Genomic DNA, 144,179 nt, shown 5'->3' with positions numbered 1-144,179 from the left:
CCCTTTGGATTTACCTGTGTTAATTGTTCAGAATTTGATCCCATCTCCATCAAAGTCACACATTCTAGACAAACACAAGGCTCTTAGGCTGACAACGCACAAATAGGTATAATCTTTCACGTCTCCACTGAACTGAACACACCCATCAAACATTCACAGTGCTGGTAGAAAAAGAAAGTGAACCCTGTGATTTAATAACAGGTCGAACTCCTTTGGCATCAATCAAGCTCTCAGTAGCTGCTGATCAGATTGTTCCTACACAGCTGCTTCGGCTCAAACACATTCTCACATCTGATGTGTGAGCGGCTCTCTTCAGGTCAGTCCACAGCATCTCTGCTGGATTAATGTCTGGACTCTGGCTGAGCTGTTTTTGAAAGGTGGATTTTCTTTGTCTGAAAACGTTCTTTGATGTTTTGGGTCATTGTCCTGCTGCATGGTGTCGAGCTTTCCAGGCCCAGAGGCATGCAGCAAAACTCCAAATCATGATGCTCCCTCCACATACTTCACCTTTCACATGATGTTTTCATGTTGGTATGCAGAGGCGTCTTTACACCATCCATAGTGTTGCATGTTCTCCCTGAATTATTCAACTTTGGTTTCATCATTCCACAAAAGACTTTCCCAGCAGTGTTGTAGAGTCTCAATGTGTCTTTGGCAAACTTCAGGCACACTGATATTTTCTTTGAGCTGTGGTTTTAAACGCAGTGTGCATGAAAACCATACTCCATAGAACCATGATTTGTTTCTTTAGCTATTAGTCTGGGCTTTACTGTCACCTCACTGAGAACTCTTTGTTGTGCCTTTAGAGTTATCTGGACAGAACTACAACATCTCCATTTAAGGACAAATTGTCTGACTGTGGACTGATGAATATCTTAAGTCTTTGAGATGGCCCTGTAACCCTTCCAGCATTATACAAATCAACTGTTTTTGATCCTTTAAGTCTTCTAAAATCTTTTCTGTGAGGAATGGTTTGCATCAGCTGATGTTTGTGAATAGAAAACTTAAAAAAGTCTCCCCCAGAATTTCTATCTGGTTTCCTTGACTCCGAGTCTTCCAGGCGTGATAACCCCTAACACCAGTTAGTTTTCTGTAAGTTGAAGGTTTCACATACTTTTTCTAACCTACAATGAAATTGTTTGTTCTATAGTGTAATATGAAGGTCTAACCAAATAATTTTAAGACAGATCTACATATAAATGTAGATATTTCCAAAGGGTTCACTTTGTCTCACCACTGTAGCCTACATGATGGCATTTACTATATGTCCCTCCTTTAAATGAAAACTGTTGTATCTGCACATGTATTTTTAGATGGAATTAGTCCTCTGATATGAATTATGCTCTAAACTGCGACCATTATTTGACCTCCTGAAAGCTGCACGGGAGCTTAGACAGCAGTGCACAGACTACAAAATATAAATGTGGCTACTGCACATGCTGTGCAAAAATGTTGCGGGTTACATCTACAGGGAACGCTGCTTGTGACCAATTTTCTCATTACCTGGCGTAGCACAATTACAAAGCTGAGTGCTCTAGCTGATACTGCTCCATAAAACCTATTGAAGGTCCTTTGTGGTTTTTCGAACATAAAGTGCGTCTGCATAAACAGATGCCAGTTTTAAAGCGAAAACATCTGCACATCTTAAACTTGCTGGATCTCTTTCAAATTACCTGATGGCTCTGGGAGTAGCATGGGCTTCAGAAACTAATGTTTTTTAATAACATCCAAATGGCCTGTCCTTTACTGGCTGGGTTCAAATGCTGTCCTGTCCCAGCTGAGCGGATGTGGACAAGGTCAGGTGGTTTTCACTGCTGCGCAACACATGCATGCACCTTAATGGTTGCTCTGAGGATAGTGTTAGCCTATTAGCTTGCATACTACTCCTCTTGCTCACATCCTAATTCAAAACACTTGCATAGGGGGTCAAAAAAGAAACTCTAATATTGAAATGATTAAATGTGAAATGCGTTGTGGCTCGCAAAATACTTCCAAACACTGCACGGCACTCTGTTGTTGTGTTTAGTGACACAAGACTTGCATTAACAAAGTGATCTAATCGCTCGCTGCTTCGCCCATGTTTACATGCATCTCTGCTCGCTAATCGGATATGAGGTTTCTTCAGAGTTCAGGCCCTGATCGCTTCATTAGTGTGAAGCTGCTCTTCCTCCAGAGCACACAGCACTAATACCGTCTCCCTTCAGACACAGCACTGCAGCCCAGAGTGGCCTCCCGAGGAAGCAGCACCATTAAATATTAATGCCATGTGTTCAGAGGGTTTTTATTTCAAACAGCGGGTTTGTCAGCATCTTATGTAGTGTTCCTCAAGATTAAGTCCATGTGGAAAATGGGGGTCCTGAAGCTTTATGTAGCTTTGTGCTTTCAGAATAATTTAGGCCTGTTTTTCTAATGGTCTTTCTGTGTTAATATTGCCCTCATATTCAATGTGATTTTCTTAAGTAAATGGAGCATTTTTAAGTGCCCGAGAGTACTGCTTTCTCTACCTTGCTGTGCAGTGTAGCTGTCACAAGGTGAAGAATGTTTGGGTGCATTTAAGTTGACGTCATTTCAAATATTTGATGCACGTGTTTCTCATAAGCCTCTTTTGCAGTTACACCCATGATGCCGAGCATTGTTAGAGCAAAATAGGATGACGTCTACACAAACAACATTCAGCTCCTCCAAACTATGACATTGGATGAAGAAATTACAAAGTACCTAATTAAGTTCATCCCCTTTAGTTTTATTGCTTCACTATTACACTACATCTGTGAATGCAGCAGGACATGTCTCAATTTATTAAAAAAAAAAAAAAAAAAAAAAAAGAATCTGTCAAGAAATTTGTCATCTGTCCTAATTTTTTGTCATTTGTTCTATTGTCCTAGTTTACATGCCAATTTCACAATTACCCCCTCAAATGAACCTGACCTCACTCTCATATAGCGAAGTGGTGTGTGTGAGCATCATCCTCAATTAGGTCAGGGGCGTTAATAGTACAGTGGAAAACGAACACTCCCCACAACATCCTTCAGGAATTGCGCTTGACACTACTGACTCTCTTGAATCTATATTTGGGCCATGCGTGTGGATGTGTGTCACCCAAGACTACCCGCCTAATCTCCGCCACAGAAACTAAAGTGAGTTGTGTGCCCATGGGCGGAGATCGTCAAGGCACAAAGGGAGCTCCCAGCAGGCACTGCAAAAACCAGGCCCTGGGCAGGTTTTTATGATACCTTTCAATCAGCAGATGATTCCCAGCTGAAATGACAGGTGATTTGACTCAGCCTCCAATTAATGACCTCATTTTAACAATTAAGAGCAGAGGAGGAAGGGGAAAGCCCCGCGAAAAGACAGCGAACAGAGCCGGGGGCGAGTTTTGATGCCTTGATAGTACAAGGCGCTGGCTATCTCACCATGTCGAACGTGACTGAAGCCTGTTCTTCCGGCTCAGGTAACCGCTCCCTGCTTTAACCAGGTGGCATCCAGCAGGGAGAGCACACTCCAGTGAGGAGCAGTGGCCTAGGGATGTAGAGGAGGGGGTGAGGGAGGAGGAGGAAGGAGCAGCTAGGATAGGGCGAAGGGGTGACAGGAGGGTGGCAAGGGGATGATGGAGTGCATCAAGCTGTGTGTGCCCCCCCTTCCAGCCTCTCTTGCCCACACCCCCCACAGCATAGAGGAAATTAAAGAGCTGTGTAGCAGGAGGAGAAGAGGGGAGGAGGGTGGTGATTTAGAGCGTGGCGCAGGGGGATGGGGACCCGGCGCATTGGAGTTAATTACTGAATAATGAGGAACAATTTATTGTGTTCTTGTTAGAGACATCAAAATGCTGCTGGATACTGCCTATAGAGACGAGCATGCCTCTCTCACTCCTTGTGCATCGGTTAAAATGTGGTGTTTAACTCCAACCCATTAACATTTCCCCCCGCCTTGCTTTGCCTTACCTTATGAAGTGGGGGTGTTGTGGGTCTTCTGGGCTGATGAGGGGACTTATCACAGTGCCCTACAATACTTACACTTTCCTCCAGGCCTTCTGCTTTATACTAAAACGTAATGAGAGCTGCATTGACTGAAGATCAGTCTCTTCTTGGTTTCAAGTCCTGAGCTCATGTCCAAGCTTGATCTCACACATAGGCATAAAAATATGCTCCTGGTTTGTAGAGTATCAGATGCAAATTAGCTAATCAAGCTAACTTTAGCTCTATGAGTTGGGTGATGCTGATGCATTTGAAAAACACAACTAGTTGGGGTAACGTTAAGCTGGGATGTTCAAGTGTGAACTTCCTTTGAACCAAAATAGCAGGATAGAGCTAACGTCAGCCTCTAATTTAGTTATTTCCATCGCTTCATATTGCTTTTTTCATTTAACCTGCGACCCATTAAGTTTGTTAGTGTGTTTACATTTATACGCATTCTTTAGCCCCCATTTTAATGTAGCCTACCTATCAAGTTGGCCTAACATATTGGCACAAACTACAGTTGCTACTAACATCATGAGGTTGTTTAGATGTATTTGTTTGCATACATACAACGATATAATTAATTTTTTATCATTACTGTTTTGCTCTCAAGGAAATGTATCAACATGGCAACAATCATCATGGGAAGATCAATGCAATCCGGTATAATCCATATGTCTACATTTGATCAGAGCTCATTTTTAAATGTATTTCTTAACTTAGTGCTTGTAATCTCTCATCTCAGTCCAATCCTCTCTGTCCAGATGTTCCTTCAGACATGTTTGAGCTAACTCCACTTGACTGTACTTGCTTCTTTCATTGTAGGAAATCGTGTTCATTTCAGGCCATTAAAAAATTGATATATTGCATAAATTATATTAGATGTTACAATATCATCCATATCTAAACAAATAAACAGAGCCACATGACTGACATTGGCCTATTATTGAGTTCCCCGACTGGATTTGAGGTAAATTCAGTTTCAGTTGGACTTGGATTGAGGTTTTCTCACTTCTCAAACAAGACTCTTTAGACTCTCTATTATACTGATACTCACTGATAGTTGTGTCCGGTTAATTTTGTTCAGCGATGAATGGACAGATGCTGTGGAAGCAGTTATTCCATTTTTCACCATCTCAAAGCTGTAAGTCATCTAACTGCAATGTCATTCTTACTCTACAGACACAGTGTAGCCCCCTGAGCCTAATATCACAACAGTTATGAAATCCACATTTACAGACCATTCATGCAAGGTTTTAAACCTTGTTACTTACTTAAATATGCTTCCTCGTTGCAGGAATTTCCTGCCAATGATTCTCTCCTTGTCACTGTCAACATGACACTTCCTCTATGATGTTTACTGTGTTCCTTGTAAAAGACTGCTTGAGTATAACTTCATTTATTTGGTGGGAAAGTGAAGAAAGGAGCACTGAATGCAACTTGACTTTATTCTCCACCACAGAAGACCAACTCTCTCCTTTCTCAACAGCAAAGTGTCAGACTTGCTATCAGTCCTTAGCAGAGTGTGAAGTATCCCAACTCTTTGATGTGTTAAATATGAAATCTGACCACAGAACAAAGCAGCTGTCAGCAACAAGCACGTGTCAAAAGCAATCCACGCCAATTATTATTGAGTCCCTGTCATGCATGCATCTGCTTTGCAGGCGCTGAGGTGTGTTACAGTATCGCAGTGCTAACAAAGACTTCAGACAGTCTTCAAAAATAAACATCACAGGCCTCAGTCGTCTTCATCAAACGACTGCTGATGATTGTCTGCAAATACGCTCCAAGATGCACCTTTTGTCCAGGCTGCTTTTGACATGAAGTCAAATGATTTGCCTGCAACGTGGCCAGAAGTGTTGGGCCCATAGCATTGTATTGTGACCTAGAGAATACGACTTTAACTTTGTCAGAGGTTCTCCACATTAACAGCAACACAATCACTGGATCACAAATCACACACTGTAAGTTATGAGAGTTACATGCTGTGTCTCTCATGACATTGAGGGAGAAAGCGAGAAGGTGCTTGCTGAGTGTGTAGCCATGCTGTGTTGCCCAAATAGATACGTTCCATCTGAGAGTGATGCAGGCTTCGGAATGATCCCGCTAGACAGATGAGTGCTACTTGAATGTTAATGAGGGCTCCTTTAGACACGCATAAATTAAATGATTAGATGTCTGCAATCATGCAAGGTCCTTAGGTGTCCCCTATTTATGGCATTTGAAATGTAGCTGCCTTTATTTACGACATGTCTCCCCTGCACAGGCTTCGCCACCTGAGCAGCCTAACGCTTTCAAAAGACGAGTTTTTTAATGACCTGCAAATGAATCACTCTGGCAGGATCGTAAGAGAAGCGGAGCCCTCCCCCTTTTTAAAAACAAAAAGGGAAATTGTGCTATCCACTGAAAAAGCTTGCAGTTGTCTGGAATAAAAGTGTCGCTACAGGAAATGAGCGATGCAGTAAAACATATTTGTTTCAGAGATGCTGCTTACCGAAAGACACACTGTTGAGCCTCTGAGAGGGCCTCTGGAGGATGGTGCAGTCTCTAAATGCAGTCACCTAACAATGAATCTTCTCCCTCCTTGGTTCACACGCTTTTCATTGTCGTTTTCTAGTTGCAACAACAGCTATTTTCATCTTCATGATTGCATTAATTACAGCATAACTCATGTCTCTTGGCTCCAGTGGTGTTTTCCCCATAGAAAACAGCATGTCAAGGTTTCAACAAAGGAAGGGAACAGTACATATACTCAGTTGGCACTTCATTAATCAACATAAGAAATCAGCATGGCTTGACACTTATCTAGCTCTGACTGAATCTACTACTGGAGTTGTATTGTGTCTTCTTTTAATAAAGTCACTTCTGTCTATTCTTTAGGTTTTAATGAGATTTAGACTGCGTTCTCATTAATGAAATAAGCAAAGAGATGCAGCCACATACATGCCAGCATGCAGACATAAAGCCTTATGATGGACAGGCAGTAAGTGACTGCTTTTCTATTGAATCATTGGGCACATTTTAAAGACGTCTCAAGGTCCCAAGAAGACCCTTAGGTGCACAGGCAGCAGTAATAAGAAGCACCTATTTTACAGTCATCCACTCTCAAGCCAAAGTGAGGGCTTTTTTTGTGTTTTTGTGGTGATAGAGAGCGAGAGGGGGAAGAGAGAAATTTCTCTTAAGATTCTTGCTTTTTCCCCCTCTATTTATTAGGGTAATGAATTTCCGACTGCAGTGCCAGTTCCACTGAGCCTGCTTCTCGGCCTAATTCTCTGTAACATTTCCTCATTGCCGCTGGGGAACATTATATGAAGGCAGGACTTACAATACCATCAATATGCCCAAGACGACAATCGGACGTCTCATAGATATTAATGGAAGTGCAAATTAAATCAAAGTTGGAGTGCAGCTATCGGGGCTATGATCAATGCCTTTTGCACAGTCAGATTTAATATGGGGTTTGTAATTTGAGTATCCAAACAAAATGTGCATCTTAATGGGAAAGATGAAAGTAATCCCACATGGGGAGGAAATAATACATTAGCTGCATTGTAATTAGAGAACTCAGAGTGCAATGTTTCCCCAGCTTGGTATTAATGTTGAATAAAAGCCTGATACATTTACAATGTGGATACAGGATGTGGACATTTGAATTGTTTTTTAGATACCTCTTGAGATGCCATAGGAGGTATCCTTGACAAAAACAATCATAATCATACTCAGTAAATACATTCTTATCAAAGGTGTGTCATGTAAAGCGAAAAACATTTAAAAACAACAACAACACTGCTGCTTATCAGTCTAGTTTTGTGATTGATAAAGCAACAGGAACACATCTGTGTTATTGCAGTCATGGCAAACAATGAAAGAAAAGCACATCAGGTATGTTATGATGTGATGATTATTTATTTGATTTGATTACAAAAGAAATCCTATGTTTTCATGCCAAAAAATTAAATGGGAACAAAACAAAAGCATGTGAAATGATTTGGGTAAAAAAAAAAGAAAGAAAGTTCTTTATAAACCCTGATTGTGCAAGTCGCCTCACAAGCATTCAAATAGAACACAATTTAATAATGCAGCTTTACAAAGCCTTTGCACTTTTAATTATTGGCAGTCCTCAGTGCACACAGCAGCCAGTTAAAGTGACCCTGTGTAAAGTCAGCAGGTAGCACAAGAAGAGCAAACAGCAAAACAGCTTTTCAATGAATAACACATGAGATATCAAACACTGGTAGACAATGATCCAGTGCCTTCATCCAGTCAAGTGTGACACAGAACCAACCACATGAGGAGAAAAGGGTCTCATCAAACTTGATGCAACATCTCATGACCAAGATGAAACACCAGTCAATAGCGGGTCTTAGAGTGCTTTAGTCACAGGAAATTAACTTAAATAATCATTTTTGAGTTGATGATTTGTGTCTTAAAAGAACAATAATGAAATTTCATGATATATGCACATTTGATTTCTCTTTGCATAATTTCCTGGTTATGACATCTGTTTGCTAAATATTAAGCTAGCTGCAAGCAGCTGTTTAGTTTATTTTTGCACAACTGGAAGTAGGCTAAAACTGTTAAACTGGCACTGTTAGGACAAAATAAAATGCCTGTCAGCATATACATATAAAAAAGTGTAAGAAATAAGCTAGATATAAGCTAACCCGCTGCTGGTAGTAGCTTGGATGTTCTTGTCTCATCTAGTTAACATGAATATTTTGACCATGGAACTATTTATAAATGAAATAAAGCATCTGATGTAAAACAAACAAACAAAAAATCTCCATGCAGAGGACAGTCAGAGCATATTGTTTTTGGGTGATCTGTCTGTATTCATATATTTTTGTGGACATGATATCTCACTACCCCAAATGGATCTTGTTCAAATTGGGCACAAACATTCACTGGGACTGACGGATGGATGGGTGAACTTGGTAGATTTCAGGGGTCAAAGGTCAAAGGCGTAGCGACCTCAAACACAATTTTGGCCTCATGAACATGATATTTCCATAATGGTTTCAGAGTATTTCTCCAAATTTGATAAAGGTTAAATTGGTTAAAGGTCAGAGGTCAATGTCTCAATGACTCAATGACTTCAGTGGGAACTCAAATGAATCCCTCTATGACATAAATGTCCACATCCTTGGACTCAAGGATGAACTAGTTAGACTTGATCATTAGGTCACATTGATCTCAGAAAGCAATAGTACAGTTATTACTCAAGACTTACCACAGCACTTGGCACCTGTAAGGAGATAATTCTAGTTTTTGAATGTATTGATAAAACAAGAACCATTGAGCTGATTTCTGAAATATCAGTCCACAGATTGTGACAACTACAATGTATGCAGGAGCTGCTGCATTTGTCTAATCTTTTCTAGCTTCTGTCTTTGTACACTTTCCTAATATACGTATAAGCTTTAAGGCAATGGCTGACAGCTAAGGTAAGGTTTCACATACATTTTAAATAACCAAGTGTTTTGGCTGCAATACAGATCAGAATTTCCCATCAGGTAATTAGTCAAATTAAATCATCTTAGGTCATTAAGTTTGAAGTTCACGTAGCACTACCAGCTCTTATTAGAAGATAAATGTTGACATTTTCCTTTTGCTGTTGCGTAGTCCTACCTCTGATGATAGCATCGGGAGGCTCAACTCAATTCATGAGGGATAACATTTCATCTTCAAACACCTCTCTGAGTGGGTATGTAACAGGACGCTGTAATCCATCAATGAAAGTGTATTGATATTGTCAAATGTTAATATGTCATCCATAAACCCTTGGGCATACTTGTCACCAGGACACAGTCCGCTCAGAAACACACATTGCCTGACGGTGTTGTTCGGCATTGACCCAGGTCCTCCTCTGAACGGCTGCCGCTGTAAAACGTTGCCTGCCGTGACTGAGTCAAGCATTAATCAAAGCTGATTTGAAGAAGGTGCAAGTGCCTTTTCCTGCTGGAGAACTGTTTAGCACAACAGCGCCATGTACAACAGGGTCCCTCTCTTCAGTGTAATGCTAGCAAAAGGAGGTCATAAATAATGGATTCAAGATCACTTACACGTCATGAAGCAGGCTATGGCATTCGAGGAGATATCACATTTTGCTGCTCAAATTATAGATTTAGCTCTTTTGACTGCAATTGTAAAGGAAAACAAGACCAATTCAAGAGGTCTTCGAAAGAGTTTAATATGTGCAAAACATGACGGCAACACAACAGTTTACACACTGCATCTAAATGATGGCAGTGAATAACTGGAAACACAGGGACTTTGAGCAAAAACGGTTTTGGTTTACTTACGCTTGACAACTTTTTAGCATTCCTGCTGATAGACTTGTGGACAAGATAATCACTCAAACTGTCAAAACTAACCACAGTGTGTCCAAATTTCACCTTTATCCCTCTTGGAAAAATAACAATGAAAAACACAAGATGTTAACTGAAATCCTATTTGTCTTGAGTAAAGATTTGGTCTGTTGATGCTGGTGTCTATTGCACTTTATCAACCAGTGTTGGAGATTCATATTTGCACTTCATTTTCTCTAAACTTTAAGAACAATTCCAATCTGCTCTTGATGGATTTAATTATATTTTTGTAATGCATTTGAAATGTAACTGTCCACTATCAAACCGCATTTAATTGAAAATATAAGTATTTATTCAGCATTTCTCTGTCTCACATGTTGAGCTGTTTGCATACTAGAATTGGAGAGGTGTTCTTATTTTATCATAATCTCCCCACATACACATACTGTAAGGCAGAGTTCACTGTTATTACCTTTAGATGATAGCAAATAATGTGATAACCTCTTGCTGTAACTTTGTGTCCTTGTGTCAGTGCTGAAGCTGCCTGTCTTTATACTGCCCCTCAGTGGCAAGACAGGGGAAATTGCCTTTAAAAAAATAAAAAATAAACACGAGTTGCCTTCTGAACAATTCTACAAAATCTTGCATGCACACATTGTGCCAAACTTTGATATTTCAACATAAAAATATGAGGATAACAATCCCAATAATTCCTAATGTGCCAATACAGTTGGAGATAAATAGCAGAGAGCAGAGGAGATGATCAGATCTCACTCCATATCTTAATGGGATCCTCTCACACGCCGTCCCCCATTAATGACCAATCCCCCAATTATGTAAATCAGAAAACGGTCACTAACAGTGAGAAATTGGAGTTGCTCACATAAACACCAACAGTGTCACATTGCAGAGTGCTAATTGGCCACTACTTTTCACATAATTGCAGTGACTGGGGTTACGTCCTCAGCTCACCTCTCGATTAAGTATTGTTTTTCAGCACACAAACAGTTAATGGAGCAATTAAGACGGCACTCACAAGTACCACTTGTAGGGACCATTTGGCAAGAAAGAGCTGCAGAGAGGTGGACTGGGATGCTGTAATCCTACATATGGTACACAAGAGTCAACGGGGAGTGGTAAGTCAAGCTGCAGACAGTGCACAATACTCCTCAGTGCTATCTTGTGCTCATCACTGAACCAGTCACTGTATTATCTGCACTTTCTCTGACATTTAAGGCAAATAAACAGGGCTCTTCTGGTGCCATTGTGCACTATATAACATAAAGAAAAAATCAGACATACATTCTGTCATGCACTGTACTCACGCCTCCACTTTGTTTATTACAACTGTCATTTCTTCACCATCCTCTACACACTTTGAAAAACACTTGTAAGAAATGCACTACAAAAGAGAAGCTACAAAAACTCAACTGAAATTGTGACAAAACTATTTGGACGGGTTTGGAAGAAAAGTTACAATCAAGTCAGCAAATTTACAGTGTGACAAGAAGATTGGTGGCTGTTGTACTGCTTTTATTACTTAACAAGAAACATTTACATTTTTTTGACTGCTGACCAAAAGTTAATACTCTGAATGTGTCAAAGGGAGATAATGTGAATGCCACCTATTTCTGAGACTAATCCCAGGAGAGTGAAGAGGAAAAAAAAAGTTTTCATCTCTTCATCTACCCTCTTCTACCACAGACTTTGCCCACCCTCTATGACTAAGTTATGCCCTGTCATGTAGTCGGAGGCGTCAGATGCCAAGTAGACCACTGCAGCTTGCAGGTCTGTCACTTGAGCCAGTCTACCAGCAGGGATATCTGACAGCCAGCGCTGCACCAGAGGCCTCAGACTCTCAGAGTGGATGAGAGGGGTGTCAACAATCCCCCTAAAAAGAGAGACAGAGAAAGTGTGAGAGAAAGAGGAAAGAAAAAAAAAGAAAAGAAAAAACACGCATACAATGAAATCAGAAGGCATCACAGTTCAGAGCCAGGAGTGACAGCGTTGTTTCAGAGCCACCACTTTGGTGACAAAAATAAACCCAATTATCCTTTGAAGAAAGGGCATGGCATGGCATCTCTGATATTTACTGTGGGACTGGTGGCACCTTAATGACTGGCACATCTCAGGAAGAGCCCACGGGTATGAGGTCTGTCTGGCATAATTTGCTCATAGCCTTTGGTTAACTACTTATTATATGCAACTCCCTCATAATCTTGATTGAAATGTGCTTGAACTCCTTGCAGAGCTGATACTGAAGCTGACACGGTGTTCGGGTTGAATAGTAAGTAAACAGGTGTGCTGCTTTTCTTCTCGTGCATGGCTGCTTTGTCGTCCAACAGCTCCGTGTCACAACAAATGCAGTTCCTTCCACCTCCTCCAGTGAAATATCACAGAGCTTACATTTGAATAAATATGTCAACACGCCCGCTTTTGCCTAATATGAGACGACTTCTGACTTTCTACATAATCAATGTGACAGTGACTAAAAGCCGCAAGGTCTGAATCATTGTTCGATGTATCCCGGCGCCTTGATATGGAATTCCAACATTTGGCTAAATTAGCACTTCCAAGGAGCGTGTGACACCTTGGTTAACATATTCCACCTCAATTATATTTCTCTTCAGCTGCCCTGTTATCTGGAACCTTTCCTGGCAATCAGAGGTACTGTTTTCCCTCAGCCAATTTTCTAGATAATGCAGCTTATCACCGCTGCGGCTAAAGTTGCCAATGGAATCAGGCTCCAGTCAACCTCGTGAGCGCTAATTGTGTCCCTTTTTTATGCATATTTACCGACTGTCACTTCAAAGAAATCAGCAGCCCATTGAGACACCCAGTTAGCGAGGGGAGAGAGAATTGCTTCTTTGCAAATTAAAATTAGCAAACAAGCTGCCGATAAATAAGGCTGAGCGCGGCGCGTGTGAGGGCTTTGTTCTGGGGCTGTGACTGGGCCTGGCTCGCCCGGTGCCACCGGACGGATTTGCTCAGGGATGGCTGGGGCTAAGGGATGCTCCACTTAACACATACACACACACACTCACCCTTGTACACACACACACAAACGTACACGTACACATACAGCCTTTCCTGTGTTCTCCTCTTTTCTTCCCACTGCTCAGCTTCACAGACAAATAGATACAAACAAGGCGCTATTGTTGCAGCGACACTTGGAGTGAGGTTGCAAATTTGATTCCCTAATTGAATAGAACAATTAGAGCAAGTGTTTGGTTGATTCATCCCTCAAGACGTCATCTAATTAAGCACTGATGCATTGTTTGAGGACTTAAATTAGTGCATCATTCTCAAATGGGGCTCTTCATATGAAAGCAAACACACTAATCACCACTTCCTTTTGCAGCTCAATCCCTTCACCACACTCAACAAGGTGGACCACTAAAGAGAAGAAGGCCAAGAATAGACAGCACTTACGGTGAGATGCAGTTGACACGCACTCCTCTGTCAATCCATTCGGTGCCAAGGGTCTGCGTTAGTTTGACCACTCCAGCCTTGGATGTGTTGTAGGAAAGCTGCTTCTGGGGATGGGGAACTGCAGGGGAGAACACAAAGCATCAGTTGCCCTAAATGGATAAAAATATGCAGCGATTCATAAAGCTAACATTCATTGCATCATCTATAATGGTATGTACTTTTCCCAGGTAATCATTAAAGTGTTTTGTTTCATTTTTTAGAATAATAACAGCTCCTCTCTAAAAGGTGACTAACAACCTATACATTTTACTATTTTACTGTATATTGCAGCCCCTGCAGTTTCTTGCCGACACTACATAAAAGCTCTTCCATTAGCTGCTGGTGGGACTCTGCGGAGAAAGCCATGTAAAATTAATTGCTTATACTGTCCAGTTATGCTCTGTCCTCAGCAACAAAGGCAGGGAGCCATTTGTTTGCCTTGACCATCACAGATGCTGCACACTGCATGGGATTGCCGGGACAGGGGCTCATTTTCTGCTGGTTGATTAATCATCACAAGGAAGGCTCCAAGTTACATACAACTTTAGTAGTTAACCTCATCACCTGCCGATGTGACTGCCAAATGGCTTCAGTGTGAGACCGGGATGATAAATACTGGCCAGCTGCAAAGAGGCAGGGACCGGTCCTGGGGAGAAAAGGCCGGAGCATCCTGCACACTTTGCTGGGATAAAAGAGGAGGGAAATGTGCAGGACGAGGGGGGTAGAAGGTGGAAAGTACTGAGGAAATAAGATGTAAAGGGAAGGACAACAGCATCATAGCTGAGAGTGTGGTTGAGTGGGATTTTGCAGAGTGTGGTGAGATAGCGGAAGAAGGTGAGGTTGGGCTGGGCTGGGCAGGGCTGGATAAGGGTAGGTTAGGACCTCAGAGGAGCAGGCGAGGAGGAGCAGAGCCCAGGGCTTACACGCAGATTGAAGGTGAAATCCGACTTATCAGGACAGGAAACACAGCTCAAAATGCCTAACAGCACTAATCCTCACTCAAGACCTGATGATACGGCCCCCAAATACCATTCAGAAAATGCCTTCATCCTTTAAATAAACCTGCATTGATGTTTTCGCCGTCTTAAAGAGCAGTAATCCCCAGAGAAGGAAAAAGGAGGTAGAAGGAGAGCATTCTCCAAAGCCCTCTTTAACATTCACCCTGCTACTTATTGCCCATTTCAAGTGGAAGAAAACATGCTCTTTATCAGGCACGCCTCTAAGTTTGGAATTCTTCTGAGCAGATAAGGAGTTCAAATAATGCACTCTTTTCCCATAAATGACGCTAATGTGCATTAGCATGCAGCAAAGATCTGCAGGTGTGTGTGTGTGAATCACAAATCCCTCGGTAAGGTCATCATGCACTGACCATATCAACTTCAATATTTCCTGTCTGGGTGTCATTCAGAAGAAAAAAAAGGTGCTTGATGTGCGTGTGTGTGGAGTGGGTGTTAGTGGGCACACACACATTCTATTCAGCAGATGGACAAAAAGCTGTCATTGTGCATTTTAATTGGGCATTTACTGCTGCTTTTTGGGCTTCCACTTGGCTTGAACAGGTCCCATCTGATTACACATTATGACAATATTACAACAGATGTCCAGACCAATAAAGTAAATTCCTGAAGGACTGTACGTAATGTGAGTAATTGATCATTTTTTTTATGCCGGCCTCTATTTACCAGCATGCTCCTGTTTTACAGATTGCCCCCACAGTCGGGACTGGGGCCCATATGGCACAGCGGTTTACTGGCGATTTGACTATACTGCTGATGAAGTGTTGCCGTTCCTCTGGAGGAACCTGTTGGAGGAGGAATATTACACCGGTGCAGTGAATTACAAGGCTTTTACTAGGCTCTCACTAGACTCTAAAAGTGTCTTCCGCTGTTCAAACAAGGCCGCTGGCACAGGCTGAGGTTTTGCCTTTGCACAGGAACCCTCCCTTCCCAAGTTGGACCTCAGGTTGCCTTCCACATCCTCCAGACAGCTCCGCAGAGAGGGGATGTTTATTATGATGCAAAACCGCCTCAGCGAGACGCAATCACAACACTTTGTATTTCCTGCTGTGCTTACTGTATGCAGGGGTGGATGCATCTCTATAGAACAGTTTAACTAGGGTAAAAGTTGCAAAGAGAAAAGCTGCCTAATCCTGTTTTAAATGTGCAGGTTCACATCAAGTTTGCTCACAAACATGGAAACTGTAAGACGCACTGAAAGCCGATTCTCTTCCTTGTTTCTGCTTCGCAAAAGCAACGATCCTAAGTCAGATATGACGACTTTCTGTCTGATGATAAAAACTATTTAATGTGATGTATACTCCCACACATAGCTGTACAGCACAAATGTATTTAACTCTCTTACTTCCTCCCCCTCCTCCTCTCAGCCCGACTCTCCACGCCAAATGGAGAGATTAAAAGCAGACATGGAGGGGCTCCAGAGAGAGAGAGTGGGGGAATAGAATCATCACTCACCTATTAGACTGGCCATGGAGGCTGTGTTGATAATCTTGCCGTATCCTTGCTTCAACATCACTCGACCTGCTGCCTAAGGCGAGGATTCAGGGAAAAGAGCCACATTAAACATCTTATTATGGCACTGATATGCTACACACAAGCACAAGAGTACAGATCAACAGAAAAACATGTAGTTTATCCTTGGAGACACTCATCGTTGGTTAAACAACATTTGGTGCACGTTAGTAGATTTTAAAGCTGCGCATAAAAGGTGGTGCGGCCTACATATACACTAGATAGCCCACTAGATAGTTTGGTACTAAATTTAGCTACGGTGCAAGTAAAGCTGGTTGGACCATCAGTAATTAGGTCATACTCTATAACTAGTCTTGACAGAGATCGTCTACTGAAGCAATATGTCATCAAGAGTCAATTTAGTTCTCTCAATATATTCATTCTTATGAGCAATGATGGTGATAGAAATATTTCTAATTGGTAAAAGAAATCCTAGTTTTTATTGTTAGGAAATTTTACACCAATGAAGATTATTTTAGAAAGATTTTGGTTTCAACCCTGCAGCTCTAGATTGTGGCTTTCAGTCATTGTACCTGCTTTACAATGTGTCAGTGTGAACACTGATTGTTGCCTTGAAATGTTTGACATAAAATTATGAGTATGTGTCATGAGAAAAGCTATTTACCAACCAACGGGTGTCTGTGGAGTAGTCACAAAGCTGAAAACAGGGCTCTTTATGCTAGTGTTGAAAGTTGCTGCTGTGGAGATTTGTGCTTTTCACAGAAACAATGTAGATACTGGTGTTATAGTAGGAAAAAAATGTTCCTCCTTTTTTTCCAACAACTGTTAAGTATGTGTTAAGTACTTTCTAGTTAAAAAGTTGATATGATCTGTGAAAAAAATGTCTTTATCAAATATTTATTAAGTGTTTGTTTCTGTCTCTGGTGTTGTTTTATTTCTGTTAAACACAATCATTCCAGTTTCACAAATGTGAATAAAAGACACCTTGAGATTAAATCAGCTCATACAGGATTTTAGCCTAGTATCTCATTTTCAAGTTTTATGACACTCAAAGGCTTTTTAGAGCTTGTCTTCCTCTGTCTTTTATTTAAAAAACAAATAGGTTTGGGGTGAAAAATAAAATTCTTTGTAGATAGTATTTCACAGTGAGAGCATAGAGAAAAAATCCTATGAGATCATTAATTCCTTGTTAACATGAATGAAACTTAAACCTTAATTGAATTTCTACATTGCCTAAGTATTTTCATTGCATCACACTTAAAGAAACACTGTGACACACACACACACACAGCATTTCCATCCCGTGATACACACCTGGCAACACATGAAAGTCCCCCTCAGGTTGACATTAAAGGTTTGGTCCCACTCCTCTAAACTGGTGTCTTCACTGGCTGAGTTCATGTTGATGCCGGCGTTGTTACAAGCGATGTGGATGGCTCCCCATTTGGAGACGATGCTGTCAGTCATCCTCTGGACATCTTCTGACTTGCTAATGTCAGCTGTGATTGAAAGGGCATTGATACCTGCAAAAGATTGTGCAAAAAAGAAGTGTGGAAAAAGTACGAGTGTGTGAAAACCATGTATATGCTATATGTTTAGTAATTCATGAAATTAATTCTATTTATCATCTGGTTCATTAAATAAATAAAAAACGATACAAGCATTATCAAATAAAATAAAATACAATGTAATTTTAAAAATACTATAAAATTCCTCTCTTTTTAATGTAAAGAACATTTCATTTTTTAGGAAAGTGCAGGGGGACAAAAAAAACCACACACAGGATTTGGATAACCTGTACTATGCTGCCATCTGCTGGCTACAAGCCATACTGAACACAGCGACAGTCAATGACATGCGGCACAAATGTGTTTCAAAGTACTCATGTAAGTACATGTGCTGGTGTTCTACCCAGTAAAGCTGCTGTGCCTAGAGGGTCTTTGATCAATGTGACATGTAATGTTTCAGACACTGCAGACTGACCTGTTTCACCCGTTGTAATGCTTTGACTCTTTTCACAGGTGTTTCATTTTGCCTGAGGACTCCCAAGAAGTACAGTTCGTTTCTACCTCTTTCATCCTTCCTTTAGTTACTGTCTGCCACGTGTTCCTTTAAGGTTATTGCTGCATCTCAAGAGCAATTTAATGAACTCTACTCATCTATGACAACTTAATATGTCTGAAGGGACCTATTTCACAATCCGTATTCCGGTCTTCAGTTTGTGCATTATAGGAGAAAGATAGAGCAAACCTAGCACATGATAAGTATTTTCACATTTCTATTACTTATAATGTTATTTGAAACCATGATCAGCATTTTTATAATGTCTCATGTTTTACATAGAATGACTGATCAATAAAATAATTGGAGAGACTGATCGTGATTGTTTACTGCATCACAACAGTTTTTCTTTAAATCAGCAAAATAAGAGAGAGGTGTATTCAAACAAGTACAGCTGTTTGGAGGTAAAATGAAAATAAACACCAGAGCCTGGTGTATTGAGAGTTAAGGATTTGACCAGCTACCCTGCAAACTTTTTTTGGTTGCAAACCTGCCGTTTTCTTTTTGTGTAAACACCAAATTCACCTTTGTTTTAATTATACTACTAACATGTTAGATTTCAAACTGATATTTGCAGCTCAGGCTGATATTTAAGTGACTCTTTGATATAATTCACACGTTTGCGTAAATACTCCACAGGTCACCCACCAAAACAATTTTTTCCACAATTTAGAGACGTACACCCGCTCACATACAGTACTACCATATGTCAGTGGAAAATTACAATCGATACATCATATTATACTGATATAGGCTGGTCATTTAACATAAAGACTTTCTCTTAAATACTGAATGCCACTGCTGCTTCCTGATGAAGTTTAAAAGCTAAAAATGCCACTATAAATTATTAATTGTATTGCTTTCAGCAATCCAAGCATAGTCCAATTTGTGCCTGACAAAAAATATATTCATATTTTAGAGAACATAATGAATATTTTCATCATTAATCGTTTATTTTTTCACCAATCAACAACCCATCCCTGGATTTTCTGCAGTGTACATTAATGGATATAACAGCAATATCACAACTATACATGTTGTGTTCACGTGCCATACCTTTGAGTAAGAGCTCTTTTGTGACTGCTTCTGCTTTAACTTCGTCTACGTCGACCACAGCCACCTTTGCTCCCGCCTCCCCCAGGGCATGAGCGAATGCTCGGCCTATCCCCTGACCAGCACCCGTCACGTAGGCCACCTTTCCATCAAGACGCATTCGATCGAGGATGGGTCGCCCCTGGACTCCACGGAAAACCTCATCATCTGTCACTTTACTCTGACAAACAGAAACAAGACAAGCAGATAAAATCAGTGAGAATGATGCTATAACAAAGTCAAACTCATCGTTGTCAGTACTGGCTGAACAGAGGGTTATCCAAACAGTACCTGTGTCCTTGAGCACTCGGATGCCACAGAGACCCGGCAGATAACACTGATGCCATCTCTGAGGGGGATAATGACCTTTAAACAAGATAGGCATCGTTTACATAAAAAAGATAATACCTGAATAAACACATACAAGTATGTAAAGGTCTGAAATTTACCTGCTCCACCCGTGGGTCATTGGACACAAACTGGTTGAATTCTCGAAGCGCCAGCCCATTGCTATCTGTGGTGTCTTTGAGATAAACCTTAGCTTTGAACAGTGAGTTATCTATACACATGACCCCTCGTAGTTTCAGCAGATTATTGTCCAGGATAAAATTGTAGTAGTTGATGTAATTGTTCTTGTCAGCATCAATGAAGACCATGTCAAACTGCTCGCCTGCAGCAGCCAGTTCCTGGAAGGGACAGATAGCTATTAGAAAACCTGTCACGTGGCCCACAGTGACTCCAAAAAGAAGAGTCTGTGCTGCTGCCTACGACACGCAATAACTAAGGCTGTAAATGTTAAAGTGATAAATGCTGCATGAACTATTGGTTTGTAAAACAGCCTTAACATCCTTTTAATCTTCAAATAGGTCTCTGAAAACACTCAGATCCTCTTTTTCAGCAATGCTTATAGTTTCTGTGCTTACTTTAAGGGTGTCCATGGCAGAGCCGGTTTTAATCGTTATCTTCTTGCCGTGCGGAGACTTGTCAAAGATGGGCTGAGAAAACTCTTTCAGGTATGGCTCTAACTCGCAAGCAATTAGACAACCATCATCAGGAAGCCCCTCGGCCATGGACAGAGCTCCGTAACCAGTGAACATCCCGATCTCTAGGACCCTCTTGGCTTGACTCATGCGAACCAGCATCTTCAGGGTCTGGCCTGCCAAAAACACACAAGAGAGCATGTATCATATGATAAATCAATGAATATAACAACAGTGAGCAGTGTGTGTATAAATGTCTAACCTTCAACATGTCCAGTGATGCACTCCTTGGGAAGCCGGAACATAGTTTTACCCTCCTTGTGAACCTTGTCCCAGTCATGCGAAACAGTTTTTCTACAAATAACAATAAGGAGGAAGAATAACCTCATTATTCTTACTTTGAACTTTGGATGATTAATGGATTCAAATATAGCACATACTCATAAAGCTCGGTCAGCGGTTCACTTTCCGGTGTGGTCATGTTCTCCAGGTAGTCATCAAGGCCGCTGGCTATGTCCAGAGCCCTCTCCAGGTGACCCTTTAACTCTTCTGGGACATTACTACTTGATCCAGCTATCTTACTGGCCTTTGACAGGAGATCCACGAGGACCTCCACTGGGGTGTCAGGAACTGGTGGAATAACACTGAGTCATTTTTCCTTTTTTGATCATCAAGTAACGTTAGATAGTGTTTATTGACAAGTAAGCCCTGAAAAATCAACAGTTCACAATCTCAAAAGGAAGCTGGAGTGGAGACACTGATAGAGTCGAGCTGGCCCAGTTCCCAACAGCCGTTGCTGTAGCAACCAAGGTTATAAAGATATGATGGACTGAGTGTCTGGTCAGCGGAGTAAACAGTCATAATACTGGAGCACTTCAGGGTCACAGGCAGCAACCTTCCCATGGGAGGTTGGTATTGTATAAAATATACAATGTGACTGTACAGGCTCTGTGAAGAATCTATATGTACAATTCAGGATTTAAAAAGCAAGGGAGAAATAAAACTGTCAAAACTTGGTGGCATACACAGTGTTAACTCGCACTGCTCATCTTTATTCACCCCGACCAAGCTTCAATAAATGCTTCAGTACAGCACAACTAACCAGCTTGAGAGATGTCAGGGCTGCAGTAATAAATGATGACTAAGTATGTTCATTGCTTGGTGATATGCAGGTTCTTTTCTTGATGGTATTATTTTTTTGGTCAATACAATGACAACTTTTCAAGTTTTCAATATCTCCATATGTGTCCATACAAAAAAACAAAATCAATTAAAGCCACAAAATGCAAAGAGCTTGAACTGAGTTGCTTTTTCTTTCAATTGTGCATTATTAAACTACTGTAGTAAGTGACTGAAATACTTGTTTAGTAGTGTTTTATGCTATGTTATATATTTCTGAAACAGTACTTTTTAGAGTGACATTTATTTGACAGCTAGTGGTTATTTTACAGATTTAAAACATATAATGAGCGCAGAAATATCAGTTAACGAGTAGAAAGCAGTGTCGAGCTGGGTCCCATATTGTGTTTTGGGTCAATCCTACATCAAAACAGGTGAGCCATCAAGTCTGGTCCACATCATCATCTTTATTTTGGTGGCCTAGATCTGGAATATTTCCTAACAAGAATGATAGGGCACTACACAGGCCACGATTTTGATTGAATATGTCTTCAATCATTATTAATGTGCTGAGACATGGTGGCTCATTTTAAGGCACAGGGACCTGTTTCATTAACAACAGAAGACCATGGAACTTTCTGCTTACTGTTTAATAGCCTCCAGTAAAACGTGCATAAAGGAAACATGCGTCTGTCCAGCATAAGTTGATCACTATGAAGCAGTCATAACCACATGCTCTCCTCCTACATACTTGCACTTGGCTTTGAGGAGGCCCGTGTGCAGTCTCTGGCACCATGTGATTTCCTCACACCCATGGCACACTGAGTTATTTTTCCGTTGGGTCCACGCTCTGCTCATGTTTTGGGAATTTCAACCTGCACTGTAATTATTGTCCCCATTCCTCACAGCTGCAGGTGTGGCATGTGAGTGGAGTGTTAAGATTTATGTTGTCCAATCAGAGTAGGTTTGGAACAAGAGCAGACCACAGTGCTGTTATTTTATCTAACCAAAAGCATTATTATTAAAACATTTGGAATTTAACAAAATGTTTTTTATTATAGGTTTTGTTTTTGGGAGCTATATGTCACAAACTCCACCTGAAACCATTTTTGATTTTGCTTCAATTTTTTTTTTTGCTTCTTATGTCAAGGTTGTGAGCAAAGATGTTTTCATGTGGAATAATTTCAATGACAGTTTGATGCCCATTGATTTAAATTGTTTTTTTTTTAAATACATTTTCGATTCGACAGTATAGTTTTTTTTGTTTGTTTGTTTTTGTTTAAGATTTCCACTCCCATTTATCATCTCATTGCTGTGCAGGTTTATTTAATATTCTTCCTGAATGACCAATTCAGTGGTATCTACAACTCTGGGTTTAGAACCAATATATCAAACAATCTAAATGTAAATGAAGCAGCTTAAACTAACTTTACCCAAACCAGCTAGAACAGTAACTTTACACACTGATGCATGAATAATCTTTCCAGACATTTCTTTATAATTAAAGTGCATGTTGTTGTATGTATGTAGGCTACTTTTACAATACGTTTTTGACTGCACTTGCTTGAATACTACACATACCACACATATAGTGGGGTAGTAATATGAACCACCCTACTTTACACATAATAGCCTACTTACATGTAACAAAGATATTGTGCAGCATGAAAACGTTTCCCTGCGACCATGACTACACAACATGCGTCAGAGAGGCGATAGACAGTAGCCAATCTTAAGATAGACAATATCTGCTCTAAACAAGGCGCAGATACACGCTGGACCACGGTGCTGTTTGTTCCTCTAAATTCTACTGTACGGTGTTTTCTCTACCCCCAGACACAACCAAACAATTGAGTAACTATCTTACCTTTCTCGGTAGGCATGGTTTGTGTTAATGGGCGTGACGGACTCCGGCAGCTGTCAGCTTCGGTGAGTGTGAAGAGTTTTTTACGTGGTCGTGGAGTTCCGGTTATATCACAGCAACTATGCAAATTGTTAAGTGAGGGGAGTGACTGTGTTGGTGGGTTACACAACCTTACAAACCACTTACCAAACTCACTGTGGCACGTGTGTGTGATGTGGTTAGTTCAATGCTACAGAGTGACACAGCTCACACACACATAGCTACTATAAACGGGGTTTCCTGGTTCAAGGTGCAGCTGTTCGGTGGGGTGGGGTGGGGTGGCGTCAGAGGGGTAGGTTGGGGGGCATCAGAGTGAAATTTGGGTGTGGGTGTTTGGTGTTTCATAAAGGTTCAATTTCAGTGGAGTGTCTGGAATACACATTGTGCCTGGAAGGAGCAACGACAATAATTAGCTTCAGTTACATTGCACCTTTCTCTTCAACAAAGTTGCAAGGTGCTTGTGCACAAACATACAAAATAACAGAGAGGAGAAGAGAAAACAACAAACAAAACAACTCCAGTCAATAAAATGACTTGGTTTGGTATCTAAAACAGTAAGTTGCCACATACAGTAAAAGTCCAACAGAGAATGGAATAAAATGTAAAATACACAAACTAGCCTACTGTAGTCGCCTAAATGAATAAAGTGGCCTTATTAATTTATTAGAGTGTTAGTTAATCTGTTTATTTAAAGATGGGACCCACGACCCACAGAAAATACAACAACAGAAGAAATAGAAAAATCAAACAGCAATCCAGGGTAGATGGTGGGATCTGCAACTGGGTGATAATTGTTTTGGAACAACCTCTGTCACATTTGGTCAAACACGTGAAGGCCGTGTTCTGCAGTCTCACAGTCCTGGGTCGGGGCCTTCTTTTTTAATATAACATTTGACAGATTGTTGTATGTTACAGTAGCACAGTGGAGCACCACTTGAACTAAAAACAAACAAACATGTATTTTAGCTTAGCCAAGATCATTATGACTGTTCAGACTTATTAGGTTGTGTCTCATATTATGAAGTTGATCAGCTCAAGGGTGTCTGGAGAAGATAAAGAATAGATTATGAAAAAACAAACATTTTACAGCCTTGTTCTCCTTATAGTCTCATTATACTACGGGATAATGATGAGTGCTAAAACGTGGCTTGACTGTCATCAGCCAATCTTTTGACCTCTGGATGGATGGATGTATTAAGACCAGACCTTAAATTCATTTTAAAGGACAAACCCAGTGATACGTGAATTTTTTTCATTGTCAACAAATTCTGTCAAAAGATAAATATGTGTGTCTGTCTGTGTGTTAATGTGTATTAGTGTGTGAACTTAACCACACAATTACCTAAACTTGCAGCCAAAATAAATTAATGAATGCAAATTCATAATGTCATTTAAGTGTCATGTTTCCTCATGACTATAAGGATCTGGTTAAAACTGTCGCAAAATGGCAGTTGAGAATAAGAAAACAGGACAACAACAACAAGACAATGCAGAAACTGCAACTCAAAATACTTTTAAACAACAACAGCAACGTGTCAGTGCTCCAGTATAAGTGCAAGTAGTGGATCATACAGAGATGTCATAAAGTTGTGAAGTTACATGGGCATCAAAGTCTCTTTTTCCCAATTTGTGTAAAACACCTTTTCCTAATATATTACTGAAAATGACTAATTACCCAAAATACTAATATAGTTTCTAATAAGGAAATGATAAGATGTTATGTCACCTGTTTCTCTTTCATAACCATATTTTCGTTTAGTAATGTGGATTCCCCACATGCCCAGTTACACAAAAAATTGTATAAGGGTTACTACATGTGACAACATGCCACACTGAAAGACGATGCTCCACCCTTGTCTCAGGGACATCCTCTAAATTCTACATACAGTATAAAGACTTCTGAAAGTGACATTCATTCAAACTGTTAACTGTTTTTCCACACCTGTATCCGTAATCCTTAAGTTACCACAAAAAGAATGGGGAGGGGTCATTTTGAAGGTAAAAATAAAGGAAAGAAAACTGAGTTCAGCCTAGTGCGGGTCAAAGGTACATGGCAACGCAAACTGAGAAAGAAGGTGAACAGGGACAAAGTTGACTATGTCTCTGCTGCAAAAATGTGAGTATCCAACTTTTCTTTTCTTTTTCTTTTTCTTTTTTTTTTTATCTTTCTCACACTCATCTTACAGAGTTTAATATAGGTAATGGAGGGAATGTATTGTGCTGGTTTTGTTTAATTCTTTTTTGTTAGCTTTTCTTTTACATATTTGTCTAGTGGTGTGATTTTTCATAAAAACTGTGTTTTTTTCCCCTATTAGTTTATTGTTAACAATGACTTTTTCCTCAGTCACACATAATGTTTTTGGGAAAAGGCCAGGTTAGGCAGGTACGAATTATATATATATATATATTTTTTTTTTTTTTTTTTTTTTGACGACACAGATTTTGTCAACCAGGTAGACCAGCATCTCAGATATCACTCTTGAGTTGGATTTTGGCCCTAGGTTATTCATGTTTGTATGAGTAATGTGACAGCTGCTGTAAAAAAATTCTGGCTTTAGGGAAAACACATGAAGAATAATAACCCTACTGTCGATCAAACTAACACATTTAGAGAGCTGTCTGAACACATGTAGTTTTCCAGGACAGAAAATGGCAGGTTGCACATATCAGTGCTACTGTAACTAACAGGGAAACAGGAAACTGTAAATTCTGGAAGAAGGTGTTTTAATTCTGTCCAGATTCCTAATTTGTTATGACCGTAAATTTGTGTGGTGCAAGTTTTGTATTCATGTGCAATTGCACATGGCTGTCCTGTACCCTGATGCCTAAAAAGAGCCAAAACCTCAGCAACACTTGCAGTAGATAGAGGAACCTTGTGATTAGACTAATGCATTGTATTAACATAACAAGCTGTAATACTAACTGGTATCTTACGCAGAAAGCACTGGCAGTATTCATGAGATTATAATACATTTTTTTTGTGTATGTTTTTGTGTCTCAGCTACGAGAGTGTCACAGAAAAGGACATAACTTGGACAGTGGTCAGCCCCATTGTCTTCACCTATAAGGTCACTGAGACTCGGAACCTGCTGGAGCCGTGCAATGACACACTTCTGCTGGGTCACATGACCGACCCACAGCAGTTGGAGGACACTAAAAAGTTGAGCAAACAACTCAAACGCTTTGTGGTTGTTGACCAGGAAGTGTACAAAATCTATGGTGCCAAGATAACCGAGTACTTTGAGGCCAACAATGTCCTACACAAGATCTTGGCTCTACCCACAACTGAGGAGAACAAATCCATGGAAATGGCCTTAAAGATCTTAGAAGAGGTCAACAACTTCTCCCTTGACCGTCGCAGAGAGCCCATCATTGCCATAGGTGGAGGGGTGTGCCTGGACATTGTGGGCCTGGCCGCCTCACTCTACAGGAGGCGCACCCCCTACATTAGGGTCCCGACCACTCTGCTCTCCTACATTGATGCCAGCGTGGGGGCAAAGACCGGGGTTAACTTTGCAAACTGCAAGAACAAGCTGGGTGCCTACATTCCTCCCACTGCTGTCTTCCTTGATCTGTCTTTCATAAAAACTGTTCCTCGAAGACACATCTCCAACGGCCTAGCCGAGATGTTAAAGGTACGTTAAAGCCCCAGATGAGAAAAGGTTAAATAATAACAGATTAACATGATAACACCAAGTTTTAACTTCCTCTGATGATTAAAGTAGTAACTTAAAGCAGAAGTAAGCGGAATGTTTGTGTTAATATAAGTCTTAAATAGTTATATCTTCCGACAGCAATCACTTATATAGAGTGTTTGGTCTGAAACACGGGTCTGTCAGTCACTCTGCTCTGCTGTAAGCCGAGGAGAAAACTTTCCTTGTATCCTACAACCTTTATCCAATGAGGAGAGAGAACGGCATAAAGGGACCGTCCTCTCTGTGTGTGCAGCCAAGGGATGCGCGTGAATGTGGTGACGTAGGGACGAGGGCGGGGACTGCTGACTCCATCGGCTGACAAGAAGTTAGCCAAAACGACCGGATCGCTTACTTCTGCTTTAATAGAAAGATTATATGGGGAAGAATTAGATTAATTTCACACCTTAGAACTGCATATTGACTTTTCCTGTGTTCTTTTGCAGATGGCCTTGATGAAGCACAGAGGCCTGTTTGAGCTTCTTGAGAAACATGGCTGCATGCTGTTGGACACAAAATTCCAGGCTGATAATAGTGTCGACGAGCACAACTGCTTGCAGCCTGCATCACAGGCAACTCGTATTGCTATCATGACCATGCTTGAAGAGCTTGCACCAAACCTTTGGGAGGATGACCTCAACAGACTTGTTGACTTTGGTCACCTAATCAGTCCAGCATTAGAGATGGTAAGTGATCCCAAGGTTGTATCTTTATCCTGTATTACAGTAATATATATATCTTCACATTGTCACATTTTTCTTTTCCTTACAGAAAGTTCTCCCATCTCTGCTGCATGGCGAGGCGGTGAACATTGACATGTCATACATGGTTTTTGTGTCTCAAGAGAGTGGTCTATTGACAGAAGAAGAGAAGCAAAGGATCATCGGTTGCATGGAGGCCCTGGAGCTGCCCGTCTGGCATGAGGCATGCACGATGGAGCTCATACAGAAGTCTCTGCAGGACAGGCTGAAGCACTCTGGTGGTCTGGCCAGGATGCCTCTGCCAGTTGGTCTTGGGAAAGGAGGTAAGATGCATCAGAGTGAGACAGAAAGGAGTGTGATACATTTTAAATGTAAAATATAGGGCTGGGAGTTCGGTTATGATATGTCGGAATAACATGTTACTTGCTAATAGGTTGTAATCAAACAATGAGCTTGTTATGTCCACATCAATATATCAATGCTGTATACTGATAAAGCATTTTTCTTTTCTTTGTTGCAGAAATTTTCAACAACACATCTTACGAGATCCTGAACAGAGCGTACCAAAAATGGTGTGATGAGCTGAGCCCCTCCTCCTACAGCATCTGTGGCTCATAACCTGACCATACCACCACTGCATCAGTTTACCCTGAAGTGTATAACAATATATATGTAATTTTTTTTTTTACGGTTCATATTGTTTAGCAAAAAATAAAGTCAAAATCTGAAACAACTCTTACTGTTTCCACACACTTCTGTCAAGTTAAATCAAGTTTAATGTGTGTCTATAGCGCCCAATTCATAACTGAAATTTCTCAAAGCACTTTCCAAATACAGGAGGTTTAGATAGATGGGTGTCCTGATGCCAGTGGGAGCGTATAAACTTCCATATGTGACATTGTCTTTCTTTAGTGTGCCATTACTCAGCTTTTTACTCCTTCACAGACACACAGTACATGATCATCCTGGTGTTTGACAGTAAAGTTGGTGATTAACACAACAAACATCCTAACCGTCTTTCCAAAACACATCTGCCCTCAGAGATTGCCATGGTGATTGTAACTGCTGGGGTTTTACGAGCAAAGTGAAATTCAGTTTAAACGTACCTCTAAAATTCAGGCATTATTACCTTAAATATTATGTTTAGAATATCCATGCATGTGTGTGTGTGTGTGTGTGTGTGTGTGTGTGTGTGTGTGTGTGTGTGTGTGTGTGTGTGTGTGTGTGTGTGTGTGTGTGTGTGTGTGTTTCACAGAGACTTCCTATAAATGTATGGGAGAAAGGGGTCAAAATATCAGTGGAGTAGTTGATAGTGCAGAGGTAACAAATTGAGATGATTGGTTCTACTGTAGTTTTTACACATAACACCAAACACATTTTTTTCTTCCTCTTCTTTGTTTTTTACAAAAACCCTGGTTACAACATATTTGCATCCAAAGTGTTGTTTGTACAATATTAGCAAGAACAAACATCACAAAGAAACAAAGATTAAACTCTGTGTACATTCAGTGATACATGTCTGCAAAGGCCGCTCTGAGTCCTTGTTAGCATAAACAACATTGTTTTTTAATTTCTTCAATTTTATTTTACATTCATTATAAACATAGTATGATGGTGTATCATGTCACAAATACATAATCAATATACCCTCTATTTTCATAGACTACATTTCCTTCCATGATGAATTTACCTTCAATCATCAAAACTAGGGCATAGAATGAATGACAGTTCAAGCTTTGATAACTGATACTGAGATCAATTCGTTTGTTTGGGGGGGGCATTTTTGAAATAAAAAAATTCAGAGAAAAAAAACATTTTAAGTACTGGTACAAACACAATAGTCTCTCATTAAATGAATATAAGAAAATAATACAAAATAAATAAGAGATATTAATAATAAAATACTTTAATGATGATAATACTAATGATATTTGATTTGCTATTTCTTCAGAATACATTCAAGAGCAAAGGGTAAAAAATTATATACATTCATATATGTTAAGAAACAGTTTTTATTTAATTTAATGTTTAATTCAGTGGATTTTATGAGATTGGGTATACTTTTAAAATCTGTCTAAAAACAGTAATGTTTTTCCTGTCAACTTTGCTAATTTATTGAGCTTTGTATGTGCCTCAGTTCAGTATGCTCTATATGTGTGAAAAATATCAAAAGTTACAAAAAAAAAGAGAATAATTAAAAAATTGTATCAAGTCGACCAGTGTTTAATGACAGCATGTTGTGGACATATTTCTCAGCCACCTTGAATTAGTTTGTCGGGTAGTTCTGAACTGTCCTATGGAGAATCAAGATTATAGGATGGCATAAATACTCTGCCTACAATAAAGAAATGAATGAAAGGTCACAGTAACATACAACATCTCAGGATAATAATGGAACTAAAATATGTAATACATGAAATTATCTTATGAATTTCTTAATCCACTTAGCCAAGCGTACACCTGTAAGTCACTTTAATGTTGGTGCCTGACTGATGAGATGCTACAGACAGAGAGTGTCAGAGTGGTGGCCATGTGATCCACGGCACTGGATATAGTGCTAACAGCCATGGTCCTTATCCTCCATACTGGAGCTGGAGCTGTGGTGGCTGCTAACGTTGCTGGAAATATCCGGGGACATGGACGACAGGAGGGGGTCAGTTGGGGAAATTGACGACATGGTGTTTTCCCTTACCAGTTCCTTCATTTTACAGGTCCTGGAGTTTCCATAGGGGCCAGTGTCCCCAGAATCTGCAGGCATCTGGTCGAAGGTGATGGTGCCGTTGTTGAGGTCCAGTGTGGTTGGGGGGGACATGTCAGGAGCCGAGCTGTGCTGGTAGAGGTCTGAGGGGCATTCGCCGAGGACAGGCTCCTGTTTGATGGCCCGTGCCATTAACTCTGACGCGCAGACAGATGAGGATGACACCACTGTGAGACCATGAGCTCGGGCCTGGATCTCCAGCTCCTACGTGAATAAAGAGGTAACCATAACATCAACACTCCTAAAAGCACTAGTACTACACACATACACACACTAATGTAACACAAAGTACTTTACGGACAAAAAACAACAACAAAACACTGAAAAATTGTAATAGCTTAAAAAAAAGATAATAATAACAGCAACTGTAGAAATATTATTGTGAAAACACAACACACAACAAGGCAGGAACAACACATAAAGTTAATGTTAAAATGAGCATGGAGCAGCATATAAAATCAGAATAAATGGATGTACTTCTAATAATCCAAAAAATGTATTTTGTATTACCGCCACCTTCTGTTCTAGAGTGTAACTTACTGTATGCTCGACCCAATACCAAAACAACATTGCCATTGAGGCGCACACGTTCTCATCTCATAATTTCGACTTTTTATCTCATAATATTGACTTTTTATCTCTCTCTTTTTTTTCTGGCGGAAATGGGTTTCCATAATTATGGGACAGAAGCAAGTTTTAATTTATGTCCCTTGCTGGAATTATCGGATTAACTTTAGCTTTGAGTATGAACATAAAAACTAAATACCCTGGAACACTTTGCACTGGTGCATGTCTAACCTTTTTTCGATGACTTGAACATTTGATGAGGGGATTTCATTGAACTGTTGTGTTAATCTTTTTCGCTGTCTCTGTCTCACCCACCTGTATGCGGAGCATCAGATGGCGGTTTGCGTGCTCCAGCTTCCTCTGTCTGCACTCAAGCTCCTTGGCTCTCTGCTGCTCCCGCTGTAGCTTCCTGATATAGTCCACTGAGGCTTTCAGAATGGTGCCCTTATTCCAGCGCATGTCTCTGGGGTATACAGGAGACAAAGATCTACAGTCAGAGTCAGCTGACCAGCTGACCAGAACAGCACAGGATTCTTTACGGCCCTCTGAGCAAATAATCACTGCACTCAAACTTTAAGGACGCTTGGACACATGAAGAGTATGTAAAAAAAAAAAAAAAAAAAAAAAGTTAATGAATAGACAGTCAAAACGATAGCTGGAATTCATACACATTAATATGAAGAGAGAGAGAGAAAAAAAACTCACGGGTCATTTGACTTGGGTATTAAAGTTCCCAGCTCTTTGATGCGGTCGTTGATATTGAATCTCCGTCTTCGTTCAACTACAATTTCAGGAGAATAAACAGTTAGTACAGCAACATGGCAAACCAGTCTTTGCAGTTAGTCTATATTGTATTATAGGCCACAAAACAAATCTATATAAATCATTATTTTACAGTTTACAATCATTGAAATTTTCCATTTTTTTTTAGAAAAAAATGCATCCCTGATGAATTAACGTTTTGAAATACTGCTTCCAAATGATTAAACAGACATAAAAATTGGATTCATTGTACTTACTTAAGTTGTGATTGTCCTTCTTTTGTCTCTCTTTAGCGAGAGCACGGACTTCAGCCTCTGTGAAACATAGAGAAACATGAATGTCAAGAGCTTTTGAGAAATCATCACTATTTGATTAGATGGGTCTTACAAATAATTGCACAGTAGTATTTGATGTACTGTACAAAAAAATCTGTCAGTGTTTTTTTTCTGCTACGTAAACACAGCTAACATGAAATCATTGACACATTCTGAGAAGTACAGAGAAAAAAGACTAGAAAAGATTATCACAATTAGCTTCTCAGTAGTTAGTGTTACAGTTTATTCATATTGTGTGCGATTCAGTCATACAAAAAATACTTGATGAACAGTTTCTGGAAATCAGATTGAAAACAGCTTTTACAGTGTAAGAAAAAACATCAACTTTTGATTTTGCTTTGCTTACCTACTGGAAAGCCCTCTTGCCTTTGATAGTTTTCATACTGGCCACAGGATCCAGGCTTGTCCAGTACTTGCTTCATGCCAGGAGCTGGAGTAATTATTTGGCAAATAATTGGCTTAATGGTATCTTGTGCATTTCCAAATTGCACACAATATTAACACTGGCCCTATAGTAATGCTATCATCTGTGCAGTATGATGGACATGTGTTTCTCTTAATCCTTGATTAAACAATATTACAGTACAAATGAAAAGTTAATGAATCAGACCTTAAGACAAATGACAAACTTTCCATTCTGTGTTTTTTACTATGACTTGACTACATGATGAACTGAGATTTATGAACTTACTAGTCACAGTTAAGCATGCTACATTGACTGTCAAGTGATTTCATAGTCTGAATTTATAGCCCCCACTTCCAGTCAGCCCATATGGAGCCTAAGAACAGTAAATCAACAGTAAGATAGTATTAACATGTTTTTCTCAGTGCTTTACCTGTGTATTCCCTTTTAATGTTGGGTGGACAGGAGTTGCTGATGGCGAGGCCCGAGAGTGGAAGTCCTTGATTTCCATACACGTCCAGAAGGCTCCCAGACACAGGGAGCTGCAGAGCATGAAATAAAATATCCAATGTTTTATTAAAAAAAATATGAATAACAATTATGTATTGTTTAATAAATGGATATAATCCCTTTGCAGTCATGAACAAGATCTCTACTTGAAAAAATTACCGGGTTGTTAATTTGGAGCCCTGGGTCCATCAGTCCAAGAACATCTTCATTGTAACTTGACTCCAAGCTAATAATATCATCAATGACGTCATCCATCTGCATCACAGAAAATCACATATGATTAGAAATGAGAGATCTGTGTAGTTGTAGTTTGTCAGGATCTCTGAGTGTGATGAAGTGAGTGTGCCTGCGTACTTCTTTTTCACAGTTGGAGCTGAGGGTGAGCAGGGCCATGGGACTGTTGGGGGCGCTGCTGCCGTGCCCGGGCGGCATGCCGTGCTCGGGGGGCTGACTGGGGCACTGGCTGCCAGCTTTGCCACCCAGGGTGGTGGAAAGATACTGCCTCACCTGCTGCCTCTGAGCCTGCTGGATGTGGTACTTGGTTGGATTCTCCAGGTGGGACTGCACCTGTGAGAGCCAGACGAAGACATTTGAGGAGATTTTCAGTTTCAGTTGCATTATGAAGTCTAGTACTGTTTATGAAAGTTTTCCTATTAACTGATTAGAAGACAGGGATTGAAAAACAACAAGCAATGGCTAAACCCTAAAAGGAAAAAAAAATTCAAACATCAATAATTTTCTTTGTGTGCAACATTTAAAAGAAACAAAAAACTTGAAGTAAAATCTGAAGATGTTTTAGAATCTGTTAATCCTAAACTTTGGAGAATCAAGCTGGACTATAATAATATGCTGGTCCTAAACACACCATTTCTAAGGACACTGGAGCTTTAAATTGTGTTCAAATGACATTATTTTTATTCTAAACATACAATGCATATTTCAACAACGTGACGCTGGATAACTGTATTTAGTGCGGACTAAATGTCTCGTCACCACAGAAAGGACACCGTGGAGCATTTAAGCTTTGTCACATGATCTGTGACCATTTACAGCCATGCAGCATCTCCACAATTTAATATACAAACAATTCACATCGCCTGGTGTTACAGTGTAGTTCTCTGAAGATCAACAGCTGCAAAATGTGTTGAGGGAGTGTTTCTACATTATCGACATTATCTGTACGTATTTCAACCATGAGATAGAGATGAAACATTAGCTTCACTCTATTTTAGTCCAAAAATGTTTTTTTTTTTTTACTCTTTTTTTTTTTTTTTAAACGACATACATGAAATAGAAAAAGATCAACCATTCTCACCTGATAGTGGCTGTATTCAAGCATCTCCAACATGTTATTTGAGTAGTAATCAATAAAAACAGTCTATACAGTATATAATCCCTTTATCTTGTTAGCCTACAGTGCAGACGGCAAGCTAGTTTGTGCAAATTTGAGAGCAGTCACTAGTCCTGCTTAATTTATCCAGGACTGAAGGCTCATTAGTTATGCAAGTTAAGAAATGGAGGAGGACACTGAGACTCATCCTCCCACTGCTTTGTTGTTCCAGCTAAACTATGAATTTATGTCTTTATAGAGCCCATTTGACGTCACCACATCCAGCTCACAAAGGAGTCTTTCTACTATCTTGCAAGTAGTCTGCGAACTGAAGCTTGCTTAAGGCCAACTAACATTTAATCTTTAGTTCTGCTCATCTAGTATAAAACATTATTTGTTCTGAGCAACAGTGACACAATTGACACCACTGTCTTTCAACAAAGCAGCCATATTAAAACCCAAATGTATGGTGTGTTTACCAATAACCCATTTTTTTGGGAGTTTCAGAGGTTAATTGCATTTAACTGTGAATTGTTATGCAGTCACATTTGTAGGGTAAACAAGGTGAATGGCCTCATTCAAGCTGACAGTATCAAGCTGACAGTATTTGCAGGCCTTAGGGTGCAGAGAAACATGTTACATTTGACTCTTCAGATGTGGCATTGTCCATCTCTCTTTGTACTAGAAAGCATTTGAAATCCCCCCCTGAGATTAGAAACATAGCAGCAGTCAATGGGAGTTTATCTCCTCCAAAAGCTTTTTATAGGCTTTCTTTTTTGTGAATCAGTTGATCATGGCGCCGCACACAGTCAATGGTGCACTGCAAAGGGGCCCAGAGGGCGTGGTCATTGACTTAATATTGTAGTCTGATTTGAGTGGTGGAGCACCAGTGCTGGTGTAAACAAGAGTGATAGTGCCTTTGGTTCAAGATGCGCAAGCAGGAGCAGCAGGATGACTACCTACAAGCTACAGCACCACAAATTCATTCAGCTTGGAGCAGTGTGTTCAGTGATCAAAAAAATGTATTCTTTCATTAGATTTGTCCTGAGGAACGGGATGTGCAAAAACATCAATATTTAAAACTGAATATAAAAACAGCAGCACTTTATTAAAAAAAAAAAAAAAGCAAAAAAAAACAGACCTTTCCCCTGGTCTTCCTGACCTGTTTCCCAACTTTGACTCGAGACACATTCTTAATAGTGGCTCTTCACATGTTGTAATGAGGAGAGGAGCCCAGAAAACACTAGCAAGGTTTCCATAAATAGAAAAGGCGACAAAAACACAATTGTTAATGGTCTGTGGTTCCATTAAGTGATGTTATGCGCATAAAGCTGAGTTTTGTCCTCTCACGATATCATTCCAATTAAACGTGACGACAGATTTCCAGCAGTCTGTCTCTTAACTGGAGCTGGTTCCTTGGGGCATTATATGGCATGCGTCACAGATCCAGAGAAAAAAATGTGTTTCCATTTCAATTCTGCAAAAATATTGCTTCATCAATTTGTCTGAAAAACCACCTCACAAGTTCATGTGTTTCTAAGACTTGTTTTTAAGTTTGCAGTTTGAAGTTGCACATTATGCAGGAAAAACACCTGTTACAAATATTGTGTTGAAGGAAGTGTTAATGTGAGGAAATAGTAGCAAATGCTTCCTCTACTATTGTACCTAAAATAAGAAATTCTGAATCTCAGAAATTATAGCTTCATGATTAGCAAAATAAGGATAATAAATTACATTTGGGAAAAACTATGTGAAAATAAAGAAAAATAAGAATAAATAAACCAAATATTTAGTTTAGCAGTTAGTTTGCATGTCTGGTTGATTGGTGACTCCAAATTCCTCTAAGGTATAAACTGTCTCTATATGTCCTATGATAGATAGGTGACCTGCAGGGTGGACCCGACCACCACATGTCAGCCTGGGACTGGCTCCAACCCCTAGTGGATGGATGGGTGGATGGATTTAGTTGGCAGGAGTCTGCAGAATAACCAAGCACACAAGAAACAGCATTGTCAAATACATCTGCTTTCACAGACATGAACTTCTGTGAAGCTGAAGGCCCTTTGTCCCTACAGTACAGTCAGTCCATTTAACATGAAGTTGTGTTTTCCAAATAGTTCATGTTAAATTGATCTTCTTTTTCTGTACTATTTAGTCCACGGGCAACTATGCTCAGTCCAATTTGAGGAATTGTATGGGGTTAAGTTGCATTCAAAGACAATGTCCTCATACAGCTATCTCTTGTGTATTTGAAAAGTTTCTTTAGCACATTAAATCCATAATGATGATGATGTTTCAAACTCACAGCAACACTGGATCAGTGGTGTGTGTCCTTTTGTGCCACCAATAATATATCTTTTTAGGCTGTGTGGAGAGAGGTGCACAACTGGCCCATCATGAATGACAGGGAGAACACATACTCAACTTTTAATTTTGATAAAAACTCAAACTAAACAGTAAAATAAGTAGTAAGTAACACTTATTAGGCTACTATCACGTGTGAAGTCTAGACCTTTCACAACAGGCAGTTTTACATTGCCAACAGAATGATGCCAGATGAGAAATACGGATGAGAATTTTTGATGAAAATGCTGTGATGAGAAATATTATTTTTCTCTCTAAAATCCCTATCATCTGTTCCTTTGTTATTTTTGGAAAAAGATTGTAGAGAAACTGTTTTACAAAACCACATATAAAAAAAAGTTTTAACTGCAATTCAACTGATTTTCAAACAAAGCACAAACTGATGGATGCCATGACTTACGGCATGAAAAATATGTTTTGTGACCGAGGTCAAATTTGCACGTAGTGAGTCACTGTGTGTGTGTGTATGCGTGTGTTTGTGTTTCTATGAATATTGTGAATGAGGGATTTGTTTTTGTTCCCTTTATTCAGGCTTACGTCCAGCGCTCTGTGTAGCTACTCAGTTTCCGAGAATGTGCACAGATCCACTCGGTGTCTAATTTCGTGAGTGAAGATGTTTTTCTATTGAAACTAGAAGAACACAAAAAAGGAGATGAAGCTGAAATTTCTATTGAGAAAAACTTGCACTGCTCTCTCACTCTCTCTCTCTCTCGATAAAAGCTCACCCAGCAACTGATCTGTAATCCAGCTAGAACCCAACAAGATGTTAAATGACATTGTAATAAATGAATCCATATATTCGTCTGACTTGCTGCAAAAGAGGGCTAGGTATATACCTTGTAATATACAATATATAAACTGCCACAGGTAAATAATAATCTAAATATTAAAAAAGATTGAACCAGTATTGACTTATGTAATTACAAAGCACAGCCAAAATTGCATAGGCCCATTGTTGAAATTCTGGCACTGTTCCTGCCAATTATAAATGCAAGTGCAAAAAAATGTTTTGCTCAACTGAAGCATTGATTATCTACAGTGCTGCAACTTACATTTTGTCACTGTCCATGAAGATATGAATCTGCTTTTATTAGCAGAGAGGCAAGAGTTGATGCACTGCCTTGAAAACCAATTTTATGCATCTTTATTCACAATGCTGAAGAGAACACTATCCATAATCCACATTTACCCCATGAATCAAGCTGCCAATCAGGTCCCTCACGAGTGGCGCACTCTTATCGGTTGTGCAGAAAATTAATGCAAAGGTCTGTCGCTGACTCGCTGCATCTCGTGCAACGCTGCTGGAACCGCCAGCATCATGTCTTTGTCTGAATTATTGGAAACTCACTAGGAGCTGGAGAGGTGAGCACAAACACAGGGGATGTGCCTCCTGGCTGGACAGAATCGAACAGAGAAAGCATTCTCTGTAAACTCATAGTAGAGTGTTTCTTTGTCTCCCCCTCGACAGTGTGGCCTTTTCCTTCAGCCAAACCTTTGGGTTGAGAGGGAACTATTAACAAGGGATGTATTTCATTTATCCCTACAGCAAGCAGAGCTCTCACTTTATTCATAGACTCTTTGTGAGACAGAGGTTTATTACCTTCTCAAGGAGAGCACATGGGTCCATGTTTTAGACTTCTGCCCTGAGGACCAATAACATTTCGAGAGATAGTCGTCACTTCTTGACCCCTGAAAAGAAACAGATCCATTCATATCTCTCAGCCAGCCTCACTTGGTTTCTTACATCCTTGGCAGCCAGCCGCACTTGAGGGCATTTCGTCAAAGGAAGACTCTTAACATTTACTGTCTGCTAAAATTTAACAGAATGGCTTCATTAGAGCTATTGGCTACTGAACTGTTTGCTTTCAACACATCAAAAGAAACAGCTTGTCAATAAGTCAAGTGTGCAGAGAATGATTTAACAAACAGCCACATAAATCAAAAATAGATATATAGATGGAGTAAAATATAGCTCTTCAGTAAGTTAGCCATACTGTATGCTGTTATTTCTGAGCACAATTCCTAAATGCATCAATGTAATTACAGTTGATTTGATGGTGATAAAATGATTCAGATTTAGAAAACATTATATCTTCCATCTTCCAAACAAAATGAACTTACTACAAATCTAAAAAAAAATCCATAAATCACTGAGGCTGCTAAGTGCTCAAAAAGGAGAATGTCATGTTGTCAACAGAAGATCAGCAACGACTAGACTGGTTCTTATCTTTATCTACCTGTCACTTCAACTTTATATACAAAATATTACGATTATGACCGGCATGGCTGATGGCTCTGACTTTAAGGTAGTGAGATCACAAAAGTTACAGAAATCCTGATGACTGATTTTCAAGGAGCAAGTAGCAGCCTCCAAGGCCGAAAAGTAAAGCCAACCCACTGTGGCAAAAACTGAAGTGCCAGCCACTTGAATACAAAATCTCAGCTCACAGCAGAAATACGTAAATGTGTTTACAGCCTGATAACAGTTTTCTCTATAGCTAACTTCTCTCTTCATGACAACTGTAAAAGGGTGAGGGTGCATAGCATTGAGTGACAGGTGGGTGGGTGCCATCACAACTGGCCAGTTGACAAATCTCAGTTGTTTTGTGATGTTTTTTTGAGATTTTTTTGTGCAAATATTTTTTTTAAATGAATATTTTTTTTGTATTATTCCATTTGTATATTAGCACTAATTAGCAGGTATCTGTGTCTGCACTCATTATACCTGGTTTGTTAGCTTAGCCCATTAACGAGCTAATTAGCCAGAATTGGATTAGCCTGGGGTTACCCCTCAAGCAAGACGCCCAGATGCTCAGCTGTGCTAATTATGCTAAAGGGACCATATGCCTGCCACAGCTCTTGACCCAGTAGTATGTATCTCAGTTCTGCACACGGCCTTACTCTTTGCCATTCATGCATTAGCTGAGTTACACAGGCACTGCCAAGATGGGAACTGCAGAGCAACCCACTATGGGCCACCTATACATAGTTGGAGTTTATTTATATCACTGTTAGCATCTGTGATATAAAACCTTGACCTGCTTTACATTCAAAACATGCCACGTCTCACATTTTCCTACAAAACTGGGCCTTAAGAAATTCAGTTACACTGCAAGCTGAGCCATTTTGAATCACAAAATGGCCTGTGCGCACAGAAACAGATCTTTCACACAACGTCAGTTTTCATCACAAGTATAGCAACAGTAATTCACATGACAGGCTTGTTACGATGCTGGCACTGACTTGTTTCCAAATACATCCCTGCATTGTCTTTGTGGAGGAACCACTGTAACGTGAACTCACCAAGACATTTGGAGCTGCCAACACCACAACTGGTGCACAAATGTCATGTCAAGATGTCAAGCAACCTGTTGCGGTGGATATATTGTTACTATTAACTGGAGTTGTGCTTATATGATAGAATCACAAAAGACTAAATGACTACTAGGTTAAGACAGATGTAAAAAACGATACGACCTGTGACAAAAAATAATCGTATTTGTTTAGACTTAGTTCCAGTGAATGATGATATACAGTATGCTATTAGATTAATGGCAAAGTAAATCTACAGTGAAAGAATTACAAACTAAAAATCCTCAAGATCGAGATAACTGGTGAACCTTGTTCCTCGTTTACAGGCGACACAGTGTCTGTTCTGTAGCATACAGCGGCACTATGTTTTACTTTGGTTGTAAATTTGCTTTTTTCGTTTTTCGATATCTACTCTCATCTCTGATTCTGCACTGCAGCCCACTATCAGATAAAAAACACAAGACTTACCCTCGGTGTCGCTAAATGAAGTTCGCTGTTGTGTAAAACTATAGACTGAACCTCCCTTGTTGAAAAAATTGTGAAAAAGGGTTCTGCAAAATGTAAAAAAAAAATCTTTTGGTTTTAGTGGTATGGATGTTAAACCTTATGACCTCTCACCAATTCATACTGCAGCATGTTTCACTGCATCGTGTGGCTAGTTTCCTAATATTTTGGCTATAGTTTCCTAATATTCCTAAAGAATGAATCTGAAGATTTTCTTTTTAATGTCTCATGTTCTGCAGTAACTTTCTGTCTGTCCCTGCAATACCTCAGCAGCTGGGAGTGGACGGATCTTAGGCTGTTTAGGCTGTTTACATCCCACAAAACTACAATTTGTTTTTCACAGACAACATGGCTACGTTTGTAAATGGAGCTGTAATACAAAGTCTCGCGAAGTCCCGCACAAGAGTTAGGTTGACACGCTCAGTGTTTACAGGCAGAATAAACAATAGCCAGATTTACTCTTGCCGCTACGAAAACATTGTCCCTCTGAGATGATATTCCTTTGTTGATAAAACAAACAGGAGCTTCAGACGACCTGTAAGCATAATGAGCCATCAACTTGACTCTCGTGCAAGACTTTGTATTACAGCTCCTTTAGCAAACATCTCTGTTTTCTTGAAATAAACAAACCCTTTGGTGTCTGTTTGAATAGCCATCTGACGTTTTCTGTGAAAAAAAGGCGTTTTTGTGGGATGTAAATAGCCTAAACAGACTAAAATCCGTCTGCTCCTATTATACGCTGCTGTGTCGACAGATCTACTGCATAACAGGAGCAATTAAAACGAAAATCTTCATATTCATTCTTTCATACCTAAAATGTTGGGAAACTAGAGCCCTAGGTTGAATTTGCCTGTCCTTTAAGTATTGCCATTTGACCCAACCATTAGAAACGTGCAGCTACAACGCATAGGAAATCAGCATGGAGCACATTTCACTATATCCAACTCTGAGCATGAGAGATGGTGTAGGGCAGGCAGTGTTTTAGTGTTTGTTCATGAAAATGAGTGCATTCTGTTACTTTGGACGTATTTTTCATCTGTCGGTGCAGCAGAATGAACTCTTCCTTGTGGGCTGCCACTCAAACTGGCCTGGTGGCTCAGTCTGGGGAAAAAAAATCACAGTGACAAATGATGCTGTGGGGCTGTGATGTAGGCTACTCCTCCTCAACAGCAGCGGATCCGACTCGGTTCTGTGGCCATCATCCTTCTCACGTGTCACCCTCCCCTACTCACCACCCAGCTCCACCCACACACTTACTGTTCACATGTTTGCATCTCTATCAACAATAAAACACAGCAGCAGCAGCAGCAACAGTGTCTCACGTGAGCTAGTTTAAATATCCTAATTCTTCAGTGGGTTGGAAATCTATAGTTACAATAACTTTGCCGACAACAGCCAGGAGCAGTTTCGCATCCCAATGCAGTTCCCAGGAAGTCCAGTATAAACACCAGTCAAGATTGCAACAGGAGTCTTGTGTTACTGTTTCATATCTTTGTTTTATTTCTGCATGGTTTCATGAGATAAAGGGAAAAGGCTGTGTGACCAGCTCAGACCTCTGCACATCTTCTCTAGTGTGACTATTGACATTTGCTTTAAAGGTCATTTAGGCTAAAGTATTATTCAGCTTCTTGGTGCATTTGACAAAAAACACATTAAACACCAATGCAACTAAAGGGCTAAAAGTTGAGCAAATCTTTCAACCTCAACTATGTTTAAGTGACTGACACCATAGAAGACACTGAGCTCCTTTAGGTCACCAGGGATAATGTGAGCTGGATTTTGAGATGAATGATTACTACATGTGCTGATTTCCGCCATGGCCTCGAGGAAGTAGATTTTGCTCTCTTGCCTAATGCCCTTAGTAACAATTCTCTACAGCAAATAGCAACTACTGTAGAGACAGACCACTTCATCAAGAGGAGGAGCCAGGGACAAAGAGATGTCTTCTCTGCTCCTTAGCCTGTGGCTAAAGGGTAACATTAGCAAGAATGTAACATCCTCTTCCAAGAATGAGGCACATTGTCCGGGCCGTGTGGGATTAAGAACATGCACTTGCTTAAGTGACAAATAATAAACCCTAATTTAGCAGCTACATAAATACACAGAGTCTCGTTATCATGCCTGGTGTGGGGGGATGCTCTCTGTCAGCGAACAGAATCAAAGAGGAAAGCGATTCAAACAAAATGTTCAATGTTTGTACTGTATTCTTTAAAAAAAAAAATCAATTGGTATTGCTGTAATACTTTCACAACAACATTTTATTACATTGTCAACCTGTCTGACAGAGCTTGTTCCTGGTCCGCTCTTCCCTCTGTCTCCCCTGTTTCTATCCCCACAACCCAACTGGTCGGGAAAGACGGTCATTTAATATGCCTTGAGATCATGCATGTATGATTCTGTGCTACATATGTGTGTAAAAAACTATTTCCCTCAAGTAGAAAGGGTCAGGTCACAGAGTCAAACTTTATCATACTATAGAGATAGAGCTATAGAGATAAATTGCAGAGGCAAACAGCCGAAGACACAAATTTGCAAACTGCTGAGAAATTCTTCCATTAGTCTTTGAAACTTGTACAGACATGTCTTTCTCTTTGAAAACTTTATCTTGAATAATCAACGGGAAATTTAGAACAGAGCTCTAGGTATACTCTGATGAGTCTACTAAACAAAAAGCTCTCTGAGCTCAGCCTCTGCTCAGTCTGAGACCTCAGAGTTTCTTCCCCCCCAGAATATCAAAGAGCACAAACATGTAGCATTATTCATCTCAATGTGCCTGGAGTTTGAGGAAAAGGTCAGTGTAAACCACTAACGCCTGCACGTGGAGCTGAATCTGATGATTTTTAAAAGTCAAGGTTTTTTTCAGGGCCATCACAAATATAGATATAACTGTGTTTGATACCATTACATTTTTTTGGAATAGATCAGCTATATGCTCAGAGTTAAAGAGCCAGTATCTTTCTCCATTATACACATTACATAGCCTACATCGTATAGTATGACTCTAGCAGTCAAATATCTCAGTCAGCTTCACATAACTACTGGAAATACTGCCATTGTATACTGGATTTATATTTTATATACACTGGACAAAAGTTGTGTAGAAGTGCAGAAGTTAATATAAAGACTGTTAAAATGTTGAAAACAGTTGTAAACTATAAAAAAAAAGATCTAAAACAATTATTAGGGCTGAGGAGGAGTGCAATAAGGTGAAGATTCACTAGTGAGTTTGTCACTACAAGTAACCTCCCCTCCACATTACATGTACTAAATATTTATATATTACATATTATTTTATATGTATATATTATTATATTTATATATAAGTGCTGCTTTAACAGCAAAATGACCTTACCACCACAGATTCATACTAAGAGTTGAAACTTTAATCTAAGTATGAGATGGCCAGGATAAGACCCTTGAAAAATGAAGGTGGATTTGTAAATACAATATCACCGTCATGTCGGCCTGGCTCAAGGAGTGTACAACTGTGTGGATGATTAATGTGAGAAGAACTTTAGACCTTAGGCTGTTCTCACTGCTTTGTCACAGGTGATATATTTTAGGCACTCCATGTAGGTGAGCTGGACCTATGCTCAGTCAGGGCATACAAGGATTCTTGTTTTTCATGCTCTAAAAAGTTAGAATTTCTGCAATGAATAATATCTATTCATCTTTTTTTTTTCTGATCCTAATTCAACACTTTTACTAGAAGGTTTTTTGGCTTTTTTTGGGCCGTAGCACAATTTATGATTTTAATCAAGTATACACAAACTAGCACTGGTGATGCTCCTTCACAGTCATTGTTCTATATCAACCCTGATAACATCTAAGATGGCACGGATGTACGCACAACTCAGCTCCAAGGAGAACAGTTGCAGTACACAGAGAGGAAAACTTTCCTAGCTGTAATGTACCGTGAAAGCACAAGAAAGGTCCCATTGTGTAAAGTCAACTCTGACTTAACCTCGACCAATAAGTTTGTTTTTAAGTTTTCAGTTTGATAGTTGTCATTGTGCGTCTATAGGGAGCACTGTGCATCATGGATCATGCTCTTGCTTTATTATTTCTTTCCATGTCATATTTCTGTTTCTTAGTTTCCATGGAGATTGAGAATTTCTCCATACCGTACTTTATCTGTAGGGTTTGTCTCTTGAGGGAGCGGTTTTAACTGTTCTTTACCATGGGAGTAAACACTTCTAGTGAAAATACATCTTGCATTATTCACCGCAACCCACGTCTGTGAGGAATCCTTATAGCACTACCAGCTACGTCTTGGTTAAATGATTTAAATTCAGTATTTCTGTTATTTCGACTCGCTATCACACACGAGACAGCAAACGTGCTGCTTGCAGACAAGTCTGCATCAAGAAATCATTAGTTATTCTTTCTGAAGGGTATATTTATATAAGAGTGAGGGTGGCAGCTGTGACTGTGACTTAAGTTTGAACTAATTTTCTTACAATATTTTTACTGTTGAGGCAGATTTTGTTTTTCTGACGTCTGGCAAAGATAGTGAAGGAGGTGAAAGGGACAGATGCATGACTGTGTTTAAAAAAAACTATGTGGAAAAAATACAAGTTGGTCGGCTTTATCAACACAGTCAGCAGCTGTTACCATGGCCTTGACACACAGCTCATGGAGTCACTAACTGCACGTAGAAACCCTCCACATCTTAGTAACTGTATCTGAATTTGAATTGAAAATCATGCTTCTTCTTTCACTTGTAACTGATACTTCTTTTTCTTTCTCAGACTGGATGTAGAAAAGTAATCATGTAATGATTGTCTGTATATTCACCGGTACAAGGGCCAATTGGAAGTGCTAATAGCTAATTTAGAACACTTTCAATGTTGCTGGCCAAAAATTGAAAATTCACATTGTAGCCCACAGCTGAGGTAGCATGACTATTTTTACTCTGTTTGCATCAACTTAAATCATCAAAAGTGAGAATCAGAGAGACAGAAGACTTTATACTGATTTCTTTCAGAGTACCAACTACTACAGCCAATTTAATAATGAGTTTTGAACCTAATTATAATTATTTCTTGCTGATTTAAGTGTGTGTCTAATAAACCTCTGCTGCTTTGCCTTGATCCCTGATCACTTGATTCTCACAGGGGTCAGAGGTAACCTGGCTAATTAAGGGTTCCCCCCTCCCCTTTTGGATAACCTCATCTGAGCTTTATGTTTTCACTTTCATGGTCCAGCAGCTCTGCCTGGTACTTCTAAGCTAATTTTGCCCTGCCTGCACGGTTTTAGGGGGGGTCTCTGATAATCCACAGACAGGTTAGGTTCAAACTGTCAAAAGGTGTTTGTCCAGGAAGTTGACATCGTTGTCTGGAAAATGATACAGTATGAGGAAAAGTTCCTGCAGATTGTCTCCTCAAGTTAGTTTCCAGTTCAAACGTGACCGTAACCGTTCTTTTGAACAACAGAGGGAAACATGTGAAACATGTGGTGATATAAAGAGAATCAGTCAACAGCAATCTAAGGTCATTACAAAGGAAAAATACAATAGTAATTTTTCTGTTCTGCACATGGAAACAAATCCACGTGAAAACAGAGATCCACGTGCCAAGTGACACTGTTGCAGTATCGAATCGTATAGTGCTAAAGGATTATATTATTTCACAATCAATAAAGACACTGACAACGTCAGAGTTGAAAATGAAAACTTCACACAAGCTGACAAGTGATGTCATTCATGACCTTATCCCCTCCACTCAACAGCAGAGACGTTACACTCATCTTGCAGAACTCATTGGACTTAATGATATCACATGCATATATCTGTGCTAATTGGCAGAAATGAAGATTTCAATAATCAAATCAAATCAATAAACCCAACACAGACAACTATATATCAATAGTCTGACAGCTGGAATTTTTTTCCCCGTTTGTTATTCCCAAGGGGGTGAAAATTGATGACTGGTCCTTATCTTAATGGCATCAAAATGTAATGATTATATGTATTCAAACAATATATTGTCTTCCAAAAGAAAAATGAAATCCTGATCTATGTATTCTGATGTGTTTAGGGTCCCTTTGGTCACACTAGGAATCAAATGAATGAAAATATGTCAGTATAGTGGAGCAAATAGGATTAAATGAGTTGAATGCCAAATGTCTGGCAACAGGAATTCTGTCAGGAGATAATCCCCCCTATGGATTTAACACAGTCCACTCTCAGAGGACTGTATTTGTCTCTCAGGCACTGACACAGACTGAGTAAATTCCTGAAGGCAAAGGTTCAGTAATTTCTGATTCAAAGAAATTTAAAAAACATTTCAATTTGAATCAAGGATACACAAGACGACATCCACCACCACCATGTTGTCTGGAGAACTTGCCACCCTTCACATCATGGCTCTCGCTCATACAGGTGTAGCACACTGTTGGTTAGTCTTACCTTGAGAACTTCCATGGGCGGCTGGCTCACAGCAGGCTGGCTGTGGGGAGGCGTTACGTGGACGGTCAAGGTGTGATGGTTGCCGTGGCGCAGAAGGTCCCTGGTCCTCCTTTCACGGTCCTCCCTGCGCTCTTGACCCCGGTGACAGGCAAACACTGGCTGCTCTCCGAGTCGGACCTGTGACGTCACAGGCGGCGGCGGCGGCGGAGGGGGGGAACTCTGGAAGTGCTTGCAGAGGCCATGCAGGTCCGGGGGAGCACTGAAGACCCCAGCCCACCCAAGGGCAAAAAAGAAGAAGGAGGAGTTCAACAGACCAGGCTAAATAACATGCTGGGCTGTACATGCATGGCCAGTGGCATTACCCTGAACCATCCTGAGTGAGTGAGCAATATGTGGTATTGTAGTGGAGCACAATATGGTGATTGAGAGAGAGGGAAGCCAGAGATTCTTTTACTGAGACTATGTTATTGTTCTGTGAATGAGGGTGAAAGATGCATTTATGTTTCAGGGAGTTTATGCAGTATGGGAACGGGGTGCTTAACATCAGCACATTTTAGTGACTCAAACTGCCCTGACTGACTGTATATGTTATTATTATTGTCCAAAATGTATCCTGAATTGCAATAATAAGTCTGTTTTAAGTGTCTTTTGAGCTGCATTCAGCATTTTGTTTTCATTGAGCAGCAACAGTTAGGCTACATGTACACACATGTTAGACACAGAGAAATACACTGAGAACTGTACGATGCAAATACTCACAACTACAACACATAGACCAAGGTCAGCATGTCTGAAGTCATCAATTACAAATGAGATATACACAGTTCTTATTAGTTTCATAAAGGTACAAAAATGTATTAATCATCCAAAGTATTGCTTTGAAAATTATGAACATGGATGTGGCACACTTGTTTTGTCTGTTCCCTTAAGTTGTACTGTGTAAGCTCTTTTTTTTTTGAAGTCATGTTTGTGCCCACCTGAAGAATACATCAAATGCTGTTTCTCCTTTCAGCTCTGCTTTGGTCTCTCCACTTACTCCTGGGGGAAATATCTGCCTCTTTAGTTGCTGAATGCTAGGCTAGGTTCAGCTAGATGCTTACTGTAGCTACTTTGTCTGATGCTGCTGCAATTGAAAATAGAGACTGAACAAAAACGTTTAGCGATAATTCTTTGTGGATTCACTTAAACATATTAAGATCCCCTCCACATCCATGCAGTTGTCGACTAAAAAATTGATTAGAGCAGTTTTAAGTCACAACGTGTCATAACTCCAAATTAGCCTGAATTTAACAGAACTGAAAGCCAAGTCCCAAGAACTGAGGAATTCCTTCAGTTGTTAATTCTGCTAATTAGTCAACGATCAGCAGCCAAATTTAGTTCCCCCTCCACCCTGTGCCAGCTCAGAGAATGAATCGGAGGTAAGCTAGTGTGGTTTATGAGCCACCAGACTCCAGAGGTCTGAGGCAGCACAGTACCTGTATCCTTTTTGGAAGCCATTTAATCACTTCACAGCTTCACTCATGCAATAACACAGTGAGTAAAAACTCAGTCTGTCCGATGTGAGTTCACCCTCTCCAATCTGCAGCATATTTGAGTGAACAGCGCCTGAACATCCCAAACCCAAATGGATCTGGCAGCGCACACGCTGTCAGGATGGTGCATTCCCTGGGAAAATGATTCTTTTGATAAAAACCACTTCAAATCCTCTCAGCCTGTGCAGCTGTGTGATAATCGCACTAATTAGGCTGGCATGTCAAATCAAGCCCCGGTCTGCAGCTATCACTTCAACATCACCAGTGGCAGTGCTTAAGGACTGGGATGGAAGCTCAATGATCTTTTTTGTTTTGTTTTAACTGAAGAATATTTCAGTTATTCACAAAATATGCATCGTCTCTCCTAAAACTGCAATGATTGTTTTGGATCTCGCTCGTGACTAGGGCTGTTTCACCGTAAATCCTGTTGCCACACCCTGAGGTAAAAGTGTGATATTTTGTCAAAGTGACATAAATAATATGTTTCTGGTGAGTTTGATCCTTTTTTAAATGTTTGTCTAATCATTCTGGCTGTGACTTTTCCCCCCATCCATACCCAAACAGCAACAAAGAACACAATTTGGTGTGCAGCTTTTCCCTTATTATTATTATTATTATTATTATTTATCCACCAGTCAATATGTACTACAAATCACACTCACACATTGACACAGCGATTTCAAAAAAAATCTCTCTCTTACAGACACACACACACACACACACACACACACACACACACACACACACACACACACACACACACACACACACACACACACACACACACACACACACACACACACACACACACACACAAAATGGACTGGAGCAACAACTTTCTGGCTTGTGAACAACCCACTCTGTTAGCTTTCTACACTCAACACATTATCAGGTTTATGCACACAAAAAAACATAAAAAATGCAATTAGTTATTCATCAATTTAAAAAAAGAAATCAATTATATTTTACTTTATAAATTGAAAATCAATTGTAATATTTATAGTCGTGCACCTAAATATATTTTGGCAAAATGTAACGACAATGTCAAACTGAATTTATTGAAGGCTCCACAGGAGACACTGTGCAACAGTTTCAAATGTTTGAAAATACTGCTTTTTAGTTTTTCAAAATAAAGGTAGTGAATTAACGTAACAATCCAATTTTAAAGAGAACATTACATTTAATGATGCATGTCTAGATGACCTCACAGCATTTGTTATGGTAATGATCCAAGGTCGGTAAAACCAAATTTAAAATTTTGAATTTTGGATGCATGACTTTTAACAGTAGCAGTATTGTGTGTGCGTGTGTGTCAATCTAAGTGAGTCAAATGACCTCAGTGGGGGACTGAGAAAATAAATGTTAAATTGCCAAAACATAATTTGACTTAAATCTACTGACTTACAAGTGAATGCTCCTCTATGTTGACTGAATTTGTTTGTGTTTGTGAGCATGGCGTTAACAGGCTCTGTAACCGCAGTGCACAATGAAATGAATTAATTTATAAAATACTTCTTGTGTGTGAGTGAGTGAGTGAGTGAGTGTGAGTGTGTGTGTTGGGGAGGGGGGGGGGGGGGGGGGGGGATACTAATTTAGTTAGTGACACAAGTTAGTGACATTCAGAAAGTATTTTCAGGTTTTTCACATTATGTTAGGGTGAAATCTTATATTAAGATTTAATAATATATATATATATATTTGCCCCATAAAATAATGGGAGAAGAGAATTAAAAAAAAAAACTTTAAATTTACATCTTGGCAAGAAGATCAAAATGTGAAACAATTCTGAACATGTTTGAAGGCACTGGGACTGAGAAGTGAAACTACATTGATTAAAAGAGAAAAGAAGGCTACCTAACTGGTTACAACTTGAATAATTTGCTCATGTATTTCAGTTAAGTTGGTGCCCTATAGTCCCTTCTCATCAAATTATTTCCAAGCCTTTTTCATAAAAATTTCCAGATCTTCTTTTTAGCTGACGTTATTTGAAATTAGCTTCTTTCCACGTTACCGCAAACTAACTGTTGATCAGCTGAACTACATGAAAGCAGAAGCAGGAATCTGCCTGACTGATCCCCTATGTTCATGTGTGTCCACTGAGAGTGCTACTAAAAACGTAACCCACTCATATTACATAGCTCCTAACAGCAGGTAATGCTGAAAATTTCAGAGGGTATCTTTATTATATTAGTCACAATTAAATCAGTTTTACATAGTTGTTGAATAGAGGGATGTGGGACATGGCAGTAATAATTGCTTTGTAGTTTTATGCTTTAAGGGAAGTGTGACTCCTGAAGTCATGGAGTATCCTGCGGCCTGCACACTTAATGCGACTTAAGGCTGTTGACATGAGGAACAATACACCAGCAGCACTTTGACCTTACATTCAATAAATGAATGGCACATGTCCCTGGAAGCGTAAGGGACAGTTAAAGCAGAAGTAAGCGGAATATTTGTGTTAATATAAGTTTTAAATAGTTATATCTTCCGACGGGAATCACTTACATAGAGTGTTTGGTCTGAAACACGGGTCTGTCAGTCACTCTGCTCTGCTGTAAGCCGAGGAGAAAACTTCTTGTATACTTCCTTGTATCCTACAACCTTTATCCAATGAGGAGAGAGAACGGCATGAAGGGCTGTGTGTGCAGCCAAGGGATGCACGTGAATGTGGTGACGTAGGGACGAGGACCAATAGATCCATGACGAGGGCGGGGACTGCTAACTCCATTGGCTGACAAAAAGTTAGCCAAAACGACCGGATCGCTTACTTCTGCTTTAATATATTTTTGATTTATATTCAATAATAATAGAAAGTGAGTTGATGAAGATACTCATTTCAGCACAATAGCCAAAAAATGAGAAACAGCATGAGTCATGTTTTACCCACATCCACTCTGGTTAGCATGTTCCTTAAACTTGCATTAGGAAATATGTTTGTCACCTAATTTTCAGAATCTAATATCTACAATAACTGAACAACATTGATCAATGAGCTGACATGAGGCTGGAGATGCACATGACTAAGCAGACTAATGCTGACTACTCGTTATGCTTTCGTAGTACAGGCAGTGACGCTTTCCTGGCCAAACAGTAACATCTTCACCCATGAATAATGTCAGTCACGTTATATGTTGAAATGCTGTGACTAAATTCAGGTCTCTACCAAAATCAGTCCCACTGACCTGCCTGTAAAATTTTAATGGTGAGTCTGAAAACCCGATAAAGTTATTTCTTTATCAATTGAATGTAAGACAGAGCTGTGAAAATGACCTGTGTGTGTGAACATATAACTGGTATGCCAGCTGTGAGAAGCTAATGTTGTAAAAACTAATGCTGTTGTCCATAGCAAAGAACACTATCTGACAATTATAATAAACCAAAGAGACGTGAATGTCCAAAATAAGTTCAGAGAATGAAACATGTCTCTTACCTTTTAATTTTCATGTTTGTCAGTGATTCAAGGTCCCCACTGCTCTATAGCTGTGGTTTGAGGAATAGGGTTCTTTTAAAGTGCTCTGGGACATCGGCACTTCCTGGTGTGACACAATAATGTCTCACTAGTTGACAGTGACAAATTCAAGATGACATTTGTGGTTTAAATGGATACATTAATTTAAGGAAGAGCCATTTTGTAGTTTTGTAACAGGAGCAGAATCTAGCACTGCGCCCAGTCCGACATAGGGCTTTAATTGTCTAAATGGCAACACTTAATTTTATATCAAACGTTCCATTATTCCGACAACTTTGCCTCCTATGGTCGGAATGACAGTATTTTTTTTTTTTTAACTTTTTTTTAAACATCCTGCCTTATTTCCGACAATTCCTTAGAGTATTTTTTCCCCAAAAGGTTTTGCACTGGTTGGGCTGAGGCAATGAAGAAAGGAGATGGTTAAGTTTAGTAAAAAAAGACCAGGTAGAGGCTAGACAGGCAGACTAGTCCCTGTCTGTGCTCTGCTGCGTAATTACGCACAACCATGTGGGTATTCCTCTATCAGCATGTGTTAAAGAAGGGAGTCACCTTTTGAGTAACGCAAATTTCCTTATATTGAAAGCCTTGTCGGAATGGTGGGACGTTCGCATGTCGGAATAGCGGTATGTCGGAATGGTGATATGTCTAAATGGTGGGATGTCGGAATGACAGCATGTAACCCCCAGTCGGTGCAGCTGGTGAGCGAAATGTGTGGTGGATAATAAAATATTTTAGCTAAGAGTTTTTCTGACATTTAGCTTAACAGTACCTCAGTGTCTGCAGGACCATGACTGTGTCCACTGGGTATTTAGAGAGAAATGTGAAGTCCTTAGAATGAAAGAAAGATTAAAATTATTTTGAGGAAAATCAAATGACTTTATAGTTGAACTGCTTTGAAGTTCATTCTCAAAAAGTATCTAAAAACTCCACAAAATTAGTTCCCAAATTAAGCTGAAATCCAGAATTAACCCGTAACTCATTCTTACGCTGACACTTAAAACAAACCTCAGAATTCTACAAAATAAAATAAATAATTTGGGTAATTCATTTGAACAAAGCAAAGAGATAAAATAGCCTACCCTGTCTTATCTTGACTATCTAGCGATAGCCTATGGCTAAAGCCAGAGCCTGTTAGCTTAGTTTATAACAAAACACTGAGAAGCAACTAGCTCGTACACATACTTTAAAAGCTCACAAGTAGCATGCAGCAACTTGATTTTTCATGATATCTGACTGTTAACTGTTTTGTTTTTCTTCACATCAAGCTAGGTGTTTCCCCTACCAATTTTTAAGATAACATGAGCTAACATCCTGGCTGCGGAGACATAGAGATGTATTATTTTAGCATTGTGAATAGAAATAGTATCCTACATTACCTCAGAGATTTAACTTCTATTCCAAACGACATTGGACCTGTCACTCTGGAGCAACTGTCCAGAAAATGAAAAGCACAGTAAATACATAATCAATAGATGTGCTTTTGTGTATGCTGAGTATTTATACACAGACTGTTTCACAGAGGAGATACTAGTGTTGACTTACAAAGCAAACTGTGATATTTACAGGCTCATTCTCCATGTTCACTCTGTTTTCAATAGAAGGCTTTGTCCCATACGTTTGTGTAACAGACTCCTGTTAGACGATTTCAGGTAATTTATTTCCTTTACCGTGCTTTTGTAGCCTACTCATGTAGGCTAGTGTTTGCACGTGAGAGGGAATTTTAGATGTATTTTCTCTACTTATTTTTTTTTTTGTAGGGCAAAGCAAAGACTCCACTGCAAGGATGCAAGTGGACAAATGCAAATGGGTGTGACACATTATATGACAAAGGACAGTTTTCCTGTTCACACTTGAATCATTCAGAGATTGTAAATGTAGCACAGCTATTGCAGCCACTGAAAACAGGAAGCATGGAATGTGATTCAGTCATTTTCATGTTGAAACTCTAAAATTGGTGCTTTCTTTTCTAGACAGTTTCGTCACCTTTCTCCTGTTGCATGAGACTGATACCGTTACAGAGAGGATTTCACAACAGTCGTCCTCAACCTATTTTGTGATGGTAGCTATCTGGTCTTTCAAGGGTTTTCTAAAGTCTGGAAGTCTGCTGTGCAACAGGAATAACTATGGTAGCCTATCAAAATTACTCATTTTTTGTTTTATGTCATGATTTGCTCCTGTGGAACTTTCTGGACTCGTCACCTGTTGTGTTCATGGTCGTGCCTGCCAGCTCATTCAGTCGCACCTGTGTCTTATTAACTGCTGCTTTCCTTCCTCTCACTCCTCATGACTTCATCGTTTCAGTTTCTCTTGCGTTTCATTGTGCATCTCTTTGTATTCTCTAGTGTTTTTCTTCATTGTGTTTTTTTTTCTGTAGCTACATTTTCACTTTTTTGATTCATTGCTCCTAACACTCGATGTGTTTCACCTCCCAAGTAAGACTTTTTTTTCAATTGGTAAATAAATCCTGATGCTTCACCGGCACTGGCTTTGTTTTGTTCCTGTATTTGGTTCCAAGATTCCTAAAATCTGTTAATCTGTGATTTGCAATACTCTCCCCTTAACTACCAGCAAAAATCACAATTTATCAAGTGAAATAACAATAATGTCTGACAAATACTGTGGTGAGTAAGAATATTAAAAATGATATATCAATTGCCAGATGTTGTTTCCTTCATAGAGGATCCAGTGGAAGAGATTTCCCCCCTCTGTGCCTGGACTGGATGAGCCGTAGAAATTAATTTTGTTGGTTGATGTGTGAGGATACGACTTCTTACAGAGCCATTTGTCTGTACACAAAAGGACAGTTCATCATAGCATCTTGTGTTCTTTCCCCAGGATAATAAGTTACTCACAGGATCTAATGCAGAATAGCACAGATAATTTTCCTTTTCCAAATTATCTAACCCATCAATGTGTGGTGGAGGAATCGACAATACTGCCAGTTGAGATCTAAAAATACATTCAATGCATTTTATATGTATCAAATCTTAAAAAAAAAAAAAAAAAGAATCTCAAGTACAGCTAAAAACTGTTTACTGTGAGTGAGCCTACAAACTTATGTATGCTGTCATAGGTGACACAGTTGATACTTCTGTTTTTCCTGACAACTTTTTTTTATTGCTATAACAGGATAGAAATGAACAGAATGTGTTCTTTGTATTTGTCCTTCACTGCCCTCTGTACACCGCACACATGTTATTCCGATGACACACATGTTAACAGCCTTAAAGAAGGAACTTGAATGACTGTTTCTAGGGCATCCAAACCTGGATAGCTGAGAAGTTTTTCCCGTTTAATCCAAATACATTCTGTGTTATATTATGATATTTATAGTTTGATTACAGTTAATATGTTTTGCAGAATGTGTATGTTCACATGATGGTGTTGGGTAATTACAATATCCATGCAAAGGTTAGTTTCATTAAGGGGTATCTGTCTTGAACACTGTAAACTGACACCAGGTTTTTCCTCTGGCTATTTAATAATGACTTTACAGGTCACATCTAGTGGAGGATTCACTGGAACAAAGGCCTGATCTGTGTGTGCTTTATTTGTGGCATTAAAACAGTGAAATTGAAAAAGTCAACTGAATATTGTGCAAAGTGACATTCTGCAACAGAAGCACGTGCATTTGTGTGCAAATTTAGCCAGTTATGAAGCTGTTGATTAAAATGAGTGCATGTTGCTACTGAACTGTATCACCAGGATTTTTTCAGTTTAGTATTACTATGGCAGGTAAGGCATGTATGTATTTTATTAAGCTGGCTTCCTGCACTAGGCAAACTAGGCTGGGCTCAGTTACAACTACCCCTATCATCGATGGTGGAAAAATTCAAGATGACAAAGTACCGTGATGATGTACAGAGACTCCACGCGTAAAGCCTGCTGAAGTTGAAGGACATCGTCGGGAACCAGTGCATTGGATGACAGGGACTCAGTTCCACCCAGTTCCAGCTGCGAGGGAGAGCAGACCCAAGGCAGAGGAGGGACATGATTCAAGCCGAGGTCTGGCACCTATCGGAGAAAGGAAAAAGGATCAGGGCCATGGAGCTAAGATCACAAGGAGCCTGGACGAAGTGGGATCTGCCAAAGCAAAGATGACCTGGCCTAAACTCTGGAGACAGGAGCATTTTCATATCTCTCCCGCCTGCACAGGTGGGAGATAAGGGAGGGCCCATTGTGCAGGCTATCTGGAGAAAGAGAAACTATGGCGTGCATACTATCTGGGTACAAGATTTCTCTTAGCCATGGGAGATGATCATAAAATCATTCATCACTTTTCATGTCATAGTACACCCAGAAAACTAAACAGTATGGCTCAAAAACACAGTCTGTTGTCTGTCTCTCTATAGACATTTGTAGAGTCATAGCTAGAGGCATTGTGTTTTTGGGTCGTCTGTCCATACATCCCATTCTTGTGCATGCAGTATTACAGTAATGCCCAAAGGGTATTTCCTCAGATTTGGCACAAAGGTTCACTGTGACTGAAGGATCAACTGATAGAAATTCGTGGTCACAGGTCAAAGGTCAATGTGACTCTATAGAACATGTTTTTGGCCATAACTCAAAACTTCATGCAGTAATTAATTATGATATACTGTCTGGCAGGGTGAAATAACGATAGAAATGATTTTTTGGATTTCCAAAAGGTCAAAGGCCACTGTGACATCAATGTTCTGTAATTGTCTATGATCATGGCCACAAAACTCTGTTCTGTCAGAATCTGCATTAACTAAGCATGTGAGCACACTAAAGGAATTGAACTCCATTTAATATTTCTCTCAGTAAAATTGCAAACCAATACAGTACTACACACAGCAGAACCAAAACAACAGAGCCTAACAAAGTAATGACAAATCAATTATATATATATTCCTGATTTCACAAAATAGAAAATACACTTCATTAAATCCTTCACACTCTTTACTCACCACATATGAATGTGGACACTGGACAGACAGGGATATCACGTAGAGTTACAATTTGGGTCAACTCAAGTTTAAAGTCAGATTTGTTTGTGATAATATTCCCTTGCTTTGTTGGATTTTACATTTTTTAATAAACACATCTTCACCACTCTGAACAATATAGATGAATTGTTTTGTATTATATTATATTTGATTGTATTATAATGTCATGTATTTGACGTCATGGGGCAGTTCATGTTGCTTTGTTTCATTTTGCTTGCTGTGTAACAGAAACAAAAGTTCTGCTGTTTCCTTTGTCTTTCAAATGAGCATGAAATTATAGGATAGATGTGGGTTATATTTTGACACGGTGCATGTTCTTGTAATTTTATATGGATTTGTCACATGTTTCCACTGGTGCTATATAGAATCTGCACACAGTATAGCTACTGCATATGATAAAGCACTGAGGAGAGTTAATCTGACTTGAAGAGGTAAACCATGGCTCCAGGATCTAAGAAGGGACAGAATATATTTGTAATCATGATGAAAGGCAAAGATTTCATAACATTGGAGAATAAATCATCGGAGAGGCACAGATAATAAGCTCAAAATATAATATTCATTTATTTTGGGCTAGAATTCATTTATTTCTGCACAAGGGGGCAGGGTCGACCAGACTGCAGTTTACAGCGGTATGCACCATAGCTGAAAAGTGTGTCTGCAGTGCATGGCTTCAAGACCAGTGATCCAGTTAAAGTCTGTGTGTAGCGACTTGACAGCTCCACTAATTCCACAGAAAATGTTGTTTGTGTTAGTGAGTAAATGCTGTTGAAAGGGACAAACCCAACAATGTTTTTTAGTTCAGCTTCACAGTTCCATAATCCAGTCCCTGAGACGAACTGTAAACTGTATGTGGCTTCTTCACCCACTGTACCGCAACTGGGAATGTTTTCCTGGAGCCAATTCACTAGAGGTACATTTATTTGGATTTTTTTATCCATTTCATTAGAATAAGAACTAATGATAATTATTCTATTAGTATTTTCCAATAACTGTCAGTAAATGTTGGCATTTGTCTTCTCCTTGTGCTCTGTTTTGACTAAAAAGTAAGAAATACTGTTTTCATCTCACAGTGTCTTCATATGAATAATGCAAGTAAAATTACAGCGTTTTACAAGAAAATAAAAGAGATGATGAGAAGTCAGAAAAAGAAGCTGAAAACTGAAACTCGTCTCTCTGCAGTTAAAGTTTGCAGCACACACCTACTCCACATGGTGGCACTGTAACAGCTTATAAAGGGAGAGTCATTAATTCAATACCCTTGTGAGTGAAATAGAGGTTAGATATTCATTATAGGCTGTAACATTAACATATTGCTCATTCATTTGAACAAATTGCAAAATGCTTTGGCACATTCATGCAGATGATTAATATATGGCCATCTCCTATATCATCAGTTGCTTATGTCATGTTGATCAAAATGTATTACAGTAAACTAGTCCTACCTCCTAAAATATCCTGGCATCAGCTGGACGCACAAATCAACTGGCAAAATGGCCAAAGCGGTGGTCATAATCTGTCAAACATATTTTTATACACATTTCTTTGTAAAGGTGTCCTGATTTGATGGATTGCTCTAAGGTGAATATCAGCTGTCGCGAACGACACATTAGATCAACTAGTGATCAATTCTATGACATAACACAGAGGTGCATCTCATGAACCCACAGCTGTGAAACATATCTAGATAGAGCACAACACAGCATTACAATTTCTGACAATGTCACAACAAAAAGCAAAGGAACAGAGTCAACAGTCAGGAGGAGGAAGTGGAGGGGTGAAGCTGCAAGGTGGAAGAGCCAAGGACATACTAGGCATGTTTACGCTCAGATAAAGGTGACACTGGTGGACCATGTTCTTAATCACGGCCTTACTATGGCCAAGGCTGGTCCAATAGGAGAACAATGTGTGTCTGTTGAAGTAAGTGCAGCCTTGTGCTCTTTCAGTCAGTATGATGAAAAACTTTGTGCAGTTTTGACAATACGACAAAATGGTTGAGCATTATGACTATCTTAAAGGTGTACAGAAAAGAAAATTGAATTTAAGCCCACTCTGGGTCATAAAATTAGTGTAATAACTCATCTATCAGACGATGTAGGCCAAACTTTGTACAAAATTCTATTTTTGAGTAAATCCGGGATGAAAGTGTGTATTTTTTTTTCCGCATTGGATAATGCAGGCGCACGGATTATACGTCAGCCTGTACACGATTCACCAGCCACTGATATTGGATCCATAATCCGTCATTCAAACGTCTGAGACACGCACACACACACGGAGCTCGGGCTCGCCCCAAGCTTTGAATATCCCGCCCGCTCGATAACGACCAATCAAATTCGTTTTCCTTACTCGGGTAAACTCGTGTTGCAGCTCGTGACAACTCGGCGCGACAAACAGGACAAACGGCCATTTCTGTACACCTTTAATAGTAAACACTAACACATTCACGTGTCATTGTGATGCCGCTAATATTTACATTTAAACGGTAAATTATGGATTTTCAGCAAATTTCTATCTTCGTAGGAAACCCATTGCGTGGTGCTGTTGAAACTTTCTGTTTCTAGAAATGAACATCTTATTTTGCAAATGGCAAGGACAATTTGATAAATGGACAAAAGTGACAAAACATATTTCATATTGTCCCCACTCTGCTCCCTGGACACGTTGAGTTCCATCCCAGCTGATGAGGCTGAAGCCATCAAACTCCCTCAGTTCTGTCACAGTGTCAGTCTGTCACATTATGTTTGCAGATCAAGTTAAAATTATGAGCTTGGAGACGACACATCTCAGTGGAGCGGTCCTACACATTGCATGCAGTCTCTCACTGCGTGATAATGTAGTTACCCACACACACGAGAAACAACGTGACGATTGAGGAGGACACTTCAGGACACAGACCCAACACCCCCTCAGTGGCTTCTGGCAGTTTTTTAAACATCTTATCTTATCTGTTATAATAATTATCATCTATGTATTGTTTACATGGTAAGTTCACATAACAAGGCATTACAACCTGTCTCTTAATTCAGTTATGCAGCTCTTCTTAGCTGTTATAGACTACACACACACTGGACAGTTTGGTCTCCCAAGTAAAGGCCATATCTCACCAGCTGTGCTTGCACCACTGTATCGCAGAGCACCGCTCCTTTTGCTGTATGATTTTGACAACACGTTACTTTACTCCACAAAATCTTAAGGTTTTAAATCCCTTGCTTTGCTGTACTGTTAGTTGCTGAACTGAGATGGGCTGGAAATTGTTCGTTGCCAAATTATTTTAATTACCAGGACACAATGAATCTTGGGATAGGCTGTGCCACGAGGAATCCTCCATCCATGGATCCACCCATTGGAGAACATGCTTCCCGGGAAAAACAGACCACATTTCTGGGCCGCTTTCAAAGTCAAATGGGACAGCCTAGTAACGCTGCTTTAACGCAATCAGTCTTCAAATGCAGCATTTGAAGACCCTCTGATTACTGGGACACATAGAAAGCTGAGACATGATGATTGGTATATTCACTGCAAACAAGTACTGAGCTACGTACCTATTGCCATAAACAAAGAGAGAAATAAATTGTCACTTAGAATGTAAATATAGTATTCTGCCTGATCAGAGGTTAATAATGGGCCCCTGATTCTTGCCCTTCTTTTAAAAAAAACCGAGGGGGAGGGTGGCACACAGTGAGGAATTACTTTAGCCATTCATACTGACCTGGAAAATACAAAAGATGCGTTGAAATGACCAAGCTATCAAGAAGAATGAAGACCAGTGGCATGAGGGCAACAGAACAGCAGCTGACCTGCTTAGATGTCAATGAGAAGATGGGATGAGATGGTGGGGTCAGTGCTCACTTATTGTTGATGCTAACTTATTGTCATCCATCTTTTGTTTATCTCGACTAATAGCGAATGCATAAAGTTCACTTCAGATGGAGGCATGAAAGTTGGCAAGAGTTAATGTCTGTCAAAGCACAAAAGAAGGATGACATTACCAGTCCATCAAGGTCAAGGTTGATGGCAGGGGGGCAGAATTAATCTCTCTTGGATGGGGGTGGGGGGCAAAGACTTAAGAAGAGAGGATGCACACTGACAATGGGCCAGTGGCTGTGGGACAGAGCGTCAGTCAGGGGCCTCTCTCAGGAGGGTAGACCTCTCCATGTTAACATCTGTTCCTCGAGCACAACATAATCCCCTTGTACTTAAAATTCATCGTTTCCTCCTTCTGCACAAACAAAGGTCCCCTCAGTGAGACTGTTAATTTTAATTAAATTAAGCCACTAAACGGCTTCTGAGATATGAAAAATTGAAATAATCTTTGCAAGATATAAATGAAATGTATATTTATTAGGATCATGAGTGAAAGTATTTTTTCCGTATTTTCTTTTTCTTCTCCTGGATGTTTGTTTGCATTATATCAATCAGATCTCAGAGGGTACGACATTCTTCCCCCACACAGACTAATGCGGGGCTGTCCGTTACCACAGTCACACTGAGAGTGTATCTTAAATGAAGTGTCATCAGAACAATAGCTAGCAGGCTAATCTCAACGGGAGCTGAGGAAAAGCAGAGATTTGGTCTGCATATGGGGGGGGGGTGTGGGGGCACTTGGTGGACACATGGCACTGGGGTGAGCCTAATCACGGGCTCACAGAAATCCTCACAAATAGGGAGTGGGCTGGGGGGTGGGGGCTGTCTCTGGGGTGACTCATTTAGGCTTTGAAGAAAGCACTTTGCACACGTAACACAACCAGCCTTTACCCACAGACATGGCGATTCCTCTTTTGTTTTCTTTTGTCATTCTCTCCTCTGTGTGCATGTGTGTGTGTGTGTGTGTATGCACAGCTGAGATAGCTGAGAGGACATCAGCCCATAGCTGGCCTGACACTTGCTTCCACTGGTTTATAATAAACTGGACAGTTTCATCCCTCCCATTTCCTTGCCCCTGCAGCTTTTTTGTGGATTAGTAGGTCTTTTCCATTGTTCAATCTGTCATGGAGCCACAACAGTGTGGCACTCCTTTCCTTCCTCTCAGTTTAGTCACAGGAAAATCTACATCATGTCCAAAATCTTACATGTAGGTGCCAACAAGCCCAGTGCTCTAAACACAACAGTGTAGGCTGATATATCAATCGGCTGCAGCTATACATCCTGCAGGTAGCCTACAGAGCAACACATTCATTTGCAGTCATGTTTGTGTGTGAAATCCAATATTCACTCTCACTGAAGCTGTATTGGTTTGTACATTTCTGTCTTTTTATCTGCTAAATGCTCCATAATGTTCACAATAGATTCTGTGATTATCAGAGCTTAAAATCCTATTTACTGTTGACAATGATGAGTCAGATGAGAGAGTGAGTCAGAATATTAAACATGCTGTCTGTAAAACCCAAAATAACATTCTGAAGGGGGAACTGCAGGTTATGATCACTTTCTGTGGACATCATTGACAAATGTCACTCATGTTAGTAGGCTACAAGAAGATATTGATTCCAGCTTATGTAGAGTAAGGGGATTTAACCGCCACCTTCTCAGAGTGATATTAAAGGGGAATTGTCGGGGTTTTTTTTACAATCTGGACCTTACTCCTAGCATAAAATACGATCATTTACTCACCCCGATAACTTTGGTGTCAAGTCCTTCCGACTGAATTAGATCCAGCCGATAGCCGCCTATAATGCGAGTCTACAGGGCAGCGGAATGCAGCCTCCAAATAACACATTATCTGCCGCGCAACACGTTCATTTCACCAATACTTTGTTATGATAGGCTAGTGCTATTCCCCTCTGAGTCCGGGGTGCAAAACAATTTTTCCTACTATGGCCAGAGACGTTCTAATATGAGGAGACAGACCACTCTGCCCGTTTTGAATGGGGAAAGCTGCGACGCCAAAGATGGTGCATGTCCCGCCCCTTTTCACCAGCAGCCAATCACCTGCGTTGCCAGAGCTGAACTAGGCCAATCATGTTGTTGCACCAGCGCATGCGCACAAGTACTAGATTTACGACAGACAAACCTATCTGGTGGCAACAACAACGAAAACGAAATGAACGAAAGAGCTACCTCGGGGCTACGTATACAGAATTCACCACATTCACATCAATAAGCGTTTTACAATGAACCGATCAGTCCACATTTTCTTTAATTTAATTTAATTTTTGAATGTATAGTTTTGTTCGTTTCATTTTTTAACCTAAACATACTGGGCCCCCTCCCCTGGGGCGTTAGCCTCCTGTCCATGATAGCAGCAGCAGCAGCAGCAGCAGCAAAAAAAAAAACACACAGTCCGGGTGAAGCACTGGAGCCGTGGACCGATAGATACCGTCACCATTAAAGAGAGCCTGAGCCTCTATTGTTTTATTGTACCGAGTACGAGAGGCTTGTTGTGAGCTGAGAAGCGGCTGTTAGCGGCGGATGCTAACCGAAGCTAGCGGCGAATGCTAACCGCTACCGCTAGTCGAAGTTAGCATCGAGCTAGCTCAGCACAACGGCCCCTCATGCTTGTTACCGGTCGAGGCTTTAGTTGTTAGTGATGGTCGGTAATCACTGATCACTGGCAGTCCGTGGCTCCAGCGGTTCACTCGGACTTTATTTTAACTGAATGCTGCTGCTGAGACGACATGCTAGCACTAATACATCCATGCTAGCATTCGATAGCATCCGAGACAGCTAACGTTAGTGGGGATCGGGGGAGCGGTTGGGAGGGGGGAGCAGACACAGTCACCACACGCAGAACTAGGAGGCCATAGGTGATGATTGAGACAGATTTCATGTAAGTCTAGCGTTTATTTTTGGGCAAAAATCTCCAGACTCAGGCCGATATGTCTCCAGGTAGAGCAGGGCAGACCGGTGTAGGTATGCTCGGGCTGCTGCTAGATCACGGACTCAGCCGTTACAGCCGTACAGTGACGGCGGTGTCGTAAATCCGCGCGCATGCGCAGTTGAGTACTCCCTGTGGAAAAATAGCGATTTAAACGTCATTCTGCGGTAAAGTCTATGTTTTTTTGTTTTTTATTTGTATCTTATTTCACTGGCTAGCACGTCTGTATGTTTATCCGCCCTGCTATCACGTTAAAGGGTGGATTTGACCATCCCTCCATTCATTTAGATAGGGGTCTCCAAAAACACGTTGAGTTTCCCTTGCTCACTTGCCCTCAGCCCTTGCTATTACGTCACACGGAGGCCACTTGGAGAGTGGAGGGAAAGTGGGCGGAGGAGGAGTAGAAGAGGTAAACGGAACGCACCTGCCCTCGTTCACTAACAGCTGGGACAATCACTGGTCGACCACATGTCGTAGGTGTAGCGCTGTACTGCCTCTTAAGGGGGGGGGGGGGGGGGGGGTTGGCCGGTTTACAGTGAAAATTCAATAGGCTACTCTATAATATCAATATATACTACTCTTTCTCTCTGTCTGTCACTGATGATGAGCTCTGCTTCATCATCAGACCAATCCTGATTAAAAGATGATGAGCTCTGCTTCATCATCAGACCAATCCTGATTAAAATGCCTTATTAAACTACACATCAACACAGGCACAGCAACTATGTGAATATGAAACGCCTGATTAAAAAGGCTCTTTAGACACGTTTTTTTTTTTGTGACAAATAAGTTTGCCTATTATATATCTCTACTAGCCTACCACTTGTAAATTGACAAATTCTGACATGTCACTGCTAAACTAGTTTATTGAATTGAATATTTACTGACCCCTTTCATTTATTTTCTTCTTTGGTGGTAAACACACAACTGGTGCTTGAGGTTCATTATCGCCACCGCATGGACGTATTTTTCGTGCACCACTGCAATGCATTGTGGGTGATATACAGCTCTGGAGTGACCATCGATGTTGACTTGATCACTCAGCCCTCAAGGGTCGATCTCACCAAGTTCACTTCAGCTGTTTAGAGAAATGGAACAGCCCTTATGATGGCGGCGGGGATTCCCCCGAGGGCAAGTGCTGAGGGCAAGTGTGCGAGGGCGACTCAACACGCTTTTGGAACGCAGCCCCGGTCTCTTTGGGGTTTTAGTGGCGTCGCCAAGATGGCCGCCGAGTGGCATGACTTGCCTAGAAGGACTTTGCTATGGCCACGCCAAGACCCGCCTTACTAGGCCTCTGATTGGCTTATCACGATGCCCTCTACTCTGACGGTTAGGTTTAGGCAAAGACAGTTGGTTTAGGCGTGTGAAGGGCGTGGTTAAAGGAGCATTATCGCAAATACAGCAGTAATAGCATAAAATAAGCTGAAATATGCAAAAGATGGGTTGGGGGGAGCCATAACTAAATTTACCAAAAAAAAATCGCCAACAGTATAGTGTCCGTGGGGCAAATGCAGAATTTGTCTTTGTTATGATCCAAGCCGGCCCGGCGCTTGCTGCGTTCAATTGCACTCGGTACTCGCAAATCCGACCTCCGAACCGGAAAAATGCAACAGTAAATTGTAATGTAGCAGTGTTGGCTGCTTACAGTCACTGAATCGCTCGGTAGAACACTTTGTCTCCACGTCCCGTGTCTTTCTTCAGCTGTCCTCTCAGCGTTATTAAGGAGGAGGAAGTTGCAGTTGCTGTTGTTGTCGTTGTTGTGGTTGTGCGCGACGTAGAGCTGCCGCCTCCACTAGCGAGTTTTCTTTTTCCCGCGACTGCACGTTCATTCAGCCTGGTGAGGGAGGAGGAGGGGGACTAAACGAGGCTGCTCTCTCTCTCTCTGACAGCTGCCCACTTGTTTATATCTGATAAGCTCCGCCTGGCCCCATCTAGTGGCCGAATTAAGAATTTGGATTTGCGATAATGCTCCTTTAAGGTTAGGGTAAGATGCAGGTATAGGCTTAGCCTTGCAGAGGCAGCCAATCAGAGGTGGAGTAAGGCGGGTCTTGGCGTGGCCATAGTAGGAAAAAAAATATCGCTTCCGGGGTTAGCTGTTATCAACATCTGGGGTCTGTAGGTTGACCTACTAACCTCTGACCTGGATGAAGCACCGCGTGGCGCAGCTTTAAAAAGGGAAACTTCGGGTTTTTTTCAACCTGGGCCCTGTTTTCATATGTTTTTCTGTATATGTGAGTGATGGATAATACTTTTATTGAGGGTGCTCCAGTATTGAGCCGGGCAAGCAGCCTGCAGCCCAGCTAACGCTCTTCCACCGGGCAAGTGGCTCCCGTCAAAGTTCGCCCAATAAACGGGCATTTTTTCAAACTGACAGGCTCAGATAGTTACAATGAGTGTCCGACAACATACTAGAAAGGAGAAATGAACGTATGTCTCTACCGTTAATATAATACATCCATGGTCTCTACCTTTAGCACGTATCTTCTTCTTCTGACTGGCAGTAGTCATCCCCGGTCAAAGTGGTCACAGAGCAGACCCTGTGGTCGGCAGGCGCAGTGCATCGACAGGAGTGTCAGCATCCATTTGTAGCACAGCTAACTGTTAGCCCTAACTTGTGAAAGCTCTGTGAAAGCTGCGCGAAGAGCAGCCCAACATTTTGTTGCTACAATTTGTAAATTCTCCGGTCGTCTCTCTTCACCTCAGTCAGCTAACAGTATTCCCCACCGGTGTTTTGCCGCGAGTTATCGCGAGATTTCAGAACGAGATTTCTGGCGTGGTGAGATTTGGACACAGATCACAGCAAACAGCGACCTCCAGGCAAAGACGGTTTGCTCCAGGTAAAGGTAGAGACTTAATTTCGGTTGAAAGTTGCTAATGCTAATAAGTTTCTGCGTGTTTCGACAAACAAAATGACCAACTGGACGATCAGCTTCCACAGGCTTCCTCTCCGCAACCTGGACTTACTAAAGCTGACTTGCGCTGAAAATGGACCCTAAGTGGAATGATTTTATTATCAAATAGGCTACAGGTCAGAGGATGCACATATTTGCATCTAAATATAAAACAGATTTCTCACCAGCTAATTAGACTGCATGTCAGGATTGAAAAAAATATTTATATAGCTTTAGCTCTCTCTATCATTAGCTACCTGCTGGATGACCTGTTTAACAGTGCATAAAGTGGATGTGGTTCAATCTACTCTTGACACAGATGAATTTTATTTGATGTGCTCTCTGCCGAGCAGTGGTGAGTTCCTGCAGCAGAGAGCGCTCCTCCATTGGCCAACAGGCAGCAGCAGAGCGAAATTCATCCGTCCCGTCCTGACTGTGTGGAAGGTAGCGGAGGGAGAGGAGGAGGAGGAGGCGGAGGAGGAGGAGCAGGCTGGATGGGACTGACTGAGCGGACTGTGCCGGGGAGACAAGGTTATTATGCCGAACGGGCAGCAGCTTTCCTTCCCTGACTTCTCATCCACGATGACCCAACTCTTCATTCATCCTGACACAACACCTTCATTGTAGAGTGGCGCGCTGCCGGGAGAGAGGTGGATTTAACTGAGTGACGGGTGCCGGCTGAGACGCGCTGCGGACAGACAATAAGTGCGACCGGTCGGACCACAACAAAAGACACAAGGTAAGAATCGCGTGATCTGTGTAGGCTACAAACACAACACAGGATATTAGAGTTTATTTTTAATAGTGAAACTACCTCGATTTGTGTGATCATCTGTATCAGTTTGTTGTTTTTATTTTCAATATATCTGCCTTTATTTTGTATCTTAGAACACACTTGCCGACTTGACTCTATTTGATACACAAATCTCATGGAAACACTACTCTACTGTGCTTATTCAATACATCAGTTCATATGGGCTACAGTGTTGGTCTGAGTATAAATGAATCCCCGCCTCCCTGTGACTGACCCACAGCCTATAGTTTATGTCTTTGGGTTTGTGCTGCTGACTGAATGTCAGCTGGATGTTGAGTCGTTGACATGTCAACATGAGCGTCCTGCTGGTCAGAAAGGTGAAGCCTGCTGCAGTTGTTCACAGTGTTTTAGGACACTTTAAACACACAGGAGGCAGGAGAAAGTGGGTGTCTCAATGATAGCAGCCATGCACCTTAATTGGAGAGGATGGGAGGGAAATATCTCTCTATTTTTCCTTTTAAAAGTAAAAATGACATGTTTCCTTGTGGTCATGTGGTCCTCTATCCTGTGTGTGAATATCCTGTTTCCTGGCCCAAACAAACAATGGGGAGGCAGGCATGGCAGGCATGTGATATCCTGTACAGTGTCGCCTCACACCATGAAAAACAGGAGCAACAACAAGAACAATTTTTAAAACTAAGTATTATTGGCTTTAAAATAAATCAGTAATGTGGTTTGACACGTTCTCCTTCAGCGTTGTTCATCTGTAGTGACACACAGCAGGTCTGGCATGAGGAAACCCAGTGACAGGAGGTGTGCGAGTGACACAGAACAAAGGCACAGCACTGGTTTGTATGGGCCGCTGTAGTGAGTTTGTGCCTCATGAGAGCAACATGTGCTGCCTCTTTCTCTCTTCCTGACACACACACACACACACACACACACACACACACACACACACACACACACACACACACACACACACAAAAACAAAGTGCAATGGCAGCGCTGCTTTGTGTTGACTTTAGTCTAGGATGTTCAGCTGCTTTTAATGGGGTCAGCGCTTCTGATTCAATAAAGCTATTAACCATCACAGAATATTCCATCGCCGCAGCTCGGTACAGATAGGAGGCTTTTGCCAATCACGGACCATTAACAGCCTTATCAATACACAAGGCAAGTTTTATTTTTGAAAGGGTAAACACCACTTCCACACTACCTGAGGGGTGTGACCTCAGCTGATGAAGCGTTCCCACCGTCTATCATCTATGCATATTATGTTTTGTGTTAGAAGTTGCTCATCAGCATTTTTCTTTTTTTTCCCACGTCTTCATAATAATACTCTCTGCATGGATTTGAAAGAGAGCATTTGTCGGTTAGGTTATGTGATACTGTTGCGTCGCAGGTTCATATAATTCAACACTTTTGCAAGAAAACAAATACCTGCTAGACTGGTTCCTGACAACAGATTTCGTCCACGCAGAAAGATCAAACTCTTGGTTAAAGTCTGGCATTTGACAGGAGGAAGGAAACCCTGCATGTTGAAACAATGTGTTTTTCACACGCTGATTTGATTTACAGTCAACAATATAAGTCAATACATTTATCTAAAAAAAAACCTACCTGAATGTGTTTACTTAGGGTGTCTAGTTGATTTTTAGGGGACCAAAATTTGCAGTTGGCATGCTTTTTGTCATCAAGGTGCTCTATGTGCTGTTGCACCTGCAGAGACAGTCAGACTAATGCAGCAAGAGTTGGGAAATCCTGACCATATCATGTGTAAAGCACTGAACACACCACGGCTTGCAGAATAAATGATCAGAGCTGTTTTAGAGCTACAGTGTTTATTTCTGATTTGGACTGATCTGATCTGAAGTGTGGTGGACTGTCCCTTTAAAGTAACTTCAGTTGCTGCCTCCGCTTAATGCTTAACTACTGTTAGCTTAGGATTTTGTCTGAATGGTAAGACACAAACTGTGGCTTGCTGAATCAGCAGTGAGCCTGCGTAACAAAACCAAAAAATTTGCCAACATTTGCCACAGCAGGTCACACCAGACCATGATGTATAGGCTAACTGTGAGAAAACTGCATTACTTAAGTCGTTTTATTGCTATAATTATGTATTCTCTCAAAAGTTTGATGGACAGGTGATAGCTATGTGCAAAGCAAAACAACAACAGAGCAGCTGTTGTCACAATTGGAAAAAAAACATGGATGTTGACGTGGATTAGCATTTAGAATAATGTAAACAGGCCGGCTGCTGGAGGCCTAATTCAGGGTCAGATACTGGAGTGCTTTCTAGTTAATGTGTTTGTGGGTCAACAGTAATCTATAGGCTTTCACTGGAAATCAATTCAGATCTGCTGTACAGAGGGGACATCATGTGAGGAGGCTATGCGCTTATTTAGTCCAAATAATAATGTTTTGTTGAAATTGTATTTACTCAGTCTTCAGTCTATGTTTGCTGTAAATCTCTTCTGCCTCCTGTAACACGATCACTGAAAACATGGTTCACACTGTCAACAGGATTCTGTTCCTCGTTGGCCGTGAACCAGTTCAGCAGTGTACAGACACTACATCTCTTTTCCTTCTTTCACGTCTGCTTTGTCTTCCCGAACAGGACATCCTGTGTAAAACAAAGAGTCTAGACCTTAGTTTCACATGCTAACCCACAGACATTGTGAAACATCTAGTCGTCATTGTGTGTTTCAAAATTTACAATTCCTGTACACAGAACACGCCACATGCAAAGAGTTCGATGGGAGGAAAAATACAGTTGTGTTCTGTTTGATTTTTGAGTGGTTTGCTCCTGTAATGTGTTTATGTATATGTTCGCTGTTTATTTTCACTCTGAATAATGCAGAAAACACTAACATCAGCCCTGGAGGGCGATTCTCAGCTGGTGGGGAACTCCTCTGGGAGCCAGTTTCCATGTCATTTAGATGAAAGAGACTGCATTAAAACAAGCCCCAATCTGTTTAAGGACAGACACTTGCCAGTTTGTGGACACGTTCTCTTCAAAATTCAACGCTTAAACTCACCTCCTTATGAATTATTAAAGAATGGACACAAGGATGGATTAGGTTACCCATGTGTTTCAGTAGCTATTGACCCGTGCACTTTAGAGTAAAAACCTCTGGTCTCAGGGGAGTTTTTAGGGGGAAATTAATCACAATTCCAACAGTGCATGGTTTCTACCAGTACAACAACCTATACAAATTAGGTGAAACACTCGGGAGGGGAAGCATCATTATTTTTCCATTGTGAAGACAACTGTTTCAATGAGAATCTGGACAGAAAGCAGATAATAAATGCTGCTTTAATTTGTGTTTTGTATTCCAATATTTTGAGATGTTTTTGTGTACGGTAATTGTTGCAAAAACAAAACAACCAAAGCCAAATAGTAACCTCAGGCACGTGTGAACATTCAGACACAGCTGCTCATATGTATATAATTTAGAGTATTTCAAATGATTTTCAACAAAATAATATGCTGTATATTAATTTCTAGAGAATATTTAAAGGACCCTGTGTGGATAATGACAGCCAAAATAAAACCCAAAGTTAAGGGTTCTGTTCCAGAAGAAATAAATATATCATAAATATCAGTGTGATTAAAAAAAAAAAAACCCAGCTCTGCAGTTTATTGTTATTCTTACTCATCAGTATACTGTGGGTCAGTCTGTCTAGACAGGGGTGGTTCATTTTTTAATGTAATAATAATAATGTAATAATAATGGTACATATGAATTCCCATTCAACCTAAGACTGTTAAGGTTGCACAGTTACCAGTTATAAAGTTGGGAAGGTATGCACAGATACCAGAGAAGTGAGTAAATTATAATATGATGTATTGTAGATATTCTCATGCAGGGGAACTTTAATGGGAGCTGTAGTGTTTTGGATATTAATTAAATTATTGACGTTTAAATCTGATGTAGGGGATGATTACTTGTCAACAACAAACCCCCCATGAACATGTCTGATGTTGGTTTTAAGACCAGTAAATGAAACAACCCAGAAATCAACAGAGCATCTGCAGTGATTAGTTGATGAATTGGTAACTGGCTGGCAGAAAATGAATCTGCTTTCCTTGTAATTGTTTTTGATTAATAAATAATAATCTCAATCAATCTCAGTCAATTTTCAAGCACAAATACATTATTTGAAGGCTCCAGCCTGTCAAGCTGCCTACTAAACACAGCACACACCAACACACCACATACTACTGTACCTTTTCCTCTCTGTAAGTTTTGCAGCACTGCACAGGAAAGCCTACCTGGCCATTTGCCACGTGTGTAGAAGAGAGAAGGTACACAGGCACTGAACTTTTAAACTTCCTTTTAAATTCCATCCAGTGCCTGATCCATTTCACTTTTTGTAATTCTAACTGAATGCAACAATAATTACTTTTACGTGTTTGTTTTAAGCACACTGAATCCTTAAATATCCTGTTGTTTGTTTTCAGCTGCCACAGTTACAGAGCATGAGCTTAGGAAGCATTACGAAATTAATACAGGGAAGTTTTCCTTCTTTGTGTGTCTTCATCTGTTGGTTTATCCAGCTCTCAGTGTTTGTAAAACCCCAAACATTGCATGTACGGTATATGGCACAGGTGGGCAGGTGGGATGTAGCAGGGAGCAGCGTCCTCCTGGTGGGATTGTCCACAACCTGCGGCGGTGGAGGAGGCCATGAACCCAACAGATCTATGCAGTATAACACTCCAGAGCAGATAGTACCCCCCTCCTTTTTTTGATGTTTGTGTTTGCCTCCTCCTCCTCCTCGTGTGTCTCTCGGACTGGGATGTAATTGCTGAGGCTGAAAAAATGAAAATAACAACAAAACCAAAGCCCTTTGCCACCTCTCTCTCTCTGTCTGTACTGCTGTCAGCCTGCCTAGAAGGTTTTGGAGAGAACGAGTACCATGGAGGGTGGGGGGGTGGATCTCCCTATAATTAGGCGGCTTATGTGCCTCTTTCCATCCATCCCTCTCTTGTGATCACTCTTCATTTCTTCCTATTTTCCTCTTAAATACACAGATCACATGCACTCACTCACTCACACAGTGGCAGTGCTGTGAGGTGATGATGTAGAGAACGAGGCGCAGGGAGAGGGGGGGGGGGGGGGGGGGGTTGTTTGAAAGCCTGAATGGTAATGACCAGAATGAGACTCCCTGTGAGTGTGTGTAAGGTAAAGGAGGGGGGAGGCGGACGGAAAAGGCCTGAGCTGCTATGATTACTCTCTCAGGCGCAAATAGAGAGGTACACGATGTCGAGTTTGAGAAAAAAACAAAAAACAACAACAACACAAAAACAGCCGTGCTCCTGCAGCAGACGTACCCCACAGCCTTGGATCCACAGTGATCGATAGTGCTCAACGTTTAAAACCCCATGTGAGTGTTTCACACATTCAGTGCCAGAGGGGATGGAGGCCCGGTAAAGAGACACACTAGAGACTTCTGAGATGATCTGAGTCTCACAACCCCCCCAAAAGTAATTTCCTGTTCAGTTGCTGTGCTAGATTTATCTCTTTTTTTTTTCAAACACTGCCTCAATGAGTTAATTTAGCTTGCTTGTATTTGCTTGTCAGTGCTTTTTATAGTTTCAAAGCCATTACAGTGTAGTAGACAATGGAGATGGAGGCTGCAAAGGTGCTCGCTCCGAGCTCAGCATTCATCATTAATGGGAGTGTTATGTGAGCTTCCTCTTTCACAGGGTTAATACTAGAAACTAACACCCCCACCTAGGCCGATACTCACATACACACACATACACAGTAGAAGAAGCCAGATGCTGCTCGCCCTCTAATTCGTATCGGCTTCAGTTTAGAAAGAAAGAAATCATCCAGCTGCAGTCACCTTCACCGCTGCAGCTTGAGATGAGGAGGAGGAGGAGGAGAGGGAGGAGGAGCGAGGCGAGGGAAGTCATTATCACCTGCCCCGTGGACCGAAACCGAGCACCCCGCTGGTCCACTCAGACAGGCCAGGCTGAGCTGTGTGACAGAGACAGCGAGCCGTGCAGAGACAGAGAGAGAAACAGAAAGAGAGAGGGAGAGAAGCTGCATGTTAGCAGCAACATGCAGGAAAGATGTGGTGACACAATGACCAGAGGACCATGTCAGAGGAAACCCTGTAATTCAATAGAAAAAAAGCCGTCTTTGATCTCGAGGTCTTTTCAAAGTTGCATTGTGTTGCTGAGAGGCTTGGCTACCTCCTTTTGAAATACATGGGTTGTCCTGTATGGGTGTGTGTACACCCCTCCCCCTACTCTACTGTACTCTATTGTAACAGCATGATACAACGGCTGGATTAGTCACATTTAAAAAAGCGTGCATGGTCTCTCAAGATGACAACGTGTTGTGGTGTCCCGCAGCATAATTAACCACTTTAGTTATAGTCAGATGGTAGAAATGAGTGTTGTCAGGACAGCGCATGGTGACTCTGTGGCCTGGCAGAAAGCTGATATGGTGATGGTGTGCAGGGCACGGCTGTAACAGGTGTCAGGCTCACTGGGAGGAAAGATAATACTGTATCCTCAGGGGAAGGCAGTGCTGGGTTAGACTGGGGAGCATGTGTGCTGCTAGTACATGTTTATTTTACACTAACGTAAGGTTAGTTCACTTAATTTTTTTAGCCAAACTGTGTTGGTTCTGTCTTTTGTTTCCTTTTATTGGAAACTCTATTCATATCGAAAATATATCACTTTGAGTCAACCCACAGAAAAATTTCTGTTTTGGTTGAGCTCAAACTGAGTCTACTATTTTCAGTCATTTCTTGCTACATGGGCAGGTGATTTACAGTGGTTTTGAGTTGTTTTTCTCTATTTCTTGGTGTTGACACATATTTATTTGACCCATTCTTTATGTAAAAGATAAATTAATCTGCTGTAAGTTCTCTGGTCTGGCTTTGTTTTTGTTTTTTCCCCAATTCCTGCTCTGTCACTTGTCCCTCGCCTTGTACTGGATCTTTGTCTGTCCCTTTACTTTGGTTTTACTTTTTGAAGTCAGGGAGATTTTTCCTTTCTCATGTCTCCACAGCACCTCTAAGAATATTTGTACAGTTAAAACCTTAATTTGTTCCCATTGTGTCTTTTCTAACCAACAAAATATTGAAAAGAAAAGCGACAAGATGTATTTTCCATCTGCAGTGTGTCAGCTGTTTCAGAATATCCGATGGGTTAAACAGAGAAAGTACTGAATTAGACACAGAGGCAGTAAAGCAGGAACAGATGCCCAGTTCTGAGGCACTTTGCTCTACAAATTCTACCTACTTATAAATCCCCATTTGACTCCCAGTGAACTCACCCTCCCTCCAAATCACAGCACCTCTTGAAATCGCTCTGACAGAGCTGGAACCTTCAAGGGCTTTCAGCCCATTGGGGGCTTTTGTATTTATGCAGCAGGACAAAAATAGAGGTTTTCTGCCATGTTGGTGGTTTGATATCGACATGACAGTGGCAATATTCCTCTGGGACTGCTCACTTAGTGATGTCTATTTGAGCCACACAGATTCTGCTGTGTGTCCGTGCAGTATGTTAGCTTAGTTTTTAGCATCATCTGGATCAGTTGTGCTTTTTCTTTTTTTTCAGATGTGTTGTCTGCCCAGATAAGGCCATGTAACTGATCTGATAATCTAGTTAGTAAATTGGATTGAGAGTGATAAGCCAGAGGGTCTCATTACTGTACATCATCTAAATGCAGATATCAGCTGCCACAAAGATAATTGCAGATTGTAGCTGCAAAATGGATTTAGACCCTTCAGTGTGTCTATCCCGTATGTAAATGTTGGCTATTGATTTAACTGAAGGCAGCGCTAACCCTTGCAGGGGTTTAGAGAGTTCATGGCCTCAAATGTGTTACGGGCACAATTTCATGTATCAAATGAAACTAGGTTATTATAGATTATAAGTGTCAGATTCCCCCAGATTTAAAATCAGACTGTCAATACACAACATGTTGGAGATTAAAGTGAAGATCCACTATTAGGATTCTCTTGTTATGGTGAAGCAAAACAGGCAATATCCTATGTTTTAGTGCTTATCAACCATTAACTAACAGTATTGGCTGCTCAGCTCTTCAACTACTTTTCAGTTGCTATAATGCGTGCCCTGGTTTTCCACACGCTGTCCCTTGAGCATCATTCACAATTATGTGTGGAAAACTGAAGAGATGATTATCTTAATTCGTTTATATTTTTCCAACACAGTCTGTAATTCATGTGCATTTACAGACTAAGGACAGTCAATAATTCCCAGCATGACTCTGAATGAAAACAGCTTTGTGCTGACATACACTGTGACCTGTGAGCGAACTATGACGGTCTGTTGCATGACACATAATTTAAGTCATAAAACATCATAATGTGGATGTTTTTAAAACTATCTCTGGCTCAGTTTTAAGATCTGAAACCCTTCTTCGTATTTATTGCTTTTTTCAAAAATTATAACAATTTTAATATCATACATTTTAGGTTAATTATATCAAGTTTTATAGGCTTTAGCACAGAAGCCAAACCATTTTAAATTCTGTATTTTTTTTCCTCCTTGCAATAATTGCCTCCACTGATTTGCCTCAAGGCTCATTAAAGCTCCTCAGTTGTAGTGTTTCCTCCCCTCCCCCTCCTCTGCGTCATCTACATTGCTTTCTCTTTGTTTCATTTGGACCCCCGTGGCGAAATCCACAGTGACCATTCATATTTTCTATCACTTGGCGATGATATTGAAAACTAATGACACAAGAGCTTTATGGTCTTTCTACGAAATGTATAGGCAAACCCGGGCACCCACAGTCCCCCAGGGCAACGTTTTGTAGCGGCAGACAGTGCAAGGCTGCTGGCTGACACTGTGGCCTCTGCCTCCCACACGCTTCCCCCTGTCTGACCTCCTCCTCTTCATAGCATCTGGGTTATACACACACATGGTTTGTCATGGCCTGTGGCCTCTAGTGTGCCCCTAAGCCCCGTCCCATACAGCAAGAGGAGCTGGCCCCAAATCCCCAGACACAAACGACAAGCCGATGCGTGGATGGTGGCAGCACGCAGCCCCGGGCCCTCGCCTCTTTCCCTGCCTTCTTTTCTTTTTCTACCCCCCGCCTGGCCACACAAAGCCGGGTTTGACTGTACCGCCTAAACACACACAAAAAGGCTTTTCTAACTCTCCATTCATTTGCCAAATGGAGCTTTATCACATGGTGTTAATTGGCTGTAATTAAGATGTCTTGTGGTTTCTTAAACAGATGCAGTGACAATTTCAGTCATGACAGATAATGGCAGTCTCTCACTTACTGGCATGGTTGTCAAATCTGAAGGCTTTAGGGGTAGACACATATTTAGAAAGAAATTGGAGTTCCCTTTGTTGTTATTTTCGGTTGTGAATAAAAGACGAGCCAGCAGTGTGTCGATGGGAGAATAAACAAGACAAAGATAAGAGAGAATGTATGATATTTTATTTCCAGGATACTCATATGCGAGGCTTCCTGTAGCAAAGCCCATTAAAAGCTAGAGCATACTCTATGCATGACTAGTGATGGCCCTCTTTCATGTTTATGAACTTGATCTATTCATCTATGATGTATGACTACAAATCTTTCCCCCATGAAGTGTCATGATTTCTGACAGTTGTGACCATCTGCTCCATTTCTGAGCACAAGTGACGGTCAGGGAGCGTGCAGGCAGGGTGCTGTGAGGCAAGGACATTATCAGTGGAAGTTAACCATCCTGCATATGCGCGTGTTAGGCAGCGTGTCAGTCGTACTGCATAGAGAGTCTCCCATTCAGTGCGTCAGCTGCAGTCTCAGTATGTGGCATAGCTTGTCAGCTGTAGGCCTGTGTGGATGACAGCTGTTTGCCTGCCCTGCTTAGGCTCTGTTACATTCACTCCGAGGCCTTCCCCTTTTAGACAATTAATCTACCACTTACTGTACACGTTAATTGCCATCCCATGTTGAAATGAGCCCAGGGACAGGGAACTGTGATGATCTTGGCAGAGTGGTTGCCCCCTTCATGCCCTGCCTTGTATTCTCAACAGATTCATGCCTATTAATGCTGAACTTTTGGGACTGAACATGGCAGCCTGTCTCTCTGAATTCTTATTAAACTTCCAATCCACCAATCAAAGGTGAATGAGGTTCTTATATCAGGAGAAGGGGCATGACATTGGCATAAAGCTAATAGAAACACCCTCCAGAGAGAATAATTTACCACACAATTTCCAGTACTAAATGTATTTTATCTTTTTGTTCCCGAGGGTTGTGTGCCGCACACGATTTCCCCATCTACTGGCTTTAAGGAGGCATTGCAGCGTGAACACTAAATATGTCAGCCACCGCTGCACATCCACAACAATTGATTGTACTCTGCCCAAGGCAGAAAGTATAACAACAGCTTGAAAAGAGTGAGTCTTTAAGAGAGCACAGTCATGTGTGGAGCACATGACTTGTGTAGAGAAATGTGTAGAGAATGACACTGAGTGACATCAGAAAGGGTGATGGACTGTGGTGTGAGGTCATATTGTTTGGTGCCAGGCTGGAGACGGGGAGAGGTGGAGAGTAGAAGACAACAGTAATGTAGATCATGAGTTAACCAGACAAAGGATCCTGCTGCTGAGGAGATAGCGATAGGAGGACCTTTAGCAAAAACAAAATGACATAGTTTTGTTTGTTCTAAAATAGGAAATCCAGTAGTCTATGTTCCCCTTAAGAGTTAAAGCATGTGAGTGTGAAGCTGTCCCAAAGAAGCCTCAATTTGAAGTTATTGATTTGATTATTTAATACACCGTGTCAGTTTAGAGCTGCTATAATCAATACCCTTTATTTTTTCATGACTTTGTGTGGTGTAAATGGGGTCACTTGTAGCAATAATCAGAGAATTTTCACCCGCATGCAGTTCCTCTTATTTTCACAGAGCATTTCAAAATCTTTCAGCTAATTGTGTCTAGCATAGTTTTTCCTCTTTTGTTTCATTCTCACCAGCGTCATTTCCAAACACAGCTGGGATTTCAAAATAGAAGTAGTAACCCCACTGACACCTAAAATGAGCAAATAGCTAAACACAGCTAAAGCACTTAGAGCCAGACATTTCCAACAAGATCTGGTTGAAGCTATTACACGGCTAAAATCACACTGAATGACAAGATAACCTTGTAAAACAAAAACACTGAATGCTGATGTATCTAAATGCAGATACAGTCAGCAAATGTTTGCTAACATTAGCCAATGTTGTTGAAATACCAGGTAATGAGAATGATACATGCATACAGTATTATTATCAAGCGTATCTGAAATATGAAATGAGACCACTGAGACCTGTAAAAAGACAACTTGTTTATTGTATGGTTCTCAAAGTCAGTGCAGACAGTTAATTCCCATTTTTCCCCCTGGGACAACCTCTCTGACTCCACAGATTGTTTATAGCTGAGGTCGTTGACGCTTCCTGCATCTTCACCCCACTAAGATCCCAGTATGAAGTGTGGAAATCAAATGGGATTATCTGATGCCTGCAGGCATTTCTTACAAATACACTTTGTGTGTGGTTTGCACGTTTTCATAAGAAGGATGCATGTGTGTGACTCTCAGTAGGTAACGCCTGCATGCTCTTGCACCGAAAAATAACCACTATCATCTGCCCTGAATAGACTATTTCAAGTCATTCAATTTATTTTGTCTTCTTCCAGTGTTTCGATAAGAGGTTGGTTTCCTGTGCATATTGGAAGTTATTTGGTTATTCATAACTGTACTGGCCTTGTTTTTTTATTCTACCACAATCATCTGCTCTGCTGCCACTTGTTTAACGTATTGGTAACCGTTTCTAGAGGAGTGAGCTGAAATATGTGCTGCAGATGTGTCCGAAGCCCTGTAGCGTATACTTATTAACATGAAGTGGACCAGAACACGTTGCTGTCCACGCACGTGGCGATCATGTGTGTGATCACCAGCGGCTTGTGTCCACCATATGTTTAGCTGTCTTGCCTGCTGTCGCTTCAGGCAGCTGTGGCCTCGCACGTCTGTCCATGTTTATCATGGTTAGCTGGTTGTGGTGTGTCTGCATCTTCAAAAGGGGTCTCCAATGCTAAATCCTGCCCTCCAGGAATAGATCCATCAGGTTCAGGCAATACAGTAATAATAGTAGCTAATAGCTATGACAGGAGGACATTCATTTTCTTGTTGGAGTGACATTAGTAGAGTGCAGCACATTAACTTTGTCATTATTTTTTATTGATCTTTACAGTATTCCTCTCATATTTATTCAAATTTCCTCTAAATCCATTCACTAATAAGCTTTAGATTTCTATTGTAGTTTATTAGATTTTTTTATTTTTATTATACTGCATGTTTATTGTTTTTCAAAATGGAGAAAGATCACAGGACAAACAGATAATAGAAAAAAATACCCTCCCCCCACCCCAACAAATAAAACATGAACAGGATCAGCTCATCATGTTAAGAAATAACAAAGGCCACAGACATAACAATAAACTAAACATACATTTTTTTTTTTAAAACTGCACAAAGTGAAGACTCAAATGAGAGATAAACACAGCAAGGTGTTTCACAGTAATTGACACATTAGTCCTTTTCTTGAAACAGTTGCAGTACAGGGTCCCACATCTTTTTAAACATGTCTCCCCTGTCTTCATTATAAAGTCACAGTCTCTCCAGGTGAAGCATATTTGCCATTTCTCTCAACCACAGATCATGCGTGGGTGCAATGCAAACCTCCATGCCTGTAGGATTAACTTCTTTGCACAGTTTATTAGATTTATTTTGCGTTGTTTTCTAATAGTTTGATGAGAAGATTGATACAACTCATTAATTTATATGGTAGATATGAAATGGCTGGTTCGGTAATTTAGCATATAGCTAACCTGGTAGCAGCAGAAGTCATAAAGCTGAAGGCCCAGCTAGCAAACCCGTCCATCATCAGCACCTTTGAAGCTTACTAATGTTATGTCTTGTTTATTTAATCTGAAAAGCCAGACCAAAAAAGTTGCAGTTACAACGAATATGGCACAAAGTTGTGCAGTCATGCAGCTCTGAGAGCGGTATCGACAATTTCATGTGAGCCGGTGCATATTCTCATTTGCCCAGGTCATAGTAGGAGGTTAAAAAAAAAAAAAAAGTCATGTGACACGTGGTGAAGAAGCTAGTAGCATCTCAAAATGCTGAACTAATTCTTTAAAAGTATAGCACATGGATCTGTTGGTGCCAGAATAAAGCTCTACATTCATGTTAGTCTTTGAGAATTACCCATATCATCCATTTTCTGTAAAAAGCCCGTGTCACAGCTGCCTGCCACTGCATAGCATAGTCAGTTCACTGCCTGTATGCCGTAATTAATATGTTCATATCCATCATACAGGCTATGATTTGGAACAGATTTACACTTATTTTAACATGCGTGTAAGTGCACACCCTGCTGGCAATTACATGCACAACTGATAAGATGACCGCTTATGTTATTATCTGTTCATGGAGGACAGGGTGACCGAGTGCACCGAGACAGTGTTACAACTGGAAACTGTTTTGCACTGTTTACCTCAATAAAATGAGGCAGAAAACAGCATCATTCATTTACACCATGTTTTGTTTTGTTTTGTTTATTTTATGTATATCTTGAAAATATTAACAGGAAATTTGCACTCATGTGTCTGGTATTGGTTTAAACCTTTCCTGAGTGTTATTACTACAGATGTAGAGGTCACAGCGTGCCTGCTCCGGCTCCGAGACAATTATGCTGATCATGTTCAATGAAACGGCACCGTGTTGACTGTGGACACTAAAGCTTTCTTGGAAACTAAGGTCACATAAACAAACAGCTAGATATTGTTTCCAGATGAACTGCAGAACATTGCTGCTGAGAGCTGCGCCATCTCATCTCATCTGTTCCTCGACTTTGCTTTTTTTTTTGCCTTGTTTATGCGAGTCAGGTGTGCAGCCTGTGTGTGTGCGCGTGTGCGACATGTCCTTATTAATTGCAGCTGTGCGAAAGAAAACGCCCCGTAGTGAGTCACAGGCACTTTTACATCTACATGTGTGTACATCAAAGCCTCTCTAAATGTTTTTTTTCCAATGCAGTTTCACTTTTAGTTTTTTTTTTTTGCCTTGTCAGTTCTACCGTCCCTGCTGGTCCAAACAGGAGCAATTATTTTTAGTGTTCTTGCAGAATATAATGGGTGGGGATGTCTGGTCTCCTCAGGAAATTGCTCCCACATCCCAGACAAAGTGTCAGACCATTCCCACACCCTTTTCAGACAATGAAAGTGAAATACATGCTGAAATTAACAGTAAAATGAAAAAATGAAGTCACTGGCCTTAACTTAGTAAAACAAAACTATGCATATTTTGGCACCACTTTATATTTATTTTACAGAGGAGAAAGAACAAAACATTTTTGCCATCATACTTCAAAGTATTTGGAGCTCAAGTGGCCAGCTGGGCTTTGTTTCTGCATATATTGTGTTTGTATACAACAAGTGTGTTTATGTGGAGGGGAGTTGGAGCCTCTGCAGCAGGGGCCTCGTGGATCCGTCTTGCCCTCCCCTGCACTCTATGAGGCAGTGTTTTGGACCGGGGCCCAGGACCAAGCCTGAGGCACGCTGCTCTGCTCTGCTCCAGCCTCTCCAGAGCGCCGACTCTCACTGACATTACATCAGCTGGGGAGACATAGTAGACTGTGTGTGTGTGTGTGCGCTCGCTTGATGCTCCTTTCAGCTTGTTGCTCTGAAGCAACAAAAAAAAAACAAAGCCGTTTTGCAGATCATCTCTTCTCTCCCGGTGCTGAATCTGTGAGGTGTCAGCTGTAGGAAAGTAGAAAAAGGCTCTCTGACATGGCTGTGCGCATCATACGTGGAATGGAAGACCTGGTGGCATCGGGCAGCCAGCTCGCCTGGAGCCTGGCACATCAGACCCTGAGGAGGTGGTACAACCGTGGGCTGATGCCATGCAGACGCTTCCTAGAAGCCTGGTTGAGGATTGGAAAATGCTACCAGGTATGACAGCGTTGACCAGTGGGAGCAATCAATTATAAAAGAGCAGGTTTTATTTATTTATTTCTTGACAGCATATGTGATACATTACTTGTTGCCAGGGAGGATTTCTTTGATTAAATTTTTATGTCTTATATTACCTGTGATCTTGTTTCAGCTTTCCGGTGGGTGAAGTGAGTCAGTGCTTTTTCTCATTTGGCTCATTAGTGTATGCTTGTGTTTATTTGTATGACTGTGAGGAGGTGCAGGGCAGGCTGCCTCTTGGAGAGTTGTAAAGCGCCTGATTTTTAACAATCGTCTCTCTCCCGGCACATATGGCTGTCATTAGAAAGCAGCATGACCAGCTGTTTGATCTCACTGTCTGGCTGAAGAGTACCGTGTATACAACTTCTAAAGTGTAGTCTTTGAAATGCATTGTTGCTGCTGCAGCACCTGAGAGCTGGCTGTACGGTGAACACGTCCTCCTCACGTCTTCTCTGCCGTCAACTTGAAACAGATGAAGTTGAGCTTTTTCTGAGTCAGATGGTACTGTTTCAGGACGTTTTTACATAATACTTTCTGCAGTGTTTTCAGTTTCATTCAGATCATAGTGCTCTGATTCGCGCAAGCCAACACAAATCTCCCTCTCTGACACCTTTTGAAAGTGCAGACAACACCTGATGCTCTTGAAACTACCTTGTGATTTTCTCGTTTTCTCTTTAAAGTAGTTCTGAGAAGCGTACAAATGACAGGTTACTTTTAGCAACTTTAGGGTGTTGTTTTTCCATCAAAATTTACTGTATGCATACGTGGGTGGAAAAGTTACTCCGAATGTTTCATTAAAAACTGTTGAACTACAACTAACTTTGTCTTAAGTGGAAAATGTATCATTTACTGTATTTAAAATGTGAGGATTTTGTTGTTGTTGTTGTTGTTGTAGTTGGTTGGGACAGATGTGTTTGTGCAATACTATAATGTGGCATATCTTATAAACTGGAAATGTGTGTGTGTTTAAAAAAAGAAAAAAACCTTAATCTGAAAATTAAATAGTAAGAATATTTTACATACAAGATGGTGCAATATTTTCCTGAAAGGTGGCAGAGTAGAAGTAGGAGGAAGCATAAAAAAGGGAAATGCTCAAGTACATGAAATATGTTTTTCTCACCACTGTGTATCTTTTAACAACTCGGTCCAGCTTCAGGTGACCTGGGGTTAAGCAGGTGAAGTGATAGGTTGTAGACCTGATCAAAGTTGAAGGGTGGGCCCAGCTCAGCCTTAGTAGGTCAGTGGCTGAGGGTCGTGTGAAGGGAGCACCATGGGGCTCCCTGGCCGTAATGACAGGGCTGCAGGGGGATGACCTCTCTGACACAGCTGTGACCTCTCTTTTTATCATGGAAGACCTCTGAAGCCTGGAGCCCAAACCCTGTCTTCTGCAGGACTGGGAGCAGTTTCTGTCAAGATAAAACTGTCTTCAGAACCTTAAGTGCTACTTGTGGAGGAGGGCTTCACTTTTGCGAACATGCAGCAGCACTGTATGAGGCTAGACTGTGTTTTCAACAATGCATTTGATGTTGATATTGTTATCTACTAAAAGAAAGAGAGATAAAGGATATTTGGTGGCATGCACAGATTTAGAAGTTGAAGTTAAAAGTCACTGGCTGTCTGTGAGCTTAAAAATCTGACTGGTAACTAAAGGCCTTTGTCCATTTCTCTATGTTTTGATGTCACTGGCTAACAACAATGCAGCATTGATAGACAGGCTCTTGGAACGATTGTTCCGTGGACAGCCTCAACAAATCCTCAAAGGGTTACTGTCGTTATTAATCCTTGGTTAAACTATGGAACTTACTGTATACAATTATCAAGCATTTTTCATATCACAGCAAATCACTTAGAGGTGTATTTTTATTGTGGTTAGGTTATTTCTATTTTATTTTGATCAGTGGAGATTCTTGTCATGGATGGCCACACAGTAATAGCAATGTCATTGAAATCGAGGGCTTCGGAGCAAACATTAGTGTAGCTCCAAGTTAGCGTGACTGCAGCAGAAACCCTTTGTTGAGTTGTAAGCTCTGCCCACAGAGCTGTAAATCTCACTGAGGTTCAGGGCGTTGAAAAACAGCAAAGTGGAAAAGTAGCTCATACAAGTTTAAAAGTGAAATGACAGCTCTGTTGTGGTGCCGAGAACAATATGTCCTGGTAGACTGAAGTTTAAGGCCATGCCAGAAAGTGTCTTCCCACCCTGCGGTCTTGCTGGACGTCAACCCGACCCTCACTTTCCACCACAGAGGCCAAGCAGTTGGATGCCACATGTTTTTCATTGAAGTCACAGAAATAAAAAGGCGTCTGGGACGCATTCCTGGGAAGCAAACAGCATCAAGGCAACACAAACACACACTTTTGGCGATGAGTTTCTGCTTAGTGTTTCTGAGATCAAACAGTCCTGAGATACCTCTGTTACTCCTGAGTAACATAAGCTCAGAAACTGGTGGAATAGGAAAGCATGTGTCTGATAATTTACAACCAACTTCTATCAGATGTTATAGTGATTTTGGATGTTTTCTATGTCATGCAGTCTCTCTTACTGATTGAGTTAACACAGTGTCATCAAAAATGGTACAAAGAATTAAACATGTTTTTAATTACAGAATGTGAACTTGAATGTTCACTACTAAACAATGATATCTTGTCCTCATGATAGACTGTATGTAAAGCTTGTCCTCTATGTAAGACAGATCTGCTGACTGGAATTAAAACTATTCAACCAAACAATTGACTGGAAACTCAATTAAACTTGGCAGCAGGGTTGCATTGTCTTTTAGTTTGGCGGCTTTGCGGGAGAGAAAAGTAAGATGATGACATCTCTGGGATTTTGAATGGAGTGGTGTTGATGTAGAGGAAAGATATGTGGGTGAAAAAGACAATAGTGTATGGACCCTAATGACAAAAAAGCCAGAAACCCTTTGTTTATATTTAATGTATAGTTATAAAGAGCTAGTTTTTGGTTGAAATATCTCAACGCCACACAAAATAACGAAGACAGTCTTACAGTGACTTTGATCTTTTTGAGTGTGTGTCCCATGAGGACATCTGCCTGGTGGCTCTCCTTACCTATTCATTCAGCACAAAGACAAACATGACATCGAGGTGAGTCAGTGTTACACTCACACAAAAAAGGAAAAAAGAAAAGAAAAAAAATTCTGCCATTTTATCTCTGGGCTAAAATAGTGGAAGGACGGCTGAGGTGGAGAAGAACAGGTAAAAGCAGAGACAGAGTTTGACTTCTTTTAGTTGACATGTCTCATGTGGTCTTATTTCCTCTAGATGACCGAGGGCCGCCTTTGCCAGGTTCATCTCCTTGATGGCAGGAAACTGGAGCTGCTCGTGCAGGTAGTTTGTCCTTCATTGTACTTACAAAAAAAACATTTTAGTTCTTGTACAAATGGTCTAAACTCAGCTCCTGTGTTTGAAAAAACTCTCCAGCCAAAGCTGTTGTCCCGTGACCTGCTGGATTTGGTGGCCTCACATTTTAACCTGAAGGAGAAAGAATATTTTGGATTGTGCTTTATAGATGACACGTAAGTATATTTTCACAATTTAATTCATTCTTCTTTATTATTATTATTCTTTTAAAAGTGCAGTGTCTTAGTAGTTTGGGGGTGTGTTCTTTTTCTACAATGTACTGTATATTAATTGAAGTCATTAGTGGATTTAGAACCAAATGTTGTTTAGTACAGAAGGAGAGAAACCTTAAATGAGGAAAGAAAAGAAAACAGAAAGGTAAGATAGTAACATGATTTATTATCTTACTCTTGCTCAGTGGTCAGAATAACTGGCTCCAGCTGGATCGTAAAGTCCTTGATCATGACTTCTCAAAGACTTCGGGGCCTTTGGAGCTCAAGTTCCTTGTGAGGTGAGTTGCAAAAGCTGCCACGGATCTCTTGTCTTACACTTATAAACCTATACTATTGAAAATCTCTCTCAATCTTGTGTTTTACGAAGGACTTGATGTATAGAGAGCTTCATGGCTTCAAAGGCATGTCCTCGCCAGCAGGTGGCAGTGATGGGACACAGTTTAAGTCATGTTGTGTGACTGCCTCACTACATTTTAATTAACATAATGACTGGCAAAACGCATTGATGTGAACCATGCTTGTAAACTCTTCACAGGTTTTACATTGAGAAGATCACCTTCTTGAAAGAAAACACAACAGTGGAGCTTTTCTTCCTGAATGCAAAATCTTTAGTGTTTAATGTAAGTGTTTTTAAGCATTTATTTTATGACTCATTCTCCCTTTTGCATTTCCTTGCTAAATTTGTCATGCCCTTTGTCCTAGATTAGGCTATTGCACACAATTGTTGCCCCGTGAAAAGATGCCTAATCCAACTATTGATCAGCTGGACACATGAGAAAAAGATTTCATTGTCATAAAGTCCGGGGTCAAATGGTCACATGATTAATATGTTGCACGTACTGTATAAAATACAAGATTATCCTTGTCTGTAATATTGGAGGTTAGTCTGTACTACTACACAAGACGTGGTACAGTATTTTAAATGTCTATTGTTGTAGCGCATAGCACACATCAAAGTCTTATTTTTCCCAATTTTATATTGGGTATACAAGGGTATACAATGTTGTTGTGTATCTGCAATTCATTTTAACAGTTCAGTAACTCAAGACCACACACTGTCAAGCAGTTTTTAAGAATGCTACGTTCAAGTACTGTCAGGAATTTAACAAGGAGAAATCAATATTAACATTAATAATCTTCCCCCAGTGACTGAAACATTCGGGGAAGAATATAAACTTAAAAAAACTTGTCCAAATAATCCATACATAGTCTTGCAGGAATACCTTCTGATTTCTTCTTATCTATTTGAACGTGAAGTAACATAATTGTTTACGTTGTGTTAACAAATAGCAATTATATATCGGCGATAAAATAAAAAATAAAAATCTACCATACGCGTGTTAAGTTTGCCGAATAGCAAAAACGAGGTGATGTAGTAGTGATAGAAAGTGTAGTGACAATTTATGAACGGTGACACTATGGTGACACTGAGGTGTACGAGGATCACGGGAAGGCAGCATGCGATCAAACGTTGCAGTGCAGTTTTCTTTTTTTTCGCGGGGAGAGCAGACTGGTCACCATGGGAGACGGAGACTGTTGAACCTGCTTTTGGATCGTACCACTTTATCGATGGGGGTTGTAACTTCAAGCAGGACTTTCGGCTGGGCTCTCCACCGACCAGTGTGTGTTTTTGTTAGTTGTAGAAAATAACACGATACGACGGGAGATGAAAAACGGCATTAGAGGAACTTCTTTAACAGTTTTTAACACTGCATTGTCTCTCCAGCAGTGGTTCAGTCCGTAACGGTGGGACCGAGGTACGGGACGGGCAAGATTTTCTCTCAAGTCAAGTGTTTTCGGACAGGCTGCACTTTGTGTGTGTGACTGTGTTTTGTTTTGGAGGGGGAAACATGCTAATTTGACTGTTTTTGACAACAGGAGACCATCGAAGTCGAGAGTGGAAATGTTTTCAAGTTAGCCGCATTCGCATTGCAGGTAAGAAAGAGTTTGTCGCAGTTGTTCCAGGCTGTAATTTTGTCACTCACCCCAAACGTGAATGAAGACGGTTGGTTCGTTGGGACACGCAGCATTTGAAAACGGTTGTCTCTCTTTGTGGCTTCGGTTGGGCACTTTGTTGAAGAAACTGTGCTCCTCATTTCCCTCTCTGAAAGGGCCCCGTGCTTTAACGGAATGTTTATCATTAGAAAAATTCTAATGTAACGTTAGTCAAATGAAGTGTCTTGACATTCAATCTTGTAACGTTAACTTACCTCTGTGCAATTGTGCAGGTACTGCAGCTAACGTTAACATTAGCATAACTTACTGATCGATTTAGTGTTGCATTTTTAATTTGTATACATATATAATGCCTAACGTTAACTAAATGCATTATGTTCCTCTTTTTAAGGAGGCGAAAGGGGATTACACCAGGTAAGAAGTTATCAAGTTTGAAATTTTAAAGTCACGAATGAAAGAAATAACAGAGAGCAGGTGTTTGTCACATTAAGTTTCTCCTTCATGTAAAACGCGTTTTGAGTAAGCTGCAGGGGATCATTTAGCTATGGTCATTAAATTATTGTCCAGCTAATCTTTGCTGTGTGGGCATATATAAATATTCATGTAACGTTACTTAAATCATTTGTGATAACTGGAGCCTGCAGTTGAATGCACACTCTGCACAGGGAAGTAGTGGTTAGTGTATAACTAATAGCTGTGTAAAGCCAGTTAATGCTCAACTTGATTGGCTCAGATTTGATTTTACACTGTATTTCCCTCAGTGAGCAATTCCCTTGCTTTGCTCCTGTGATATTGAACTGAACCCCTGCTGGCTTGCTGCCATCCTCATGGTCCAAAGGTTGCCTTTAAAATCCGAGCGCTTGGTCTTTTGTCAGAGTTGTCTGGCACACAGGCAGAAGCAGATTCACTATGTTTTCAGGTTAAACAAAACTCTGCAGAGGCTGTTCTTTTACACGTGTTGTGATTGCACAGTCTCTCCATAAATGTCACATCACTTGATGAAAAAAGACCATGTGACACTTGTACAAACGCATGCACATAGTGTACATGTTTTTGGTAGATGACACTGTTGGGAGATTCTGTACTAAACCTCTATAATCTGTTCACTAGTGGAGATAATGTTTTCACAGTGGGCCTCGCTCTCATAGGCTTGACCTGCTGATAAGGTATGTTGTTTTTTTGCCAGCAGTAGGAGTGAAGGGCATTAGCTGCCATTAATAAACACTGCTCTCTCTGAGTGAGCAGCTGAGCAGGTTGAAGCAGCACAACCTGTGTGTTGACCCCGTGCTTTGCCTCTAAAGGCCTCTCTATCCATTATGTGAACACAAAGATTTGTGCTCTGTAAGGAGTTGCACGTGTATGGTTTGAATGGTGATATATGCAATGCTGAAAATGCAGTTTGACCCCTTGTCAGCCACTGCCTTTGTTCTCTTGCAAAAAAAAAGAAAAACAAAACTTGGCTGCATCTGCACGTATTTAATAACTGTCCTGTCATTTAGGACTGCAATTGATCTGATAAATGATAATTTATTATGATTTATTACAGCTATAGTCCAGATGTATGACTCAGTGTTTTGATTTAAAAGTACTATACCCTTGAGCGTTGTCTGCAGTTTTGATTTTCAGTTTGTGTAGGTGTGGGGATGGGCTGTACTTTGTCCTGACTGTGAAAGCACAATGAAAGACAACCTGGCAACAAATCTGGTAGAATCAAGGAGAACAGAACAGTGTCCAATTCATACAGTGTTTTTCTCATTTGCTCTGATACTATTTCTCTTTGCACACGATGATTACTCTTCCTGCTAAGGTATAATAAACTGAGAGCATTTGTCATGGGCCATTTGACAACAATTATAGGAATGTGTGTTTCCTCTTTGGATGAAAGTGTAGGCTAATAAATGTTATAAAGGTGTTATCCTCAAACTTCTCCTACTAGAGCAGCACTGACTTCAATATCTAATGCTATTATGGAACTTATTCATGTCAGTATTGTCCTGTCTTTTTTACTTATTTGAGAGAATTCCCCTCATAAAACAAAAAAATGTGTTTCTACACTATCAGTAAATGTCCCTGAAGCAATGAGATTAACTGTAGTGAAGAGGAGTTAGGGAGACCTCCTTCCCTTAAGAGGGATGAGCCAGACCCAATGTCCAATAGTAGACAACTTGGCGTCGGGAGGATTCACTGCAGTCGTGTTATTATGGTGGTGTGGTCCAACCCCCCGCTGTGCATTGAATTAATGCACCATCAGGTTTAACATTGTACTTGGTGTATCTGAATTCCCTTTGCTATGTTAATATTGCATTGCAACTTGTTCTTAACATTATTATTCACACATTATTGCTGTAGCTGCAGGTATAGTTCACAGCTGAATGTTACAGCAGTTCTTTGGGGGTTGATACAATGGTAGAGGAGGGAAACATAGGAGATCATTGATTTGATTGATTTTTTAAAATTACTGCTAACAGTTCAGTGAGAACAACTAAATGCGCATTTTCTTGTAGAACTGTAATCAGCGGCAGGCAGCGAGCTCAAGACAGTTGTCTTGGCCACTGTATATACCGTATATATATATATATATATCTTTATTTCAGACTCACGGTCCATAGCAGGACAAACACAACAACAGACACACAACACAAACAATACAGATACAGAATACAGAATAAAGCTAAAGACATAGAAATAGAGATTTACATAGTTGATATCAAAAATAGAAATGACTATGAAGTTAAAAAGAGACAACTGTATAGTGTGTCCAGAACAGAGATTGATGAACATCTTGTAATTTTATATCGCTTTTGATCAATACAATGCTGGTTATTTTCTAATTGTGTCCACATGAGTAAATATGAAATGGCTACAGTTTGAGTCGTCAGTTCTATTTGCAGGTGTAGCCTCTAGTTAGTGGTTGATTCACAGCAACAGGCTCTCTCATTGTGCTTCCTCCACAGTCGCCACATCTCAGCCCAGTGGAATAGCTGACACATGAGTTTAATCTCTCCCACTCTGAGTGGGCCGGGCTGGGCTGGGCTGGGCTGGGCTGTACTGGGTGTAGGAATTGCCCTCACGCTGCAGGCTGCAGGGAGATAACAGACGTAGTAATGAATTCCAGATTGCTGACAGGGCAGCACGGCTGCGGAGCAGATCACCCCGACAACGCCAGGCCCCAGCTCCCTATAAAATGTATGCCATCAAACACACAGCGAGGTGCCGTGGCAGCAAAACCCAGTCAACCTAGGAGAGGCAGCTACAGGGGAGAGTGATTCAAGTGCCTCTGCCCTTGCCGCAGCTCACCTTTGTTTTTGTTTAGTAAGCTGGTTCACATAACTGGATCATTTTGGTTTTTGTCCCACTATGTTATCGACTGCTAAATTCAATTTGAGTCAAATTGACATTAATAAAAGGCAACCTAAGGTCAAATGGTTTTTGTCTTTGTTTTCTCATATTGAGGTTATTGTGAAAGATTTAGCTGGTACAGTAGTTTGAGATATTCTAGTTTAGACTACGGGCAGAACTGTACTTTTTATGTCTGTCTGAGACTGTTTTCTAACAGCACCGTAGCTCATACAATACTTTTCAACACAGGCAGAGGCTGCCAAGTGCTTGTGAATGGCTTTTGTTCAGGTCTGGCCCGCCAACCCAGAGCCCCATTTCTCCTGCAGAAGCTGCTCCCTCCTACGTGATGCTGGTTTGACTCATAGTTCGCCATCAGAGAAACCTTGACAGTGACAAACACCACAATTTGTCTGTACAGATAGCACGGCCAGTCGCAGTGTGTTTATTATGACACTTGAAATCTGTGCTTAACATTTCTGGCAGTGTGACTTTGTGGGTAAAAACTGTACCTGCTGGATGTGTCATGCTGTAAGCACTCGCTGAACTGCACAGTACATACATAGGATAACTGATAAGTGCCGTACTGTTTAGAACCTGCATAGAATTGCTTTGTTTTTTTGCCAATCCCCCTTAAAAGACTCCCTGTGACTTAAAAACCCCGCACATGCTTTTATAAATGAAGTTTGGCAAGACATGAGTGAAGCTCAAGTTTAGACTTGGCAAGCAGCACTACTCTTTATAGATAAGAAAGATGAAAACAATATCCTGACACTGCACCTTTTCTAAAGGTTTGCAAACGTGAATTATGGCTGCCATCATGCTTAAAGATAGAAATTCAAACCACACCGTGAAAGCACAAACACGTGGAGAACTGTTCTGTACGCACTTTTGGACTTTGGATTAAGATTCTTATGTAAACATTTACCTTTAGTTTCCTCATGGTATGAAACACTCATTTCATCCTAATGGGATACTTCAGAGTTATGACTACAGAGATCTTTATGTGACAGCGTATAATTAGACATGTCAGTCAACAGTGTCATTTTGATGCTATGATGCATCTTTCCTAGCTCTAAAGGAGAGATAAGTAACTTGTCCCCAATAAGAAAGGCCCTGGAAAAGATCATTAATACTGTGAATAAATACATTTGCTTTTCTTAAAGTTTGTGTGTTTTATTTTTTTCAGTGCAGAGACTGCTAGATCAGACCTGAAGGAGCTCCCAGTTCTGCCAACCAGAGTTTTAAGGGAGCACCCGTCTCTCAATTACTGGTAAGATATCTGACCTCTTGAGGTCTCTGAAAACCACTAAATGCATGGGGGATGGGGGGCAATTTTTGGAGACCACACACAATTTTAGATACTTGCGGTTTTAAACGACACCACAGTGCTTCCTCCACAAGATTCACTTACAGTTTGGCTATCAAATCCACTCAGTGTTCAGTAACAGCCGCTTGTACAGAGCAGTTCCCCCCAGAGGAGCAGTTCTGGGCAGTAAGGTGCATGCTGACTTGCCTTGTGCTTGGCAGGTTGTTTGCCTATGATGAGGTGACTAATTCATGCTGGGGTTGTGTTAATTACGTTTGCCCATTAGCCTTGTGAGAGAGCGCAGGGAGGTGCTGACAGCCGCTGTCTGAAAGATTGCAGTCTGTCTCCTCACTCCACACTGCTGTTTTTTTTTTTTGCTTCGTTACCTGCCCCTCCTCCTCTGGTTTAATAATCAGCTGTGGATGCCGCAGCCTCTGAAGCGGCTACGTTGGGTTTAATATCCAAATTAAAATTATAGTCTTACGGTGCATGGGTGAGCACACGTGCACACGCCTGTCTCTTTCTGTCTGTTAAGCCGCAGTGAGTTTGCAGTGTTGCCGTGCTATTAAAAGGGATGATTACAGTGGGAAGTAAATGGGATGCATTTGCAGGAGAGGAGCATGAGAGCCATCAGCAGGCCAGTAGGCCAGACTGCATTTTCTGCATGAGCAGACAGAATGTGTGTCAAAGAAAAAGGGGCCCTCTCACAACTATCTCCCTGTAGCTTGAATGTTTAGCATTTGATGGATTACTCATTAAATGTTTTATCTTTCCATTTGCAGTGAGGACAAAGTGACTGAACATTACAGGAAACTGAAGGGACTGACCAGAGGACAAGCCATTGTGCAGTAAGTAATGAACATTGGTATCTTTATTGTTTTTAAAATGATTCCCTGTGAGTTGCCCATACCCAACTACCTCTGATTCCACCATTCCTCTATGTCAGGTTTCCCGCTTTAACCTCATGTACCTGCACCGCAGTGGCTGTTGTTTTAAGAGGTGGCTGTCACCAAGCCAGACTGTGTCATTAATTAGAGAAGGTGCTCTAAGGGTAGACAACTGGCCGGCCTTGGGAGAACGTCAGTCCTCCACTGTGTTTTTCCCAGGACTGTAACTCAGAGCGACCCTGGGTCATTTACACTCGGATGATTTGTGCCCTTGAACTGATCAATGGACTCTCCCTTCATCTGTCACGGCCCTGAAACAAATCGATCAGCTTGTCACCGCAAATGACTGTGGCTTCTCAATGACTGTAGCTTAAATCCCACTCTGTCCGTTGTACGCAGCCACCGGTCGACAGTGATGAAGTGTAAGTAAGTGGCTGAATTCCTGTTAACCTGTTCCCCTTCCTCTGAAGGTATCTGGCCCTGGTGGAGTCCTTGCCGACATATGGAGTCCATTATTACCCCGTGAAGGTAAAAGTGGTGCCCTGAGTCATACAGTAGCTTAACCTTTGATGAATGAAACGTGTCAGCATGTTGCCTGCTTTTCTTTTTCTGCATGTAGTAAAACACACCAATCTAACCTTTATTAGCGTTATTTCTTATTTCCTGTTAAAAATCTGTCCTGTAGCTAAATCAGCCCCACATGGATGTAACTGCTGCTCACACACAGAGTCAGCTTGGGTGGGATAAGTTAATATGACTGACTTGGTGTAAAATTAAGGCTTGAATTATTCAAAAGAATTAAATCCGAAATCCACTCCATCATTGCTGCACGTGTTTAGTTGAGCATGATTTAAGGGAATCCTTCAGCTCTCTTCCTTTTGCTTGCATCTGCTCACTTTCTCTACCAAACCCTTTTAAATCAAGGTGTCTGAGGAGATCAAACGGTGGCATTAAAATGACTCAAACAGACTTGCAGAGATTTGAAGGCCTTAATGTATTTGATCTCTTCTTGTGTTGCGAATGCTGTGAGCCTAATGAGGTAAATGCTTTGGCAACAGGCCTCTGTTTTCTGTTTTTGCCTTTTTTTAAACCTATAAAGCTACCTCTAATGAGTGGTGGAATGGTGTGTATGTGCTTTCATGCAGGACAAGCAAGGAATTCCTTGGTGGTTGGGAGTCAGCTACAAAGGCATCGGCCAATACGATTTGCAGGATAAGCTGAAACCAAGAAAGGTTGGTTGACCTTGTTTTATAGCTGCTTTATTTACTGTGACTGACTCTGTTTTTATTTGAAAAGTATTAATTCACAGCAACTTCACTGCTTTGACACACATTTTCTTTTGTGCCACTGCATGTGTGTGTGTGTGTGGCTTCTCCTCATTCATGTCAAAGATCTAAGGATACCGACTTTCATTTACTTTTCATTGTAAAGCCCTCTGGGGCTAATGTAGGGCGTGGGCTCTGTAAACAAACTTTGTGTTCTTACAAAGTGACGTTTGATACTCAAACTAAAACTTTGTGTTTGTTTTTGTTACTAGTTTTTAGCATTATTGTCTAAACATTTATTTATATGCACACACAGTTGAAATACTTCAATCCAGTTGTGGATGACTCGGTTCAAATCTCAGCTTTCCGCCCCAGTGCTCCTTGTTAACTGGTTAATGATCCATCCAGACTGTAAATAGGAGTGATTAGGACTGTGGTTCCCATGCTGGTCAGGAAGAAGAGGAACACAAATATAGAAAATATTTTGGAGTCTACTGTGTGCATTCAAGGGTGAAGGTGTAAGAGCAAATAGTAAGAACCAATATTAGCAGTGGAATGAAATGTGGTGAGGATCATAAATCAACACGACTTCGACAGTTTAAAGGGGAATGTGAAAATACAAATACCTATACAATCATAAAAACAGCAAAGCACTCATTAGAAAACTTTATAATTGAAGCAGTAATGCTAGTAAACTAAAATAACCTTTACTACAAGTCATTTTTGGCACATGTACAGAAATATTCTGCTCGGTTACCACAGTTTTTGAGTTTAGTGTGCAATCATGTTTATGATCATCCTACCCTTTGTTTTAAAGGTGTCCCAACCAAGCGTTTCTCCTTACCCTCTCTCATTAGACTCGTCATAGCTGTTGTTATATGGCAGGAACCTGTTGACATAGCAGGGTGTGCTGTTACACTGAATGCCAGGGCATTAATGGCCATAGCCACAGTTTTTTCTCTCTCCCCAACACTCCCAGTGGAAGGTATAATTACAGTGCTCTTTGGGAAGCTGTGGGCTTCTGGGAGTTTGGTTGGCACTCTGCCAACCCAGTGGGAGGGCGCTTGTTTGGAGTTGGGGGACAGGAATTAGGGTGTTGGGGTTCCTGTGAGGGTTTATCAGAACTAGACTCTGCCTTCTTCAGCTCCTCCACACAAGGAGAGGACTGTCACATGGGAACGTCACAAGAGTTTCCTGTTGTGGGAAAAAAAAGTTGCCTTTTTAAATGACCTTTTGTGTTGCTTCTGCTGATAATTGGAAGTGTATGGCTACTTTCCTTTCGCCTTGAGGGGAGTCATCTGTATCTGGTGAATATTGATAGTGCTTCCTGTCTTAGTTCACAGCCCCTGTATTCAACCCAGCCCATCCCTCCTTGCCCTCTGCCCAGCCCCTGTCAGCATGCTGCATTCATTATGGTAATCTGTGTGTGTGTGTGTCTTGGAGGGAGCACAATTGATCAAACAATACAAAATAGTTATCTGTGTAGGGGGCTGGGGGTGCAGCCAGAGTTAGTGCTGATGGGAGGTTTGTAAATATATTTTAAAGGAGCTCCAGCAGCTAAACCTCACATTATCTCCTCTGCATGCTTGCCAGGTTCATCACGTCTTGCTGAATATCCTGAAACTGAAAAAGCTTGCCACACTGTCTGGAGGTGCCATGCTTAGTAATGTGAATACCTTGTCATTGCAACTGTGATGATTATATAACATATGCAAGTAGTCTGTAGATCCAAAAGGAACCAAGCCAAGGAAATAAGATGCTAAAAGTAAAACAAATGTGTTGTATTGAAGACGATTTAATCACAAACTATTCACTATGAGGAACATAGATAGAGCACTGTAACAGGGACTTTACATCCTTTAAACCTTCTCTTTCCCAAAGATACTTCACACTCCTTTCAGGTCTTTCATATCATGTCATTATAATCCCAAAGCTGACACTCCCGCCCATAATAAACTGAACATTTATTTTGGTTCTGCTGGCTCATCATACATGTGCACCAGTGTGTGGTCTCACAGCGTGTCCCATTACTCTCTGGGAGAGAGAGCACAAGTGACACAGAGAGAGAGAGACGCAAAGTCCTCCTCTCTCTGGTCACTTTTCTTTGGATAAAGTCAGATTTCATGAATCAGAATAGGACACGGTTCCTTTCGGTGGCCTTCTGTTAGCTTTTCACAACTTTAAAGCTATGTGTCATGTAGTGGAAACGTCCAGCCAGAGCCCCTATGTGACGTCTCAGTGAAGGGTGGGGCAGATCTTTTTCTGCACGGGCGTGTGAGTCAGAGCATTTGACACATTTTCATCCATGAATGCTTCTGTGGACTCATGTCTCTGGGGGTTCTTTGATAGTTGGTGTGAGTTGGAAATGGACACCCTGAACCACAGGCATTTCTGGCACACTTTCACATGCTTGTAACGAGACTTTTAGCAAAAACAAGCGAGATGTGAATGCTGAAGATACAGAAATGCTGTGTATTGAGTCAAGTCATGAAGCTAGAGGTTTAAAGAAAATTGTTATTTTCGTTTTATCCACCTCTAAGTTGTATTGAGTCAACATTTCACAACCTGCTTGCCTGCAGTCTGATTTCTTGGACTGGTTCCTCTTAAAGAGGCATGCTTGTGGTCTTGTGATTGTAGAATTTGAGGTGTGTCACATCTTTGACATATTTTTAGTAGTAGTAGTTCCATGTATTAGTTTCATCCAGTCTAACAGTGTGGTGTTTCTCTAATAGGACACATGATTTGGTGAAAGTGTTTATTGCCTTGCTTGCCCTTTTGTTATCTTTTGTCGATGTAAATGACGCTAAGTGATGTGAATTGCTGCTGGGTTCCCTTCACAATGGGATGAGGTTTTTGGATGTGTCCTGCTGGCTGGTTCCCATTGTTTGTTAAGTACCATGATCTTTGTTTCACTGGCAGAGTGGCTGTAATTTATAGGGAGTGCAGTATTGGCCAGGTTTTAAAATAGAAACTATACATTCATATGCGTTGTCTTAAATCTAAGCAATAACAGTATGGTGGACTGTTGTGGAATTATCCAGATACTGTCTATTGGTCAGATATAGTACAGGGAGTGTTTTTCTGCCTGGTTAGGTGCCCGTACTATTAATGATTAGACCGTAGTGACAGATTCCTAACATGTTTTCCTGGTGGGAGAGATGTTTATAGTCGACTACCAGCCACACAGCAGTGCATTGTTGTTGGTTATTTCTATGGAAAGCAGAGAAGTTCCCAGACAGAAGTCGAGTATTCAAAGTCTGTATATGTTTGAAGCCTTATCTGTGAGTGACAGGAAGCAGAGCAGAGGTGAAATGTCTTTCAACCAGGAAAAGCATGGCCTAGTAAATAGTTGTGTCCAACCTGCTCATCGAGTCTGGCTAAAAGGAAGTAAGCCATTGGAGAGAGAGAAAGAGAGAGAGAGAGCAGAGTATACAAAGCCTTGAAGGCAATATGAGGTGTCTGTGATGTCAGATCGGGGGGGTGGTTAAAGGGGCGTGGCCAGCTCAGCTGAAACTCTTGCAACACCTATCTAGCTCCTGAGAACAGACAAGAGAGAGTATTGTTCGAGGAGGCTCGAGCCCTGTGGGAAACTCAGTCAAAGGATTTGATACAAACCCAAGAGAATACAGCAGGGATTTGATAAGTGAAAAGAAAAAACCCTCCACGGTAAGCCTTTTGTTATGTCCACCTATTATCTGTTTTAGATATTCAGTAGGTTTTTACTTTCACCGTGAGCTGCTTTAAATACTTTGTCTGGTGTGGTGTTGTACCTGCTGCGTTTTCTGTGACAGAGGAGGTTCGGCAATCTGTCACTCTGAGTCTCACTGTAAAAGAAGATAATAGTTTGTATGCTGCTGAGTATACATTATGTTCATGGAAGTGGAGCTGTGTCCGTTTGTTGTGATTTATTTCATAAGATACAGTTTCTCATTAATTGACGTAGTTGAGTGGTCCCAGGTGAAATAGTTTCCATAAATGTTCTCCGACGTTAATCTCAGCCAGAGTGTTGTGCAGCGTCAGACTTTTCTTAAATGAGAGCAGGGAAGTGGCTCCAGATCTTGTTTAGCGAGTGTAATGTTAGTGGACCAGATGTTTCATTGTGACACAGGGAAGTCCTGCCTCTGTTTTCCTCCACAACAGAATGAAATGGGAAGCTGGACTGCCGCCTGGCACGGTTTTACTCATGCAGTCCTAGCACTATAATTGCTCCTGTGTGAGCCTGAACTTACACCTGACTGGCTGTGTCCTCTGAGCCGCGTTCACAGCTCCTGTTGTCATGTTGATTCTGCTAATTATGCAAGTTGACTAGAAAGAACCTGTGCGAAAAGACAGAAATTAAATTAGTCCTCTTAATACCTACTTGCCTGTTGTGTTGTTTTGTCTTTGGATGAGATTGATCCCTTTTAATATGGGAGGCTTCCAGCTTTTCTGATAAACTGATACAAATGTGTGTTTCAGTCTGGATTATCAGATGATTTTTCTGTTCATGCACTGTAAATCCACATTTCAGTCAACGGTGTGTAATGTCTGTCTACCTCTCCCTTCCCCCCTTTTTGCCAATCTCTCTCTTTTGCTCTGCAGTTGTTTCAGTGGAAGCAGTTGGAGAATTTGTATTTCCGTGAGAAGAAATTTGCAGTGGAAGTGAACGACCCGCACAGGTCAGAAAGGCAAAACACTCTACTTTATCTTTACTGATTTTCACCTTTCCTGTTTTTAAAGTGTTCCCATTTTAGCTGCTGTACTCTTCACCACTACTGATGTCCTTATCCCACATCTTACACACTGTGAAGGGCATTTGCAGCCTGTGGCCCATTTAGGACACTGTGTTAATGGCTGTAACCTGTCTGTTAAATGAGGGCTTTCCTACTGTTCAAGGGCCTCTTTATTATTCTAAGGCTGTTAGAAGACCTCTGTGCCTCACGCAGCTTTAATGTGGCTCTTCCAGTCTCCAAAGCTATTATTAAATCCCACTGTCTGTTTCAAAATGAGTTTGGTGTCACTTCTTCTCTCCACTTTGTTAAATTACTCTTCAAGTTGTCACAAGTTTAAGTGGATAAAGATTCTTTTCCAATTTTTGCTCAACCCCTTTTTTATTTTAATGAAGACATTGTTTATCTGCATTTAACTTGCGCCTTGGAATTGCAGACTTACTAAGTGTCTGTCTTATTGTGTCTGACAGTAGAACAGTAACTAAGCGAACGTTTGGACAGGCTGGCCTGGTTATTCACACATGGTATGCCAGCCACTCTCTGATTAAGACCATCTGGGCGATGGCCATCAGTCAACACCAGTTCTACCTGGACAGAAAGCAAAGCAAAGTAAGTCATTGCTTTCTTGTTTTTTGTTGTTCACATTTTCTTTTACTGTCTAATTCGTCTTTTACAGTGATGCTTATGTGTGTCTATGTATGTGGGGAAAAAAGTCAAAATTATTGGCTCTCGATGCCTTGTGTTTTGTGATTTTCACTGATCCATTTGTTATTTTTCTGATAAACTTTACTTGCAATGATATAACAATTATTATCATCAAATGAACTTGAGTATGAGCTGTAGCGGTGCCCTGCTGTCACCAGGCTGTAAAAGAGACAGATTGAAACACACGGAGCTCGTGTCACAGCCTGGTGTAAAGGTGACTGTTCATCATGTGATACACAGCCTGATCCGTGTCCCATGCCTCGGAGTTGTGTAAATATCTTGACAAAGGGAAATGACAGTCTTACAGCTTTAATAAGTGGCTCTATGTTGGTCATGTTGGATTATGAGGTACTTGGTTTCAGAGAAATAGAGTTGTTTTTTTTCTGTTGGGAATTGCAAGGTCAGGTCGTGAAAAGTGAAAACACAAAAGAGCATGTAATTGTTCTGAGAGAAAGATTTTAATCGCTCTGCTGATAAAGTATCCAGTAAGACATAATCACAGTAGTGCCTATTATTTTGCTTATTTTTGCCTTGTCTAGGGCTTGAAATTAAATATTCTCAACTCTGTGAACTATAATGTGCCATTTCAAATTAAAATTTAAGTGTTTAGTTTGGAAGGGATGCATCTGTTTTATGACTGTGCAGTTGAGAATAAATAGGAAAAGGCACAGTGTGTTCACAGCCTAAGTCCTTGTGCAAGTATTAAAACTTGCTCCAATGCCCTGAAGACTCTTAATGCTTAGTGCTTAATGCGTTTGTGTTTATGATGCATATTTGCTGAGCACCAGGGCTGTTAAAACGTATTAGTGTGGTGTGATGTGGATTTCGTGTCGGAGATGGATGAGCGTGTGGCTGCAGTCAAATGAGGTTATTCAGCCTCTGTCTTCCTCAAAGGCAGATGGTGTGTCAGTGTTCATCCAGGAATAGAGCCCACACTGATTGATGAGAGAGCAGTGGGCTCGGAGTACCAAGCATGCAAACGGAGCCGCCGCTTTCGCAGTGCGCTATCATTAAAATGAAATACTCACAACCCCTCCTACACCACCCTTCTCCCTTCTAGTCCTCCCCCATTTGTCTTCTAACTGTCTCTTTCCCTCCTGTACAGTCGAAGATGACCACAACCAGGAGTTCAGGAGACATCGCCATGGACCTCACAGAGATCTCTGCCCCACGGATCAGCAAACTTTCCAGCATCGAGAGCAAAGACCAGCTTATCATGGCCAGCAACGGAAGCCTCATCTCAGCCGGTAAACAGAGAGTTAATCGGCTAATGGCTTCTGTACAGCAGCAGACTGATGAATTATGATTAATGGCTAAGATTCGAAGCTAATCAGATGTGTGTTTATTCCAGGTTCGGCTGAGTCTGAAGTCAGCGAGGAGCAGAAGAAAGAGAAGATTGCTGACTTAAAGAAAAAAGAAAAGAAGCTTCAGGACACGCTGACACAGAAACTTGAGGAACTGAAAAAGATCTGCATGAGAGAAGCAGTAAGTGTCTCTCCTGTTGTTTTGCAACGATGTGCGGATTGTCAAAACACTCAGCTGACGAGTGGTTGTTTTTATTTGCAGGAGCTTACAGGGAGATTACCTAAGGAGTATCCCTTAACCACAGGTGAGAAGGCTCCCCAAGTTCGTCGCCGTGTTGGGACTGCCTTCAAGTTGGATGACCTGTTCCCTTATGATGAGGTAAGCTATACTAACTATTGTATTCTTTTTCTTTTTGGCATTGTGATGCATTTGTATGTAATGTAGTTTTAAATGCATTTGTTTACCTGGAGTTCATGCAGATCATTTGACTTTGAGAGTGCTGAGAGTATCCTCCCTTTGTTACGAGTTGTAGCTAGTTTCCATCTACAAGTCAGTGTGGAAAATTGATATGACTGGTATTATGAATATGAATAGCAGTATGTGAGCACACTGAAAACAAATGTTTTTAGAGAAATTCAACATTGCGTATGTGCATGTCTGCAGGACCCACATCTGAGGAATCTGGAGAGCATGTTTGCCTTACAGCAGAAGATTGTGGAAGCAGCCATCAAGTTAGCTGGAGAGGAGGATCTTTGCAAGACGGTGAAGAAGAAGAGGAGAAACAACTTTCTGGATGCAAAGAAGAAGCTCGAGAACATTGAGAGGGAGATCAACACCTACAGGATCAAGAAGGGAAAGAAGCCCACTCAGAGAGCTTCACTCATCTTTACAGGTATTTGCAGTCATTATAAACAACTACAGTTTGATTAACAAGTGGTGACTGATAGAAATAGTGTCAATGTCTATGAGAAGAAGTGTCTAAAGGTAACATCCTTGTCTTCTGTTGTCAGATGATGTGAATCCTTCAGACATCAGTTCTCTATCTGACAGCCTTACTCTGGATGACGGTGAGTGTCCAGATACAGTAATGCTCACAGAGCACTTGTTCACACCTTCCTCCCCCTCTTTTTTCATTATAGATTAATTCTTTAACTAAAGTCACTGCTTGCATCTCCCAGATGATGAGCTGGGTTCCCAGAGGCAGCGGTCCAGATCGGTGCAGTATTCCCCAAGACCCCACAATGCAGAAACTCTGGACATCCACTACAGCCAAGACAGACGGTCCTCTGCCAATGACCAGCATGCAGACAGCAGGTAAACAGCCAGCACTGAACCCAAAGGAGAATATTAATTTTTCATTTCCACTGCGATTCTGAGGCCCCAAAGCACGGAGCTAGTATAGACTTGCATATCCAGAGCTGCATTCCTGCCAGTCACCTCCTCCCTCTTTCTTGTGCCTCTCCAACAATCTCCCCCTTATCAGCCAAAATGCACCAGCTTTAAAAATAGATGGAAAAGAACATGTTGCTGCCTGTGAAGGAGCAAACAACCAGTCCAAGTTGAGAGGAGAAAGGAAAGGGGGAAACAGGAAGCGGCTCCGGAAAGTTTGTTTAAATGGCAGCTACTTCACAGCTGTTTACAAAATGATTCAGGTGATAGGTTGCCTTCACCTTCAGAGATTTAAGATCATTTTGAACAATGCTCCGTGTTGCATGAAAAGAAAGATCAATGGACTATGAAATGACAGTCATTCAGGTGGAAGTGATGACTAGACTGCAGCATTCAAGCACATGCAAGGTTTTTTTTTTTGCTTTTCTCCTTCGGTTTTGAGAGTAAGCTGAGCTAGCATAGAGGTGTTTATCTTGATTAAAAAGCTCTGGCCTGAAGAGGCAAATGCCCTGAAAACATTGTTCTTATCTGCTCTCCAGATTAAATTACGTCCAAGTCCAGGAATCGTTCCACTACAGTCACCGTGATGCCTTATCAAGCCACACCAGCCCGTTTAAACCGGCTTCCAGACAGCCACGTGATGCCCGCAGCATGCCCCCCACCCCCCTGCTCACCCGCAACGCCTACAGCAGCACCCAGCTCAGGTGAGTCCCCCAAAAATTGCCTTATTTTTATTTTTTATTTTTTCTCTAATAGAAAATAGCTGTTGTTTTAAATGTGTGTCTTTAGAACTTTAAATCGTAATCTTGGATTTGCACTGTAAGTCCTTAATTGCTTTAATACAGTATTTCATGCTGCAAATTCATATTCTATGTTCTATTTTTGTCTATTTTTGTATTTTTTATTATATATACATTATATGTATATGTATATATAAAAAAAGTATTATTATTATGTTCCCCCTGTACTTTCTTTTGATCTTTTTTCTTGCTTTTAATTACCATATATGCTTAATGTTTCCAATTTTTACTATTTTAATTATTAAAAATGTTATGTTTTTTTTTTTTTTTTGGGGGGGGGGGGGGGGGGGGGGGGGTGGTTCCATTTCCAATTCTGACTGTTAAATGTTTTGTTTTTATGTAAAGCACATTGAGTGGTATGAAATGTGCTATATAAATAAAGCTGCCTTGCCTTTTAGTGTAAACATGAGTGAGGACAATGTGTTTTTCCAATTGCAGATCCGAAGATGTTCCACAACACTTCCGCCAACGGAGTGGGAGTTTGGAGTCCCAGTCTCAGTTCTTGCCGGACGCTCAACCTCCTGCACAGACGCTCACCTTCTCACCAGCCCGACGCAGCAACAGCACCGAGGTCCTCGACGACGGCTCCTCCTACACCAGCCAGTCCAGCGTGGAGTACAGCGCTCCCGGAACCCACACCCACAGGCACAGAGCTCGCGGCCGCCACAGAAAAGACTTGTACGCCAACACGGGCAGCATGCCTAACCTGGCTCAGGCGGACGCTCGCTGCTACGCCTTCCAGCCTCGAGCCCGACCCACCACAACGGCCTACTACGTCACGGGCTACCCCAGCTACGCAGACCCAGAGCCTTACTCCAACGGAGCCTACATGTACGACAACGAGATGGAGGGGCACTACACCGTCAATCCCTCCTACCATCCCGCCCCGGCAGCTTATCACAGCCATGACATGCACAGTCACTATGGTAACGATGAGGTAGACTGCATGTCCCAGAACCCTTACGCCACGCTGCGGCCGCCCAGGAACCGTCAGGCTCCCCGCAGCAACGAACAGGTCAGCAAGAACATCCAGAAAGCTCTGGTGGCCGAGCACTTGAGAGGCTGGTACCATCGCAACGCCGCCCACAAACAACCCGCGTACAACTACGACTACGACAGAGGATCCCAGCAGAGCCTGGGCTACCAGACCATGCCTGCACCGTACAACCACAACAGCAGAAATGTCTCCTACTCACCAGGTCAGATCTCAACACCATGTGTAACACACTGGCTCATTATATTGTTTACCCTAGTTTTACATGTCGATAGCTCATGGCTAACTTGTATGTTTGTTTTTTTCTCCAGTGACCTCAGTGGCCTCCACTGGAAACTGGCACGGCCACATGAGTGGTGGTATGTTGGAATACGACATGCCCGTGCAAGCGCAGCCGTCCTACTCGTACAGCACAGCCCCCTATAGCCACTCCGCCCACAGCAGGTGAGAAAAAAAAAAAAAACTTGGCCTCAACTCAGCTCCTTAGCCTGTAAGCCACTCCCTGATCCTCTTTATCCCAAAGCTAAGTGCTAGTGTTTAATTACCTGGAATGGATGGCTACAGAGAATATAAGCTGCTGTTTGGTTTTGTTATCCCTCACGCACAACACGTGTATGGAATAATGCGTAGCCAGTTTTAACATTCTCTGCAACTTTCTCCTTTAAGTTATTAAACCACAATCCACAAACATGTGTCTTCTTGAAGTGACAGCCTGGTTCCGCAGTAGGATTATAGGATCTGAGCGGCCATCAGTCACTTCTCCCTCAGAGCTTAAGAATGGTTCTCCTCTCCTTAACTGTCCACCGGCCCCTTGCTTTCTTATAGATATGGCGCCTCCCAGCTTTTAAAGGGCTCCTGGCACAGTCCTGACGGCCAGAGGCGCTGTGCCCTTTTCCCCGCTAGCTCTTCCTCCTCAGCTTCCTCCTCCACCTCCTCCCTGCCCTCCTCTTCCTTTCCCTCCTCCTCCTCCTCCTCCTACTCCCCTGGCTGTCGGGTCAGACAGGTGGCCTCCAGCCCCGCGCAGCCACAATCCTCCAGAGGGCAAAGGCTCAATAAGGTGTCCTTTGCGAAAGGTAGCTCATAGTAAGTAAACGGCGACGGCTGGAGCCTGTGCGTTTGCTTTTTTTAAAAGTTTTTTTGCAGTTTGCCCGCAGTGTGACTCCAAAATCTGCTTGAATTGAACTTTGCATTTTTGAGATGTTTTTACTGATCGTCCATCGTCACGTATGACACGGTAATTGCATGGCTTCTTTAAAAAAAAAAAAAACATGCCTGCCTGACTTGCTCCTCCAGCAAGCGTATTGCCATCCAGTGGTCACATTTCTCTGCAGTGTGCCTTTGCTGCCCAGTTTTGTTTTCAGTTTATTTTTACTGTGCTGTGTGCTGTTTTTTTCCCTGGCCCATGCAGATGCTCCCTGCCCTTGTGCTGTCATTCACCCTTGACCTTTGCCCCCTCTCATGTGCAGATGTCCCCCAGAGTTTGAGTGGCGGAGCTGTGATAGGATGGCGTGCCCTGCGGGGCCTTTAGAGATGTGTGGTGCTGTTGCCTATACTACTGACCAGGAAAATTAACCCCTTGCCCCCAATAATCAAAGTCACAGCACAGAAGAAAGGGTGAGATGAGAATGTAAAACTATCCCACATGGTTATCATGGTGACGGTGATGTGTCTTTTTTTATATATACACGTACGTGGCAGGGACTGACAGAAAGCTCCAAATCATTCTATTTGAATCTTTCTGATTTTTTTAGTTGTTTTTCTCGGGTGTCTTGTGGTGGTGGGAGAGCACTTGTGTGGCAGAGGGAAAATGTGACCCCTGAACATTGTTGCATTCGAAGGCTGTGCATCTGTTTGTGTGCATCTGCTGTTTTGCTGGGCAAGAATGTTTGACCCTGGGTTTGAAACATTAACACGCCTGAAAGACCTGATGTCTGTTTGTTTATGTGTTCACTACTTTTAATTTAGCTCCTGATCTTGGCACAGAGTTGGATTATCGCTGCCCAGGGTTAATTCATTCTAAACTCTTGGTTAATCAGGGACAAATTACGTTCAGTTTGCCAATGTGTCTAATGTTGTTTTCCTCTTGTGTGTTTTTTGCAGATCCTACTTAGACGTCACCGACCAAACGCACACTAACATGGACCCAGAAGACCAGATTTACTGGGAAGACTCAAAACCGGGAACAATAGTGTAGTTTCCTATCTGTCATTGTGCTGTATGAATTTTTCACCTTGACAAGTTGTCATTGTGCCTTAGACTGCACTTCCCTGTTTTTTTAAAAGGGGATCCAAAGAATGAAGGAACTTCACGTGGAATTCAGTTCGTCGAAAAAATGAACATGTCTACTTAACGTCTGTCGTCATGGACGCAGTTGCCAAACTGACCCACATCCTTGTGTTGAAATCATAACAAAACCCGACGGGAGCGTCTACGTGTGTGGATTGCGAGTGTTTGTGGTGATGGCACTTGTGCACTGAAACTATACCAGGACATGCTGTGGACCGTGTGGTATAGCCAAAGGGAATGTGGATTAAACTGCTCCAGTGTTTCTCCGTAGAGATGCCAACTTCACAAACCAAGGACTAGGACTGTCTCTGTAAGAGGAATCTGAGCCGAAATGAACAACAAGAATGACTCATCCTGCTCTGCCACTTTTACATACGTGTGTGTGAAGGGTAGGGTAGCAGCCAAGGATGGATTTCATTTATCAAAATGAAGGATTAAACTCATTAAAATGAGTCAAGAAGAGATGACTGCTTCATGGAAAGTTCTCCAGGCACCAGATCCAGTTTACTCAAACTGTGCTTCCTGCATCTCTTGTTGTTTTACAGAGAATTGACTCTGTCTCACCGTCAGTACTTACAGTAAACTTGAGCCAAATACTTCACACCATCACACCATTTGAGTATTACCCCAAGTCAGCGTCTTTAATATTACTGCCACATCTGATCAGTCACTGCAAGAGAACAGAAAATCAAGTTTAGTTTTTGTGGATTTGTATTATTTTTATTTTAACATGGGTATTTCATCCATGCTGGAAATCATGGACTGGTGCTCCCAATTTCTCTCAGAGAATGAAGCTGTATGTAAATGTTGGTATTGTAAATACACTGGTTCTGTCTCTCCCCCCCTCCCCCCTTTTTTAGAGCATTTTTATGTATTTGAAAAGCATGTAATATATAGTAAACAACTGTTGTTAAGCTGGTTCTTAGTCATTTGTACAATTGCGTTTGTTTGAATTAAAAAAAAAATCAGCATTTGAATAATTTGTGTGATTCATTAAGGACATCACATAGACTTTAAAACTTCTCAGATAATTCAGTCAAAGGAAAGAAAATCTCATCCCCCTCAGTGCAGGAGAACGCAGGATTTAAAGCCAAATCCATTAAATTAAGTACCTGATCATCTGTTGAGCCAGTTCAATTAATGAAATGGACTTTGAAAAAAAAACATCACACAGCTACATAACACAAAGTCTCCTTCAGGTTCTGTGGCTTTGAAGAACCCGGTGAGCCACCACAGCTTATGATATGAGGGTGGTCTTGGGCCACTGGAACCAATAAATGCATTCTCCACATATAAACGGTTTAGAAACTGCTTATCAGGGGTGTATTCAAGGACACAGTGTGGAGTTGGAAAAGATAGCTGTGGTGGATAAACGGCAGTTTTTTTTTCTTTCTTTCTTTTTTGAGCCTCCGAGTATGAAAGCAGAGCTGCAATCAGTCATGATGATGATAGCTAATTATGAATCAATGATGTTTTCAGAAATGATCCCCTGCTGCAGAGCTCTGTCACTCTGCAGTGCCTTCTCACCGCCTCGCTGTGCTGCCAAGCTGGTTTTTTGTGTCCTTAAGCCATAAACCGACCAAACCAGTCTTTAAAAGCTGTCACACCCTCCACGGGCTAAAACCTCTTCTCCTGTCTTCCCTGTGAATGACAAGCCTGTGTTTATTGCACCAAACCCTCCCTGCAGGCATCCATGCTATAGAAGTCTGTTCTACACATGTACTGAGCCTCCACCCCCCCTCTGCAGATTACGCTATAACCCTTCACCTCATTTCCCTCCCTTCCTTTCCCACATTTTCTACCTCTACAAGTGTATCCTGCCATTGGTGGCTTCCTCGTGTAGGCCTGCAGTGGAGCAGCCCTACTTGCTCGCAGCCCTCCTCTGTGTTATGCTTGTTGAGAGGAGGTCTCTTCCAGCTTCTCGGATTTTACCCGAGGCAGTGAGAGGGACGGGAGTGTTTTGCATCCAGCTGTCTCCCTCTGTCTCTGTTCCTCCGCTGCCTCACACCAGCTGCAGCCAGACATCAGGGGAGGCTGCTCCAGCTGACACTCCACTACATAAACAATGAGCTTCTATGTACCTTCAAACAACAACAGACGAAATTCCTCTAATATGGAGCGCAGATTAGGACTGGATCTTTAAATTTCCTCCGTAGCTTGGTCCTGGAATCAAATGTCTGATCATTGTAATCTGGTTTATTTTCTTTGATCAGGTGGTTCTTTATGTACAACTGCACTACACATTACTTTTATATGAACAATGTGTGTTACAAATCTCACTGGTGGTGATAAATGTGGTATTTTTCATCTCATCTGCCTGCAACTTGATGTTAGTTTCAGCTGATCAAAACAATAAACCCTCATTTTTAGTGGTAACCGGCTGTTTTCAGAAAAAAGAAAAGAGGAAAAAAAGGCTCTGACAAACAGGCTGAACAAACTGTGTAGGCCACCAGCCCAGCATCAAACACAAGACAAAGACTGAAACCACCCAGTGAGTGAACAGTGCAGCATTTAGCAGCCAAAGACCAGATGTTTCCCCCCAGGGGTTGACTAAAATGACCTTGAAATATAAGACTCAAATTCATCAGGTGGACAATGAGAGAACTCTATATCAAGGCTAATGTTCTTTATCTGTTGGTTGTGTAAAAGAGACCATTTAAATAGTAAACTGACATGTTTCTGTGTACAGTTTATTTCATTTTGTCCAGAAAAACCAAACAAAACACACATTTCACAAAGTAAGGTGTTGCGAGAAATGTTATTTGGGCCTTGGTCCAGAAACAGGTACAGGTATCAAGTTTTCAAAACAATGCCCAAACCTTGAGCACATACAATAGGTGACGGTGTCACTAAATAAATCATCCCTGGGATCAGCACACTGTGCCTCGTTACACAGAGTGATGGCTCTCTCGAGTTATGAAGGCTGGATAGTTGGATTAGCTGATCGATCACGTGCACTGCGGTCTTCCTTATCGGCTAATATGGATGACCTTCTCTCAAGGAGGCAGAAAAAAACAGCAGTGTGTGTGTGTGTATGGGAAGCTCACATTAGGATACGGTAGACCGCAAAGGTCATGGCGGGTCGCCACTAATGTGTCACATGATCAGCTGTGGTGTAGGTCCAAGCAGCCGGATCTGCTGAGTGACAGTCTGTCTGAATTATGAGGCTAGCTAACCAGCTTAGCCGGCCAAAAGCCAAAGCCTCTCAGGCAAACTGAGGAGGAGGAGGAGGGGAGGGGGTGCAGGGGTCAACCCGAAGGCAGCGTGTTTAGTTGTCAAAGTGTGCCTGACTGCTCGATTCTTCTCCGTAATGTCTTTGTGTTGTGGAAACAAAAGAAAGACGCAGATTGTTACAGTGTTGTTGTTGTTGCTGCCGCCACCAGAACAGTTTGTTTTCCAGTCACATCCACTGAGTTCACTGACGACAACCTTTGGACGCAATTATGGTTGTTTCAAAATGACAAGTTAGTCAAGTGTTTCTGATTCACGCAAAAACACACCAAGAAAGGAATAAGTGTTGTTTTGCAGCACTGCAGCGCTTCCTCTCCTGGATTACACGTCTGTTGAGGAGAAAACACCAAAGACAGACACACACCTGTTCAGTGTTCAGTGAACAACAACAGCAGCAGCAGCAGCAGCAGCAGCAGCAGCAGCAGCAGCACGTGTTGGTGGAGATCCTCCCAGCAGCTGCAGCAGCAAGAACAAGGACCTCCACTGTGCCCCCGCCTCAAAAACATGACTGTACTTGAGTTTATTGCCACCAGTGCTTGTGTGTGTACACGCCCCTCCAAAAAGTTGCACAATATGGATGAAGATGATGCACAGCGGGAGAGGCCATAAATCACGGCTGCAGCACAGACGGGCTTGCAGCTTGGAGTTAAACCGGAGAGCTACTGGAATACGGTTACACCTGAGTGTGCAGAGGTCATCTTGTAGGGGCCGTCTCCAAAATAACACACATTCCTTACAGAGGAAACGTGCGACGTCAAGTGCTTGATTCTGGATTTTAAGTGACTCTTAGAGCAAAGGGTTAACATGAACATTTAAAGTGATTACACTTTTAATTGCCATCATTGTTATCTTCACGTTTCCCCCCACCCTTTACACACTGCCACTTAAAAGCAAATAAGAGAGCATAATGTTCCAGATGGATTCTCGCTATCTGCAGTCAATTTCAAAAGGAATCCAATAAAAAAAAAGAAAAAAAGAAACACGCACGCATCCAGAGTAGCTGACGCAGCGACTAACTCAGATTTGGAGGTGAATGACTGCAGATGAATCCACTCAGTCTCTGTTGCAACGCTCAGCTCTCTGCACTATAATCTACTGCAGCCCATTGATTAGCATTGGCGTAAGTGAGGGGGAAAGCAAAGTTAACCAATCCATCACATAGGGAGCATTGTCAAGATTAAACAGCCAGAGGTGCAGGAGGAATACTGATGGACACGGGTCAAGACCTCGCACTCCTTTGAAGTGTTCACTTTAAATACACTGATCTGACTCAGAGTTTAGAATCAAAGGCTGCTCAGAGTTGGAGACAAAGTTTTCTCTTTTGTCTTGACTCTTTTTATTTGCATGAACATAAGGTTGGTTGGTTGCAAGTCAAACGTGTACTTCGGTAGACTGTTACATTTTATGTGAGGACACGATCCAGCCTTTTGGAGTTATCTTGGCAATGGCGTTTGTTGAGCGTGCACTTTTTATTCTTTGTTAAAAGGCAACACATTGCTTTCGAAATTTTTTAGTCGAGCGTAAACTGGCAGGACCGACGGTCTTTTCTGAGACTCATTATTAAAGACAGATTTCGTACCAAAGACCGAAGGAGTCTAAAGCTGCGTTCAACACTGAAGACATTGCATAGCAGAGATGTGAGGCAGTGCATGAGATGCCCTCACCGCTGTTTTGAGAAAAGTGCCCTGACAAGTTCTTGGTGGAGTGACAGATAACCCTGAGGTAAAGATAAACCCCTTCAGATAACAAAACCTTCTTTTCAAAACACACACACACACGCACGCACACTGGCAAACACACTGTCTGTGAAACAACTGTTAAAAAGGTTTAGACTGAGGGATGCAAAAGTCATGATCTTTGGCCAAAAGATGAACATGTGTGTCCAATCACTCCTTCAGTTTTCCCTCCAAAAAGCTCTGGATCTTTTGAAGGTTTTCCTCTTGCTGACCCAGAGCCTCCAGCAAAATGCCCATCGGTGACCTCTTCAGTCCGGCGCCTTCTATCTTGTTCTCCAGTTTATTCTTCATGTTGCGGAGGCGAAACGAAGCATGTGCAAATACCACTGAGAAGGCAGATGAGAAACAAAAAAGACAGTGTTGTCAATGTTTGGCAAAAACAAATTCATAAACTTCTGTTCAAGTCAGAATCAGTCGCTGAGAACCTGAAAAACATGTTTCAATGATTCTGAAACAACATATTTTAAAATTGAAATGCACAGGTCAATATACTCTAAAAAGACATTTATAGAGCAATAAAAGGACCAGATATTAAATTTAACCTTAGTCTCCATAAAAATTATATTGCAGTAATAAGCATATATGTTAACATTATGTGTCAGTTATGGATTTAAAATGTGACCTTCCCATGTTATCATCTTGAACTTACAAGCCAGAGGTAAAGTGATGGCATACATGAACACCATGACACTGCCCATCATAGAAATCACAATGTAGCTGGCGACCATGACGGCGATCACAAACGCAGTGGGATTCTGCCGCTTAAAGTTGTTGATCATGGCTCTGTTCTCTCCGGCCCAGACTGAACCCAGGAAGACACCCGACACCACAGACATGGCTGTGAACATCCCCAGAGGGTTCAGGAACCTGCAGGGAGGCATCATGGGACATCAGAGAGCACGGTGTCACTTTAAAACAGTTCTCATAAAACTGGAGCACAGGCATGGGCTCGTATGTGTGGTCGCTGGCTCCACCAAGTGTTCAGAGGCGGTTTGTACAACAACAAAACTCCTTTTAGTATCACGGACTGTTTTCATAGAGACTAAGCACTATTTTCTGTAGTTATTCTTCTCTATATAAGATCTAAATAGACAAAAAGTATATTTTTGTAAGTCAAATCTACAGGAAATTATATAATTATGTAGGAAATGTTATATTTTGCAGGAAAAATATTAAACATTCTCCTCCAAACTTCTAAAATGACAGATTTCTGATTTCCTTTATCTACTGTGGTAGTGACCTGAAATTGTTACATTTTGGATGGATCCTCAAATAAAACAGGGAATTTAACAGCAACAGTTTGGCTCTGGGAAATTACGAAGGGGAAATTTTTACATGTTGACCAAGAGATTAGTCGTCAGAGTTTCCATCCCTTTCACCTGCTGTTTTTTTCCCCTGGCCGGACATGTTGCATTGAAAAGCTCTGTGACAAATCAGGCCCTGTCACGTCCACAGTGATGTCAAGTAATGACCTCAGCGAGAGGCCAAGCATCTGTCTCACACCTTGGTTTACTCAGGCTAACTAGGCTTCAGTATCGGTGGTGATCCTGAATAAACTGCTCTCACAGAGTAGAAAAAAACTTTAAGAAAATAAGACTTTATGTGTTTGGAATCATTTCATTGAGTTCATAAAAACATTTTCACTTTCAACAGTATACTGGCCACAAATACTAATATAATTTTTGCACAAACATATCATACACAAATATTTTTAAGAAGGACCCTTAAACTCTTATCACGTAAAATCCTTTGTTACACCGCTGCCATCCAGTCCAAAGTCTGTTTACCGAGTCTAATCCTGCACAAAAATCTTTCTGAGTACAAAAAAAGAAAAGAAAAAGAAAAAACAGGTCTGAACATCATCTAGCCTGATGGTCTGTTATTTGGAAATAAAATCAGTAAAAGTTCTGAACCCAGCTACCTTTGCATGAATCGGCACTAATTAGACAGTCTTTATGTTTGAGGCTATTCTGTGTGGTTTTAATAAGTTTCCTGTGACCAGAACATCTGCTATTGGTCCATGCAAATGTGGAAATATGGTTGAGCTGTTTCCACACTGGATGAATACAATTTTAAGAAAAACGTAAACGGTGATGTAACTGTGTCAAAGTTCAGTCTTGTTGGTTTGCTTTGGTTATCATGATTCAGGATTGACTTGCTCAGGGAAATACCTCACACTGGGTTTTATCTCTGATTCAACTGATGAGGCTACTGTTTCCTCACAACTGTGCTATCTGCAATGCAACAGCTGACTAGACAAATGGCTTAAGTAGGCTTTCGAGACCATAGCAACAATTTGTCATCACACAGCTCAGTGTGCAGGGCACCACTATTTTTAGTCAGCCAGGCTTAAGTTGACACAAAAGTACCAACTTAAAGCCAAGATATTTCATAAACTAAAGGCTTGACCTCTTGTTCCCTGACCTGAATCTGCCTTCTATGGAGTTATCAGATGATAAACTGGTTCTTCAAGCAGACTGCACTGCAGTGGTCTGTGCTGGGGATGTGCTTGTACTTGAGGCCTATGTGGAAATCACATAGGCCTGATTCATCGCTGATTGCAGTGATGAATCATAGAATGCAGAAAATAATATGTTTTTCATTCAATTCTTCTCATGAGATGTCTTTGAAATGACATATTCTTGCAGGAGAGGCTCTTTAACTTTAGTTTCCCGTAGATAGAAGTGAAAGGAGCACTAGCAGAGCCTCACATGACAGCTGGCACAGTATCTTTCAATTCTTAAGCAGCCTACATCCTGCCTAAACCCATTTGAAGTAGGCTACACCCAGGTTACTCAAACAAGGCAGCGTTACCGGATAAGTACACCAGAAAACGTGACTACACATTACACAGCCGCTGTATTGATGTCACGACTTACGTTACTCTGTGCAACTTTACTTACCCGACAATTAGGAAAACAGCGACGGCTGAAGCCAGATAATTTGTCTGGTAATAAAGCAGGTTGCTGATAACTCTGTTGTTCCATCTCGCCAAATCTTTCACATCTGGTTTAGCGAATCTGTCCGAGCCGGGGAAGAAGTCGTCCCACGGTCTGAGCGGCGTCAGCTCCACTTTGGCCATTTGCCTCTTTACTTGGTCGCTGATGTGACAGGAGCACACACACAGAACCAGCCTGAAAACCTGCTGAAAACCACCTGAAGCCACGGCAAAAAAATCTCGCGAGAAGCTACGTGTAACGTAGCGTGTAACGGCGAGCCGAACAATCACAATGCCACAAACCCTTCACTTACGTTATGAATGAAGTTTTGTTGCAGTGTAAGATGTTAATGTCATGTTTCTATCTAACACAAAGGGTCTGAAACAGCACGAAAACAACAAGTAACCCACCTAGAGCCACCACGCAGAAATCTCGCGAGAGGCTAACGCGTAGCTTAAACCTTTAAACCCCGCCTCCCGAGCGTGACGTATCCTCACGCTATTGGTTAGCAACCGCGTGTTATTGAAAAGTCTTCCTGTATCGCTTCATGGCTGATGGCAGAGTGACATAATGAGGTGATAGAAACTACACGGTGTGTTCGTAAACTCTTCTGTTTGAGTTGCCGTCACCTCTCGCTCAGATATCTGGTACGTATACATTAACATGCCGCTGGTGCTCGCGGGCTTTTTATGTATAGGAAACGTACAACTTAACGTGAACACGTACTGTTAGCTAGCTCGATGTATGTGGACAGGCACCCGGCAGGCATAATACACGTTTGTTTGATTGTTTTTTTTTTTTTAAACCTTTTGTACAGATGTGGAGCAGAATATTCAGCCCTCGTGTGATTGGTAGAACAGGTTTCTATTGGAGGAGTCTCTACACTATGCAGCTGAAGACCAGTGAGTTTCAGTCTCTGTTCACTGATGGACTGACTGGACTAGCAGGTGAGATACACACACAGACACCTGACGGCCGTGGTCACTCAGAACTGGGCTCTTCCTTCCCTGTTTCTAACAGACAGATATATTTAGTTTGTTCTTAGTACAAGCCAATAGTGGATCCAAAAAAGTCAGTATCAGGCATGGGCATATCTAAAAGCTGATGATTTTTAGGGGTTACTTCATCTCTTAAATGTTACTCTTCTATAATGTTGGGATACTGGTGGGCCTTTCAAAAAAAATAAATACAGGCTTTATTAAAAGTCCCTATGCCAATTTCATCCTCATGATCTGATCAGCCAAAATAGATAAAATGAGCCTTTATTGTCTCCTAAGTGCTACCTAACCCTAAAGAGGTGGAATAACCCTTGATAACAACGCTTTGCATCCGTAACCAGCACTTCACACTGATCATAAACCTAAAAACACATTCCTAAGTTTCCCTGGAGGCAGAAATAATCTCGTTGTTGGAGTGAAATACAGTTAGAATATAAATGAACATAAATGACTGAAATGTGTTTGTGTGACAAATGAATCAATCATAATGGAAAGACACTTGCCCTTGCAGTCTTAACCTTTGTTATCAGCCAGCTTGCCTCTGGCATTTGTTTAATTCCTTACTCTGTGTGTTTGGTCTCTGCAGAGGTGTTTGAGAAGCACCAGCATGAGCTGAGGATAGCTGGAGGTGCAGTGCGTGATCTGCTGTCCGGCAAGCGGCCGGAGGATGTGGACTTTGCCACAACAGCCACTCCGGAGGAGATGAAGCAGATGTTCCAGAAAGCTGGCATCAGGATGATCAACAATAAAGGAGAGAAGCATGGGACCATTACAGCACGGGTAAGACAGCGAAGCAATCTGATTGTCATAGGTTTTGATTGAAAGATGTTAATGCCTGGACCAACCAGAAATCCCAATGGTGGCATGAGTAGCTTTTACCATACAGATTGTGACCCAATTATATTTTTGAGTGTCTTCTGAACTACTTCACTAACCGTGAGCAGATGGAGACTGAAGGACAAACTTAATGTACCTCTTATCCAATGTCTTTTCTTTGTTATTCTTTTTTTTATATATGTACAGCTACACAATGAGAACTTTGAGGTGACCACACTGAGAGTGGACGTTCAGACAGATGGACGTCATGCAGAGGTGGAGTTCACCACTGACTGGCTGAAAGACGCTGAGCGGAGAGACCTCACCATCAACTCCATGTTTCTAGGTAACTGTGTCTTTGTAGTTCATGGAATCAAATTAAAGTTGTTTAATCATTATGACTTACCCCTGTGTTTACTAATGTTATTGCAATGCATACTGTGTGTGCATACTGTGTGTTAATCCATGTGCAGTGAATTTGCTACAGTTTATTATGTGTCAAATTCCTCACCAAGTTTTCTTCTTACTTTATAGGTCTTGATGGCACATTATACGACTATTTTAAAGGATATGAAGACCTGAAAAACCGAAAAGTTCGGTTTGTCGGCAGTGCTGAGCACAGAATCCAAGAGGACTACCTGAGAATATTGAGATATTTCAGGTGGACTGTTTCATTTAATTTTCATCTTACCTAGTTCATGATGAAAAGCTAGAGAGACTTAGACCTGATGAAAAATGCAAAGTGTGAACTAAAACCATCTTTATTTGTTTGATTCGAAGACATATTGACCTTTAGCGTCCCATTTCACCCCAGGTTCTATGGCAGGGTGGCCTCGGAGCCGGACGACCACGAGCCTGAGACACTGACCGCCATCAGGGAAAACGGCCGCGGACTGGCAGCAGTATCAGGAGAACGGATCTGGGTGGAAATAAAAAAGATGGTAGTTGGTAACCATGCTGCTCATCTGCTGCAGCTGATGTACGAGCTGGAACTGTCCCAGTACATAGGTGAGAAAGGCACAAATATGATTTACAGACCACAAGAGGTCACTTGTGGACCACCAGAGCAGCCTGTCTTAGTGTTTGAGATGGGCTGCGCTAGAACCATAAAAGAGTTTATATACATGTTGTTGCCTTTGAACTAAAATCTATGGAGTGGTTCTTTGTGTAAACCTCTATTTGGTAAAATGTTTGGTGGAGAAACATGTACACAGAAATCACGTTACCCTCCACTCAAAAACAAAATTTTGATCCTCCAACGACTCAGTTTGGTAAAAATGTTACCAAATGTTGCAACACAATATTTTTCATGGTTCTTGAAAATGGTCGGCCATAGCAAATAATGACTACTATGAAGTGATTTGTACCTGTATTAGTGAAAAGGATCAATAGTGTCAAGAGTTGTTTCTTAAAAAGAAAGAGACCAGTTTCCCTTCAAAACATGAAATGGGGTTTGATGTGAACCCTGCTATTAGTCTGCACTGGACAGATGACCCAATGACCTTTGATTGTTAAACCTATGACAGGTCATTTGGTAAGAAGTGTTTCAGAAGTGTTATCAGTGTAATTACAATAAAATCTTTTTTTTTCTTGTTATTTTTTTTGTTCTGCTCTGTTGCTCATCCCTGATGTCCCTGTACCTGCTCAGGTTTACCTCCAGATGGCGATGTTGATGAGATGAAGCGAGTGTGGCAGAACGTCCAAGACCACTCTCCCAAACCCATGACCGTCCTGGCGCCTCTCTTCCAATGCCCAGAGGAGGTGGAAAAGATGGACATCCGGCTGAAAGTGTCCAAGGAGGAGAAGACTCTGGCTCTGTTCCTGGTCAAACACAGACGAGAACTCCACAAGTGCAAAGACGAGCCAGACAGCCTCAAGCCCTTCACTGACTTCATCATTGACGTAAGTTTTAGTCTCCTCCAGTTAATTCATAAATAAAATGTCGGTTATTTATGTTTGTTATAAACAAAGAAAAGGCTGAGGGAGTTATAATGGGACAATGTGTTCATTGATGATGCTTTGAGCATTCAGTGGAATGTACAGACCATGTTCTAGGAAGACATTGTTAATAAATTTAGGTTATTTTAAAGCTGAATGGGCAGACATGTGTGGCTGCTGGTTAAAGTTCATTTTAAGGTTGTAATTATTTAGTAAAGCAGGAAAATTATCAAATCATAATTAATATGTAATTTACAATAATCAACCATAGAAGTGATTTTAATTTCTTTGTGCACCCAAATCCTAACTTCTCAGTCACTTCCCTGCTGTATTCTATCATTCAAGGACAAGTTTGTAATCAAACTAAGCTTGGATTATGATGGTCATTGTACTGTAGTTTAAGTTTAGTTTAAGTTTCACTTTAGTGCTTCTTTTATTTTTTTTCACAAAACTTAAACTTCAGACAACAATTACAGTTGATTCAAAGGGGGATTTGAAAGGATTAAAATAGGATCATATTAACTCACTATTTGTAACAGAAGAAGAAAAGAGAGAAAATAAGCAAACCAAAGAATATATGGCCATTTGCTGTAGGTGCTGGGAGTCATTAAAAGAGTTGTGTTCATTTCTGGGGATTTGCTGTTGTTTGTTTTCTTCTAACTGGTTTATAATTGTCAAAGAGAACAATATAATGTCAAGCATTTCTCTGAACCAAACAGATTAGTATTAAAATCTGAAGACAACTGCATGTTGGTTTTCTTTTATTTGCGAGACAATAATTATATCTCCTCAAATCACACCCGATCTGCTTCAATCAGTAACACCTGCAGAGTTTTTATTCTCATTCAGCCTTTGATTGTTGCTTATTGTTTTGCTGACAGAGAAGATACTTGGATCTAAAAACACTCATGTTGTGTCTTTCTAGAGCCGGGAGCTGGATACTCAGACTAAAGTATGTGAGCTGCTGAAGTATCAAGGTGAGAAGAAGCTGTTGGCGGAGCTCAGCAGGTGGTCCACCCCTCGCTTCCCCGTCAGTGGGCACGATCTGAGGAGGTTGGGTGTGACAACAGGCAAAGAGATAGGTGCTACCTTACAGAAACTCCGTGACATCTGGAAGAAAAGTCATTATCAGATGGACAAAGATGAACTGCTCAGTTACGTGAAATCTTAAGTGAAAAGAAAAGCAGGTGTTTTGTGTCAGACGACAATAGACAATAAGTGTGGGGACAATCGACGGTGTAACTGCCGCTCGCAGGGATCGATCAAGCACACTGATGTATTGTTGACAAGAGGATGCTACAAGAACTGACACATGCATACCCATTGATGAATGTGTAATTTCATTCTAAATTACCCCAGGGCTTCTTCTGTTAATCTGCATCTTCATGTAAAGTTAAAGAGATCGCACACAATATGCTCCCAACGTCACAGCTGCCACTTTGTGACAGGATGGCTAATGGACAGTGGCAGCAGATTTCACTATGTGGTATTACAGAGCCCTGCTGCTTATGTTAAGGTCTTCAGAATAAATGGCCGACACTATAGTGACGCCTAGCCAGTTTAAGTCTTTATCACCGTTTCACCAGTTGGGCAGGTTTGATTAAACACAGAGGTAAGAATCTGTGAATAAAATAGTTGTGCTAAAAATGATTATTTTCATTTGTCAAAACAGTGATGCAAAACAAAAAGGTGGTTGTGTAACTGCAGTAATATATAATTTCTTGAGTGAAGTTATTTCTTCTTTTTTTTCTTCTTTTTTTAATTAAAGGCACTTACACCATGACTCTTTTGCTTGAGGTTAATTTCACTTATGTGTAAATCCCCTTCACTGTTCTGTGTTTGGCAAGAGCTGCGAGAAATTAACACACCAATCAGTCACAAGCGCTGTGTGCTAAACTTGGAGAGAGATATGACGCATTTCAAATAATTTAAACTACTTCAAAGATCATGGTTCTTTGAAAACAGGCCAAAGATCAGCACTGAATGTGGTTTACCTGCTTTGATATGGTGGTGGTCGTCTGCGTGTTTTCTGTGCTGGAGTCATGTTGCCCCTCCCTCCTCCTCCAGAGATGAGGAGATATAAAGCTCTTTGCTCCAACACCTCAGTTTCTGCCTGGAGACTCTCAACTTGTTTATTTCTGGAAATTCATCCTGTAATCTCTCAAATCGATTTTTCAAGGGAATTACCTGTTGGTGACATTATAAAAAGCGAGGTTGTCTTTTTTTACTTTTATTTATTTTATTTTTTATTAGTCTGCTATAGCTGGATTCACCTGGAATGGTTTTTATAATTGTGGTTATCTTCATCTACTCTGCGCTGTGGTTGGCGTGAAAGCCATGGCGTGGTTTCGCGTTAATGTCAGTAACATCTCTTCGGAGGGTGTACTCTTGGGAGACGAGCCGCGGGACCAGCGCGTGGCTCAGGTGGAAATAGTTCTCCTGTCCATCATATTCATCACTGCGGGGATCCTAAACTTCGGGCTCTTGCTGGTGCTGTGGAAGCGAAGGAAACGGCTCTCCAGGATGCGCGTCTTCGTTTTCCACCTGTGCGTCGCGGACCTGGTGGTCACATTCTTCCAAGTTTGTCCGCAACTCATTTGGGACATCACCGACAGATTCATCGGACCAGATATACTGTGCCGCGCGGTGAAGTACATGCAGGTGGTCGGGATGTTCGCCTCCACTTATATGATAGTAGTGATGACAATAGACCGGTACCAAGCCATCTGCAACCCCATGGTGACTTTCCAGAGGCGCAGGGCGCGCTGGAACGTACCGGTGTGCGCCGCCTGGTGCGTCTCTTTCATCGGCAGCCTCCCGCAGGTTTTCATCTTCTCTCGGGTCGAGGTGGCTCCCGGTGTGTACGACTGCTGGGGTGAGTTCATCAAGCCGTGGGGAACGAAAGCCTACGTGACCTGGACGACTCTGGTCATATTCGTCCTGCCCATTATCACGGTGATCGTGTGCCAGGTGCGCATCTGCCGGACCGTGCACATCAACCTTCACATGAAGACGCACCAGCACGTCGGAGAGGCGGCCAGTAAGTCGCTGTCCTCCAGAGCCAGCAGCGTGGCAGGGGTGTCCAAGGCGAGGGTGAAGACGGTGAGGATGACCGTGGTCATTGTCCTCGCTTACATTATCTGCTGGACGCCGTTCTTCACCGCGCAGCTCTGGTCTGTCTGGGACGTGGAGGCGCCCACTCACAGTAAGAGAAGATCTAACATAAAACCTCCACTCAAACTAAATACTGCCATTGTCAGATTTAGGCTACTGTAATGTATGCATGATCTGATATCACCAAGTAATTAACAGCCCAGGAGCGCTGTTATAACCAACCGGTTAGGGTTAGGGTTAGTCCTGGGCTGTTGTTTACTTGGTGATATCAGATCGTGCGTAATGTATAGGCTATTCAGTTTGAGATAAATAATGGATACAAATGAATAATAATAAATACAAAAAAAGAACAGCCATACTGTGAAAAGCAATTCATGATTTACAACAAAAAGAGGTTCCTCTCGATTAAAAATGAGAAAGAGTCACACGAAAATCTTATCTCTCTTTTCCACCTCTCTTTTTCCAGCTACAACCTTCGCCATCCTGATGCTGCTGGGCAGCCTGAACAGCTGTGCAAACCCCTGCATCTACATGTTGTTCAGTGGGAAACTGCCAAACAGATTGGTGGCCCTTACGTGTGTGGACCAGCCTGATTTGAAGGAGTCCATGCAGGAGGAGGCCACCATGGTCAGCTCCCTGTACATCAGCCTCAAGAGCCTGTCAGACAGCAGATAAAAAAAAAAAAAAAAGACTGGCGTCTCATTGACACCTCTCACCACTCAGTCCTGCCTGGTGGAGATGCTGTAAAGATATTGTTCTATCATGTGAAAGCCTTATTGGTGTGATGACAAATATAACTGTAGCACTACAAAACCCTATACTGTAGTGAGCCAACACTGTAGAAATCAATAATTGCTGTCATGTAGTGCCACAACTACTGTTTACCAGACACACTGTAAGGCAAAATGTGATATGACGGCTATTTCATAACAGAAAAAGCACTTCCCATGGATTCCTTTTTATTCTTGGTGGTGTGGCTCAGTGGTGGTTTTGTTGATCTGTTGGTATGAACTGAAATATCTTGAGAAATGGCTACTTGATGACTTCCCATGAAATTTAACAGTCATGGTCCCCAGAGGATAAAGCCTAATGACGTTGGTGGACCCATGAATTTCCATTCAGTGGCACTAACAGGTCAAAGGTGCCAAAATTCCCACTCAACACTATTAACACAATGGACTGCCACAATATTCAGACATTGGTGGCTGAAGAAGATGAACCAAGCACAGCTTAGATTATTCTCTGACCTTTCCTGCACTGCCACCATGAGGTTGACATTTGTGGTATTGATTGAAATTGATTGAGACGGTTATGGACCACCATGATATTTGGCTTAGACAGTTTTTATGACTACTAATAAGCTAATTTTGATTTTTTCATAACTGTATACAGTGTCACCTGTCCAGCATTTGAATTAGTGCAGTAGGTATATTTGATTGTGACTGAATTCACATCAACCTTTTTATTTTGTGCTATTTAGCAAATGTTAGCACAGTAACAGGCTAAACCAAGATGCAGAACATGATTAAAGTGATACCTCCTTATGCACCTCTAGCATTGTTATCAGCTTTTTAGCTTGTTGACATTAGTATTTAGCACTAAGCACTAGCCTATGAAGCAATCAGAGAGCAATTAGCGTGGTTGTTGAACTTGAAAGTCACATTACTGAAGCAAAACAGCTGTTACGCACACCTCCTCCTCATTGTGTGTGTTGTACAACAGCTCTGCACTGATTTCTGAAAGTCTGGATTTGCTGAAGTATAATACTGACTTTTACAAACAACGATTTAGCCACTTGTGTTTTTGCGTCAAATTGATCTCATAATAAGACCTTATAAAAACGAAAAAAAAGAACAGTGAAATATCAGCACACCAGATTTATTAGAAAAAGCACTCTTTGAATCTCTGAAACATAAACTAGGGATATACATTATTAACACCCACAGCTAGGGTGTGAATCAACAGGCTACAAAGTGCAACACAAGATCCTTGTTTTTCAACTGCATTGTGAATACATACTTAGCCATTATAAACTGTGTGGGTACAATGTAAGTCTTTTATGCCAGAAATGCATCACAAAATGGATACATGATTTGCATAAAGGTGTTGCCCCTATTTTATTTCCTGTCATATTTTTTTCTATATGTAACATAGGTTCTTGTGAAACAGATGAGATATAGGCTACTAATCTTTAAAAATGTGTTTATGTAGTTTTGTGCACAATGTGAAAGTGTCAAATGTAGTTTATCCTGTAAATAGTATCATGTATGTGATTATTCAGTTTACTTTACACGTGTACAGCCACATATGATACTGATATCATGATAGTCTGTCATGACACAACAGGCTGTCAGGTGTTTGTTAAATATTTAGTGTCCTCTGATATGCAGTAAGATTCTCACTGATAAATGTTGCAGCATGTTTGCATTTTTCAGAGACTTTCATCTTAACCTCTAAGGGGTGATGATTTCTGAGGCAAAACCAAATAATAAACTGTTGTGACTTTTCATGTGACTGTTTTCTGTCTTGCCAACAAAACAGTCTTGTTGTGAAAAAATGTCCCCTTGGATTTCAAGTGGAATTATTTATTCGCTCTCTTTAACTTGGCTCAGCTACACAAGACTTCTGTTTGTCTGCAGTTTATCCTGTTTTCCTGCAGGGCCCCTGTGTCTGTCCTGCTGTATGTCACCTGATAGTTTCCACGTCTTCCATTGCTATCAAGTGACAGACACAGCAGCAATTATGCTTTTGTCTCAGTGATTTACAGATGTCTCATGGAGCATCACCACAGCATGTCATTATAACTTCAGGTGTGCTCGGTGAGAAACGTGTCCTCCATGTCTTTTCATATGCCTGCAAACACATCATGAGGAAAAATACTCTGCTCATGCTCTCACCAAGCTGCACAGAAATCCACATCCAGAAATCTGAGTCCTCTACCTTGACCCTAATCAGTGTCTGTCTGACAGCTGGCTGGGACTCAACTCTGACCTTTAAAGCTAATAGAATGACCAGCCACATTCAGAAGAGAAGAGGTCGGCTTAGGTGCGACTGACAGAGCATCGGTCCGAAATTCAAACCATGTGACGGTAGTCGGTAGCCAGTAGTCTTTGCATTTTTATTTATCTAAGAGGAGGATTTATGGAAATCAAGAAAAAAAATGAGAGATGCTTTGGACTACAACCTGAAATTGTTGTAAATATGTAAATATTTGTACACATCAGGTACCAATGAAATGCTTTCTGGGAGCAGGTATCAGGGGAAAAAATGACAAATTTTCATTCAGAAGCAGTATAGTTTCTCTATATTCCTTTACTTGACTGGGTTCATATTCACTGTCAATATGTAGATATAATGTTTTTCCACTGCACTGATGTATGAAGTGGGATCTGCCATTGAACGTATCCAAGTGCAAGCAACATGTAATTACTGTTTTGCATCATTAGTTTTGGTCCATGTTCAGGTTTAACATTTACAACATTTTCCTATAACCTAAAGGGATTTGCCCATGACCTCTACCATGGCTAATGCTTTTTATTCACTGAAGAAAAAGTGGCAAAACACTGAAAAACTGACAGTGGTAGCTATTGGCTAACACATTAACCAGGCATATGGCTTTTATCTTGTGTGCACACTTTTCATTCTACTGTATGTGCTCCTCATGCTGTCTACGCTGAACTGAGCTGAAATCTTGATGCTTTTACAGTGTCCGACATTGACTGTACTCTGTAATTTCACCAGAAGGAGCAATGCCACATATTCCAGCCCATACCCAATGTTTACTGTGTAAAAGATATGGGCTGACAGGAGATTGGTTTACTTTGCAGTCTGTACACCACCAAGTACACTGCAATTACAGTCAGTATCTTCTACAATTATATAAGAGTGGACAAGAGGGAAACAATTGTTGCTTTCTGACTCTTTTATATTGTTTTATCCTAATGGTCGGACTGAGACAGGGCTGGTTGGAAAGGAACGAGTGACTGGAATTACTCAAAAAAAAAAAAAAAAATTACAGAGAGAGAATGATTAATAATTTACCAGAATTCTTTATATAGCCTACTGTATGTTGTCAAATAAACATTGTACTATATGGTGGAAATAAAAGCTAATGCTCTCAGATAACAACTTTATTTTTTATTTTCTAATATAGCCTATTGTGCTTAAAAAAACAAAACACCACAACTAATTTTATTGTGAAAAACATGGGCATATTTTGTTTTCTGTAACATTATGGTGTTTGTAATATTGTTTCACCCTGTAATCATTAAATCGGGATTAAGCAGGTGTTTGTCTTATCTTTTACACTTTACAGCCTCACTATAATCTGTGTGTTGGATAAAGCTTTATAAAATAAAAGACACTCAGAAGTTCAGAGGTACAAAACACAGTTTTTGATTCAAATGAATTTCAAACATTATGGAAATGAAGCAATGTGCTGTGATTTTAAATGTCATCATACTCTACACTCTGCTAGGAGGAGATTATACATCTACACTGATTCCAATGCACCAGCTCAAACTAGTTTCTGTGCACAGCCAAAACACTCTGACAGAAGCACTTTATAATTTAGTGGCTTTGGCGATGTTTAATACATTTCACCCCATCTCCTGCACCTTGCACCGACTTTCTGTCTGCACCCCATGACAATCCAATCAATTTCCCCCAAATGGGGATTTTTAATGCCTTGAAACGATAAGCCCAAAATGATTCAAAGACTTAAGATGCTGTACAGTGTCTGTCTTTGTAACCACAATGAATTTACATTTTAGAATTTGAGTGAGGAAATAAAAGGCAACCCAGGCTTCCCATCAGGGAGCACATTAATGCTGTCCAGCACATGCTTCATAATTAAGGTTTGTAGGATTCTTCTAACTGCATCATTTACAGTGGTTTTATTCAGGAAATGAGTGCCATATAATTAGTGCCACATCTGACTAAGCATGGGAAAACACATTGTCATCATTGTCATTTACTGTATCCATCTGAAAATTCTGTGAACATCAGCTCAGTGAAAAATTGAACTGGAAACATCAAATAAAAACTCTGTAGGTCTAAAGATATTTTGGGGGCATATCATGACCTCATTAACGAGAGCAGAGAAATAACAAGAGTGAGTGAGAGGTTTAACAACGTGTAATACATGTCCTAATGTCTCTTAGTGAAAATTTCCATGGAAGACTTTAGAATTTTGCTCTGGAAGGAAAGGTAACGCAAACTTATGAAAGGCCGTTTAGGAAATAATTCATATTTGCTCTCACACACACTATTATACTCATACACAAAGAGAGAGAGTACTAGTGTATGTGTGTGTGTGTGTGTGTGTGTGTGTGTGTGTGTGTGTGTGTGTGTGTGTGTGTGTGTGTGTGTGTGTGTGTGTGTGTGTGTGTGTGTGTGTGTGTGTGTGTGTGTGTGTGTGCGTGTGCGTGTGCGTGTGCGTGTGTGTATGAATAAGAGACTGTGTGTGGAAGAGTATAGTGTGAGAGCAAATGTGAATTATTTCCTGAACGGCCTCTCATATGAACTTTTTCCTTGTCTCCCCCCTGCGGACGTTGTCTCATGATCACTACCTACGTATACATGATTGATGATTGAAGCTGGTTTAGTTCGCAAAGCCTTTCATTAGGAGAGCCTCAGAGCCTAGATGTGCTCCCTCATCAAACACAACATCATTTTTTGACACAAACACAAAGCAACTGAGGGGTTGCCCTTGAATATGCTGCACACTCTAGCAGGGTTCCCTGGGCAAAAACCCCTGAGGACCATTGAATAAGTCCACAGGATTGCAGGTAACTAATGTGGTAGTTAATGACCACATTTTAAATTATATTCTGTTAATGACATCCTGATGCCACCAGAGACTGGGATCTGTAATTAAGTTTTTATTGTGCAGGGTTTCCCAAGGCTTTCTTACCATAACAAAGGCTACACTGTAATTACTGCTTCTCACTCTGCACTGTCAAGATCAAATGGGAAGCAACACACATCATGTATGAATGCATGGCTCTGTACAGCCATGACTGTATCATGACCTAGGAAAGAGACTTGTGCTTCTGTCAGAGGCTGTAGGCTATATAAGTTGTGTGTCAAAACCTTGTTCAATTGGAGATTACAGCTATACATTGAAATGGCCACTTAGTGATATTGACTTTGTGAAAGAAGTTTTCTCAGTGATATCTTGCCAGGAAAATGGTCTCAAACTCACCATAATTATTAAGTATTTGAACTTCTAAATAAAGCTCTGTGTCCTAAGACAATTTATTTTCTTGCAGGTTGCCATGGTAAATTGCACAGTTGAAGCTCCCTTGATAATGGCCTTTCAGTCATCACACACACGCACACTCACACAGAGTGAAAGCTGATTGAACTTAAATCCCAAGGACAGGTTCAGAGTTTGTTGAAACTACTTTCTGGAATGACCCCAAGTAGAACCAAACAATATTTTCTGATGGGATTTTATAACAACTATTTTGACCGATGGCCTGATGTGAGGCATGTGAGTTGTTCTTCTTTGCAATGCCAGGCTGAGAATAATCATTTTTTCTTTTTAAAGTATAGTTTTTGGCTTTTTTGCCTTTATTTGATAGCACACAGTGAGATAGACAGGAAAGGGGGAGGCAGAGAGAGGGGAAATGACATGCAGGAAAGGTCTGCCCGACGCGGGACTCGAACCGGGGACGCCTGCGTTGAGGACTGTAGCCTCTACATGGGGCAGTCGCTTTAACCACTGTGCCACGCACTGCCCCTGTGAAGAATAATTAATAATGTCAAAATGCAATCATCTCTTTGTTGGTGTAAAAATACAACAGGAAAACACAAAGGGAAACATGGAGGAAAAGAGATAAAGACGTAAAGCAGAAGTAAGCGATCCGGTCGTTTTGGCTAACTTCTTGTCAGCCGATGGAGTTAGCAGCCCCCGCCCTCGTCCCCACGTCACCACATTCACGCGCATCCCTTGGCTGCGCACACAGAGAGGACCGCCCCTTTATGCCGTTCTCTCTCCTCATTGGATAAAGGTTGTAGGATACAAGGAAAGTTTTCTCCTCGGCTTACAGCAGAGCAGAGTGACTGACAGACCCGTGTTTCGGACCAAACACTCTAGAAGTGATTGCTGTCTGAAGATATAACTATTTAAGACTTATATTAACACAAACATTCCACTTACTTCTGCTTTAACTCTTGAGATGTGACAATAATTGGCTACTGCTCTGAAATAAATTACACATTTTGGACAACATATAGGCTCTTATTTTGAAAAGTACTCAGATGAAAATAAATTTCACACATGCTCAATAATGTATGAGAACATACCTCGAACTTAAGTGGTCGTAAAATGATTAAGCCTTTTAGCGATACCTGTTTGAATTCTAAATGGTTCTTTTGAAAGGTTCAACATCCTCAGTGTCTGAATGGAAATTGCTCTTTATGTAAGCAGGCACTTATAGAGATTGCACATGCTTTCCAGTTCAAAAACAGCAGGCCCCCACTTATTCATTTCTCACATACATCAGAAGATTTCGAAATCAGCAGACACCTGTTTGTACTTGTCTCCAATCGTCCTGACTGAGTGGACCCCTCAGTGGCTCATCACATCGGAAAAAAACATCAGTGGAAACATTATTCATTATTGATCCAGAGTGTTATACATAAATGCTTCAGTGTTTGTGTGGCGCCGTGGTTAGAATTCTGAGATAGTTCAAAACATTAATTGTAAAGAATAACTGCATCTTTGTAGGAATAAAAAGAGCTGGTAATGTCATGATACATTATGTTTCTTGCCATTTATAATCACACTGCTCTTTTCTTGTGATCTACGTTTAGTCAGTAAAGGACAAACCGATGTTAAGCACATGTTGATCAATGTATACATTGGATACATACACTGCATTTCAGAGTGTGGAAAGGCAAGCTATGACATGTCATTCTCAGGGTGCAATCATTAGCATAACATAAATAATACAACAAATGCATAGTGCGATACTTTGAAACATGGCACGTCTCAGTCATGATTCCCTACCATAATTTTACATTTTTTATTATATACTGAATGACTGGGTTGGATAATTAGTGTGACTGCTGAAGCAGTCACACTATTGTTCTTCTGTTTGGCCATTTTCTTCCGCCTTTTTACGGTCTTCTTCTAGTCCTTCATACTTTGTGCTATTTCAACAATTCATATATCAAAACGTGCAGCTTTTTTTGAACTTTATTGGCATTACTTTTCTCTTTTTAACTATTTATACTTTTTCAAATATTTAACTTTTTAGATGTTGACAGTGTGCAGATCATTAACAGACAACAGTCTTCTTGACAACTCCACTGTAGTGTAGGGGTTAGGGTGGCCGCTTCCCAACCCTAAGGTCACTGGTTCGAATCCAAGGGAAGAACTCTTGTTATGTTATGTTGAATTCTGCTCTCCTCCCCCGCCTTCAATTGGTCACAGGTGTTTGTTATCTCCTTGATTACTCATACCAGTTTGCAGCACATCATCACATTACAATGAATGACAACAGTCTTGAAAGCAGTGTGCTCTCTGTAGCCGAGTGGCAGAGTAAAGGTTTAGTGATCATATGGTCATGGGTTCGATTCCTGCCTTAGTCATTTCACATCATTGCTTGACTTTTGATTCCAATTATTCAGCTGTCATTGGACAGTCTTTGATTCCTCATAGTATGAAGTATTGACTTCTGATAACTTGCTTCATGTTGAAACTGCTGCTCTCAGCCTGAAATTCACAGAAATTTTCATTCTAAGTCATTCAAGCTTGACTCTCAAGCTTTCTTGATGTTGACAGTGTGCAGATCATTAACAGACAACAGTCTCTGCAACTGTGTGTGCACTGTGGCTTAGAGGCAGAGTGGAAGTCTAATGACAATGAGGTTGTGGGTTCGATTCTGACCTTGGTCAAACATTTGTATGGTGATCACTGCTTGCACTATTTGCTAATTCTGCAACAGCGTTCAGTTGCTATCAGCAGTCACACCATTTCCATTCTTGGAAATGCTTTTTCTAGTTTATACCTAAGACACACATCTAACATGAACCCAAAGCCGCTGGTCCAGATGTTTCACTGAGGGGTTTTAATATTGCGCAAGCACGAATTTCTCATGAAACTTTTAAAGAGAGTGTTAAGATGAATAAAGGCCTATATAATTCATGTGCCTGACCTCATCTTAATTAAAATGAAAAAGACGACTAGTTCCAGGAATAGGTCTGAGTCTGTATTATCTCTCAGGCCTGAGGGATGTGTTCATTTATTATCCAGCTATTAGGATATGATGGAAGTTGTAAGCAGCTCAGATACAATGAATGTTGACGTTGACTGTCTGAGAGAGGAAGAGGTCAGGAAGTTTAACCATAGACCTTTACGTGTATGATATGTAGGCTATGACTCAGAGGCAGTGAAAGGTGGCATAATCAGTCCACAGATTTGTACGATTTAATGACAGTGAGCAACAGAAAGTCTCCAATTCTACACGTGTTATGGTGAAATCGTTTTGCTTTAAAGACCGGGTAAACCAAATTCAGTATTTTTCTTCTTAACATATTAATTAGGTCTTAAATGTGTCTCTGTACATGTAAAAAGTATTTTTGCCATCATAATTTCCTTGTGGAGCTAGGCCTCAGAGACAGTGTTTCACCATCTCTGTGTTCAGGACTAATGGGCAGGTATAAAAACTGGAATAAATCCGCCCCCTGCTCCGCTCTGGGTATAAATACATTCAGCAAACTGGCATCTGTAACATAGAACCCTTTTTTTTTTTTTAGAAAAAGGGTCCTATGTTCCCTGCTTTTTCCCAAAGGGAAACATGCAGTTTTTGGTCCCATACCTGGAAGTGGAGTTGTGACTTTGCAGATTTTTGCCTATTTCTGAATGAGAAGTTGAGGTGTGACTTTGAGCGAGAAGTAGAATCGTCCCATTGGTTGGGTTTAGGCAATGAAGAAAGGAGTTGGTTAAGTTTAGTAAAAAGACCAGGTGCAGGCTACACAGTCCAGATAGATAGAGAGTCCAGATAAGTAGAGAGAGTCCATCGACCGGCAACAGCGGGGAACATAAGTCCCCTTTTCAGAAAAAGGGTCCTATGTTCCCCAGTATTTATTGTGACCGGGGAACATAGGACCCTTTTTGGGAAAAACGGGGTACGCTCCCTTTGAGGTCACTTTACCGTCTTTATTTCATGATGACGTGTACTTTTTTAGGTTGTGTATCAGAGACGTTCAGTGAAGCCTAGTTCTCATGTGACGGGCGTGGTTTCTTTGCCTGCAGTGGACACGCCCCCACTGTCCTGAGACAGAAAATGCTGCTCTTGACAACTTTGATGCATAATTTTATATACTTAATGACTTTTTTAGTCCTCCAAATTTGACAGAGTGGTTAATAAAATGTTGGTTAGCATGCTAACTACAGTAGCCTAGGAGAAAAGAGTGATAGATACAGTATAGGTGTAAAACGGAGTGGCTTTACTCGGTTGGAGAAAGGTAATAAAATGCTGAACTTGCACCATTTTCTCTGCACAGCTAATGCTAACACTGTAGAACCAGTAGCAAAATGCATTAATAACTTATCTGAGGATATAGGCTGTTTTTCAGGTTTTTCTTTCTTTTTTTTTTTTAGAATGATTACATTATCAGGACACAGTGACACTGTGAGTCACTGATATTGTAATACATCTATAATATAAGTTAGTGTCATTGTTGTTGGGACTTTTCCAACCTTGACAAGCTTTTCACATAGCCTAAAGGAAAACATAAAAATTGTAAAGAGTGGAACAAGTTCCCAGAGAGAAAAGAGTGGGAGAACGAAGACAACTGAAAGGAATGAAATAGGGGTAAACAGAGAGAAAGAGAAATTAGGTATGACAAGACGCAATGAAGAGGAGGCAAAGTTGATGAAGTGGACAGGATATTGAGAGAAAGAGGGAAGGAGCATGTCCATTGTCCATGGTACTTATACTTTATTCAGAAGCTACTGATTCCGGAAATGGATGTTGTTCAGTAGAATGAATAAGTGAGTAACATGAAGACATAAAAAAAGAAGAGGAAGATTCATGCTTGGAATCACAGATGGCCCATCAGGAAGTCAAGGCAATCTGATCTGCACATTAGAGAGCATGTGTTTGTGACTCACAGTCAGATAATATCTATTAATTTCACTCATCTTAATCCTAACTTAATCCACAAGATTTAATAAAATGTTGATTGACTGCTACTTACTGATTTAATTTGCTATCTTTGACTGCAACCTGTTGCGCGTATAACCTACCTCCGTCATGAGCAACCTATTCCACAAAGGGCCGGTGTGGCTGCAGGTTGTCTTTCCAACCAAGCAGCAGCACATCAGACTTGACTAATTTAATCAACTGATCTCAGTTGGTCAACTATGTGCTCTTGGTTGATCAGAACAAAAACCTGCAGCCACACAGGCCCTTACCTCATGGACACCTGAAAAGTCAGCAATGCAATTCTAATTTGAATGTTTCCCTTATATAACCAGTTTTGGTACATCAGTTTTTCTGTCACAGTCTGAAAATAACAGTTCATACAACCAGTGTGATATTGACTCATTTGTTTTCCTGAGTCTGACAATGATGGCTGATTGTGAACCCTACTTAAAGACTCTTCATTAATTTAAATCCCACTGTGTGTTAATCATAGACTGCCAAGTGAGCATGGAGCATGCTCACTATATGTAACATTTTTTTCCCCCTACAACTCAATGTAGTGTCATTGCTTTAATTTACACTTCTTGTTCAGTGCTCTGGCGACTAATTAGAAACTAATGTTCTAATTAATACATTTTTGGGCCTTTAAGACTGGTACTTTTGGGAGTGTGCCTGTTCGATTGACATGCCAGCTCTGCAATTGATGACAACCTGACAAAGCAGGCTGGGTGTCAGTCAGTAGGAGCAATATACTGTATGTGAATCATTTTGTATCAGTTAAACTCTAGAGTATGCCAGCACATTTGTCCTAAGTGGACTGTGTTAGTGTGATAACTGCATTAACAATTCAGGTTATTTCAGTTCAGGTAAAAATAAAAGGTTCAGGCTGTTTCATTGTAGTTTAAACAGTACCTTTCTTAGTTCATGTATTTATATAGTTTATACATCGTATTAAGCTGACTGAGTGGGGTACATGAGGTAACACTATACTTTTTGTGAACATATTCATGTTCTCATTTCTAATGGTTTGTATGTTTTTGAGCTATCAACAAGTTTGAGGAAGGTCAGTTCTTAACAGAAAAGGTGGGAGGTAGATACATTTTTATGCTCTAACAAAGTTAAAATGTAGTGGTGGTGGAAGTGGCTGAAATTCAAAGCTAACATGGAGAAACTTTTCAGTCATAATTTACTGATCGTTAGCATCAGCACAGCTTCATTACAGATGACTAAAACCTGGTAGTCATTATGATTTCAATGTTCCTGCACAATGTGAATAATCAATCATTTACAATTTCCAACTGTTCTAAAGTCTGTTTAAATATTAGGATTTTGCCATAGTGAGTGAAAGACAGATGTGATAAGGTGTACTCACAAAAAGCAAGGGAAATTCAGCTTGGGAATGAAATTTCAGAATGCGCCTAAAATGCACTACAAGTTGAACATAGTTTGACCTTCTCTTGAATGCACATGTTCAATTGTTCAGTGTTTCAGTATCATGAACATAAGTGTGCACCTGCTCACAGGCTTCATTAGCCACTCCCTTTGCCACTCCACACACTAGACTTGACAAAGGCTGAATGGGCCGAAACGTTGTCTTATAAAACTCTCTGCAACTGGAGCTGAGTGTGTGGCGTTCCTCTGTTTCTGTCTTCAGTATCATGAACATAACATGCTTTTCTCTAGCAAGGTGATTAACTGCAAAAATTACAACAAGTGTCTGATCCATGAATCGACCACTTAATGCTGGTTCAATGACAATTTCTATGTAAACAGTCCTCTTCATCATTTTGACATTTTTTTGTTGTGGTATACCCACCACTGTTGTTAGCTTCTGTTCCAATGTTTAAGATGAAGAAATGACCATTCCATACTTCTACTTAAATTCCCTGCTTTCATGATAGCACTGTAGCATGAACTTTTCCATCAATTCCACCCGAAAGTTGACTATCCCTAACTTTTTGTGAGCAGTGGAGTGACACTATTGCTCTCTGTGTCTTTATAAAGGGACTAAAGGTGTCCTGCTAGTACCAAGTGTGACTATTTGTAAGATCTGTTCTTAACTTTTTATGAACACTGTTTTAAACTGTTGATCTGCAAAACTTACAAACATTTGGATAAAAATGCTGTTTAACAATGAACTTAGTATCAGTGTTTTAAGAGAAACGATCAATTCCTGATTTGCCTACGTATATACAGCAAAACCCTCAGGTTTATAATACAACATGTGTAAAATGAAACTATCTTGTTGGGGTTATACAGTCCTCAACTGAAGCAGCCTTGTACTTCCCCTGAGTAGCTCTTATCCACCGTGTCTTAACATACAGTAAGTGTTTGCCTCTTAGTGTAATTCAGAGGCCTCCACACTGAATGGCAACAGAAGGAGGACCTCACATACAGAAAGAGCCTTCATGGACATCCGTCATTCTCATGGGTTGTGATGATACTTGACAGTGCTGACACTGAAACACTTTGAGATATAAGAGGTGTAGAGAGGAATGAAGGAGCCCACAAGAGAGGACGGCTGTGAAAGAGATGGGTGCAGGCAACACGTGTTGCTCTACCAGTCACCACTTTGTGGCACTGACAAACCTGTTGAATAGAACACTCAAAATGTAACATAGGTCTTGTCTGTGTGTGGGAAATTGACTTGAAAGGAGCTCTGTTGACAACAACATTTTGCTCATTATTTCAATAAAATGCCACAGGGTTTGTAAAGACTTAAAGGCAAACACACAAAAAGAGGAAACGTGTGGAGAAAAACAGCTGTAGGCGGGGAGTTAGCATCTGAAAAAGATGTAGCCTATATAGTCCTCAGCAGGACATGATAGGCCCAAACAAAAAGTGAAAGGTAAATTGCTTGAAGACAGTGTGTCAGTGTCCTGGAGTGGCCAGCTTGAGGTACAGACTTCAATTCACTTAACAGTTGTGGCCAGACTTGAAAATTCCTCATCACTTCTTCTGACCCCCCACTCAGAATGATGGAGCTTTGGTAGCAGGAAGAATGGGAGGGGGGAAATACACATGTTCCCACTGACTGACAGACACTGTCAATATTGAATGTTTGCTTGATTATCTTTTTTATTATTATTTTATTTAATATAACCAGGGTACATTTTTTGCTAAATGTGTCTGAAATGCTGATTACATCCACAGTTGTTCTTAAGAAAATAAAAGAGTAGCTTTTACAGCAGTTTGTGTTTCATAGCGTGATATAAAACTTGCACAGAGGGCTGTCTGGCCATCTTGCTATTTCTCCTGGCTTTTGGTGGGCATTGGCAGCACCCAGGCTTTTTGCCTTTATTCAATAGTACACACAGTAGAGATAGACAGGAAAGGGGGAGGCAGAGAGAGGGGGAATGACATGCAGGAAAGGGCTGCCCGACGCGGGATTCGAACCGGGGCCGCCTGCGGTGAGGACTATAGCCTCTACATGGGGCGGCCGCTCTACCCACTGCGCCACGCACCGCCCCTAGTTTAGTTTATTAGTTTATTATGTCGAAGACAATCCCAATTAACTCTTTGACTGCCAGCCATTCTCACAGCAGCTTCCTCCAGCTTGCCAGGCATTTTCCAGCTTTTTGACTGATTTCCGTAGACCCACCATATATTATGTACTGTTACTACATACACATTCAACCCATCAAAGGAAAGATGAGGGTCTCTACTTTCCAGTAAAAAAACTCCACATCCACACTAGATCGCGGGATTTTCAAGCTGCTATCCGAGTGATTTCTCGCAAAATCTGGCGACTTTCCAAACGCTCTTGACGACTAACGACGAGCGATCAACGGGGTTGTTGTTACTAACGTTTGTGCTTTGTATCACGGAGCTGCCGAGCCGCCATGAGCCCCGCCGCCGCCCCCTAAGCTCTCACCGGCGGCCAGAGTGTCACGGAGCGGCGCCGCTGCAGTCAGACACCCGGCCCGCTCCGTGAGGGGGGAAAAACACGCTATATTTTTTCTCTCTATATTATCTCTCAATCCAAATGTGTTTTTCTGAACTTTATTTTGATGATACAAGTCTGATCTTCACAGAGGAGTAGGGCAAGACATTCAACATGGCGTTGCCATTAAAAAAACGCTAAGACGAGTTATCTCGTCTTTGGCAGACTATGCTTGGATTCGCTAAGACGAGATAACTCGTCTTTGGCAGTGAAAGAGTTAATCAGCTGTATCAATAACAGTAAAAAGATCAGCTTTAGCCAACATGGCTAATCCCCGGCCAGATGACAATAGGCACCCTAAAAAGCAGAAGAAAAAACAAAAGCACTATATTACAGCACACTGATTGAAAGAGAGCGTTAGAACAGGAGACCAGATAAATCAATGAAGATAGGAGAGAACAGTGAAACATAAGTACAATAATGCAGAGACAACACATAATCAAAACATACAGAAGCAGCACATAAAACATAATCACACATCAGCACATACAATCACATTCAGGAGTGCAGACAGACATCACGTACTGTATAGACAGGCAGCATCCATGATCATGACGTAAATAACACAGCCATATGGCTGTGTTATTTACGTTATTTAGTGTGTGCAGGTGTAATTGTCGGTAAGCCATGTTTGGCTGTAAAAGTGGAGTATGTATGTGTATCTTTGATATTGGGAAGTGAGTTCCAATTATGTATTGCTTTAACAGAGAATGATAACTGACCAAATGTACTTGTCTTGAGTGGGACTGATAAGTCACCACGTGTGGTGCTTCTAGTGATCTGAACAGTGCTGCGTTGGTTTATGAGTGAGATGGTGATCACATGTAAGGGATGAATCTCTGTTGTTAGGTCAGAGGTATGAGTCAATGGCAAGAGCGATGAAAGCGTCATCAGCTGTATGCGGGAAATCAGTAGGAGATGGGAACCAGCTGTACTGGGAGAGATGGGAGATTGTCTCATAGATTGCTGCATCGATCGCTGGCAAGCTGAGAGCAATGACGAAGAACATCTTCCATTATCAAGCTCAATGCCCTCTACTTCAAGACTCCCCAGTCTAGGGTTTACTGTGCGTTCACACCAAAAGCTTCCAAAGCGTCAAAACGTGATATAGTTGATAATGCAAATGAACTGGATTATCCACTATCAAATGTGTTGGAGTGAAAAATGATTGATGTCGGATACACAAGAGAAAATAAATTATCAATACAAGGACAGCATGGGAATATTGAACCACACTCATGTTGTTGGTTTGGTGAGAAATGAGAGCTATGGTTTGGCATACCAATTGACAGACACTGTGATGAATCCCAAATAAAATTTATATTCAAATGTCACTTTCATTCATCATTTTTATCCATGTACATACCCAAACGCTTCCTGATAAAGGGAAAACTGACTTTTCTTATACCGAACGTCCGAAGTCACTCTCTATTTTAGTTACCCTCACATATGAGGTCCTATTCATCCTGTCTTTGATAATTATACATGGACTGCTCTGGGGATGTAGAGAATTAGCCAGTGAAGAAGTGAAGTTCTTTAACAAGTGATAGAAGAGTCCTTTAATATACAGAAATGTCTCTCACACGACACGTCAGATCATATTTAAATAAAAATGAGCAAATCCCAGATGAAGGCAGCACTGTATGTGGATGATATGCAGTCTTCAGTTTTGATGAACAGTCCTGCAATAATTATGTATGACCACTGAGCTTTGACATCACCGCATGTTATACTGAGTGAAGAACTGCTTTCATAGATCAAAGGTGTTTATTTGCATTAATCTTTGCATGTGGGGGCACCTCCATTGGACTGTACCAGCACCTTTACCCTCTGAGCAAATAGCATGTTTGCAGTAAACAGTATTTGAATGGTTATGTGCATTTTGATGTGATACAGAACCACAACATTCATGAGGATGTCGACTAAGCCATTATGTTTGTATGCATTGTCAGTCAAACTGCTCAAGGGAGGAAGCAACACACACATGAAGGGGAAACGCGAGCAGAGGATGGGCTGAAATACCTGCTGCTTGGAAATGAAAGCCCTTGCCTGGCAGAGCACAGGTTCATTAGCATGTTTATCGCATAATTGAGCACTTGTAGAGCCAATCCAAGCAGAGAGCTCAATCCAAATCCAAACAAATGTTTTAATGAAGTCACGTTTGGATGTGATCTCTTTATTCTCTTTATTTATTTTTACATTAGCTACATTACTATAAAGAATGCATGCATTCATCTTAATGTGTCTTTTGGGATTAAGCTGCTTACTCACACACCTAGGGAATATAGCTATGTGGTTGGCATGGCTACAAGATATAACCCCTTCCCCCACATGCCAGCGCTCCACGTGTAGAGACCAGAGACGTAATGGGTCTGCAGGTGGTTGAAATTGTTGTCCAACCTGAATGTAAGCAGCTTCCTGCAACAACTTCCCAGCAGCCATGACTGCAGGAAAGTGTCATTAACATTGCACACACACCAAACTGTGGCTGAGAGAAAGACTTCCAAGTCATTCAGATGGGATTAAGGTGGAATCAGTATTTCCTGTGGTGTGTTCGGTGGAAAGCATTTCATTAATGATGTTATTTTCTGACATCTGGTTCTAGCATCAAATACGTAAAGAATGGGAATAAGGTTTGGTTTTATGGCATTTTATAACATTTTGGATTCTCTCAATATTTTTGCTGTAGTTACTTTTTCACTCATGAAATAAAAAAGATAATATTTTAACTAACTGTGAGTTTGGGGATAACGTCTTGACTCATACATTTAGACTTGTCAGATCATATTCTGTACTCCACTCTTTATTTGAGGTTAATAGACTCAAAACAAACCAAAATAATTACGCGTGATTCAAATATTTCTAAATTTGAAGATATAGGCCTACTTGAAAGCTCTAACAAGAAATACATTCACAGCTCCAACAAGACCTTGGTCTCGGTTTTTGATTGATTTGTTTAAACTATTGAGACAAATGAATAAATAGCACAAGAAATTACAATCCAATTTATGTTTAACATAATTTTGCAGTAAATACAGTAAAGTAAATACATTGCATTAGTCAGTTTATTTATGTTTTCGGAAAGCTAAGTGTTTTCACACTACATTTCCAATGAGCCTCCACGCACACAGTGAAATTCTTGGACCGGCGCAAGATGGACGAAAGCGAAAGCATTTGCCAAGAATTTTTTCATTAATCAAGAACAAAAGTCAGAGGTTCGAAGACGATCAGATACCGTAGTTCCGACCATAAACGATGCCAACTAGCGATCCGGCAGTGTTATTCCCATGACCCGCCCGTCCGGGAAACCACTAGGAAATGCTGGGCGAGTCGACCACTAAATATCAAAATAACTATAAAGAAAAAAATTATATATTTATCGAAAATGGACCCATCAGCAAGTGTGGGTAACGTAGATTCATCCACAATAATATGAGACTCTTTTAGAACCAAAAGCAAACTCCTCTGGGTCTCTTTAAAGACCATTTCTGTTCCAGTTTTGCCCATGTATTGTCCATGTACTTAAGGAAGACAAGATGAACTGGCAACGAAGGGAAGGGAAGCATGGCTTGAATACACAAAAGGGCGGGGAGACAAGACACAGGTGAGACACATGAAGGTTTTCCCAAAGGCGGGAAAAGAACAAAAGGAGGAATAAACTGGAAATAAACTATAGCAACCTGACACTCCAACCCTGACAACCTCTCCCTAGACATGAGAGTACAGTCGCTCTGCAAATACATTTCAACACAAAACCAAGGGCAAAAACCTTTGGTTGACTGATAGTCAAGTATGTCCCAGAACATTAGATACACAGATACACGTCTGACTCAAATCACGTAATGGTATGCACTGACCAATCTCCTCACACAAAAAGGGAAAATGTGCTCCAACCAGTTGTGATTCATCCTCTGACTCATCCCTGGAGAGTGATGATCTATCAGAGTGCTGGAGAAGATTGAAAATCTGATGGGACCAGAGATAGGGAAATTGTTAGAAAAGATCCATGGTGGACACATACATACAGTATATTCCAACGAAAACACCACCAGTATCAAGGATGTACAGCACAGGACAAGAATCTAAATAATCCAGTGATGATGAACACTGTCCTGTTCCTATGGTCCGATTTCAGAACTAGAACCACTAGAACTAACAGTTTAATTTCTGTACTCTCTCAAATAAATTTGACTGACTGACACTGTGTATCAATGCACCAGTTTGGCTTCCTCCCTGAAATCTGACAGGGCCGCTCTAAGCATAGAGGTGCAACAGTCTGAACTGATGCCTTTACTGCCAGATTGTCAGATTCAGGAATTTCTCACATATCAGCTACAGAGCACTGACTATCAATACCAATCAAAAGTCAAGAACTAGATGAGGTATGATGATGAACAGGTATTTTCTTTCTCCTGCCAAAAGGAGGAGTTTAGCTAAGAACAGCAGACTTAACTAGAAAAAATGTGAAAGATTAGTATGGAGAAATTGAAATCTACTCAAATATATTCAAAACTGAGAGCTTAAAAACATTGTTGAACCATTACTAATATAGATGAAGCAATATCTGAAGGGTAAAAGAACGTGTAAGCAGGAGGCTGATGACAAATGGTGGGAAAATACCTGAATTGTTTAAGGTATAGCCTAACTGATGAACTTGTAAAAAGGAGGTTGATTTTGCATGATGGTTGGAAATGACTAAACATTGAAGTCTCTCTCAAATATATTTAGGCTACATAATAAACTGACAGCTTGAACACATTGTTGAACATATAACATAAAAGGTAGAACTTGTAAGCAGGAGGCTGAATGCATGAAAAGGCTAATAAATACATGAATTGTTAGGGATAAGTGTAAAATAATGTATAAAAAATGTGAAACTCTTAAAATGGTAAATTTCAGCATTCACCCTAATAATAAAATGGCCATGCCTTGAATGCTTTCAACATTCACACTAATTAAGTGTTTAAAGTGAACTTTGAAGAATGTTTTGAAGTTGTCAAATAGATTTCTGCATCATTACACAGTGCAAAGCATCAAAATGATATGAGGTGAGCTGCAGGATGTGTATCTAATGTAGCTCCACAGCTTTTGATTAAGATACAGTCAATAAAACACAGGGCTGCTGAAATCCCTCATGGAATCAATAGGCTATATGCCACTGGCTGAAATCCAGGAAGTAGTGGTACTTCCTGGTTGGTACTACCTGAATTTCAGCCCGCTCCTTTATTGCCTGTTGTACATGATTGGCCAAACTGATAAATCCCGGTGTGTCTGACCTCAAAACAATAATCAGACACACCTGGCTGGCTGAAATTCAGAAAGTACCAACCAGGAAGTACCACTACTTCCTGGATTTCAGCCAGCGGCATATAGCCTATTGCAAGGGATGTTTTGATTTTGCACATTTTTTTCTTTTTGATATCAATTCTAATACATCTACTTGGCTATCTGTACTGTTCATATACCACTGTGTCCAACCGCCTAAATCGCACAAGCTCCATCATGTGAGCTCAACAATGTGACATACTATTTCTTCTCTCATACAACTCCCAGCATCTGACTGGGACCATATTGTTTTTATTTACCTCTTACATCAGAACAGATTTTAATTATTCCTTTGACACCTTTAGTACTAATTATACATGCATGAAAGTAACTTATTTGCTGTAATGGAGATATGTCTCACAGTGTATTGGAAGTGCTTCTCCACTTCCCTGTACTACCAACCAGCTGGGAAACCAGAGTTTAACAGGTACACGATTGCTATGAGATATTTTTTAATACTATATGTAATTTGTCTGTAGATCAGAAAATGATTTGATAATAAATATGTCAAGAAATACATTCATCCTTCACTCATCCTAACATTAGTGTCACCCCTTAAAATGAAAACCTTGCCTACTGTGCACATTAGCTTTTTACTGGTGAAACCTTCAGAGTAGGCCTATCATGCTGTCAAAATGCCAGTTATACAGCCCCTGTTTTTGTGTGCTGTGAGGAAAAAATCATTTCCTAGAAAAGCTTGTTTTTGTCTAGGTTTGAAAGCACTTTTAGTGAAGATACCGGTAGTCAAAGGCATTTTTGATACTATCGTCAAAAGAACAATTCCTCTCTGCTCCCAGCTACTCAGCTGTGAGAAGCTAACAAGGTCCAAACAAAGTAAAAAGTACAATCACTTAACAAAGCCCTTTTGTGTGGGTTTATCTATGCAAGGGGAGGTGGAGAATGAAATGTTCGTATTGCTTTGCAGTAATTTAAGTCACCATTCCATACAGCGTTTTAACTACTGAGAAATCAAAGAGACATGGTATGTAACTGATGAAAGAGATTCCCCAGGACAAAATGTAGAAAGCCAAAAGACTCCATAGGACCATATATGAGAGATTCAAAGAAAATACATTAGGGTGAATCATAGTCTGAGAAAAAAAAACCCACATAGGTGTGTGTCTGTGCATTGTGAACATTCATAAGTCCACTCTCTCTCTGTAATCACAAGAGGATCCTTTTGAACAAAAGACAAAAGTCAAATCTGACACTAAGCTGATTAAAGAATTGAAGAACAAGTTGCTCCTCCTGCAGGGATCTACTTACTGTAACAATACAAAGATGTTGCTCAGGAGAGCGGATTTAAATATAACCGGAGAAGTTTGCCATAGATACAGATGATAATAGAGGCTGTTATTATTAAACTTAACTTAAACTTAAAAGACCTTTATTATCCTTACGGAAATTTGTGCTGCACAGCAGCTCAACAATTACCTTGGGATGAAGGGATGAAGAGAACTCCTTTGGAGGGCTAGGCCTATAGCCTACGTTTTATCCGTTTGTCTTCTAGGAATAACTGACACAAGCAGAAACCAGAAACAAGTCGTTTTTGGATAAGAAAAAAAAAAGAAATCGGAAATTCAACTCAATTTCTTGTTTTCTCTTCCTACCATCAAAAGCAAATTTACCACTCCATGTTTCGTTTCATTGGTGCTTCTTTGCCCTGTACTACTCTTCAAAATAAAAGTTCCTCCATTTGACAATATCAACAAAACTATTACTGTATTATAGACACTAGCAGACACTGGGGTCCCCATCAACCACAGTCAAGACTGACAAGGCTTCAAATAACAATAATAATCATTTGAAAATGAGAAGGAAGTTATGATGACTTCAGGGCATGTTTAGCCACAAGGTGGCGCAGCTGTTACATGAAGAGTAGACCTGAGAGCTTTACTACAACCGAGGCTCAACATAGCCAGGCTCTGTGTTCATGTTCCGGCTCAACAAAACCTAAAGCCCCGGTCAGAGTTAACTCATGACGGT

At 41.0% G+C, this 144,179-nt stretch overlaps 7 protein-coding genes across 7 annotated transcripts; 4 read left to right on the top strand and 3 right to left on the bottom strand.

Moving 5' to 3' along the window:
* Positions 1 to 11,959: 11,959 nt before the first annotated feature.
* Positions 11,960 to 23,359, bottom strand: LOC310985649 (uncharacterized protein; the record flags this gene model as incomplete). Its single annotated transcript, XM_083971268.1, has 11 exons — positions 11,960 to 12,155; positions 13,697 to 13,814; positions 16,207 to 16,279; positions 17,539 to 17,747; positions 19,342 to 19,558; positions 19,669 to 19,743; positions 19,827 to 20,063; positions 20,301 to 20,533; positions 20,620 to 20,711; positions 20,798 to 20,972; positions 23,344 to 23,359. The coding sequence occupies 11 exons, from the start codon at positions 23,357 to 23,359 to the stop codon at positions 11,960 to 11,962; spliced, it is 1,641 nt and encodes a 546-aa protein (XP_083827394.1).
* A 1,996-nt stretch (positions 23,360 to 25,355) lies between these two features.
* On the top strand, positions 25,356 to 28,390 carry eevs (2-epi-5-epi-valiolone synthase; the record flags this gene model as incomplete). Its single annotated transcript, XM_083971267.1, has 5 exons — positions 25,356 to 25,495; positions 26,381 to 27,014; positions 27,518 to 27,757; positions 27,843 to 28,095; positions 28,293 to 28,390. The coding sequence occupies 5 exons, from the start codon at positions 25,356 to 25,358 to the stop codon at positions 28,388 to 28,390; spliced, it is 1,365 nt and encodes a 454-aa protein (XP_083827393.1).
* Positions 28,391 to 30,329: 1,939 nt separating this feature from the next.
* On the bottom strand, positions 30,330 to 34,455 carry mitfa (melanocyte inducing transcription factor a; the record flags this gene model as incomplete). Its single annotated transcript, XM_083971552.1, has 9 exons — positions 30,330 to 30,734; positions 31,413 to 31,560; positions 31,803 to 31,878; positions 32,117 to 32,173; positions 32,541 to 32,624; positions 33,031 to 33,139; positions 33,267 to 33,362; positions 33,462 to 33,674; positions 34,423 to 34,455. 9 exons carry the CDS (start codon positions 34,453 to 34,455, stop codon positions 30,330 to 30,332), a joined length of 1,221 nt encoding a protein of 406 aa, XP_083827678.1.
* Positions 34,456 to 67,254: 32,799 nt separating this feature from the next.
* frmd4ba (FERM domain containing 4Ba) lies at positions 67,255 to 106,833 on the top strand. The gene is made up of 23 exons (XM_083971562.1): positions 67,255 to 67,444; positions 85,740 to 85,805; positions 85,899 to 85,993; positions 86,236 to 86,328; positions 86,586 to 86,670; positions 87,929 to 87,985; positions 88,398 to 88,420; positions 92,532 to 92,615; positions 93,434 to 93,499; positions 94,009 to 94,066; positions 94,684 to 94,770; positions 99,385 to 99,461; positions 99,983 to 100,121; positions 101,323 to 101,464; positions 101,569 to 101,702; positions 101,784 to 101,900; positions 102,186 to 102,414; positions 102,533 to 102,589; positions 102,701 to 102,836; positions 103,451 to 103,615; positions 104,150 to 104,910; positions 105,017 to 105,149; positions 105,531 to 106,833. Exons 2-23 carry the CDS (start codon positions 85,740 to 85,742, stop codon positions 105,787 to 105,789), a joined length of 3,063 nt encoding a protein of 1,020 aa, XP_083827688.1. The 5' UTR covers positions 67,255 to 67,444; the 3' UTR covers positions 105,790 to 106,833.
* A 3,953-nt stretch (positions 106,834 to 110,786) lies between these two features.
* On the bottom strand, positions 110,787 to 115,104 carry arl6ip5a (ADP-ribosylation factor-like 6 interacting protein 5a). Its single transcript, XM_083971558.1, has 3 exons — positions 114,862 to 115,104; positions 112,608 to 112,825; positions 110,787 to 112,284 (listed from the first exon to the last, which is right to left on the bottom strand). The coding sequence occupies exons 1-3, from the start codon at positions 115,038 to 115,040 to the stop codon at positions 112,109 to 112,111; spliced, it is 573 nt and encodes a 190-aa protein (XP_083827684.1). The 5' UTR covers positions 115,041 to 115,104; the 3' UTR covers positions 110,787 to 112,108.
* A 316-nt stretch (positions 115,105 to 115,420) lies between these two features.
* On the top strand, positions 115,421 to 120,401 carry trnt1 (tRNA nucleotidyl transferase, CCA-adding, 1). The gene is made up of 8 exons (XM_083971548.1): positions 115,421 to 115,544; positions 115,715 to 115,844; positions 116,482 to 116,675; positions 116,919 to 117,057; positions 117,246 to 117,372; positions 117,526 to 117,719; positions 118,360 to 118,613; positions 119,575 to 120,401. Exons 2-8 carry the CDS (start codon positions 115,715 to 115,717, stop codon positions 119,818 to 119,820), a joined length of 1,284 nt encoding a protein of 427 aa, XP_083827674.1. The 5' UTR covers positions 115,421 to 115,544; the 3' UTR covers positions 119,821 to 120,401.
* Positions 120,402 to 120,986: 585 nt separating this feature from the next.
* Positions 120,987 to 122,438, top strand: avpr2b.1 (arginine vasopressin receptor 2b, tandem duplicate, 1; the record flags this gene model as incomplete). Its single annotated transcript, XM_083971554.1, has 2 exons — positions 120,987 to 121,854; positions 122,230 to 122,438. 2 exons carry the CDS (start codon positions 120,987 to 120,989, stop codon positions 122,436 to 122,438), a joined length of 1,077 nt encoding a protein of 358 aa, XP_083827680.1.
* Positions 122,439 to 144,179: the final 21,741 nt, after the last annotated feature.

Source organism: Trachurus trachurus, assembly GCF_905171665.1.
Source record: "Trachurus trachurus genome assembly, chromosome: 5".
NCBI lineage: Eukaryota > Metazoa > Chordata > Actinopteri > Carangiformes > Carangidae > Trachurus > Trachurus trachurus.
This window is presented reverse-complemented; position numbering and strand designations above follow the sequence as displayed.

What these genes read in the sequence shown, in the direction of transcription:
- frmd4ba (XM_083971562.1), top strand. Translation starts at nt 85,740, where the DNA reads ATGACCGAGGGCCGCCTTTGCCAGGTTCATCTCCTTGATGGCAGGAAA. An exon ending in CAAAATCTTTAGTGTTTAAT is followed by an intron (nt 86,671 to 87,928) that starts GTAAGTGTTTTT and finishes TTTTGACAACAG; the next exon opens with GAGACCATCGAAGTCGAGAG. An exon ending in TAGCCGCATTCGCATTGCAG is followed by an intron (nt 87,986 to 88,397) that starts GTAAGAAAGAGT and finishes CCTCTTTTTAAG; the next exon opens with GAGGCGAAAGGGGATTACAC.
- arl6ip5a (XM_083971558.1), bottom strand. Translation starts at nt 115,040, where the DNA reads ATGGCCAAAGTGGAGCTGACGCCGCTCAGACCGTGGGACGACTTCTTC. An exon ending in GCTGTTTTCCTAATTGTCGG is followed by an intron (nt 112,826 to 114,861) that starts GTAAGTAAAGTT and finishes GCCTCCCTGCAG; the next exon opens with GTTCCTGAACCCTCTGGGGA. An exon ending in CATCACTTTACCTCTGGCTT is followed by an intron (nt 112,285 to 112,607) that starts GTAAGTTCAAGA and finishes CTGCCTTCTCAG; the next exon opens with TGGTATTTGCACATGCTTCG.
- trnt1 (XM_083971548.1), top strand. Translation starts at nt 115,715, where the DNA reads ATGTGGAGCAGAATATTCAGCCCTCGTGTGATTGGTAGAACAGGTTTC. An exon ending in ATGGGACCATTACAGCACGG is followed by an intron (nt 116,676 to 116,918) that starts GTAAGACAGCGA and finishes ATATATGTACAG; the next exon opens with CTACACAATGAGAACTTTGA. An exon ending in TCACTGACTTCATCATTGAC is followed by an intron (nt 118,614 to 119,574) that starts GTAAGTTTTAGT and finishes GTGTCTTTCTAG; the next exon opens with AGCCGGGAGCTGGATACTCA.